Below are 105818 nucleotides of genomic sequence, written 5' to 3' on the forward strand. Positions count from 1 at the left end.
ACACATTTCCCAGAAGCCCTGCAAGTCAATGCAGTTTTTTTTGTTTTGTTTTTTTACAGAAAATATACAACATTTGTAACCTATACAACTCACAACAAATAAGAAAACTGTACCAGCAGCCATATCAACCTGTAGCCCAAGACTGGTTTCCCACTGAAGCTAAGCAGGGTTGAGCCTAGTCAGTACCTGGATGGGAGACCTCCTGGGAAAACTAGGTTGCTGCTAGAAGAGGTGTTTGCTCAAATGAGGCCAGCAGGGGGTGCTCATCCTGTGGTCTATGTGTATCATAACACCCCAGTATAGTGATGGGGACAAGCACAGTCCAAAACGAGGTCCTGATTCTGTGGTCATTAAAAATCCCAGGATGTCCTCCGTCAAAGAGTAGGGGTATAACCCCTATAACATCCTGGCCAAATTTGCCAATTGACCTCTGTCCATCATGGCCTTCTAATCATCTCCATATACTAATTGGCTTCATCACTCTTCATCATTCGTCTCCTCTCCAACAAGCAGCTGGTGTGTGATGGGCGTTCTGGCTCAATATGGCTGCCGTCACATCATCCAGGTGGATGCTGCTCATTGGTGGTGGTTGAGGAGATTCCCCCCTTCTATATGTAAAACGCTTTGAGTAGCCTACCTAGAAAAGCGCTATATAAATATAACAAATTATTATTATTGTAAAACAAATATATGAGGAGTGTATAAGGAAAAACAAGTTATGCCAAAGATAAACAATTTCAAGTTAAAGTGCATGACGAAATGTCTTTTTTTGTTTTTAATATATAAACTAGTGCCATATTGTTTAATTTCTTTTATAAAATGATCACAATTTGGCTTAGCTTTAGCCTATTTCTTGAATGTGATATTTTCCAAAAATGTCCTCCAAACATCCATCTGCCATTAGTCGAAAACCTAGGCAGCTGACTTTGTTGCCTCGCTGCCTTATCAGGCAATGAATTGTAAGGCAGCGCAAGTGCACAAAGGTACCTCACAAAACTGATTTCAGACAGACTTCTGAGGCAGCTTAACAGTTTAATGATCTACATAACCTGATAACAAAAAAATGATTTAATTACTACAGTAGTAATGTTTCCCTAGAAATGACATCAGAACATCAAAACATACATTTACACACAAACTGACCATCAAATGCAACTTTCAGATGCCATCTTTCTTTTTCTACCTCAAATGTCACTGAATGGAACGCACAGGATTGTGGGATATCAAAAGCAGTGAAGGATACATATATGCTGCCTTCAAAAATCAATTAGATGAAGGTATCTGGTATCTGAGTAATGGCTGCTGAAAAATCTGCTTAAAAAAATTCAGAATGATCCTTCAGAAATCATTCTAATATGCTGATTTGGTGCTCAAAACATTTCTTATCACTGTTGAAATATTGTGAAACTTTTTTTCTGGATTCTTGGATTTAAAAAGTTCAAAACAGGAACATCATTTTTTTTGTTGTCTTTTATTGTCTTTACCATCACTTAAAAAAAAAAAACATCCTTGCTGAATAATATAATTTTTAAAAATAAATATAATCTCAATGTCCCCAAACTTTGGAACGGTAGTGTAATGTTTGAATTAGAGCCCAATACAGAGCATCATTATTGTTTCTTTCACTGTTAAATCATCTGTGAGAGCTGATCAACTTCTAAAATGACACCGGTAGCTGCCTGTGGTTAAACCAGTTGCTGTGTGTGATTTAGATTCAAGGGTTACAAAAACGAGATCAACTGTTAAATGTCCTGCAGCGCCCTCTTCTGGGAGAGAGAAAACCATACAGGGTATAAGGCTAAGGTTATGCTCTACTGGCATAATATCCCTAATATCACTCACATAATGTTATATGTAAATATAATGTAATATAACTCACATATGGTTTGTTGAGGGGCACGTGGGCACTCACTTCTCTCTTGCACTCCTGTCTCAGCTCTTCCCAGAATTGTGACCAGTCAGGTGGATTTAAATCTTTCCATTTAAATCTAAGTAATTTCCTCTTTGTCTCCCAGATTTCCAGTCATGGAAATTCACTCAGAATGTTGATCAAATTAAATATTTTATATAGATGTACAACTAGTAGATCAATTCATTAAAAAATATCATGACAATTTTTATTAATAAAATCTTAAAGATTTATTAATTTTTATTTTTAAAGGCCTGGAAACCACCATTTTATGTTTTAGCATTATGTTTCTGCTTCGGACGCGAAGTGTTTATGTGGGGAAGACATTTCATTTAACCACGGATTCGTTTGTAAACAAGAGACTGGATTTGCAGACAGGATGAGATTACATGAATGAATGAAGTAACACTAATGTGAGTAAAAAGGGTTTTTTATATGTGATAGTATTGCATTGTTACAGATAGTATTGATATAACTATAGTATTGATAGTCTAACTGAACATACCTTAGCACGCTGTCAAAGGCTGATGAATCCTTTATTTGTGGTGTTCATAAATTCGGGATCAGACTCGGACATGTTTATGGGCCAATGCTCGCAATGTTCACTCTCTTGACTTGATATTTGAAGGGCTGTGCGGTTCACGGTTATATTCATCGATCAGAGGGGCCAAGTAACGTTAATAAAAAAATAACATTCCAATCAATTATACTAATTATCAATTTACTTCCAAGTCTTCAGTGCGGCATGCCCATAAAAACTGAGCATTTCTTGAGAGAGGCTCAAAACCAGGGCAGAAAATAGCCTATTACTTATTCATTATGATGTTTCTGAATGTAAAAACCACGCAAACGTCATAAGTTGACCTCAGACAACAGTATACATTTAAAAAAAAAAAGCCAGTTCATGACCCCTTTAAAGAAAGAACTGACTCCAGTGTGCGATGCTATGCCTCACTGCCCTTGTCCCCCTCTGTCGCCAGACCCCTGTCAGAGCAGGCTGCTGTGGAACGCTCGTCCTTTCCTGGCCTCCTCTTCACCCTTCACAGGCTTCCATTCAAGATGTTGACAGCCAAATGCATTTTTTAATGCGTTCGTCCGTCGGATTGGTTTGCAGCGATCGACCTGAAGGATGCGTACTTTCATGTCTCCATTCTACCTCGACACAGACCGTTTCTACAGTTTGCTTTTGAAGGGCAGGCATACCAGTACACGGTACTCCCAACAAACTCTCCCCCGTGCAGAGGATCTCTTTTCTCTGTATGGAAATCGACTGTCGCCATGTACGCGCAGCTTACGAGCAAGCGCGCACAGCACTGCTGAATTGTCCGAGTCAATTCAAGGGCAAGAATGCGGTTCCACTGAAACTGTTTCGGAGGCTCCTGGGGCATATGGCATCCACAGCAGCGGTCACGCCGCTCGGTTTGCTTCATATGAGACCGCTTCAGCACTGGCTTCACGATCCCAAGTCCCAAGATGGGCATGGCAACAGGGCACGCTCCGGGTGCCAGTCACACATTTTTGGTTGACGAAGCGTGCCTAGAATTCGGGCCGGCTAACTCTCACATGATCTTGAGACCCCAGCCTGGATATGTGCCCAAGGTTCCCACCACTCCTTACAGGGATTAGGTGATGAACCTGCAAGCACTGCCGTTGGAGGAGGCAGACCCAGCCTTGGCACTGCTCTGTCCAGCACGTGCGCACACATAGACAGAACATGGTGTTTCAGGACCTCAGACCAGCTCTTTGTCTATTACGGAGGGCAGCAGAAGGGAAAGGCTCTCTCCAAGCAGAAGTTGTCTCACTGATTAGTGGACGCTATTGTCTTAGCATACCAGGCGCAAGGCCTGCCATGCCCCCTGGGGGGAAGAAACACTACACTTAGAGTGTTGCTTCCTCCTGGGCGCTAGCGCATGGCAAATCAGATTCGCGAGATTCTACAATCTCCGTGTAGAGCCAGTGTCCTCTTATGTACTCTTCTGTACCATTCAGTCAGTCACTACGTGTTATGTCAGTGACTGGTTTGCAGGGGAACTTCTCAGTTACGTATGTAACCATCGTTCCCTGAAGGAGGGAACGGAGACGTTACGTCTGCATGCAACTACCACTGTAAAGCTGAAACGGCCGGGACGCACAGTCTTGGCTCCTCAGCAGGTAACATAATGTGAGATTGCACTCACAGCTCCTTTTATACCCACACGGTGGGGCGGAGTTCACGATGCAAATTCCGCAGACCCATGGTATTTCCCATACAGTTGGCTCGTTTTCTTATAATCAAAGGTGATAGGGCTCTCTGACGAAACCCCCCATTCCGTCAGTCACTGACGTAACGTCATGCGTAACAGAGACGTTTTCCATGACTGTGGGAACCACTACTCTATCACAACTTCTGAGAGTTGTCAGCATTGTAACTATATTTAATGCTTGTCCATAACCTTGTTGTGTTTCAGATGTCAGACAATGTGTTGCTGTTCATCCCAGAGCAGAAGGAGAGAGTGAGACACTCAGTGTGTGAACGTGACCTGATCACAACTCACAAATCCCACAAACAAATAAATGCACATCCACTCACTCTTTGAACGTGGATCGTTTTTTCGTATTTTATTGCCATTCACAACATTTTTAACGAGGCAAAAAAAGGAATAAAACTATGTACTTCCATTCTGTAAATTTACTTCTTATTCCAGCTGGTGACTGTTTTGAAATGACAGACATGGTAGAGTTCACAGGGGTCATGGGAGAAGGGGGCGAGCGATGTTTGGAACCTCTCTGTCTCCATCTTCGTCTCGTCCCTCCTCAGCCTCCAGCGGTTCTGTATGTCTGTAATTGTAAATTATAAAAAATATTGGCTCCAAAAAACATTTATTGGAATCTGGGGGATTTTTTTTAAATACCTTGCTTTGTCAGCATCAGCAAGAGCACTTGTGTTTTTTTCTGTCAGCCTGAGTCTCTCCTCCTCCAGCTTCACACTGTGCTCATATGCAGGGAAGAAGGTCTGAGTGAAGAACTGCTGTGTTTTCTGCATCCAGTCTTTCTCTGAGGATATGAAATTAGTCCACTATTAGGGATAAATCAGACTCAAATCAGATTGTATGGCATTTATGGTTTGTGGAAGACATACATTAAGTACTATCGCTGTAGTAATCTGAGACTAGCTAGAGCTGTAGTAATGTAGTTACCTTACACATGCTAGATGATTAATCGATATAGTGCAGTGGTTTCAATCTAAGGAGACCTAGGTTTTTTTTCCTTTTCAAAATGTGTTTTAATCTATGGACACTCCTACTTCCATTTCTGTAAAGGTTTTTTTTAATTATTTAATAAAAAAAAAATTGGATTCTAAACTCAATTTCTAATAAAATATCAGCGCTTTGCATAATAACTAAGAATGTATCAATTTACATGAATTGTCCAGGTGACACTTTTAAAATTAGGCTACCTCATTTGGTATTCATGTAGCATATGCTTTTATCCAAAATGACTTCCAAATGAGGAATACAACAAGCAAAGGTAATAATGTAAGTGCAAGCAATACAATGTTTCAAACATTGTCCAGAATAGTACAACCCTTGATGTTTATTTTGTCTTATTTTAAGTCACCTTGAGGCCCCTTTGGAAGTTTGCTGAGGAATTCCTAGTTGAGAACCACAGATATAGTAACAAGACTGACCATGAATTACATCTGTGAAGTCAAACCTTTGAAAGCAAGCACAGGACTTTGTCTTTGCTCCATCTCCTCAGATAGGGATGACTGAAACATTTCAAAAGACGAGAGCACCTTAATGGAGACAGCTTTCACCCCAGCTAATATAATAATCCACAGAAATGTGATACTGAGTGATATCTACAAATCTCAAATTGAAAAAACACCTCATTTAAATTATGTAACTATAAATCAGTGATCTGGGACAGAAGGAGAGGCAGCACAGACCTGAAGTGAACTCTGCGCTGTGTCGTCCCAATGACTTGCATCAGCCTGGCTCTGAACATCAGTTTGGATTCTCTGGCCTTTCACCTCAGCACAGCCCAACAATGCCTCAAAGAACTCCAGAAAGCTCATCTACAACCAAAATAATTTGCCATATCAATTTAAAATAATATCAACCAAAAAAATATTTCTTTCAAGAAAAGTCTGTTCACTCTGCGGCCATATTTGCAACACCTCCAGGCAGCTATTTCGGGCATCCAAGACCAAGTCCTATCTATTTGAATGGGTGAATCCTGAAATCTCAAAAGCTTGCTGAACTCACAATTAAATAACATATTTCAAAGCAGCAACAAAATCTTGACACCTACTGTAAATGTTGGGACATAATTGTTTCTAATGCTCAAATAGCATTAAAAAGCTTATTTTTCAGGCTAGGCCATCCAATGTGCAGTAACTAAGTACTAAGTACTAAGCATGAACTTCTAGCAACAGCTGCAGTGATGTAATGACTTGACTAATCAGCGATTGGCTCTTTTACTTAGAAGTCGGGATGAATTCCGCCCTATATTGCGCATTGCAGTTTCTCCCATTTATAAGTAAAAGGAGTGAACCGTCTTTCTATAGCTTGGTCTTTGATATGAGTTCAGCTACTGACCTCCAGGTCCAGGTTGCTGTAGATTCCATCATGAATTGCAGGACTGTCCACAGAGAGGATCTCTAACACGTTGGACACGGTTAGCTCACTGTCATATAGACAGAGGTCCTGTGAACACGACTATGCATAAGAATTATGTATGAATAATTCTTAGAAAGACGAGACTATAAAGTAAGAGGCCTGTTACCTTGAGCAACCAGACAAATTGCCTTGCAGTCAAGGTTTGGTCGGGCTGGATTGAATTTGCTTTACACAGGGCCTGGTAAATTTCCCAGCATCTGTCTGAGTAGTGACATGCAACCGAAGCATGAACAGGATGGCAGAACAGAGAGCCTAAAAAATAAGATAGATTTATAATTAATACAACCCCAAATCAGAAAAAGTTGGGACAGTATGGAAAACGCAAAAAAAAAAAAAAGTGATTTCTAAATTTACTTTGACTTGTATTTCATTGCAGACAATATGAACACAAAATATTTCATGTTTTGTCTGGTCAACTTCATGTAATTTGTAAATATGCATTCTTTCCTGTCATTCAGACCTGCGACACATTTAAAAAAAAGTTGGGACAGTAAAGCATTTACCACTTTGTAATGTTGCCATTCCTTTTCACAACACTTAAAAGACGTTTAGGGACTGAAGACACCAAGTGATGAAGTGTTTCAGGTGTAATTTTGTCCCATTCTTCCTGCAAACAAGTCTTAAGGTGGGCAACAGTACGGGGTCTTCGTTGTCGCATTTTGCGCTTCAAAATGCGCCACACATTCTCTTTTGGAGACAGGTCGGGACTGCAGGCAGGCCAGTCAAGTACCCGTACCCTCTTCCTCCGCAGCCAGGACTTTGTAATGTGTGCAGAATGTGGTTTTGCATTGTCTTGTTGAAATATGCATGGACGTCCCTGGAAAAGATGTCTTCTTGAAGGCAGCATATTATGCTCCAAAATCTCTATGTACTTTTCAGCATTAATGGTGCCTTCACAGAAGCGCAAGTTACCTTTGCCAAGGGCACTGACACAACCCCATACCATGACAGACCCTGGCTTTTGGACTTGTTGCTGGTAACAGTCTGGATGATCCTTTTCTTCTTTGATCCGGAGCACACAGCGTCCATTCCTCCCAAAAAATACCTGAAATACTGATTCATCTGACCACAGTACACGTTTCCACTGTGTGATGGTCCATCCCAGATGCCTCCGAGCCCAGAGAAGTCGACGGCACTTCTGGACACTTAACATAGGGCTTCCTTTTGGCACAGTACAGTTTTAACTGGCATTTGTGGATGTAACTACGTATTGTGGTACTTGACAAAGGTTTGCCAAAGTAGTCCTGAGCCCATGTGGTGATATCGCTTATAGATGAATGAAGATTCTTGATGCAGTGCCGCCTGAGGGATCGGAGATCACGGTTGTTCAGCTTAGGCTTGCGCCCTTGTCCTTTACGCACTGAAATTCCTCCAGATTCCTTGAATCTTTTAATTATGTTATGCACTGTTGAATGTGAAATATCCAAATCTCTTCCTATCTTTCTTTGAGGAACATTGTTTTTAAACATTTCAATAATTTTCTCACGTATTTGTTGGCAAACTGGCGATCCTCGGCCCATCTTTGCTCCTAAAGGATTAGACCTTTCTTGGATGCTGCTTTTGTACCAAATCATAATTACAATCACCTGTTGACATCACCTGTTCCAAATCACATCATTATTTAACCATTTTACCTCATTACAAGCCCTAAATTGCTCCTGTCCCAACTTTTTTTGAAATGTGTTGCAGGTCTGAATGACAGGAAAGGATGCATATTTACAAATGACATGAAGTTGACCAGACAAAACATGAAATATTTTGTGTTCATATTGTCTGCAATGAAATACAAGTCAAAGTAAATTTAGAAATCACTTTTTTTTTTTTTTTTTTTTTTTACGTTTTCCATACTGTCCCAATTTTTTCTGATTTGTGGTTGTAAATAACAATAGGTCTATATCTAACTGGGACCATTTTTTATAATACAATCTGTATCTCTCTACCTTTCACATTCTTTGCATTGGGAATGATGTTCTGCCTCATGAGCTTTGATAAACATGCAGTGAGTATGTTATTAGAGGACCTGAAACATGACAAGTGATCTGTGACTAGACAGAAACTTTCAAAAACATAAAAAACAACCCTATCATTGTAGGAAAATACTCACTCAATATCTTTGTGGCAAACATGATATGCTACAATGATAATATAGCTAATGCACTCTCGCGGTAGAATGGCAGTGAAAGGAGAATGAACCTGATCTGGATTCAGACAGTGACAACAAGCAAAATGTTGATTACAAATCACAAATAAAAAAAATATCATAAACCACTATGCTTAGAGACATTACCTGTGATAAGACGATCTATTTGCGCTTGCGTGACTCCGTGCTGGTGAACTTTACAGTCCATGAGAAATCGAGAGAACTGCAGGTGGGTCAGTGGGAATATTTTGTCTGGAGATTGCTCATGTCCAAGGCTGCTGTAGAAGCTATATATTTCCCTTAACAAACCAATGTGTCTCAGCACTGCAAATTCCACCTGCACAGATGTAAATAAAATAATAGTTACACACCAACACAGATTTGGCTCTGGATTTACCTTAAGATTCATCTCAAATAAGGCCAAAAACCTGTTGGAGTTCTTGATCTCTGTGGGCCTCAGGGACTTTATCTAACAGGGTCTGGATGTTCAAAACCATGTCAGATCCGAGCGGTGAGTTTGTGCTGGACTGGGAAGATGTCTTGGATGAATCATCTAATGAACAGAGATAGACACTTTTAGAAAGTAAAACAACAAAAACATCTGACATACTGTATGCAAGGGACATGAAATTAAATAAACAGTATTAGACAGTGTATATAGTACACTGTAACCCACTATTTTTTGCACTAAAATAAAACCTCTGATAAGTTAAACGAATCCGACACTTTTAACATTCAAAGGTTTTTTTTTTCTATGAATCAATGTTCGACGTTACATTGTCCTACTACTCACCACATAAATTAAGAAATGGACATTCATTGTTCATTTTTTATTCAGGGCTCAACAATGAGGATGTCCAATGTGAGCATGTTTCACGTCATTTGATGGAACTGTCAAATTAGATATTTATTAGACCAGCACTATAGCTTACATTGATTTTGCAGATGCACTTTTGTGCTTTGCTTGCTTAAGCATATGATTTTCTGTGACATACTGTTTTCTGTTTCATGCCTACTATTATGAGTAGGCAAAATTATAACTAGCTAATAGATGAGGTTTTATCTAAATTGATTGAATGACTTAGTAGTTTAAGAATTTAATGAAAATGATAGACTGATGAGTAATGTTTTGCCATGAATTTATTTATAATTTTTCTGTATTTATTTATTATAAATATTTTTTTAAATAAATGTAAAAAGTACTACATTTATATATACATATTAAATTATACATTTCAATTTAGCTATGTAGGAAATCATTTGCAAGGGACAATGGTCAGCTATATTGTTTAGTAGCTATTAATTGAGCAGAATCAATTATTTTGGAGAGCTAATAATATTTATTACTTCTGGTCATGAATATTACTTAATACTTTACTCTCGTCTGGAAAAGGAGTCGTAATCCCACTCAGGCCAGGAGTGAAGGCAGGAAATTCAGCCATGCAGTCCTTATTAAACTCCCCTTCATATACCCGTCCATTTTCAAAAGTGTACCTCCCCTGCAAAAGACCATCTGTAGTGTTGGAATCACACAACCATCTCACATCTTCATAGTTTGAAAGGCGGTTTACCTGTCCATGTTTTTTGTCATGTTTCCACTCTCCACTATACACAGCCCCACTGGCATATGAGAACTGTCCTCGACCATGACGCTTGCCCTGAACAAATTCTCCCGTGTACTCATTCATACGAGGGTATTGAGAGCATGGAACTCTTTTACAGAACCATGTGTGCGTTCCTTTTCCATCCTACATTAAATAAGAAACTTCTGCTAAAATTTTCAGTACAAAATGATTTTAAAAAATCTGACATAATATAGGGAATGACACTAAAAACAAAGGCAAAGTAAGTAAATGACAGACCTGGATGCCATCTACCCACTGTCCACTGTATTGTTGATCCAACTGAACCCATCTCATTGTTCCTTCTCCATGTCGAACATTGTTCCTCCATTGTCCTTCATACACATTGCCAGATGGGTAACTTAATGGGAAACAAATATATTTTCTTCAAATATACATTTATAAAGAAAAAAAATATTTATAAAGAAATTATTACAATCACATACCACCGCTTTCCCCAGCCCTCTCTGCGGTTGTTCATCCAGTCTCCTTTGTACCATGATGTGGACGCTGGGTTATAGTACATTACCCCCTGTCAGCATCACAGGACACCAGTCAAAATATTTGTTATTAAATGCATGTGAGGGAAGTTGAGACAATAGATGTGTGGTACGTACATACCTGCCCTTGTCTTTTGCCCAGATACCACTGACCTCTGTACAGAGTAGAGGTTTTGAAACATTTGTACATCCCAACACCATGACGGACACCTCGGTGTACCTCACCCTCATACGTGCTGCCATCTAGCCAGGTGTAAGTCCCTTGTCCCACGGGAACATTTAATTTAAAATCACCCTGCCGAATGCAACAGTTTATTTCCCATTGAATAATTAATGGCTCCAAAAAAACTTGTATATTATGCGACTTATCCAATCCAATCTAATGTAAATTTCCATGTACATTTTTAAACAACTGAATGACTTCCATGAACTCTTTGCATACCTGATACTTTAAACCGTCTGACCAGATATATTCACCAGAGCCATGCATTAACCCATGTGAAAAACTTCCCTAATGAATGCAAAATGATAGAAATCAGTTAATGAAATAATGTTCATGTTTAATTTAAGCAGAATCTGTGGTCTACTTAAAAGGTGAAATATATTATATAGACTCATTGCATGCAAAGTGAGATATTTCAAGCCTTTATTTGTTATAATGTTGATGATTATGGTTTGCAGCTTATGAAAACCCCAAATTCAAAATCTCAGAAAATTTGAATATTACATGAAATCAATAAAATAAAATAAAATAAAAGGATTAATACAGAAATGTCGGCCCTCTGAAAAGTATAATCATGCATATGTATTCAGTACTTGGTTTGGACCCCTTTTGCATGAATTACTGCCTCAATGCGGCGTGGTATGGATGCTAACAGCCTGTGGCACTGCTGAGGTGTTATGGAAGACCAGGATGATTCAATAGCCTTCAGCTCTTCTGCATTGTTCGGTCTCATGTCTCTCATCTTTCTCTTGGGAATGCCCCATAGATTCTCTATGGGGTTCAGGTCAGGCGAGTTTGCTGGCCAATCAAGCACAGTAATTCCATGGTCATTGAACCAAGTTTTGGTACTTTTGGCAGTGTGGGCAGGTGCCAAGTCCTGCTGGAAAATGAAGTCAGCATCTCCATAATGCTTGTCTGCTAAAGGAAGCATTAAGTGCTCTAAAATCCCTCTTTGCGGAGGGTGTCAATGATGGTTTTCTGCACAACTGTCAGGTCAGCAGTGAATTGTACTGAACCAGACTGAGAGACCATTTAAAGGCTCAGGAACCCTTTGCAGATGTCTTGGATTAATTTGCATATAGTGTGACACTTTGAGCCTACAATACTGAACCTTTTCATAATATTCTAGTTTTCTGAGATTTTGAATTTGGGGTTTTCATCTAAATTTTTTAGTTGGCCAAATTGAATTTCTTGAATTTTAATTGAATTAAATTGCATCAATTCACAGAAATTCAATTTGGCCAATTGAAAAATTTAGATCTGATCGGTCACTAGAAAATTTCCAATTGGAGACCTGATTTTTTTTTTTACAGTGTTAGAATGTCGTGGAAAAGTTCATTTATTTCAGTAATTCAACTTAAAAGGTGAAACTAATTTATTATAAAGACTCATTACATGCAAAGTGAGATATTTCAAGCCTTTATGCGTTATAATTTTGATTTTTTTGTATAATTGTATTTTAATTATAACAAAAGATCAATGTCAATGTTTTTAATAAAAGTTTAAAACATTGTAATTAGATTTACATTTTTATGGGTCTAAATTTTGGAAGCCCCTAAATTATCGTCCATCACTCACCTTGTAAATGTGTCCACCTTGAAAATAAGCGGCACCTTCTCCATGAAATATTTCTCCACACTTATCACCCTCATATCTGGGAGAGAGAAAAAACAAACACTACAAAACACTATTTGTCAATAAATCTGAGCGTTATCATTTCGCAATAATGTCTAACCTTTCCACGATTATATGGTGAAGAATGGGGACTTTACGGCACTGATCATGCTCATTGTTTGGTCGAGGGTCATTCGTGTGCGGAGACACAGCAGAGCTCGATGAGTCTTGTCCATCGTCAGGCTCTGTGACGGACTCCGACACTAAACTGGACGTTGAGGACTGTCCTAAAACTTTACTTAACGTTGGTTCTGGCGTAGATCTGTTAGAGCTTTTCATTCTGTGTCCTTTAGCCATCGCCCATTGAAAGTGTCAGAAGTAACTATTCGCTAGTTCACCAACTAGCAGGCATCCCAGTGGAGTGTACATAGTAACACGCTATCGGTTGCTAAGCAATGGTAGAGTATGGCAAGTTAGAAGGGACAAAAAAATTATAAAGGGGACCTGTCGGCTGTAAAACATTAAAATATTATGGGTGACCAGGGCTAATCGTCACATATTTTACTTCAATTAAAATTTCTCACAGTAGTTTAATTTCTGATAGTCAGCTTCTGTACAAGCACATAGATTCAAAGTACAGTTCACACAAAAAAATATGATTTACTTTATTCTCAGGGGGAGAAAAGCTGGTAACCAAATATTTTTGGTGACCCATGACTTCCACTGTATGGATAAACAAAACAATATATTTATCAAAATGCCTTATGTTCCACATAATAAAAAAAAGTCTTGCAGGTTTGGAACGACATAAGGGAGAGTAAACCATGACAATTTACATTTTTGTGTGAACTATCCCTTTAAATCAATTATTAATATTCTGTACAAGCACTAGGGGGTTATAGATTTGCACCTTTAAAAATGTTTACTCATTTTAAAGAAATAATGGTAACACTTCACAATAAGGTTGTATTAGTTAACATTAGTTAATGCATTGTTAACTCAAGTTAACAAGATGTTAATAATGCATTAGTAAATGTTAAAATTAACATTAACAAAGATAAATAAATGCTTTATAAGTGCAGTTCATTATTAGTTCATGTTAACTAACGTAGTTAACTAATGTTAACTAACGAACCTTATTGTAAAGTGTTACCGAAATAATAAATACAAAGCTTCCAAAAATAATTTGTCATTACAGATAATTAGATAAAGAATTACGACAATAAAGCTTCAAACGCATCATGAAAAACAACACGAGAAAGATACTTTATTATTCAAAACACAAATAATAAAATCCTTAATTAAAACAATAGTGTTTGACAGTCAATATAAAATTCACCACCAAACTTAGCAAAAATAAAGTGTTTCAGTCAGGAGAAACCATATCCAGATTAGCGAGGTGTCTCATGGTGGGTCTACCATGTGGACAATTCCAGGGCTGTTCAATTTCCCCCATGTGCAGTACAAGTTTCTTCATTTCACTGATGTTGAGGGCAGTGCCAACCATCACCTGTCCAAACAGAAAAACATTCACACACTGTTCATATAAAAACTTTTAAAAAAGAACACATATGCAACGGCTCAATCACAGGCTCTGATCTTCCTTTATAGGTTTTTATTTGGGTTCAGACAGGTGGGTTAGAACAGAGCCGCAAAATATTCCTGACGGGAAGGAAAACTAGCTGCACTCACCGATTTGCGACAAGCCCTGGATGCAAACATTTGTCTCACTCGAGAAGGTCGACACATGATTCCTGGACTGTCGCTAAGCATGAAGATTAGTTCTTCAATGTCATTTGGGCCAAAGGTCCAATTCTTGCTTGTCGGTAAAGACACCAGCTTCACCCTCTCCATAACCTGAGCTGATAAACACCACCATCCCACATCAATTTGAAGGAATATGTACCAGATACGATCATGAAAATCTACTACAGTAGATAACTCACCATCTTCATCAATGAGGAAGTCAAAACCATTCTTTCTGAAGATTTCAAGGTTTTCCATGAGGACTGTTTCACTGATAGCTGGGAGGTGGAGACTTTGTGGACTGCATATGAAGCAAGAAAATATAAGTTAAATTGAAAATAGATTCCAGCTCCCAGTTCCACTTGTCTGTGCAGATTGTGACTTACACTATGAGCCTCTGTCCCTTTAAGACTGTATTCTGTTGGAGCATCTCAAAATTGTACTTTTCGTCTGTGGCATGCTGGTCGATTATGAAAATGTCAGATTTCAGCTTGGTGATAATAAAACCCAGGTTGAACTGACCAATGATATCCATATGCTTGAACATATCTTTGCTGTAAAGAAAAGTTGAAACCTTGTTAATGGCATATAAACACATAAACATCATGATTCCGGTACTTCAAATGGATAGTCTACCCAAAAATGTACTCATCCTCAGGTTGTTCCAAACCTGTATGCATTTCTTTCTTCTGCAGAACATATTTTGAAGAATTATGGTAACCAATCAGTCTCGGTTCCCATTGTAGGGAAGAAAATACAGCGCAAGTCAATGGTAACTGAAAGGGTTTGGTTACTAACATTATTTTAAAAAAAATCTTTCATGTTCAACAGAAGAAAGTCATACCAGTTTGGAACAACATGAGGGAGAGAAAATGATGATAGAATTTTCATCTTTAAGTGGACTATCTCTTTAAAAGGTATAACTAAAGATCGTTCTAACCTTATTTCTTTCTTAAGCTCGTCCTCAGCACTATGATTTTCTCCAGGGTTAATCTTCGCCCTGAACCGTCTATATTTTGGCTCTCGGCCATTGTTCTCTGTCTTCTGAGCCTGTAGTCTCTGGATCCTTTTAGAAAGTTCCTGCAGAGAAAACTGCAAAAGCACGGTTTTCTTCTGTATGCTGACAGGTGAATCCAAATGCAGGGAAGCATTCTTGTTTTTGGAGTCCACCAGACAGCCCCATGCGGGAGGTTCATCTTCTTCACGTCTAGCTCTTTTAGTGTCAGGACTGAAGATTCTGTCCTGGTGTTGTTCTGACTTTGTCTCTGGCACCAAAGGTTCACGACTCCAGAACTTCTCAACTACAGGCTCGTCAATAGTCTCAGCTTTAACATCAGTTTCATATATAATAGGGTGTAAAACTGGCTTGTTTTCTGAATTGTTTTCATGTAGAATCTCTGGATCATCTTCAACAGAACTTTGGTTTGCAGCCCCAGAATCATCAGCATCACTATCAAAGGTGCTTTTATATTTAGCTAGACAAACAGTCGATTTAATGGAAGTAACAGCAGCAAAACTTGGAGAGGATTTTAAAGGCGGCTTCATAATGTCCGTCATTTTTTTAGAGCAGCTCACAAAGGAAAACATCTTCTTCTGAGAAGGACCAGCACAAGCATCTTTATGACTAGACTGCTTTGACCCACTTCCTGGGGCCTGATGGTTTGAAAATGCTTCTTTAAGTCCTGCTAGGTTGATGGAAGTCTTTGGGGGCCCATCATCTGGAAGAGCTTCAGAGACTGAACCTGTTCCACAATCTTCTGAACCAGTGCTTGTCTCGGTTGGTCTACACAGGCCTTCAAAAGCAACATCAACATATGTAAAGACACTTCAAGACAACACATGAGCTGTCTTAAAAGGTCTGAAGTACTTACTGGTAATGGCTGGAGAAATGTGATTGAGACTGATTTTATTGACACCAATCTCAAACATGGCAATGAGTGAGCTTTTCAAAATGGCCAGCAAGAGTTTTTCCTCTTGTAGAAAGATTTGACGTTTGTCTGGAGTGACATTCACGTCGACACAGTCTAAAGTGAAACAAAGAATCAAAATACAGGATTAAATTACAAGTTTAAAAAATATTGCATTTAGCATTTATAGTCTAAATACTTTGTATTATACTACCGTTTAAAAGTTTAGGGTCTGTATGACTATTTAAATGTTTTTAAAACTACAGAAATACAATAAATTGTTAAATATTATTATTAGAATTTAAAGTAACTTTTCTATTTTAATCTATTGTAAAATGAACAACGGGATCGCAATGATGAATTTTCGGCAGCCAATAGTCCAGTTTTCAGTGTCACATGATCCAGAAATCATTTTAATATGCTGATTTGGTGCTCAAGAAACATTTCTTATTAGTATTAATGGGTTTCTTATTAGTATTAATAAAAAACAGTTGTGCTGCTTAAACTGTGATCTATTTTTATTTTTTTTTCTTAATGAAGAGAAAGCTCAGAACATGTTTAATTGAAATATATATTTTTTTAAATAAAATTGTGTAGTAGACTAACGTTACCTTTTGAGTTCTCCGACCACGGAAAGCAAATTTTGTGTTTTTTTGTGCAAATTTTATACAAAAGAAAAAACAAAAGCATAAATGGTTCTTGAAAAATCTTACCAACAGTATGACACATTTATTTCAGGTGAGGTTCAAAGGTTTACATTTAAACCCCACAAAACTATATTTTAATAGTATGAACATGTTGTATATAATATATTAATAATGAAAATAATAATAATACAAAAAAAATCTATCATAAATTTACAAGAAAAAAATAAATCACATTCATCATGGAAAAAACGGGGCAAGGATTAGCCAGCCCAGGGTTAACTGTAGGCTATAAAAATGTAAATAAAATGCATTATAGCTCAACTTACTCACCAAAATAGGCTATGATTATTTGTACAAAAACATGCCAATGTGTGTAGCTGACCCGTCCTCTCAAATAAATCAAGGAGATCCGCGGGACTTCAAAATCCGTGATGGTATACATTACAGTCCGTTCGTTTTTAGCCGGGACAGATGGAATAGCGTTCTGTGACTGTGCGTTAAGCTGGAGAAGGCTGTATGCGGGAATTTTGAAAATGGCTAAGTAATTTTATTAATACATTAATTTCTTCTCCTCTGTCAGCCATTTGGGGTTTGAAAAAACGCTATTAAATCTACAGATTTATCTTGTGACGTTTGACTAGGCTTCTAGTTCGCTTTCTGACTTTCCAATCAAAGGACGTGAAAATGCAGACGTTATTGTACGCCAGCAAGATGGCCCCGCTGTCGCCAACTCAAAATCTGATTGGCTGATTAAATCGGAGTGGTTATCTGATTGGTTAAAGCGCTTCATTGGTTTCATTGTCATTCATTTTAAGCTAGCGGCGCCCGCAATATTGATTCTGAAGGTCTCAAGGCAGATTTCTTTGACCTGGCAACACATGATGGCTAAATATGATTGGATAAAAGCTCTAACATAAACAAACACAACTGGAAACAGCGCAACCAAGAGAAAAAGCTATGAAGTTAAGAAAATAGACTATTGGGAATAATTTAACACACATTAATGGAAAAAATATATTCAAATTTAAGTCCGTGATTCTGATAGTGATTAGGCCAGCAGAGAAGGCCTTGCTGGCCCTGACGGCCCACCACTGATATACAGTAAATACAATTTCATTTCTTTATTTTTTGTTGTCTTACCTGAAGCGACAGTGATGTTTAGAGCGACAAATGGGTATTGATGCCGATTGTACATGTGATAAACCTCATTCACAAGCTTGGAGACCTGCAAATATATCGATAAATATGAACACATCATACTTATTACATATTATAAACGCAATAATACTTATATAAAAAGACCACACCTTTACTGGATCACAGGGTCTTTTGTTGATAAAGAAGAACTGTCTGTCAGTAGCACTTCGACCAACACCATGATCCCCTTGTGACACAAACCCTTCGATGCTAGATTGAAATAATGCCAATAAACATCACTTTACACAGGAATATTCAAAGTATTCCAAGTTCATTACCTAATTTGCATAGAACTGGAAATAAGTCAATCTTAGATAGAAATTAGACCAAACAAATGTATGTTTACACTGAAAAACTCACATGAAAAGGTCTTTTGGAACATCTACCCCACCGAGACCATAGTCTTCCTTAATTGAGTCATTGGGAGATATTTGTTTGAAGGGAATCAAACTTTGTAGCTGAGGACAAATAAAAATATGACACACGTTACCCTCAAACAACAGGGACAAACAATAATGCAGGTACTTTGTGACAATAATATGACAGTGTGTTCTGTTGGTCAATTTTGGTTTAGGAATTATTCTACTTAAAATAGCTGCTACAGAAAATAGTTTCTTCTCACCTGTTTAGGTCCAAACACAGCTCCAATGTTGTCTCTCATGCTGTTACTGCCGCTGGTGCACAATACTGTGGTGCGCTTGCCTTGTCCCATCTGGTTGGTGCATGTAATGCGCACACCAGTGGAGATGATGCAGTAGGATTGCAAGACGAAAATCATCTTGGAATATTCCTGTGAAGAAACTAATTAATTCCTTCCTAAACATGGATACAAACCCATGTACCCATATACACAGTATCCCAGCAGACCTTTTTGATGTTGCGCTGGAACTCCTTGTGACGAACAGGTAATGTGGAGAAGAGCTTCTGAAGTGTGATGGTAGTGCCGTGCTGACGGGGATGCGGCACACGCTGAGTGAGATGACCATTGTGGTCATACACCAGCCGAGCTCCAATCTGAGCGCTTTCATGACAGGTCACGACACTAAGATCACTGCAAATATAGAACAGTGTATATTAAGGAAGCACTAGAAAGATTAATCAAAAATATCAATACATGTTCAATTGTGAGATCATCACTGATTATGTAATGCGCATACTAGGAATTAAGAAGACATATCCAAAATAAAGTGTTACCTAAGAGCACAAAGTGAGCTGAGAGCTTCACCACGGAACCCAAACGTCTCCACGTGTATCAGGTCGGAAAAGTCTCTTATTTTAGAAGTATGATGTTTTAAAGCTGCAGATGTGGAGAAGACAGATAGGTACACTACTCATCAAAAGTCTGGAATCATTCATATTTTATAAAGTTTTTAAAAGAAGTGAAATATTATTACTACTAGTATTTTTTATATTTTAATACTTTAAAAATGTAATTTATTCCTGTGATGGAAAACGTCACATGATCCTTCAGAAATCATTCTAATATGCTGATTTGATGCTCCAGAAATTTGTTTTATTATCAATGTTCAAAACCATTGTGCTGCTTAAAATTTTTAAGCTTAGCATTCTGTCACCTTTGATCAAGTTAATGTCTTATTGCCGAATAAAAGTTTCTTGAGCAAACAGCATATTAAATTATTTCAGAAGTATCATGTGACACTGAGGACTGGAGCAACGTCTGCGGAAAATGTAGCTTTGCCATCACACAATTAAATTACATTTTAAATGTATTCAAATAGGAAACAGTTATTTTAAATTTTAATATTACTGCAATGGCATGCCAGACTCTGTTATCTCCAGTGTTCAGAAAAAGGCAACTTACTTAGTCCCTCAAAGTTTTGCTCCTCAACACCTTTTCCGTTGTCGGACACTTCCACCAACTCTGTTCCACTATCTTTTAGCTTGACATCTGTATGAAAACAAAACAATTTACCAAATGTAGCATGATCTCAAGCACGTTTTCTCATGCTGTCATCCCTTGAGCTCACCAACATTAGTGGCACCAGCATCAATGCTGTTCTCCACCAGCTCTTTCACAGCTGTGGACAGACTCAGCACCACCTGTCCAGAGCAGATTTGATGCACAGACTGTTTGTCTATTGCCTTTATGGCTCCAGCAGGATCTGTGCTAGGAATTTAAAATACAGACAGCATTAATCCTTAGTAAGCAGTACTGTACTGAAGAGTAAACAGTGTTTCCAGTATAGCAGATAATGTATTTCTCGTTGTTATAATGTAGCAACCTATTGCTAAAAGAATATGCAAAGCTATAAAAACTTACCACGAATCTGACATCCTTTCTGTAACAATATATGGTATCAATCACAGAAGCTTAACTTGTAAGCTTTGCATTGTGGCTATTTTGATAGCTTTTGCACCTTGTGGTATTTAGAAGAAACAAGGAGCGCGAATTGAATGTGTTTTTCATTGCTCAGTGTGAAAAACCAATGCTTCGCCAAGAATAAAGTTCTGCTAAACTACAGCGGAACACACTCACACATTACCAATAAACGCACGCGCATAACTGCATGGCTCTATGCTCCTCTGAATACGTATGACGTTTCCCGCCCGCTTCGTGACGCAAAACGACAGGTTTTGCGTCCGTGACATGTGATCAACTGTTGCCTACTATGGGGCAGAATTTTAATTACAAAGGCTGAGGGTATCTCTAGACTAACTTATGCAGCAATGGCTTTACATCTTAATAAAAAAAATATGTAAAGAGATTGATAAAATACTGTTTGACTTTATATGGGAAAACAAAATACATTACATAAAAAAACTGTTATTATGAATTCAAATGAAAATGGCGGCCTATTGGATTTTGAAACGTTGAATAATACATTTAAAGTTAATTGGCTTAGTCAAATTGTTAGAAATCCTAATTCTATTTGGAATTTTATCCCCTCACATATTTTTTCATACTTTGGTAATATCGATTTTCTTCTTGGTTGTAATTATAGTATTGACAAAATACCTATGAAACTATCTGAATTTCATCGTCAGGCCTTTTTATCATGGTCCTTGATCTACAAACACAATTTTTTCACCACATAAGTATTATATGTGGAACAATAGGGATATATTAGGCAATAAACGCAAATCATTATTTTTGAAACATTGGTTTGATAATGGCATTATATTGGTGGATCAGTTATTTAATTAAAATGGCTTTCTTTTCACTTACAATGAGTTTTTGGCACATTATAAGATTCCTGTAACACCACTATGCAAAAGTTTTTGGTGCTATATCCCCTAAAATGTATGTTGTTTAGACATCAAGAAAGACTTAACATTCAACAATGGTCCCCACCTACTATAGTGAGTTCTTATGTAATATTTGTTTTTCATTTAACTCACAAAACAGATCCATAAGAGAGTTATTTCAAAGAAACATTGTGTCTTTGACTTATATTTACTCACATTGGAATCGCTTTTTAGACTCTACTGTATGGTCTGGCTTATACCTAATCAATATTTAATTACAAACAAAGTCAAAGAGGTATCATTTAAAATTATACATAGGATTTACCCAGTGAAACATTACTTTGTAAAATCTAAAGGTGATATTGATTTTAATTGCACTTTTTTTGTGACAGTAGCCCTGAAACTGTGGTTCATTTATTTTGGCACTGCCCATATGTAAGACAGTTTTGGCAAAATGTTTGTGATTTTATCACAAAGAACATTGATAACAAATTTGTGTTATTCTGGAGACATTTATTATTTGGGCTTTTGGAGAACTATAAAGACAAACGCACTCAGGTCTATATAATACATTTTATTCTTTTAATGGCAAAATTCCATGTTCACAAATGTAAATTTTCCTGTAAAAAAACCATTATAACATTCAAGAAAGAAATGGAGCATGTTTATGTTGTATTGTCTTTGTCATTTTTTTTGTAAAAATTGTCTTACAATAAAAAAAAATAAAAATAAATAATACAAAAAAAAAAAAAAAAAAACTGTTGCCTACTGTACTGTCGGCTTAACCAGACGGAGGTTTGACCACACAGGGTTAAATAAAACATTGTTTCTGTTAGGTAAAACTCAATCAAATGAATGTTTGGAATGTATTTTTTTAAATATATATATATATATATATATATATATATATATATATATATATATATATATATATATATATATATATATATATATATATATATATATATATATATATATATATATATATATATATATATATATATATATATATATATATATATATATGTGTGTGTGTGTGTGTGTGTGTGTGTGTGTGTAAAGTAGTTTCATTGAACCTTAAATCCATGCTTCATACTCTGGTACAGTAGGTGGCGGTATGCACCTGATAAGTTATGGTTGCAATCCGCCATAAAGCTAAATGAAGATGAAGGACAAGCACTGTCGGCTTTCATCCTTTTTTTAAATTACTTTATGCCACGTACATTTTTGTGTTTTAGATTTTTTTTAACGTTCATGTCCTATTCTAGGAAACGTGTATTTACGGCAGCATTAATGCGGTTTTTTCCCTGCGAAGTCTGTGTGGAACCAAATTTTCCCCAACAAATGTATATATTCTCCTAGTTTATTGATCAGTTAATGTTATTGATGTATCATATTGTGATGCTTTGTAACAAAACCAAATACCGATTTTAACGTTATATTTTGAAACATTACATCATCCTGCGCGTGATTGCCTGAGCAGGGACTGTGTGCAAAGTTCAAATCTGATAATAGCCGAAACTGACACTGACTCAACAACGTTGTTGATATTATTGTCTTCTTATGTGTATTTTTATATAGAGATACAAGTTTTTCGAACCCATAAACAAAACGTATATTCGATTAACGTTTTGATGCATTATTGTCTTGTTTTGTTCATCATATATGATACAAATTTTGAGATACTTCCTTACTCCTGTCCCTTGAAACATGGCAGGTTACTGTCAGTTTACGGTGATATTTTTAATCGGCCAGTTTTAAAACTTGTGAGTGGGGTTGTTTGCCCAATCAAAAGGGTTGGGTTTTTGAAAGTTTGCCCTTTCTGAATGGAGCTACTGAATGTAATGCACAGAAGTGTCTTTGAAAAACGTCATGTTTCACACAACAGAGACACTCATGGCAGCAGAAAGTTCGAGTAGCAGTGTAGTTTCCAATCTGAACAGCCGCAGTAGCCTTCATATCAGACGGGGCATTTTCACCCAAGACAGAGGACCTACAGGAGGAATGTTCAGCCTGACAGATACGGAGGATGACGTCCAATTTGACAGTGAGTCCACTCCAACAACAATATTAAGTACAGCCCCTTTTATTCCATGACATTGCACTGTTAACAGAGTAGTCATGGTTAGAGTCTGGGCTCTTAAAACAAAACAGGGGGTTGGCGTTAGTTTTATGATTATTTACTTTTTTTGGATGTTAGACACCAAATATCAGGTGCAAAAACTGTTAAAATAGTATGTCCAAATGACTAAAATGTAATAATGCAATTTTAAGATGCCCCCCCACACCCCCACTTGTTAGGGGTGTGGGGGGTAACTTGAAACTGTTTCAAGCTGATAAGTTACTAAGACCTTACCCACCCCTGATGTTCACACAAGATGCAGCATTGGTATATTTCTATTTGCTCAGCTGTTAAGAGTACAGTAAATATATGGTGTCTGAATGGATTCAGGGGAAATGGACATTATGGCTTTAATTGCCAAAGTTATTGCTGAAGGTAAGACATATCCAATCCAAGTCGTTTAAGACTCATTTTGGTCTTTTTTTTTCTCTTCATAATTTATATTCAAATATGGTCAAACGTATTAGGATTCATCCCCCTTTGTATTTTTCATATAAATGCAGCCTCAGACTCAGACAGTAACTGTGAGGTGTTGCTGGTGGGGAAACAGTATCCGTCGATCCAGGAATTTGCCTCTGCCATTCCCAACCAACTGCTGCTGGGATCTCTTCTGGAACACTTGTGCTTTGTTTACGAGAGTGATCCCACACGCTCACGCATGCTGTTTAAAGGTAAGCCATCACTGATATTGGCTTATAAAAGGCAAAACATTTTTATTTGCTATTTGTCTTAAAATGATGTTTCTCAAATGCCTCTGATGTTTCAGTGACGGGCCAGCATTTAGCAACCATGAACCTCCTCTCTCCACTGGCTATCAGTGATGAGTTCAGCACAGTCCGACTACAGCATAACCGGGCGTTCACAGAGCTCCTGCATGCGACCAGCTCATCACTTTTCCCCCAGGTAATCTAACTTAATTCGTCATCAATGTAATTTATTTGTTTTGCGATATCTGTCCAGCTGATGCTCTCTAAACAAAACCAAAAGAAAGTAAATTCTTATTTTGTCCTACCTGTTCATCTTTTGGATTTTGCAGGAACATAGATATTTGAGTACAGAAGACCAGAGTCTAAGGTGAAAACATTTACACTTGTAGCACCTCCACTTTATATTCAAACATATTAGGATTCATATAGCATTTTCAGATAGCATATTTGTATTTTTCATATAAATGCAGCCTCAGAAAATAACTGAGGTGTTTGCTGGTGTGGAAACAGTCATCTTTTGAATATTACAAAATTGCTTTGTAATACACTACCGTTCAAACGTTTGGGGTCTGTCAGTTTTTCTTATGCCCACCAAGGCTGCATTTATTTGGTCAAAAATACTGCAAAAACAGTAATATTATGAAATATTATTACAATTTAAAATAACTGTTTTCTATATTAATATATTTTAAAATCAAATTTATTCTTGTGATGGAAAAAACAGACTAAAAATGGTTTGAATAAGCTGATTTGGTGCTCAAAAAGCTTGTAATTATCATCAATGTTTGCTTAATATTTTGTGGAAATCATTTTTTTCAGGATTCTTTGATGAATAGAAAATTCAAAAGAACAGCATTTATTTGAAATAGAAATAATCATTTGTAACATTATAAATGCTTTTACTTCTACTTTTGGTCAATCTAATGCATCGTTGCTGAATAAAAGTATACATTTTTGCATTTTAAAAATTGTACTCACCCCAAACTTTTAAACGACAATGTACAGTATTATAACATTTCAAATAATTGAGATATGCTTTTCTATCCTAGACCCAAAGATGGTCTTTTCCAAGCACAGACATCCCGTTACCTTAGTGAATTTGAAGAAATCGCAACATTGGGTAAAGGATCCTATGGCAAAGTGTTTAAGGTAAGAAAAAGTTTTAATCATATTGTCCTCCAAAGATGGAAACCACATATTGTTGAAAGGTGCGCACTAAAAACAGTCTTTTTCTCTTTCACTCATACTGTTTTAGGTCACAAACAAGCTTGATGGTCAGGAATACGCTGTGAAAAAAATTCTAATCAAGAAAGTAACAAGAGACGACTGCATGAAGGTAAAGTATGTCACAGATTCAGTTATTATAGTTCTAATGTACCCCCATGATTTTTCTATTATGTCTTTTTTATCTCCTCGCAGGTTCTTAGAGAGGTTAAAGTTCTCTCCAGCCTTCAGCATTCCAATATCGTTGGCTATCACACTGCATGGATGGAGCACGTTCAGCCTGCTGTGAAAAGTACATTGTTCTGATGATGTGCTCTCAATAACATTGGTTACATTAGGTGATACACCTGGAATCGTGCAAAATTGTAAAATTTTCTGTTTATCTTACTAGATCCCAAATCCCTTGTTTCACAAACGTTTCCAGCATTAGAGAAACCATCACAGAAAGATGGGTAAGATGGTTTGACACATTTTTTTCCCAACACAAATAACTCATTGTAACGCATTTAAAATAGTATATTTGAAAATGCATCTTGCTTCAGGTGCGCACAGGAAAACACTAACAGCAGCAATGGATCGTCCATTGTTTTTGAACATTCTGAACAAGCAGAAGCCAAAGAAAATCAGGCTACAATAGAAAGCATGTCAGTGAAGCCCTCAACTTCAAAAGAAGAGATGGGACATGCTGTTTGCCCCAAAAATGTCCGCAACCCACAGAACTTTGTTCCATGTGTGTTTCTGGGAAAGCCTCGCTCTATGGTGAACAAATGCCCTGCAGCTAAATGGGACAGCTCAACACTCTCAGAGGACGACCTCAGTCAAAATAAACTGGAATTGAACAATAACAATAACTCTTACATTGATATGGACACTACTGAATGGTCTGAAAAGCAGGCGCAGGAGGTAAGCGGTCCACTAAATGTTAAAGGAAAACGCCACTTTTTTTGAAAATAGGCTCATTTTCCAACTCCCCTAGAGTTAAACAGTTGAGTTTTACCGTTTTCGAATCCATTCAGCCGATCTCCTGGTCTGGCGGTAGCACTTTTAGCATAGCTCAATTCTCAACTGTTTGTTGGAAAATTAGCCTATTTAATTTTTTTTTTTAAAAGTGGTATTATCATTTAACCATTAATTTAATTAAAATGTTGTAATATTTTATGTTAATATTATGTTTATGCTTGTTCCTGTCTATAGGTTCAGTTCCACTTAATGCTGTATATACAAATGCAGCTTTGTGAGCGATCTTTGAAAGACTGGATACAAGAAAGAAACTCAAGGACCACGGCGGGACTCTTGATGTCAATAGGTGAGATCACTTTATTCATATGAGTCACTATAATTTAGGGTATTTATACTTCCTTCTTTAGATGCCAATTAATAGGTAGTATGTCTCATATACTTATCTACACGCTTTTCCTGTTTTTGCATGGGCTGGAACATGCCTAAACATGAAAGACAAGAAAAGCTGATTTGCAGAGTTAGATGTTTTGAATACACAATCCCAGCATATAATTATATTGTTGAATTATTTTGAGCATTTTTAACCAATACATTCATCCACAGATCCTTGTGAGTCAATAGACTGTGAACGGGCATTGAAGATTTTAAAGAAAATACTTGAAGGAGTGGAGTACATTCATTCCCGTGGAATTATGCACAGAGACCTAAAGGTATGTGAATTTATTTTGTTGGTTTACATAACTTGGTATTGTGCACCCTACATATATCTAGTTCCTGTAAAGCTTGTTGGCATAAAAACTGGATCATTCGTCTACATGGTAGGAGGCCTAGAGTTTTAATGTTGGACAGGTGTGGCACAACAATGTGCAAAGCATACTTGTGCTTTTGAGGTTGGACTTAAAATAAATTGCTCTTAACAATTGCTTTACTCATTTTACTCATACATCCAGTGGCCTCATACCAGTTTACATTTACATTTATGCATTTGGCAGACGCTTTTATCCAAAGCGACTTACATTGCATTCAAGGTACACATTTTGTCAGTTCTTGCTTTCCCTGGGGATCGAGTCCATGACCTTGGCATTGCTAGCGCCATGCTCTACTGTTTGAGCTACAGGAAAAGCTACAGTTTATAGCCAGCATAACATTTAAAGGAGTAGTTCACTTTAAAATGATAATTACCCCATGATTAACTCACCCTTAAGCCATCCTGGGTGTATGACTTTCTTCTTTCTGATGAACACAATCGGAATTATATTAATAAATATCCTGATGCTTCCAAGCTTTATAATTGCAGTAGTCCATTAACTTTGAAAAAAGTGCATCCATTCATCATAAACGTACTTCACACGGCTCCGGGGGTTGTTAATAAAGGCCTTCTGAAGAGAATCGATGGGGTTTTGTAAGAAAAAATCCATATTTAAAACTTTATGAAGTATATTAACTAGCTTTCGTCAGACCGTCTCACAGTTAAAAACGCTTGCGTCCTACGACGGTTTCTCTCATACTAAGCCGTGACGTGAGTAACATATACAATTTATTTTATTTCTTATTTTTCCATTGACTTTTGCCAATTCTTTTCTTTGCCCCAAAATTTTTATTTTTATTTGCTCTTGTTTATGGGAAAATGGAACTCCTGAACCTGGGGATCTTGAAATGAAAATGAATGCAGCATTTACGGTACTTCAAAGATTTTTTCATTTAGTTTTAATTCTTTTGATTTGTTTATCACTTGAAAGTTTAGTGTGGTTGTTTAGTTGTTAATTTGCCATTTTTTTGTGAAATACAAAAACCCTTTCTAAACGGGATATGTCCTTTGTGATTTATATTGAGTTTATGTAATGAGTGGTATTTATGCTATCTGGGTTATTCTCTTAAAATATTGGCAGGATTGCCTGTCTGGCACCCAAATTAATTGACCTTACTCTAAGCTAAGCTAGATATTTTACTTTCTAAAGTTTTAAATATGGATTTTTTTCTTACAAAACCCCATCGATTCGCTTCAGAAGGCCTTTATTAACTCCCCAGAGCAATGTGGAGTATGTTTATGATGAATGGATGCACTTTTTAGAGATTCAAACTCAATGGGCCCCGTCACTGCCATTATACAGCTTGGAAGCGTTTTTATTAAAATAACTTTGATTGTGTTCATCAGAAGGAAGAAAGTCATATACACCTAGGATGGCTCGAGGGTGAGTAATGTCTTGCGGTCATTTTCTTTTTAAAGTTAACTACTTCTTTTACAGAATTAAAAAAAATTATAATAATTTGACAAGCACTTTTCTTATCCCTTACAAGCACACTCTTTATCTGTTTTTAACAGGAAGGTTTGATAGTTCTGGTAATACCCCCAAATCCCCTTTGGATCTTCACACACACATTTTAGTTAACAAAAGGCTAGAACACACAGTTACCTATGAAATTCTTCACACACAAATCTAATTTTCATCAGAGATGAATATCTTAAAACTGTTAATTTAGGATATTTATTACTGTGGATGTCCTATTTGTGTAACAATAAAAACCTGATATATATATTTTTTTAATTTATAATGCAAAATCCATACTTGAACTGCACATTATGGGTCCTCTCCATATTATTTATTTAGTTTAATTAAACAGTTAGTGCTAGTATCATCTCAGTTTAAACTACTCTATTTAAAGTTGCTCAAATTCACTGTGTTTTATAGTGTTTGTTGCAAATTAAAATGTATATGTATTTATTTACAGCCTAGAAACATTTTTTTACATGGACCTGAGTGCCATGTGAAGATTGGGGACTTTGGCTTGGCTTGCCAAAACATTATAATGGACGAGCATGAGCAGCTGCCCTCCAGCTCTCAAGCAGGTGTAAACACAGGTGACAGCACTATTCACTAGAGCAAATTTTATTTTAGTTATTGCAAATTCTGAAAATACTTTTAGAAATTGTAGTTTGAATATTCTTATTTTTCTGTTTGCTGGTTTAATAGCAGGTAACATTAGATGGCACATGGCAGCTGTGAATGAATGCAACCTTGGACTAAACAATTTCTGATCACACTTTTCAGACTCAGCTCACACTAGTGGAGTGGGAACTTTTGTTTACGCTGCCCCAGAACAACTTGAGGGTTCTCATTATGATTCAAAGGTAGGGTACTGTAAAGCTACAAAGTGTTATAATGAAATTTCTATCTAGTTATTTCTGTTGTTTTATGTGCTGTACTTCAATGTGTGATTGTTTCATCTTAGGCTCATACTAAAAATGTGGTAGTACTTGATGCTCAGTACTTGTTTTTATTTATACAGTCAGATATGTACAGTATAGGAGTGATTGCATTTGAGTTATTCCAGCCATTTGGGACTGAGATGGAGCGTGTGCACACACTTGGAGAACTACGACAGGGCAAGATCCCTAACACACTGTCCAACAACTGGCCACTTTTGGCCAAAAATATCAGTCTGCTGACCAGCTCTGATCCCTCAATGCGACCAAGTGCATCTCAGTTACTTCAGAGTGACATTTTCAGCTCCAGTGATATGGTATGCGTGGCTTTATATATTTTAATAGCGTTGTTAGTTCACCCAAAAATGAAAATTCTGTCTTTAATTACTTACTTATTGTCACTATATGATAATTGAAATGAGCTGGATGACATCACCGTTTTCTCCAGAGCGGTTATACAGCCGAATCAAATTCTGTTGCATTATTTTCCTGTTTAACACTGTGAAGCTGCTTTGAAACAATCGGCATTGTAAAAAGTGCTATATAAATAAAGGTGTTGTTGTAATTACTCACCCTCATGTTGTTCCAAACCTGAAATGTGTTCATCTTCGGAACGCAAATGAAGATGAAACTTTTGGAACATAATGGAACACAAACTTTTTGATGAAATCTGAGCGGTTTCTGTCCCTCCATATAAAGCTACGCAACTAAAACTTTGATGCTTCAAAAAGTTCATAAAGAAATCGTAAAACTAATCCATATGAATTTAGTGGTTTAGTCCACATTTTCTGAAGAGACTTGATCGCTTTATACGATGAACAGATTGAATTTAGTATTGTATTCACATATAAACATTGATCAGCAAACATAAACAGAAGCTCAACTGGACTTTCTTGATGCACGAGAACAAACCTCTTGACAATGAAACTCATTGGTTCTTGCACATCAAGCGAACATGCTTGAGCTTCCATTGGTTTACCACAACTGATGTGTGAGTTGATGAATTTTTATATGTGAATAACAGCCTAAATTCAATCTGTTCATCGTATAAAGTGATTTATATGGATTAGGTTTACGATCTCGTTATGACATTTTTGAAGCGTCAAAGTTTCAGGTGCGTAGCTGTCTATGGAGGGACAGAAAGCTCTCAGATATCATCAAAAGATATTCATTTGTCTTCCGAAGAATTTTCATTTTTGGGTCTCTAATGTTTTTACCCCCATAAATTGAACAAAACAAATGTTAGGCTACATATAACCTAATTTTAGTTATCCTCATATTTTGAAGAAACTTTGGAACTTGTAACTCTGTAAAAAATGTGCTTTCATTCTTTCTTGTAGGTTATCCACAGTTTAAAGCGCAAGATTGATGAACAAGAAGAAGAAATTGTTCAGCTCAGGAGGCAAATCAGTGAGCTACAGATCTCACAAAATGCAATAGACAGTCCAGAAAAGACATAATAACAGTAGCTCTTTTGTACTGATATAAGTGCTCTCAATACTTGTAAATCTTGTAAATTGTTGTTTGGAAATGGTTGTATGTGTGAGTGCAGCTATGTATGTATATGAATGAGTGCCATTTTTAACTTTACAAAAGATCTGTAAAGTAAAGTCCCATGCCAATGGTGTATTAGTCTCCATTTATCTGACTCTTGAAAGCTAAGTAAATAGTTCCTCAAAACAGCCTTACACTACAGTAATATTCATTACAATTATTGCATGTTTTAATAATTATTATGAATATTAATAATACTCAAAGCTACATTATACAATTTTTTTAATAATACATTATTAATGTGTTTAAAATGTAATGAGGTCATTATATATAAAACAAAAACATATATATACAAAACTTTAACTTAGAATTACATTCAATGAGGTAGTAATTCTATCATTGTCAAGGTGGATACTGAGATGCCATAGCCTACCTACCGTACGATCCACCAACACCCATTACCCACTATTAGATATTAAAATCTGCCTCTACAATTATATAAATATGTACGAAACACTAGTTGTCAGCTTTTATCCACGGAAACAGCTTGTTGTTATAAAAGTAGTATTGTTTCCGTATCGACGAGTTGACAGCAACAAAAAGATATTCAACTGCTTTGACGGCTCTTAAGTAAGGCCACATCCACACACCACTGGGTTGGCTGACATTACGAAAGTACCCGGATGGACCCGTGGGGAAACTACGTCATTGTTCACCGCCGGACGCTCTTTGGATTTTAGAATGGATGAACTCATTTAAATTAATCATAAATTTACAGGTACGTGCATTATTTGAATCGAATATGGTATATGAAAGCTGCATGTTAATTTTGGAGAGCGCACGTTGTGTGGTTGAGTTTATTGCGTGGCACGAAATTGAAAACACCGGGTTTCGCAATGAGTCTACGGCGGCGTTGCCTTCTCGGCCACGGCACCGGTGGATTTTAACCGTGCCCCTCCTTTCTACCTGGTTCCGATTAAAAGCATATTTTAGCTAATTAAAATGAGTGCGTTTGTAGTGATGCTGTTTGTGAAGGGACACGCCACATATATCAATATCATCTTTATGCACGGACAGGCTTCTGGAAGTGCGTGACCATGTTCATGTCGCGTTCCATCTGTATTGTTACGTTTAGCCGTTACCATGGCGTTTGTAGCTACAACACAGCGGTGTTTAAATCAGTCAGAACTTCTCGCGCCAACTAAAAGGGCGGCTAGCCAGTTAAATTTCACTCACGCATTTTTGCCTACATTAAATATCACGACAAATGCTTGTATTGTTTGTATTTCGTGTTTAAATAACGTGCGGCAGAGGCCTAACTCGCATTCGAAGCCTTTAGCCGAGCACGCTAGATAACAGTTGGTGGACGTGCGGAGAGAGTGTGTACTACAGGGTCATTTCCTCGTACAAAATTCACACACGGAACCGCCACTGTAGTTGTTAAACTGTGACGTTGTTTTGAGTGTCGTAGAGTCTGACGACCTATTTGAAGGTACACACATTTTACTGGGGTTTTATTCTGGTATGTGTTGATATGAGTTTACTGTAAACTGTAGCTATCATGAATTAGCCAAGGCCACGGGCCCATTCTGACGCTCAGCTCAATAGACCAGCACACACTGGCTATACACACACACAACACACATATTTATATATGTGTATATATATATTTAGCTTATTCGATCAATGCTTAATTGACTGTTCACAAGAAAATAAATATAGACACATGTTTTGCGTAATAAGGGCCGATTGATGTGTTTGAAGTTCAACGTTCACTTATGTTTGTGGTAACTTACTTTCACTTTGGCGCGATGTCTGACAGGCAACTGTTGTCTTTGACGCTTTAATGGTGACTTTTTTAGTCTTTTGCACTGTATTTACTTATTACGAGCTTATCTGTCCGAGACTGTTTTTATTTTGATATTGATTTAAATAATATGGACTTTAAAATGAAATGGCTGACAAAAAAAGCATGTAGTCACGAAAGGCAACATTTTATCAAAAAACATAAGCCAAAAGATTGCTGTAATGATATATTACATAGTAACACGCATTTACTGTGTACTGTAACTAACAACGATTCATGTATATTTGGTCAATTCATTATTTTCTTGTTCTAACCTGTTTAAAAAAAGTTACACGTTTGACTTTAGTTTCATGAATGAATATATCCGTGTTTAAAACTATATATTGTATTAGATAAAGGGAAAGTCAGAAGCAGCTTAGTCTATTGAGATCTTCACTTGTCAGGAGCAAAGCAACTTTTTGGTAGAGAGAGTTTTGCTTTCCTTTCAGTTACCTGTTGAATATGACACTAAAAGACTAGCTTTGTGTGAATCTGTGCCTTTCTGCCTTTAAAACCACTTCACATGCAAATGAAAAATCTGTCTTTCTGGTCAAAAAATGATTGAGTTGACACATCTATTTTTCCACAGAAAATGAATAATGACCATAGTTGACAAACCTCCAGAAAAGTCTGACCTGGAGTCAGTGCGGTGCAAGCACTCCAGCTCCCTAACACCTTTCTCCTCCAGAGACATGGAGAGCAGTAGTTCGAGCTGGAGTGTTGGCACTTCTGCCACTGAGCTTTCAAGGGCCAAGACTGCCTGTATGGCCCCGACCATTGGAGCGACTGTGAACGGTAGTAATAACACAGCACTCCAAGTCGAAAGGCCCCGAGAACAAGGCAAGTGCTTGTCTTTACAGTTGATGTTAAAAGGCTGCTGTAGCACCGTTTCTAAAATACAACAATGGGTTATGTTGTATTCTTGATGTGTAATGTTTTTTCTTGTTTTGTATCATACAGTGGTGATGAGCAGTGGGGATGGCATTGCTCTTCCTCAAAAGGTCCTGTTTTCTCCAGAGCGGCTCTGTTTGAAATGGAACCAGGGCCACCGGATTGGAGCAGGTCTCCATAACCTGGGCAACACATGTTTCCTGAACTCTACCCTGCAGTGTCTGACCTACACGGCTCCCCTTGCCAACTACATGCTGACCAGAGAGCATTCCAAAACATGTAAGTGTGCAAGATTTTGCAAGATTGCATGTAATACTTGCCATTAATTTGTTCTGAAATTTTACGTGCTTTCTCTTTCCATGCAGGTCATGAGCCTGGGTTTTGCATGATGTGTACCATGCAGAATCACATCATCCAAGTGTTCGCCAACTCTGGAAATGTCATTAAGCCAATTAGTGTGCTTAATGAATTGAAACGTACGTGCTACGATTAACATTTGTTTTGAAATCATCTGACAAAATTGCTATTTACCTGCTAAAACTACTTTTAAAGTTTCAAGTGCTACATAAAAAAAACAATTCCAAATAAGGTACTAGAACACTATCAATGCTAGATTAAAGAGTTGAGTGTTAATAAAAGATAATTATCAAGGTTAAACCATGACGTTCCTGTTTTTTGTTGGAGTTAAGTGTTAAGGAATGGTCTGGGATGACAGTTATTTATATCATTGTCCACTGACCTTTTGTTCTTGTCCTCAGGGATAGGAAAGCATTTCAGATTTGGAAGCCAAGAAGATGCCCATGAGTTCTTGAGGTACACAGTGGATGCTATGCAAAAGTCCTGCCTGCCTGGAAACAAGTGAGTTCACGCAATGCAATTTTATTTGCCAGTTTTTTAAGTCAAGTCGCCTTCATTTACAGGGAGTGCAGAATTATTAGGCACGTTGATTTAGTACCTCTAGTACCACTGTTTGAAGAATTCATCTTCCAGAATCTAGCAGTACGTTTTGGGAGTTCATTTTTAGTCCATCTCTGCAAAACGGACTTCAGGATGGACTAAAATGAACTCCCAAAACGTACTGCCAGATTCTTGAAGATGAATTCTTCAAACAGTGGTGCAAGAGGATGTGGTGCTGGTCCTTCAAGAGTCACTCTCAACCTATCTGTCCATAAAGCCTATAAAAAAACCTTCTTCATGTATTTTACAACACTTCAGCTTGTGATTCTTATCTAGTGGGGGTCATTTTTTAGGATTCTTTACCTAACTGAAGTCTCTGAGATCCTGACACCTTGCACTTCTGGAGACTCCAGGTAGGTTGCAGCTTTGGAAAATGGTGGCGCTGGAGACTAAAGGGTTCCTGATGGTTTCACCCTTAATTCTTCACCTTAATTCTTAATTCTTTTGCAGTTAACAGGTGTCTTTTCTTCACCACCTGTTTTTGTCTGACCCTGCTGACCCAACGAGCATTTCACTGTCCAATGGTCATGCCTTAACTGCAATGTCTAGTATTGCATTAGTATTGCATCCTTCTCATGGGCATTTAATACTTTTTGACTTTTCAGTCTGAGTTAAATCTCTTTTTTGGCTCAATTTATCTGTAAAAGAAAACATGCCTAATAATTCTGCACACCTGAATATAAGGTGATTTTCATTTCCAGCCTTCATGAACAATTATATATCACTTATACATTATTAAATACTAAATCAATAGTAGTTATTAGGATTACTGTGGTTTGGAATTGGTCAAATGTGCCTGGAAAAAAAATATGATCAGAAAATCAACGTGCCTAATAATTCTGCACTCCCTGTATATAGCGCTTTTTATACACAGATTGCTTAAAAGCAGCTTTACATTGATAATAGGAAATTAATAAGGCATGAAGCAAACATTTCTCATCCATCAATGCATTAACTGTAATGACTACATAACTTAATTCAGTTTAATACTGCATTATTTTTCTTTTGTCAGACTGGACAGGCAAACTCAGGCAACCACTTTTGTACATCAGATATTTGGGGGTTATCTTAGATCCAGAGGTAGGTCTTCAGATTCTCGTTTGTTGTGAGTTGGATTTGTAAGTTTAATTTTATCCTTTCTGAATTGCACATGCTATGACAATAGTCTACAAAAGGCACCTTTAAATTTAATGATGATGTAATGATGGTAATAATGATATTGAGTTTGTACTCCAGCTTTCTCCATCTTTTGCTACAGTTGTTAATGTGCACTTTTTTTTTTTTACAGTCAAATGTTTGAATTGCAAAGCAGTCTCTGATACTTTTGATCCTTATCTGGATATTTCACTGGAGATAAAGGTGACTGAAACTTCTCGTCATTAATTATCTTGCAGTTGAAGAAAGCAATTTTTAGAGTGTTGGCAAAATGTTTTGTATGTTTATTTTCAGACGGCTCAGACTCTCATTAAGGCGTTTGAGCAATTTGTTAAGCCTGAACAACTTGATGGGGACAATGCTTATAAATGCTCCAAGTAAGTTTTTTTGTGCATATTCATACCACATTATTGTATTGATCAAAAATGTAACCACAATTCAAGGGCCTTCTTTTGGTTTTAACCTGTTTTGACTAATTTTTGTTTTTCCTTAATGGAATTTGTTGGTGTGGAATAGTATTGTGTTTTTATTTTTACACTTTTTTCAGTAATCCTCTTTTGTCTTGGTAGATGTAAGAAAATGGTTACTGCATCAAAGAGATTCACCATACACCGCAGTTCTAATGTTCTCACAGTCTCACTGAAGCGGTTTACCAACTTCAATGGCGGAAAAATTACAAAGGTAAACTGCATAAAGGTCATAATTACAAGTGTTTAGTAGATAATTCTGAACTGCTTATTAAGATCCTGGACAAACTGGTATGCCTAGATCTAGGGCTGTCAATAACGATTATTTTGGTAATCGAGTAATCGGTCGATTAATCAAGTAATCTGGTCTATTTTTATTACCGCAAAAACTTAAGCCTTTAAAATGACTAAAATACATACATAATAACAATGAGGCAATAATATTTGGTTCAAATAAAGTATCAAAAGCTAGTAATTTTATGGTTTTATAGAACAACACGTTTAAAATGCATAATATACATAATATAAACAATCTTATCTACAATGTTTTATGGTGGTGTTACACTTTACAGTAGCTCAAAACCTTGTTTAATATTGGCTATTAACATTTAATTCAAATGTTCACTTAATCTTTAATATTTGTCCACTTCTTTACGATAGAAATGCTACAGCCACTGTAATTTTTTAGAACATGTGGACATCAAAACATACAAACTCAGAGCGAGGTTTTAAGCTTACAAATCTGATGAAATGGCGCGCATTGTGTTCCCAGATGAACGTTATAAGCAACCCAAACTCACAGCATATGCAGAGATGGAGTTTGAGATGCGCTCAATGGAATATGGAATGCGCCACTTCCAGAATTTTGCCGGTTACTCGACACTGGTAAATTGCAATCGAGTATTTTTTTAAAAATCAAGTACTCGAACTTAATCGAGGAATCGGGACAGCCCTATAAAACATCCATATTTTTGAGATGTCACCTTGATGCAGGATCTTTAATAGGACTAGGTCAATCTGTTTAAATGGATTAAAAAACATTAATAGCATTAAATTGTCATTAGTTAATGCATTAAGTTTGGCAGCCTTAATTAGGATAATTCTCATGCCTCCTTCACAGGATGTGAGATACACAGAGTATCTAGATTTGCGGTCATTCATGTCTCAGTCTCATGGGGAGCCACAAATCTATGCTCTATATGCTGTGCTGGTTCATTCTGGTTTTAGTTGCCACGCTGGACACTACTACTGCTACATTAAGGTAAGTCGTCATGTACAGACCTGCATCCTCTTTTATTATGTGCTTACAACATAACTTATGTTTGAAATAATATGATGCTCTGTTCTAGGCTAGCAATGGGCAGTGGTATCAGATGAACGACTCATCGGTATCTCTCAGCGATATAAGAACAGTGCTTAATCAGCAAGCATACTTACTGTTCTACATTAGGTAAAGGTTTAATTAACTTCTCTTGACTCAAAACTAAAGGGTGTTTCTGAGAAGTCTCTTCAGAGAAAATGCCTATTTTAATTCAGGTCACCTGATGTGAAAAATGGAAGTGACTTTAGCCAGATGAACCATACTCCAGGCCAGTCATCTCCACGACCATCCATTCCACTCAAGATGAATGGGCCTCAGTACACCTCCACATCCTTCATTGGTCCTCAGCTGCCACCTCATATGCTGAAGGTACTGCAAGACAATAACACATTCAGACAAACTACAATAGTTCAACAAATCAGCCCTGAACTGATCAGCTAGGTTTGTTTCTTCTTTTCACCCGGTCACTTTTTGTGTTCTTTGCAGAACTCGTCATACACAAATGGGAATGGTTCTTCAAAAGATTACCATGGTGGCTCCAAACCCAACAGAAGTTTCTGTGGTGTGACCAAAATAGGCTCTGGCCCATCTCATACATCCTCTTCTGCATCTGCCTCATCTTCTACTTCGCTTGTTCGGCCCATGGGCATTCCCGACTCATCCAAGAGGCCAAAGTTGACGTTTCTCATTGGTCAGGGCAAGCCTGTGAGACCTGCTCAGACTCAGTCAAGCCCTAATTGCTCTTTGTCTACAGCCTCTCATCCTCAGCCCACATCCTCTAGCACCTCAACGTCTACCTCAGGCTTCCCACAGGTCAAACAGGTCAATGGAACTCACTCTGGAGCTTCTTTCTTGGTTCCTTATGGGCAGGAATCATCTGAGGAATCCGACCAAGAGGCTGGAGCTTTGGAGAATGGATCAGCTAAGCCTCATCTTGCTCCCGAGATAAGCAATGGGAATGGGGTAAAGGATGATGCCCAATCCCACAATTCCAGTTCACTGCCTCAGCTTACCTCGAAGACAAACGGATCTAATGGCTTTCATGTGCGTGAAAGTGGATTAGAACCTGCTCACAAATCCCAGAATGGTCTTCCCAAAGCGAATGGTTTTAATCATACTGATAAGGTACAACATTTTTACTTATTTTGTGGCATGTATATATCTGGATATTCTTTATTAAAGTATTTCTATTTATTTATTTGTTTTCAGGTTATGGGCACATCACATTCTTCATCCCACATTTCTAATGTGTCTGATAGTTCAGAACTGCAATTCAGCGTAAAGTGTGGAAACAGTGAATCAAGGTGAGATGCACAACATAGTGTGACAGTTGACAGGGTTCTTTAGGTAATATTTGCTAGTATTTTACTATTAATAGATACTAATATCATATTGATATGGTAATTTTTTTATTTAAACTTATTTTAATATTTTAATTTTTCATTTAAATAGTTTGTTTTTTTATTAATTTTGTGCTTTTGTCAATTTTAGTTGTGTCCTTTTTTAAATATTTCTACTTGGCTTTAATTTTAGTCATTTTAGTACTTCAGCTTATTTTATTTCAGTTAATTGCCTTTGCGACTTTTCTAATTTCTGTTTGTTTTTCATCTAATATTTAATCTGCTTTTGTTCCATTAAAGAATATTGTTTTTTTACATTTTAGGCTGACAATAACACTGCCTGTAGCGTTTAATTTGATTTTAAATTTATTTAGACCAAATACTATGACATTTTATTACTGGACATTTATTAATTATTGGCCACAACATTAATGAACTATTTCAGCCATAATTTTAGTATTGGTAAATTGCTGTCATTGGTTTTTAATGTTATCGAGTTTCTGATGGAATAAACTTTTTGGGGTTTTTTTATTCATTGGCAGCTCTAAACCGCCAAGTACTGATGACCAACCATGCTCCTCACCGTCAAACAAAAGGATGAACCCTCCTTCGGATTCTTTATCTCAGTCTGGTGCACATGTAGAGTCTGCACCTTCATCTAACGCCTCATTGGTCTCAAAGACTGCAGGCACTAACCTTAATGGCCAGACAGCTTCAAAAGCTGAGCCGATTCAGAGCAATGCCACTCATACAGCGGCTGGCATGTCAGACCTTCAGGTCAACAACAGTCTCAGCCTCCATATCGGTGATGGTCACACAAGTCCATGCAGGTTAAAAGAGGTGCTCAGGTGCAGTGAAGGGGAAAGCAAAGAGTCAAAACCATCACACTTAGACAAGCTTGGCTCTGGAGATGGGCAGAGACCGGATGAGCACCGGAATAAAATTTTAGAACGGCCACACTTTTTTTCAACCCTGAAGGACAAGGACAGGGACAGGTACAGGCACCACAGGGAATACAGCGAAAGAAACCGGAGCCGTTATGGGTACAGCCAACGAGATAGCCGTCCCAATAGAGAGCGCTCTTCCAGTAGAGACCGGCATCACAGAGATCGTGAGGTAGAGAGACACTGGGACAGATTCTCACACCATCGTCGAGAGCACCCCCACTCCCAAAGAAGACCAAGAGAGGAACGCAACTGGAGTAGAGATAGGAGGTTTGTGTGTGAAACTTATCGTCCTTCTGGACACCATAACAGGGATGGATATTCCATTCACAGCCATCGTGGGGTGGAAGGTGCCCATGGAAGAGCGGCCCATACAGTGAACAGTTCAAAAGGCAGACCCTCATCTTCCCGCTCTCTCAGCCCACTGTCCAGACATTACAAGCGGAAACGGAGTCCGTCGGTTGATGCAAGAGAAAGCTCTGATGAATGCAGAGCGAAGAAATTTAAAAAGAAAAAGAGAAACAAAGACAAATACAGGTGAGTCATACTTTGCTACTCGTTTCCGATCTGTTGATTTATTCAACAATGTTTCGAAAAAGCACCTTTATTTATAGTTTTTGATATAATAATATTTATATTATTATTATTATTGTTATTATTATGAGGAAGCTATTATAGGGTTGGTTTCACAGACAGGGCTAGATTAAGCCAGGAGTAGGCCTTAGTTCAATTAGGGGCTTTAATAAATGTGCCTTAGAAAAAATCATTACTGGTTCATCTTGAGACAAAACAATGGCACTGACATATTTTAAGATATATCGTTAAAATATATCAGTTCAGTTAAATAAGCTCAAACATTTATTTTAGTCTGGGAATAGCTTGAGCCTCGTCTGTGAAACTGGGGGGGAAATACTTGAACAATTGCTTCGCTGCTTATTAATATTTGAAATACTTTTAAAGCTTGAATAAAACATTTATTTATTTGTCATTGACCATTTACATTTGTGAGAACTTAAAACTTTGAAAAAAATTATAAAAAGACTTTGATCATTGTGACTTACTGCTTATAGGCACTCAGAGAAGGATCCATCAGAGGGAAACGAGGACAGCAGCTCCAAGAGGCATAAGAAGAAGAAGAAAAAGAAAAAGAGGAGGAGGGAGGATGAGGAGAGGCCTCACACTGGGAGAGATGTCGCTCTGAGGCGGGAAGAGCATGATTCTAGAGCTAGGAATGGTTCAGAGAGAGGAAGTCAGCACCACAGCTCTGAGTCTCTTCACAACGTCCACCGAGACCAGCAACAGCTCAATGGACAAAAAGGTGCATCGTTGTTAATTTCTTAGGCATCTAGTTTTGACTTGATGTTTTTTTTTAATAGAACAGATTATAGCTTAGGCATAAATGTTTCAGTACAATTTACAGTATATTGATCATTGTAAGTGTACTTGTGAAGCTGATTAGCACTTTTTTTTACACGTTCAGGTCACATTTAATGCCTACATAAAAAGGGAACAAAGAAATGATTAAAGAATCATTACATTTGCTTTGGGCCTCATTCATTAAACTACCGTAAACATACGAGGAAATTCAGAATAATTTGCATGTAAAACGGACCTTCCCAAAACTCCTCGGATTCACAAATGCTTCATAAACAACCGATTTGATAGTAAAACGTGTGTATGTTAGCGAATTCCAATCATTCGTAATCATATGCCTAACAATAAATATTCAATTAACAAAATATTTTTAGCCAGCTTAAAAAATGCCATGTGCTCTTCTGAAAACAACCAGCTGGTGGCACTTGAGAGCGCCTTTGGAGGTGCAGCATTTGTCCAGCTAAGGCGCTTTGGTTGCTATGATGATACAGGAGATGCCAGGCAGTAATGTGCCATCTCATTTTGAAGAATAATACTGAATATAAAAATGCAGCAATATTAACTTCTCCATTGCTGTTCAGTCGTTGTACAAGTAGGATGTTTGGTTGGTGTAATATTTGTCCCACCCCTCCTCCACTGTGATTGGACGGCTGGGTAAAGAGTGACCGTGACAAGCGCTACGTTTTATCCAAAGTTGAACAGTTTTCAACTCTTAGCAAGATAACAAAATAAATAAATAAAAATAACAAACAAACTCATGAAATGGCCAAAATTCAGTGTTATCAGTTTGCCTAAAAGAACATGTTTTATGCACCCTTCACACATGGTAGGGAGCTGGTGTAAACTTCCTTCATACCAAGTAACATTTTGAAAATCCGAAAATTTACGTCAGAACGGCTTTACAAATGATTTACACAAATCCATTCTGCTCGTGTTTCATGAATGAGGCCCAATGTTTTTATGGCAACATTGCCATAATTATAAGGGTTTTGTGTAATTTCCATTTTCCCCAGTGGTGATTGTTGAAATGGCAAATGTGGCATCTCTATGCATGTCTTTCACGTGGGCAATGTTCACCTGGTGTCTGGTAAACTTCATTTGTGATTTAGATATTTTTGACTTCGACATTGCATGGGTCAAAACTTAGCAGTGTCTTACAGATAGCCGACTTGTGCTGACACGGAAATGTTCCAGTAGGCTGATGGTATCGCCTGATGCATTAAGCGTCTCTTTGGTTCAATTGGTTTGCTAGTGATTTACTACAATTTACAATCTGGATTTTTTTTGTTTCAATAACCCTCTCCAGGTTCACACTTTTGATCTTGGCATGACTTTACACATTCACATGTACTTACTTTGTACTAATGTTCTTTGTGTAAATGTTTATTGTTTCAGCTAATGGTCTGAGCAGTTACAGTGGAAGTGAACTTGATCTTTGTCATACTGGGATAGAAAAAGATGTGAAATACAAACATTTTGATCACACTACCACTGTTGACAGCACAAAGACACTCTCAAATGGAAATGGAGATGTGGACGGTGTCTATCACAGGACCCTTTCAGGTGTTGAAGTGAGTGGACTCTCTCTGAGAGGGCATTTTATGCTAACTCAACCACAAAAATACAGTATTGTAAGCAAATGTAGGCTTATTTCTCAGAAAACCATTAAAAAAATATACATAATAATTTAAGTCATTATAGTATTTGTAAAATGTATTTTATATAGTTGCACAAATCTGACTGATCTCCGGTTTTTACAGGAAGTCACACATCCTCATTAAAGGGAAACTGATTTCTTGATCACACTTAAGGTAAGAAATCTTGTCTGTTTTACTTGTTTAAAAGTTTGTACAAAATAAGCTCCGCTCTAATCGTCTCGTTCCCTTTCTGTTTTTTTTAAAGACTCTGAAAACCACCCATGCAAGCATGTGAAAGACAGGAAATCTACAGCTACAGTTCCTGACATGGTGCTTAACATTTAGAACATACTGTATTTTTACCACGAAATGAATTTTAAAGTTTCATTTTTTTGTTTTTATTTTTAAGGCTATGGATTTTTTAGTACACTGTACATAAACGAACTTTGATCATGAAAAAAATTATATATAAAGTTAATATATGCGTTTAAAACAAAAGCCTGGAGCTTAACATCAGAATTGCTGCTCAGACATACAGACTCAGGATTTTCTCACTTGTGAAGATGAGACAAGCGCTCCCTTTAAAGATACAAACCTGGGAACGACAAGAACATTTATATGCTGCATCGGCGGAGAAAGACTGCTTGTCTTTTGACTTCAAGTTATGATGTCACCATTTTCACATATCGGCTGAGAGAACTGTCTCAAAGGAGCAGCCTTTGCTATTGCTACATGTGCACTTACATCACAGTTAACCTGGACACACTTGAGGACATAAGATGTTTGCTTTGCTGTCTCTTGTACCTCTCCTTTTTTAGCATCTCACTGTATTACTCTCTTTCTGAAATTCCTCAATCACACCTATGTAGAATGCAAGTTCATTGCATCTTTTTAGTTTTTAATTCTCGCTGTTTCGTTTTCTTGAATCCACTTTAATTTTAGTCAAGATAATACTGTGAATTTAAGTTGAACTGTACTATCAGTTGTTTGTTTTTGGTCCTGTATCAGGAGTTCAATAGAGACACTTTCTGTAAAGCCACTCGTAATGTAGACCATGTTCTCTGAATGTTTGTCAAAGTGTTTTTTTTTTCCTTCAGCAAAATGAAAGACATGACAATGGTTATATTCAACTTCTTCATTTGACTGTAGCATGTCAAAGTAAATGTATACAGTGTACAATATGTTGAGTGAGAGGAAACAGCCTTAATGTCTGAAATTGTAATATTTTCTCTCACTACGTTTACAATATTTTGTTGGAGTGAATGAACATGTATGTGACGAAGAGAAGTGTTTGGTTTTGTAAAGGATGGGGTTTCCTTTTTACATATAAAGAATGACTTGTGGGATTTCTGTTTTGTGTGAAAAACATCTCGATTAATATTAAGGTGCATGGTTTTTTGTTTTAGCTACATGGTAAGAACACAGTCATAGCTTATCAAGACGTATACTTTCACATTTTATATACGTCTACCTTATACACCAGCAAACCAGGCTGTAATAATTTATTTACATCTCAAAACAGTTCTGCTTATGGACAAAAAACATACTGAAATCAGCTTACTATAAAACCACACAAATCATATAAATAGAATAGAGTGCACAGTCCTTGCAAAGCAATAACATGCAAAACAAAACAGTTCTTTTTTACAGTGCCCTCCACTAATATTGACATCCTTTATAAATATGAGCAAAACAGGCTGTTTATCCTCTTAGTGATACACTCTGTAATGGAGAAATGATCAGATCAAAGTATTAAATGAAGGCGTTGCCAATATTTGTGACGTATTTTAGAAAATAATGCTTTATAATTCACTTTCAATTATTTAACTTTTGATTTTGTAAATATTTTGAATAAAAAGGCTGAGGATAAGCAGTAAAGATTTTTTTCAATTTTTATTAACTGTACAAATATTAAAGGTGCACTATGTAACTTTTTTTGTTCAAAGTCAAGAGACAATGAATTCTTCACCCAAAACGTGTTTTTTATAAGTGTTTGTTTTTAGACCGAGCGGGGTGCTTTTCGCGCGGAAATTGCGCACTCATCTCGTCATATCCGTAAATAGAGAAAAGTTGCTCTGGCTACTTTGAGGGGTGGTCAGACTGCACTTTTCGTTCCATTGACTTCCATTCAAACGTAAGCGCATGCGAAAAGGTTTGCATTTTGCTGCATTCATTAGTGAACAGTAGAAGATCGATATGTGACTCTTGGCTGAATTAAAATAATATTTTTGCAGTAAAGTCGAGTAGATTGTATATTTTTTACATTTTCAGTGTATTGCTATTTGTTATATGTTGAATTCATGTTTATAAAAAACATAACATTTTAACATGTTTCAACCATAAGGCCTGTTTACACCAGGACGATTTTTGCGCGCGTTTATCGCTCGTGACTAAACAAAGAGCACCAATGTGAGTGTCTACACCGACGTTCAAAACGGCAGGCGTAAAAGCGTGATAAAAAACGCCTTGGGTTAGTTTTTTTGTTTTGACACGGCGCGTTAAAAACTGGCCGACCAATGAGATCGGCGCTTTTGTTCACGTGCCTGGAGCTGCTGAAGTTACAGTAAAACACGACTTGGTGGCAAAACTTGCCGAGTCTTGCCGAGCACACATTGATACGACAAAGAAGAAGTATGTACACAAAGAAGAAGATGAGCTGCTAATGCTGCTTGCCATAAAAGTGTGTGAAGCACGTAATACTGTCTCTCTTCTTCTGTGTGACAAGCGAGTGTCAGAAGCGTAAAGTGGCGCAGCACCACCTTGTGTACCACGAGCGCCATCTACTGAATTTGCACGTTCATTCTGCGCATCGCTTGGGTGTGAACGAAAAACGTCTCGAAAAACGCTGGCGATAAGCATGCACGATATTCGTCCCGGTGTGTACAGGCCTATAGACTGTAAAAAAATATGGGCGTAGTGTCCGTGACGTCACCTGTAGGTTTCTGAAGAGCAGTTTTGAAGCCTAAAGTCGGCTGTTGCCATCTTGGCAGCGTCACCGCTCGTCACTCCCGGAAAACTGAAAATGGGCAAAGAAGTGGTATGTGTGTCGATCTGAGGTGACTGGTTGTTGAAACCACGCCCACCTAGCTTGACCATAGTGGCAATCCACCTGTCACTCAAGTGGCCACGCCCTTAATTATTCAGAACGTTAAGGTTTAATATAATTTATACGGATGAGTTATAAAAAAATTCACCCCCCTCACAGTTCTCATAAAGGGCAAACTTATCTGTATAGACTAAAACCCCTTTTTGTACCAGGCTGTAAACATATTTTTTTTCTGCTGTAAAGTTGGCATTTTAACATGGGAGAGATACAGATTTCCTCTCTAGCGGACAGTCGATGAATTGCAGTTTAAGTCACTTCCGTGTTGGAACAGAGGAACTGCTCAGTAGTAAACGCGGGACCGGAGTCTGCGCAGTAGAAAGCAGGAAGTAGAACCGCGATATCAAAAGCACACTCTCGCAGTCGCAGATGCAGAACAATTCATTATGTCAGTGGGAAATAAACAGTTATGGAAATGTAGAAATTAAAGCTAAAGCTCCAATCTCCTCCCAAAAATCACGAAAAAAGTCTGTTGGTGCCTCAGTGACAACTTCACTCAGAGAAGCTGTCAATTTCATCTGTCAATCATGACATGACATGCCATGGGGGTTATGAGCTATATTGTGACCAACCACCTGGGGGCGATCGAGACGTTTTGGCTTCACTTTTCAGGACGTGTGAGTCATGCTTGGGAAGCGCTCATCATATATTACTCAGAAAAAAAATTGGATAACATAAAAAAAGATGGACGACACACCTTCACTCTCTTCCATTGACGTAAGTGAAGCCACCAGTGTCCACTGTCCAAATATGGCACTTCGCTCAGAGAAGCTGTCAATCTCAGCTGTCAATCATAATGCCACCCCCCTTTTTACAGCATCAAATAACTAACTAAAACCAAACTTATTTGAAGAATGAACACTTGAACTAACATCAGTGTGATAAAAACTAAAATGACAGAAACCATCTTTGGAAAAAAAGTATTTGAAGTGTAATTTGATTATATAGTTTGTCTATGTCCCATTACATGGAGAGGGCGGGGTTTATGACCTATACTGCATCCAGCCATCTGGGGGCGATTGAAACGATTTGTCTTAACTTTTCAGGACTTGTGTGGCACGCTTTGCAGAGGAGTGAACTCCAAGTGGGCAGAACCTCCAAAAGTTGGCGGGGTCTCCACGCTCGACCACGGGTCTCCACGCAAAGACTTTCGTCATTGGCTTCAGCCAATTGACTTACATTTCAAAATAAAATTTCATAAATTAAACATAATTTCTAGTTGATCTAAAATTAAAAGTTATAAAATATGCTGTATTTTATAACTATAACTAATATATATGAAAATTCCTATATAAATAAATATGCTCCATGAGAGAAGAGCCTGGAGCTTGTGGGCAGGGGCGTTCAGAGAGAGTTTGAACCTCTGCTCAATGATATAACAATATTTTATAACACTTCGCCCACAAGCCATCCCAGTGCAGCAGGTGGGAACGTTTTACTCTATCGCTGTGTTCTAAGCAACGGGGTTGTCCCAGGGCTCGGGATTGGCAGGGTAGGAGGGGTAGTGATGCTCTCTGCAACTATTGTCCGGCTAGGTCCGGTTGGGGAGTTACGGGGATCTCATGTTGCATAATCTTATTAAATGCATATCTCCTGAAATTACATTATTTTAGCACGCTATTCATCGTAAATCCTAGCCTAGAAATCTAGATGCACCCTAGCGGCAGCAAATCTAATTTGCAGCCAGGGTAGTCTAGCAACTCTTCGTTGGCTTGCGAGCTGGAGAAACCATACTCTGGTCAGGCCAATCACATCGTGTATAGAGTCGGTGGGCGGGCTTAACATAATGACGGCAGAGTTGCGGCGGTTCCGCTTGCTACTTGTAAACAAAGAAGCTGTTGAACAGTGGTCTTTCGAATCGGCTTTGGCCACGACTCTGGAAGACTTGGAGTTAAGCTTTTCTTTGAGAAAAGAACAAAGAACGCCACTGAAGTCATTCATAAGAAAGGAAGATGTGTTCAGAGTTTTGCCGACCGGATACAGCTTAAGTTTAATCTATCAACTAGCTCTGCTTCACCTTCTTCGTTGCTCTGGTTGGTTGTAGCGCTATCCTATTGCGTGCAGAGGGAATTTGAAAGACAACCGTTTTCCCCGCCCCTCGGATTGAGCCCTGCCAATGGTGAGTTCCCAGGCCCAACATCTTGATGTGTGATATATGCATGTCATGTGCCTGTCAGTCAATGGGAGGAAACCACAAATGTTTAATGAGCAGAAGGGTAGCCATATTCATCCACACAGTCACGTGAGCCAAAGTGCAACCAAAACAATGATCTTCTGCTAAATGCATGTAGTTTTGTTTTTTAACAGCTAGAGGGCCACGAGTTACATAGTGTACCTTTAATGGGGTACAGGCACACTATTGCATCAACGAAACAAAAAAACACACACACAAACCACATTTGTGTAATTGCAGTATCTGCCAGCAGGGATAGTAAACCAGCCAAACCTTGACCCCTTTCTGCCACAGCTGTTCCAGTGAGATGACCCTGAGCACTACCAGTTGAGATGCAGGAAAGCAGAATACAGGAAGTAGACACAGGACAAGCAGCACAATAATAAGAAATAGCTGCCACGTGTCCTTTCTTTTAATTAAATCCAACCTTTGTTTGAATCTCAACATAAAATGTTTATTGAGGTCATGAGTTGAGGTCCAATGGCTTGATTGACAGGACTGTCAAACCTGCATCCATATTCTATCTAAGAAATCTGAATTCTGATTTGCTGACACAGAGAGTTCTGAAATACAGTCTTAAGAGCATGCTGCAGAATTACCATACAAAATGTTAAGCAGATTATAAGTAAGGATATTTTACTTACTGTTACATTATAATAATAATACAAAATTACATAGGCCTATTACAAAAACTCAATTCTAAGCCTTAAATTTCAGACAGGTTTGGTTGCATATCATTATGGCTTATCACTAACATGTAAAATCAGAAAAGGAAGCTGCACGGTTTGTAGAATTTGTCATAAATCTCTATACTCCACTATGATTAGTATTGCAGCCCTAAATGGAACTGGATAGCGATGATAACAGGCAACAAGGGCTGTGTTCACTTTAAACTAGATGAAATTATAGAGAAAGAATGGTTGATTTCATTTGTATCATATGGATTCATGTTTTAACAGTGGACAAATGTCAGAGTCAGTGTGATGAGTATATCTACCAGTATTTCCTTTATGCTCTGCAATAAGCCATTGGAATTATGAGTTTCAGGGTTACAGCGTTATCAGTCTTCCCTTAAAAGCTCACAGCTGATTAGCTGTATTTAAAAATTGCATATACATGTACATCGGTTTTAGATCCTTACCACACATTACTCTGTGTGTGTGGTTCAGGTATTCCCTACATTGAGGGGACAAAATGTCACCACAAGGAAAACAGCTTATAAATTATACTAAGTGATTTTTTGCAAATGTAAAAATGCAGACATTTTTCTGTGAAGGTGTACAGTATAAAAAAACATTATGTCTATGGAAAGTCCCCATAAAACATGAAAACACAACATGCGTGTGTTATTTACAAATAGTAAAAAAAAAAACAGATTGACAATGTTACATAAATACCACAAAATATGTTAACTTGTATAAGCAACTATTTAAATCAAAAAGTGAATACAAACAGGTGTTTGTACTCTTTTTGAAAAGGCGTCAAATAATTAGTATAGTAATAAAACGTCAGAATTTTTTTTTTTACAGTTTTTTTTATATTAAGGACCTTAAACCATAATAAATATAATATGAAAAAGCTTTCTGATTATTTTCTCTTCCAATTCATGCAACCAGGCCTGCTGATTTTGATGACTATGACATGACACAATTGAACATAAAACCATTTCAAACTCCTGATACAATTAAGACAATGAATGATATATTATGCGACAGCACTAAAAATGATACTTGGCCTGATTCCCTGCCATAATGAATCTATTTACTATATTCATAGACTACCAAAAATGTGACTGGAATTGACATCATCAGCAGTAGTTTGGTATATTTTACATACATTTCTTGGCCATCTACTCACTGCCAGATCTAATTCAGACTTGATTTGAGAACATTACATAACGATACCTGGAAATTTGTGATAGTAGGTAGTTAAGTTCCTGATCACTCTATATTGGACCCTCACATGAAATATATATTGTGGCAAAGTCAGTTTCTTAAAGTTCTTTTTGACAAACACAAATTGCACCATTACCATCATACTCCCCATACAACTCATTTGGAGATAAATATTTAGTACATACCCTTTAGTTTAGCACAGGACCTACACAGACACCATCATTTTAAAAATCTTGTCCTTCTTTATCCTCAGAGAGCTGTTGCCTCTGTCTGTCACCTTCTGCAGGGTGCAGGATCCCATGTGAAGGTTTACATTTTAAGAGTGATCATTAAAACCCAAACTGTAGCTCTACGGCTCACTTTTTAGCAGCCACTCGCCGTTTCCTAGTAGCCAGCATGTCGTAGAAAGGATCCCTGCTAATGCTTGCCCTGTAGGATGACAACAATTAAATAGGAATTATTCAAGTGAATCATGTTATTAATAAAAGTACACATCCATATAAAACAATAACAGGCCCAGAGTTCCCGGCAGTCCCACAGAACATGCTGAGGCAGCTTTTACTGTAAAACGCCAGGCTAAACTGACCACAGAACAGTTCCACAATCGCAGTTGAGTCAGAGGACATGTGTTAACTAGACGCCTACATAGACGCCTGGGTAGTTGACAAAGAAGCAGTAAAAAAAGGTTTTTTTTGTAAAACACCACTTCTGAAGACAACCTACATATTTTTATGTAGTGTGAAGTGTGATGTTTGAGAAAATATAAGGCGTCACTAACTTTGTCAATTCTTTCACTGTTTTTTCAACATTTTACTGATATGTGCCCTATAAAAATATAGGGGTGTCGCACCAAAGGACAACAGAAATTAACACTTTTATAGTGGTTCAAAAAGGGTTAAATATTATGAACAATCTGAGACAAAATCTTACCATGTGTACGTGTCATGGGCTTCACAGTAACATGACCTTGAATGGGGTCCTTCAACTAATTAAACTCGTCAGTGGAAATACCCGATTTAAATCAGGATATGGCGTCACACCGGAGGACATGGTTTTTAGTGACAAATGTTCTTACGCTTTTAAAAATATATGGATGAAAAAAATGATTTACAAAAACAGACACTTAAAGAGGTGTTTATTAACATTTGTATGCTTTTATTTTTAATTTATAAAAGTTGTAATTTATTGAAATGATAAGATGTTTTTTAAGATATTAAAAAATCTAAAGACAAAGCTGTTTTTATATGAATAGGTCTATGTAAAACAAAGAAATGTTTAACCATTTACTACATTTTAAATGATGACAATACTAATTATATTCATTTTTATCTTGTGTGACAGTGAAAATGCCATGTCACGTCAACAACCCGCCTACAGTGCCACAGATCTTCAACAATAGTACACAAATGGCCTTAAGAGATTTTCGTGTTACTATACACTACATAAGACCTGAACATACATATGTAATTTCATTTAAAACAAGTCTGTTTTTGACCAAGCAGGAAAACAAAACCAGAGCCATGGCCAACAGCAAGAGACTAAGGGGTCTTTGGCTTCCCTTTCTCCAGTGATGAATGCTGATCTATCCTCAGGAAAGACCATTTGACCTTGAGAGGACGTGGGTCATTATAGTCTTGTCAGCCCTTTAGTGTGAGGTCTGTATACCCTCCACACTGCGGAAAATAATGTATTTTGTTGTGTTTTCCAGTAAAAACATCCAATAGCAAGATACATTTAATTAATCCAATTCGTGAATCCAAATTAAGACTTTTCAGAGAATTCATTTAATTAATTAATTAATCTATCCACTACTTTAATCAATCTTATAATAAGTACGGACTTCACTTAGTTGTGTTAGATTTGTGCTTAAATCAAGAAATACATTCAAATATATTCAAATATTGATCTTATTTTAAGCATTTCTACTGGAAAACAAGACAAAAATATTACTGCAGTGCACAGCCAAGGTCTAAAACACTGAAAACACTCGCTTCACCTTATCAGCATGATGGCGGTGTTCTTTGATAAGAGAAGTCGATGCCCCTTTCTGAGCATCTGTGGGTGTGCGTATATGACCTACAGCCGACACACATCGGTTATCTGAGAAGAGAATAATGAGGGCTGACATGGTGAAGCCTTACTTGATGGATTTGATCCACTCTTCCTTCTCCTCCGGCGTGGGTGCGGATATTCTGTACACGACGTGATTCCCCTCCACCACCTTTCCGTCAGCTTCCGTCTTGCATGCCTTAATTACTTGCCCCTTATGACTTGAGTTGTAAAGCTCAAAGCAATTCTGAAAGGTCAAAGCATTAAACGGTCACTTTTACTTCTTTATTTCTTATTGACTAACTTAAAGACTACCTATGGTTCAACCAAGAGCTTGAAGAGGAACATACTGGTTTTCTTGGTTCCTCCACCTCTCTTATACTAAGATTCTCCAGTGGAATGATCCCCCGAGGCTCTTTGTCCTGGGAACACATGAGTTAAAGACCTTAAATCCACTGTTTATTTGTTATTAAAGCAATTACTTCTAGGACTTAATGTACAATGTTTCTCTAAATGAGATTTACGGAAAAGGCATGATTAAAAAAGTGAAGGAACTATGTGCACATTAAGCAACCACTGTCTGTCTCTTGGTCTAAATCTGGCACACAACAAGGGGAAAAAATGCATTGTTTCCTTCCACTTTGCTGATGAGATGACACAGCGGGAGGTTGTTGCTTTGAGTGTTTTTGGAGTTTTAGTCCATGCGTGTTAACTTTGAGGTCATGTTTATGCTAGTGTACTCACAAACACAGACAACATTGCATGTGTACAACATGTATTTACTGATGACTCATCCTGCACTACACAGATTTTTCCCCAATCAAATTGTCAAGTTATTTTATTGGATCTTGCTTTAAACTAGCCAGTTTGTTCAGTTCAAATCCCTGACGTTGTGCTTTTTTTTGGTCTTTTTTGGTGAGGATGCAAATCACTTCTTTCCTGTTCACTTGCTCTTTTTCTCTCTGACTTCCTTGTCTATCTGACCTTCCTCCTTTTCATCCATATCGTGCACTCTGATATCTATTTTATTGATAAATCTTAAATCAATTAATTTCTCAAACAGGAAATATCATGGAGCTCTACTTACTGTTGTATATTCAAAATAATATAGACAGTTATCTGTCAAAATGAACCACCTCCTCTTCCAAGTCTTCACTCTTCCCCCTGCAAGTTCAAATATACATAATAATAAAAAATAACATACAGGAAAAGTGCTTAAATAGTGGCAGATCTTTATACTGTAAATAAATCATTGCATGACATGGAATTAGTATAGTCCCTGTTTCATACCAACTAACATTTGCCAAAAGATTTGATGATATTAAAGGAAATAAGTGCCATAAAAGCTATAAAGGTCTGCCAATAACAGCATTATTTATACATTCAATCAAAAAAACAAATCAAAAATCAAGGGAAACTCACAATTTTGATAGATGGAATTATAGACAGAACTGACATACAGATAGATATACAGACAAACAAATAGATACACTGATAGGGCATAACATTATGACCACCTTCCTAACATTGTGTTGGTCCCCCTTTTGCTGCCAAAACAGCCCTGACCTGTCGAGGCTTGGACTCCGCCAGACCCCTGAAGGTGTGCTGTGATATCTGGCACCAAGATGTTAGCAACGGATCCTTTAAGTCCTGTAAGTTAATAGGTGGGGCCTCCATGGATCAGAATTGTTTGTTCAGCACATCCCACAGATGCTCGATTGGATTGAGATCTGGATAATTTGGAGGCCAAGTTAACACCTCAAACTCGTGCTCCTCAAACCATTCCTGAACCATTTTTGCTTTGTGGCAGGGCGCGTTATCCTGCTGAAAGAGGCCACAGCCACCAGGGAATACCGTTTCCATGAAAGGGTGTACATGGTCTGCAACAATGCTTAGGTAGGTGGTACGTGTCAAAATAACATCCACATGGATGGCAGGACCCAAGGTTTCTCAGCAGAACATTGCCCAAAGCATCACACTGCATGACACCTTTTTATCAGAACCAGCATTAACTTTTTGAGCCATTTGAGCTACAGTAGCTTGTCTGTTTGATCGGACCACACGGGCCAGTCTACACTCCAGTCACACGTGCATCAATGAGCCTTGGCCACCCATGACCCAGTTGCCTTTTTGATAGATACTGACCACTACAGACCGGGAACACCCCACAAGAGCTGCAGTTTAGGAGATGTTCTGACCCAATCGTCTAGCCATCACAATTTGGCCCTTGTCAAACTCGCTCAAATCCTTACGCTTGACCATTTTTCCTGCTTCTACACATCAATTTTGAGGACAAATGTTCACTTACTGTCTAATATACCCACACACCCTAACAGGTGCCGTGATGAAGTAATAATCACTGTTAATCACTTCACCTGTGTAACTGGTCATAATGTTATGCCTGATCGCTGTATATAAACCAAGGTTTAGCAGACAGACAGATATACAAACCTAGTTTTAGCAACCATCCCTCTCTGTCTGGATTAAAGAATGTATGAGTTAGATCATTCCCATCATCTTCAGGAATTTTGAAAGGCTCATTCTTAATGCTTTCATATAAATTCTGTGGGGGAAAACAATATGTAAATGCATATTCTATCAGTACATAACTTGCAACTCTCTCCATCACAGTATGACGCAGAGACTCACTCTGAGCAGCTCCTCAGGCAGATCTCCTCCCTCATTGATGCCCCGATTCATGGAGATGAACCTTTCCACTGTGGGCTTGTCTCTGACATTAGGGTTGTGCAGGCTGGTGTTGAGCATGATGACGGAGAACGAGAGAACATAGCATGTGTCTGTGGAGAGAAGAAACTCTATAGGTTGGCAAATTAAATGGAGCATGCATATTATCATATGAAGAGCACGCAACCCTCTTTTTTTTCTTGTTTTAATTTTTTATTAGTTGACTACTAAATGAAAGCAGATTGTTTAATGCAACATACAGGCCATTTTCTTTATGTTTCTGCATCTTTATGCATGACTCTATGCTGAAAGAAAGATATTAATGCTTTGGACATTCACAGACTCTGTTTATGAATAAATAATCATTTTGTGCTTTGTTTTAGCACAGTGCCTTCAGCCCATTTCTAGGGTGTTGCATTTTATAGAGTCTCTAACAGTGTGTTTCAACATTGCCCATATTTATCCCAGCAGTCATAAAGCACTGCCTTCATTGGACCAGATTTTGTACAGAGTGAGCTATAATTCAAGAGATTGGGCCTAGCATGCAAACTATACAGTTTTAATATTATATATGAAATATTTTGTTAATTAAACTATAAACATATTGATAAAAAATATATTTTGGGAATGAGGCTTTTATAAGGCTGAGCTTATAGCTTTAGGCCAAAAATGAGGGGTTCAGGTAGAAGTCAAGTTTACTACATAAAAGTCATACCTGTGGACTGAAAGACACCAGGGTTACACTGGCAATATCGAGCAGCAAAGGCCTCCATCATTCGATCTATCTTCTGAGCTTCACCAGGAAGTCTGAAACTCCACAAAAACTGCCTGCCAGGGAGAGATGGGAATGACACTTCGTATTATAATGGTTATCTGATGGTCCTTTGTCTCAGGGAATTCATAAAAGAATGTATGATTTTATTTGCATCTAGTAATGCAAAGACAATGAATTGCTCTAATCACATTATGCCCTAATCATGGAATATTTTTTCTCTTTTGATTTTGATTTTTTCGGATGCAATACATCACATTTGAACATTCATTCAAAGTTATCTGGTCTTTAATAATGGTTTACCAATTATGACATTTGCAAAATGATACAACTTTTGAACATTAAGAAATCTAATTTTCATAAATTAGGGGCCTAAGAAGACTTTTTATGTTGTTCATTTGCACGACAACAGCATTTTGGTGGCCTGAAAACTCAAACTTTTGAAAACAGGTGTGAAAACAACACCCTTATCATCTCCGCGTAAACTACAAAAACGCAAATCTGTGAAAACAGTGATCCCATGCGCATGTGTATTACGTGTTTAGTCTATAGGCTTTTTTTTCTTTGAATGAAAGGATACCGATATTAACAGTAAGAAATAAGGGGGGGGGGGGGGCATACAGACATCACAAGTGGTTATAAGAATTACACAAATCAACATAATAAACATATACTACTGAATGTTCAGTTAGCATTTTCTATAATGTTTAGATAACCAAGGATAAAAACATTTAAAAACTATTTAAAAACTGGATGTTTTGAACATTCAGAAATAACATTTTCATAACTTAGGGGCCCTTTACACGACACTGTTTTCAACTAAAAACGGAAGACTTTGTATGCATTATGGCTGTTTATTTGCACAACAACAGTGTTTTGGTGGCCTGAAAATTCTAACTTTTGAAAACGTACTTCAAAGTGCAAGTTTTTGAAAGCGACACCCTTATCATCTCCACGTAAACTACAAAAACGTGAAAACGGTGATGCCATGCGCATGTGCATTACATGTTTAGTCTATATGCTTTTTTTTTGCAAATGAAAGGATAAAGATATTAACAGTAAGAAAAAGGGGGGGGTCAACACACAAATCAACATAATATAAAATTTTGACATCATGAGAAATGAATGGTTACTTTTTGTTTTCGAAGCTTTTGTGTTCAAAGGTTTTGACATTTTCTTAAAGGAAGTAAAAAGGGACTTTATATATAATAATATAAAAATTGGGATTACAGTGAATGTTTCTGGCTTTGTGAAGATGAAATTTACCCAGATGACAAAGTAATAATACATTATTATCAAGAATAACATTCTTAAATGAAAATCGTACAAAAAAACAGAGATTATGTAATTTGTGTCTATAGGCATGTGTGTTTGGTTCGAGTGCACTGTAGGAAAAGAATGTGTATGTGCGCAGGCGTGTACTCTTTCTTTACAAAGTGACATCGCCAACTACTTGTCTGGCATGCATAATACAGCGTTATTAGACGTTTTTCCGTGTGAATGGGGATCGTTTTCATAATGTAGTCATCTGTACAAAGAAAAAACTTTTCCGTTTTAAGCACAATGTTGTCATGTAAAAGTATACTTTAATGGAAATGTTAGCAAAACGTATTTGGGGCCGTACACACAGAACATGTTTTTTTTTTCCATTCCATTGTGCTTTTTCCATTGTTTGTCTATGTTTTGCTTGACCATTCGGTTTCGCATCTTTGGCAAAATCTCATGCACGACACGCCATTCTAAAAACATAACACTCAAGTTAAATGAAGTTCAACTTTTAAAAAGGCATCTCTAGACCTTTTTTCTGTTCTACTGACCTGCGTTTTTAACCACAAAAACTCGCTGTGTCATTGGACCCTTTAAAAATGTATTAATGTTAACTGGGCAAAAATGATATAGGGTTTAGCTCTGTATATTTAAAAAAGATTCAGATCTTACAGGATGATGGATGCTCACATGGATGGACAAAACGGCGGTCTCACCTCAACGCTTGCACCAGATTGAGGTCAGCAAACTCATGAAGCTCCACAAATGCCTGCAAAACCTTAATGTTGAAGTCATCTCTAAAAAAAAATGTGAAAAAATGTTTAATCATCTGTAGTTATTTCCTCATTTGCTCTGAGCTCCATCTCCAGAGATATACACACACACGCTTATTTTTATCTGAGGTCAATCAAAAGAGAGTGTAGACTCTTTAGTAGTCAGTCGTGACATCTGCTCCGTTTTTTTACAACAGGTTTCACACCAAATACAAAATGTGGACAAGAACAATCATGTAAGACCATGTTTGGATATTAAAAAATTATCATTTGAAAACATGTAAGGGTCTTAAAAAAGCAGTGATAGGAATATTAAAGGTGCAGTGTGTGAATTTTAGCGGCATTTAGTGGTGAGGTTGTGAATTGTAATCACCCACCACTCACTTTTCCCGCTGTCTTCCCGTTTTAGTATTTTCCCGTAAAATATCCCGTATTTTTACGCTCTGATTGTGTTAACTCAGAACACGCAACTATCTGTGTCTGTGAAGTGGCTTGCACTTGGGTCGCTATACCTCCAGTCAAGCAGGTGGCAGTACACAGACAGTAGCTTAGGCCAGTGTTTCCCAACCGGGGTGCAGCGAGAGCAGGGGTGCCGTGTAAAAGTCCTTCAAATAAATTTTTTTGTTCAAATTTTTCAAATAATTCTCTCTTTGTAAACTTCAAAAATGCACTGTTCAATGCATGCGAGTGCTGCCGTATGTTCGAATATGACCAGTCATTTTCGTCGTCATCACCCGGGTGTAGTGCCAGAAGACGCGAATGAGAAGTCATTTTTTGACAGCGCTGTGAGAAAATGTGTCTCTGTGCACTCATCCGAAAGCGCGCACACGTCTCACAGCGCGCAAATATTGAGTTCTCTTTCAAGTCTTGCTCTTGAACGGACAAACTCACTCAAAAAGTATGTCAACATGTCCATCTTGATGAGTATTCTAGCAGACATAGTCTGTATCCTGCTCTTGGAGGGCCACTCTCCTGCAGAGTTTAGCTCCAACCCCAATTAAACACACCTGTACCAGCTAATCAAGGTCTTATTAGGGCATACTAGAACCTTCCAGACAGGTGTGTTGAGGCAAGTTGGAGCTAAACTCTGCAGGACAGTGCCCTCCAGGACCGACTTTAGACACCCCTGGTTTAGGGCTACTGTAGAAACAAGACGGTGCAAAATGCCGATTTCACTGTAAGGGGACCCACGATGTATGTAGATAGAAATGGCTCATTCTAAGGTAATAAAAACATAACGGTACATTAAATAAGGTCTTTATACACCACTGAAAACATAGTTATGTATATTATATTGCATTTCTGTCAATAGAGCCTCATAAATACTACACACTGAACCTTTAAATGTAATGAAATGATGTACCACAGCATACGTCTGATTACACAAGCTAAGATAGAACCACGTCTCCAAACTCCTCTAATCAGAAACACAATAATTACAGATTCCAGCTCTTACTCGTAAATACAATTAACAGTAATTGTATAGGCATGTTTTGTGACCATACTTTAGAGCAGCAAATGAAATGGATGACTGTACAACTGAGCTTCAGGCTAGAGCATAGCCAAGACAACGGTTATCAACTTGGACAGGATGCCTATGTAGACAAGGCTATTTTTATATCTAGCAACTATTGCACTGTAGTTCAAGCTTACTCTCTCTTTTTGTCCACTTATTCAGTAAACCTGCCTCAGGGGGCGACGTTGAGCATCTTTATGACTACAATTACACTTTCATTTGACTTGATATTGACAGAATGTAGCACTCTGTCGCAGTTTTGAGACAATAATAATGTTTTATATCTAGTCATGTGTTGAGTGATGCTGGTAAGGGTGAGATAAGGCGCCTTTCATGCTGTCTGGGTGATGTGCTAAATATTGTTTTGGATGTGGTCATTCTCAGCTGTTTCAAATAGGGGAAGTCATTTCCTGACACTGAGAGCAGGATCTTTTATGTAAAACGCCTTATCTAACATCACACATATATTTTACACAAAGACTGGTCTTGCCATGTGAGCAAGAGCGATGTGACTTACCGTTCCCCTAAATAATCTCCTATGACAGTTTTGTTTAAGCCTTCGCCTTTATAGAGGAACTGAGCGATGTCCCCAGGTGTGTGCTGCAGAAGATCATTCTCCAAAAGAAATTGGATTCCCTGCAAGGATGTTTGAGATGTTAACCACTTCATGATGTTTGCTTAAGCTCTAAATAATACATGACCCTAGACATCATCCTGCGAGGACTCCAGATGACACAAACTCTGAATCAACATGCACCAATGCAAAATGCTCTATATATCCTAATCATTTGTTAACAACATGCTTGAATGATCTAAACGTTTCCGCCTTGAATTAATACATTGTTAGCTAACTCTGTGATTTGTATAATACATAACTTGGACACAGTCACCTCTGATAACAGATCACTCAAAATTGTAATGTAGACACATGCACTTTCTGTAAAGGAAATGTAATGTAATGTGAAAAGCGCTATACAAATAAATGAGAATTGAATCATTTTATATGGTAAGGTAAATAAAGAAAAACAAACCATAATACCTTTTTAGGATCCATATTGAATTTCTTTCTTCCAACAGCAATCTGCTTGTTCCTCTGAGTGCTTTTGCTGTAATGTGATGTAAAATGACATATATGAACTAATATTATCTTAGTCTCTATACTAAACAACTCAAACAAGAAGAAACTTACGTCTCTCTGACGCATGTTAAATGCTCAATCTCTGTCATGACTTCTGAGATCTCAAACTTTAACCTCTGAAAGAATAATAGAGAAAGTGGAAACGTATGTTATAGCACTGGTTCTAAAGTTTATCTAAAATCCAATGTAAAATAAAACAGCCCCCATTAGAGGGGACTTAGGTGAGGTGAGGGTGACATGATACATGTCAATCGCTGAGATATCTTAATGATAGCGACTACATTAAAGGTGATACCTCAATGTCATCTAGCAGCTCCTTTTTCCTTCGTCTAATGTTGGACAGTTCATCTCTCTCTTCAAGTGAAAGATCTTCAGGCACTGTTGGGAGACAAATGTGACATTAAAATGGTTCATCTTATAACCAAAAAAAATACAAGACATTGAAAGAATCCAAAGAAGCTGTATAGCCATATTCCTGCCCTCTACTCAAATCCCAAAGTGCTGTGTAAAATATAAAAATCTAGAGCACATTTATCCTCATAAATAATGTTAATTAAACTAGCCTTGCAACCCAAAACCTAGTAGCGACTCAAGAAGGAAGCTTTTCTTTTGGGCTGAAAAAATGTATATTTTACATAAGTACTACACTCCTGACCTTCCATGATGGAAGTGATTCTGCATCTAAATAAGAGACTATAAGCCAGTCCAACGATACAACATTAAAGTGCCCACTGAAACACAGAAAGTTTGAGTAAAGAAAACATGTACTGAGCATCATATACTCCTCTGTGGGTGTTACATAACTCATTTGTGGAGGTTTCAGATACTTAAGTCACAACAGACCATTAACTCCTGAACTGACTATATATATATTTTTAAACTTTCACAAGTAGGAGAGTGTTTTGGATCTCAGCTGCTTGTGGCTCAGTACTTGTAAACGTGGACACTATGAGTGCATTATGTAATTGCACATCAGGCGCAGCAGGATTAGACAAGAGACGGGCTAATAAGGGGGCAGGGGGGAATTTCCTGCGGTTGTCTGGTTCTGCCTCATGACAATGGAGGGGAAGTTGAGAGTGAGTGCATGAATCAAGGTTCAACCTTAACAATAACATTATAGGGTGATTCATTGCAGTCATTCTGCGCTTTTATATTGAGTGCAATGGTCTTTTTTCATTCTTTTATTATGTAAAAGCCATACTAAATCTTAATGAGGAGCCATTTGTTTATTACGCAACAGGCTCTGGATATGGTCAAATGTAACTAGTATGGAAGAAATGGGGTAAAAATAGAATATTCCTTCCAGATATGAGCATTCTGTGCCTATAACTTGCCTGTGGAGTTGGCAAAAATCATTAGAACAGAAGTAAATTCCCTTCTCGTGAAATTAAGCCACATTGCCCTGCGGCTCATGGTGAAAATTAGTTTGTCTTCATTAAGGCGTTGAATTCAATGATAGGCATTATTTAAATATTATCAAGCTGCTTTCTATATTATTCATATAAACTGTATGTTGAATTTAAAAGAAAAGAAAAAAAAGTAATGCTATAACATCCGTCACTAGTGCTGACATCACCACCCTTGCACCTTGTCTTGTGGGAAAAACAGGAATGTCGACTGCATGCAAAACCATTCAAAAGCTTCATTCCATCAGCATGATGAAACTTTGCTTGGAAACTATTACAGCTGTTGGTGAAAAAGACTGCAGTGTATTGAATTCAGCATAGCCTAAATTAGACAAAAGTTTTATGAGCCATTTGTACTTTTGACCGCTGTAACGCCCCCATGAGGCCGATTGGGGCGAGCCTTGGTGACATTGTAGGTGGTGTGAGTACTACCAGCTCTCAAGGTTTCAAGTCTCTATGACTTATGGTTTGGTGTAATTTGTAATTTGCAGCCAGGTTCGTCTAGCAACTCTCCGTTGGCTTGCGAGCTGAAAAAAAACATATACTCTGGTCAGGCCAATCACATCGTGTATAGAGTCGGTGGGCGAGCTTAACATAATGACGGCAGAGTTGCGGCGGTTCCGCTTGCTACTTGTAAACAAAGAAGCTGGTGAACAGTGGTCTTTCGAATCAGTTTTGGCCGCGACTCTGGAAGATTTGGAGTTTAGCTTTTCTTTGAGAAAAGAACAAAGAACTGAAGTCATTCTTAAGAAAGGAAGATGTGTTCGGAGTTTTGCCGACCGGATACGTTTTGCAAAAGTTTAATCTATCAACTAGGTCCGCTTCACCTTCTTCGCTGCTCTGGTTGGTTGTAGCGCTATCCTATTGCATGCAGAGGGAATTTGAAAGACAACCATTTATCCCACTCCTCAGACTGAGCCCTGTCTATGGTGTGTTCCCAGACCCAACATCTTGATGTGGGTCTGGCTTGTCAGGCTACTTTTTATCATTAACAAGGCTGCTTTTATTTGATCAAAAATACAGTAAAAACAGTCATTGTAATAATGAGATCTGTTCGTGTGTTTGTTTTGGGTGGGTTTTCACATGTTTTAGTTGTTTCCTGTGTTTGAGTTTGTTTCTATAGTAAGTGTTAGGACCGGTGTGGTTGAAAAGGAGTGAGGACTCAAGTGCAATAAAAATGGAGTTTTATTAAATACAAAATAGAATAAACACAAACAAAATACCCACGAGGGGGAAATCAAACATAACGTAATACATACTAGTGACCAGGAGAAAACAAACGTGATGCAGGGAGCAACCAAACAGGAACAGATGACATACCAACGATAACGAACCAGCACAGGCCCAAAGACAAAAATAGGGGACAAACAAGAGGGGTGGGGTCAAGACAATAGACAGGAAAGCACATGACACAAGGAACAAGTGACGAGCCATGTGCTTACACCAAACATGACAAAACACAAGCACATATAAATATAATAACATAAAATAACAAAAACACAACATGTGCTAAACAAGACAGACATGTGACAGTAAGGGGTTCAAGCATGTAACGCTATTGCGTTAATAGCTAAGTGTAATTAGCATTCTCTCCTAAAAGTGATCTGGCAGACCAAACCATAAGTCATAGAGACTTGAAACCTTGAGAGCTGGTAGTACTCACACCACCTACAATGTCACCAAGGCTCGCCTCAATCGGCCTCATGGGGGCGTTACAGCGGTCAAAAGTACAAAATGGCTCATAAACCGTTAGGTGTAGGCTAAATATTATATCTTTGAAATCCTTGGCTCAAGACGGACAAATGCATGCCTCCGATTTGCTCGTGGTTCTGGAGAAATTTTTCCGGAACCAAACCAGTGCATCAAGATTCTCTGGAGTCTGATTGTCAATAGTTATCAACAGAAAGTTGAAATTTCTGTTCACGCTCCCTAAGGGCCGCCAAAATGTTTGTATGCAGGGCTTTTACTAAAATGGCTATAATTCGTGACCGGAACAAGATTACCAAATTTAGGACATATGTGTTTGAGCTCAATCTGAGGTCATGTGAAAAAAAAATTGACAATTGGTCACTTGGTGGAGCTATAACAGGGGGAAAAAAATGAAAATGGCTATAACCACCCAACCGCTATAGTCCGATTGACTTTTGAAAATTGGCATGCACTGTCTTTGTCCAAGGTGCCATGATAGTCTATGAGGACATTGTCGTGTCTTAAAAAACATGGCCGCCATCGGCAAATGAGGTTTGAGCACCTATTAGACAAGGTTACCGGAGGCCAATTGGAACGAAACTTGGTGAGCATGGTCGACTCATGGCTGTCTCTATATGGTCTCTATATTGTTAGTTTGTTCTGTTCCAGTGTATGGCATTGTATATTCCTAGCATATTTTGTTTATTTTAAGTTTGGTTATAATCAATTTACTGCTGCGACTACATCCAGCTCTTTATGGCATCCCTGCTGCCTGCAACCTACGCTGACAAAAATTCTATGAAATAATATTACAATTTAAAATGATATTCTATTTTAATATATTTTAGTGCTGACAAAGCTGAATTTTCAGCATCATTACTCCAGTCTTTAGAGTAACATGATCCTTCAGACATCATTCTAATATACTGATTGGAGCTCAAGAAACATTTCTTCATATTATCAATGTTTAAGCTGAGCTGCTTAACATTTGTATGGAAACTGATGAATTTTTTGATTAATAAAATCTTTTAAAGAGTATTTATTTTGCATAGAAATATTATAAACTCTTTTATCAATGTATTTACTGTCACATTTGATCAGTACAGCCTTGCTGAATAAAAGTAATCATTTTTTAAAAAGAAAAAAAAGTTTGACCTCAAACTTTTGAATGGTAGTGTAAGATTGTGGGAAAAGATGAATTGGACTCATGTTGACGTTCTGTGTGTAAATATGGATATTAAGTGTTTGCAGAAAGCTTTGCATCCTTTAACACCCCTTTAATAAACACACTGGCCTCAATCCCTCTAACTATATCTTATCCTTATTCTCAATAGCCGCACAGACCGCCAGCTGCTCTAAATCCACAAGCTTACCCATTGATATTATCCACACACTCAGACCAGGACCCACAGGACAGGAAGTGTGCTGCACACATAGATGTGTCCCAGCCACTAGCCTATCTAAACATGATAAAAGCGCACAAAGTGCCCGTGAAGGCTTATTTGGGCTATATGTTCATTGCTGAGTTAATGCATCTGTCAATGATAATGAAAATATTACAATAATATAGCTGATAATAAGATATTTAGTACCAAGATTCAGCGATGATATGAGCTTATGCAATTTTAGTAATTGTACACTTAATACCCTGTTTTTCAGAATAAGGAAGGATACTTGCATTACTGTTAACCAGTGAGACAGATGGACTGGGCAGAGAGCTTATCTCTTTTCAAAAGAGAAAAAAGTTGCTTTCTAAACAGTGTGTGCTTCCCTTTATCCTCTTAGAGTCCCCTGAATGCGTATTTATCAAATAACAGTATTAGCAAAGAAACATTTGGGATACACCCACAAGTTAACATCTGCTTCTATATTCACAGTTTTGGGGTGAAGGCAAAAGTCCACTTATGTAAAACCAACAATCCACGACCTTTATTTTATGGGTTATTCGAATAGAAAATGTAGCACCTCTTCATAAAATACTTTTGAAATACTGTCCAAAAGTTTAGAGTGAGTGAGATTTTCTTTTTTCAAAGGAATTAATACTTTGAAAAGAAAAAAATGATCAAAAGTGACAGTGAAGACTTTTACATTGTGCAAAAAAATGTTTGTCTCAAATAAATGCTGTTCTTTTGAACTTGCTAGTCAAAGAATCCAGAAAAGAATCACAGTTTCCACAAATATATTTGATAATAAAATGAAAAGGGCAGCAAGTCCACATATTTGGAAAGAATATTTTAAACAGGCATAAATTACATTTTTAAAGAAAAAAACATTATTTTAAATTCAAGTAATATTTCACAATATTATTGTTTTTACTGTATTTTTTGACAAAATAGTAGTACATATTGAAAATGTTTTTTTTTATATATATATATATATATATAAAATATTATACAATAGACAAAATCTATCTCTAATACCAACATCCCTTTTAATGTCTCTTTCTGCATTAACAAAACCTGCAAATGATAAAGCAGTAATGCCCAAGAATGCACGGCTGCTGAATCCAACATTCCTGACATGAAAGAGATGGGGCTCTGGGACGGTCCTGACTCAGTGGGTGGAAAACTGGACAAGGTGTCTTTTGTACTACTGACAGTTTGTTTTAAAATCTCCTGCTGGGACAAAAGGTTTTGACAACCCCATCAAATAGCTATTTAGGTTTTTAACTTTCCCCTTTCACATTTTTGATTAAAATAAAAATATTTGCGTGCATTAACAGTAATTCACAATCCACTCATTTCACCACCGTTCAACTGGTGCTATATCTCACAAAACGTCTTGGAAGGCCCTCAGTCTTTCTTCAAATCAATGCCATATGTGGCACTTAAAACAACACAAACAATGAACGCTGAAAGCTCTCTTTCATTCTCCATCCAATGACAATAATAAGGATGCGTCTACATTCTAAATATTTAACATCATCTTAAAGTTTGTGATTAAATCTCATTTCAAAATCTCAATCGGCAGCAAATATAAACATCAAATCTTGTGGAGCATGACGTCTCAGATCTATCAGTAATCAGAATGGATTTTACACAGCAGTGAAACGAAAACACTACAATGTTTCTGATAATAATAACATGGCTGACATTGTCTTGACCTTAAGCAGATTTGCCAGGCACGGTGTCCTTCAGATCTCTGCTGGTGCAGTCACACCATTGATGAGGTTTTGACCACTGCCTGTGTCATGCCTGGTGCCAGACGGCTCCTCAGGAGAGCCTGGACCAGACACCGGTGCCATCAGACACACACAATGTTAATGAGTGCCAGGCCACACTGCCTCTCCTTTAATCAGTCTGAGAAAGTCTGCCTTTTTGTTGGTCCTTAGCTCAGGACAGAGCAATGCATTTTTTTTAAAAAGGACATAAATTTGTGGTTCTGATAATAGGGCTGTCCTTGACGTCCTAGCGGTCTTTCTTTGCAGTCAACCATCTGTCACAGAAATTGATGGAAAATGGTTTTCCATTTGGTTTTTCCCACGGTAAGATAAGACAAACTAGCCATCGAGTCCAAGGCTTTGAAGTTTTCAGGATCATGATACAAGAGGAACTGGAAAGACCTACTGAGCTAATGGTACCTCTATCTCCTTGCTTTCTTGTTCCTGTAGACATTTACAATAGGTCTTGATCAGATAGAGTGATTATGGCTGTAAATCAATGAAACTGGCTGCATGCTCAAGGGTGCTTGTCTGGCTTTTAGGTCTTGTTTCTGGTTCTGTTTTTCAGGGGGTTTTTTTTGACACAGATATACCAAAACAACTCTCACAGAGTAACAGCCTCACACTAAATCACTACCATTATCTCCACAGTCTATTTAGATGATCCCATATATAGTAACTGAAAGCAGAATCATTGCAGAAATATCTGAAAGGTGCTGGTGCTTTGTTCAAATTGACAAAATGTGTCTTTCCAGAACGGTTATCACAAAAACCCATGGACCAGATGTCTACAATCAGTGTAGTAAAGTTACATTTAAATTCAAAATAAACAATTATCTAAAGAAAGAACAATATAACCCAAAGAAATAAACAATATCGTCCAGTCCCTTACAATATGACCAATGAAACCATATCCTATCCACCAAAATACCATAGTTGCTATAGTTATTTGTAACTATTCTAGATATCAAAATACATGACTATCTCAAATGGTGGAAGCTTTCAGAATATCTGTCATTTTTAAATATTAAATAAAAATGTAAATATTTAATTAATTCATTACATTATTACCGTATTAACAATAACGGTAGTATATGGAATTACTCTATACTAGGCAGAACTGTGTCTAAAATCGTTTATAAACTCATATAGTTCACTGTAGTGGGGGGTTGGGGTTGGTGCTGGTTGGGGGTCCCCCTCTCATTCCAGGGGTGGCGGTGGGGGATGTCCATGGCTGTAGCCTACCTCTAGTGCATAACCAATGTACACGTAACGACTAGCCACTAGAGAATAACACTGTAAGTGTTGCAACAAATTAATTCTTGTGTGTCACCAGAAGATTTGCCAACTCTTTTATATTCACTCATTCCAAAAGCTTAGGTAGGCATGCTCCCTCATCAGCCAATGCTTCTCTGGTGGCATTTGTGCACAAGAAAATGATTTTGGACAGGCTTCTGAGGCAGCGTAATGATCTACAACAAAATAGAGCAAGCTTTGGTAATAACAAAGTGAATATTTAATTGCGAAATAACATCAAAAGTGGAAAAAGTTGGACAAAAACGTACAAAAGTACACACAAATGGACCAACAACCGCAACTTTCAGACGGCATATTAATTTTTTTAAGATCATCTGATAAGGAATGGAACGCACAGGATAGTGGGATATCAACGCAGGCAAAAATCGATCAGATGCAGATTATTTTCAGCTTTCTGTGTCTATGTCTATGCTAAAGCCACAATATGTAATTGTTCGCAGCTAGAGGTCACCTATTCAAAACAAAGGCGTAGCTTGATGACGCCTTGAATTCTTGGAGCTTTTATTATGCCGCTGGCGGCCGTTTTCGCCTTTTCCAGTCATGTGTGTGCAGCGCTGTTTTATCATATTAGATACATTATTTGAGTGTGTTGAAAGTTGTTATAATGCTTCTCTGTGCGTTTGCTTGGTGGCTACTATGAGAGACTTGTTGCATACTGCATTAAAGCTACACTGTGTGATATTTTTCCCCATCAAGTGGTGAAAAGGTATATGACCATCCAGAGAATTTTTGTTTCGGTTCCTCTCAATTCCGATTTTGTTTTAACTCCTACGGTGGCCTTTTTAGTCCAAGATTAACATGGCTTCCAGTTCGACCTCGTCCACATTCGACACGGTGCCATCGAGTGTTAAAATGCGAAAAGCGAAGCTTGAATTTACGAGTATGTCCCTCTTTGCCTAATGTACTTTCAAGATGGAGGGGCAACATGGCGACCCGAATTATTTAAAAACCCCTTACCCGTATGTATTTTCAATGGCATATTATAAACTTACGAGAATACTTTATTACTTGAAAGAAGTAAATATACATTAAAGGTCCCGTTCTTCGTGTTTTTTTGAAGCTTTGATTGTGTTTACAGTGTGCAATATAACATGTGTTCATGTTTCGCGTGTAAAAAAACACAGTATTTTTCACACTATTTACTTATCTGTATACCGCTGTTTCCACTGTCCTAAAAACGGCTGGTGATTTCCTTGTTCTATAAAGTCCCTCCTTCAGAAACACGTAACGAGTTCTGATTGTGCAAGCGGTTCCTGTGCTGTGATTCGACCACAGCTTAGCGCACGTGAAAGTGGTTCCTGTGTTGTAATTTGACAGCAGCTTAGCGCACGTTGGAAAGGTCACGCCTCTTAACGGAGAGATGTATGCGTTCAATAATCTCTACAGCGTCCCTGGGAAAGCCAAACAAAGGTGATTTGACTCCTGGATGAAAATAACAGCGTCTCGATGACATGGCGATAAACACACTCAACGCAACAGTTCCTTTTCTCCACGCGACCGTCCGCTTCTCCACGTGGGACAGCAACAAGACCGCGCCCCCTTTTTCACGTTTCTTTGTGGGCGGAGGTTAGTCTGTTCTACTGCTCTACTGACGTAATTAAAGAAGGAAGTACCAGGATGTAGTCCAAGCCAGCCGTTCGCTGTAGGCTTTGAAAGGGAACTTCTGTTAAATAAAATATCTCGCTTGGCATTGAACTTTGAGCTTTATAATTTTACAGGTATTATTTATGCTCTAACAGCAACATTACACACTAACTAAAGTTTGAACAATGGAATCGCGAAGAAGGGGACCTTTAATGAACACATATATTTTTGAAAGAACTAAGTGTTTTTAGCAAAGAATAAACTAAAAAAGTTACACAGTGTAGCTTTAAGCTAGATCAATATTAGGCATTTTAAAACATTGTAGCTACTTGCTGTAAATCAAGAAAACAAGATTTAAACAATAAGACTATATAACAATGATTAGTTTTCTGTCGACGAATGTATCCAAACAGTTGCTCATCTGTCAAATAAAACACATACTATATTAATGCGTATTTGGTGTTTCCATGGTTTCTACAAAATAAAATCAAGGGTAGCTAATGCGGACATGATGTAATTGAAATATTTGGGATAGTGTAAGGAAACAAGTAAACAAAATCTATAACTGTTCTTTTGGTTTCTGGATATTTTAATACAAAAATCTTACATATTGTACCTTTAAATGTTTATAAATGCCTATGGGGGGGGGGCATTTTCTTTGGTGGAGAGGATAACTAACTGGCATTTTATCTTAACCCTCTACTGCATAGCGTTGCTCTCAGGCAACGGAAAGTGTTTTTAAGTTTAATTTCCAGTACATGTTTCTTTAAATAATTGCAACCAATCAAAATGGTCAAATGATTGCTATAGAATGGTCCAATAAGGTGTGGGAGTCACTATCAAGCATCATTTGAAGGCGGGGCTTCCTTTTCTGACATGTGGTCACATGAGCACATGGTGTGAGAAGAAGGTAAGATTATTTGCTTCAGTAATCTTATTTACAATGACATGAACTGTAAATAAAAAATATATGTATGTGCATGAAGGTGTAGAGAAGTTGTTTGTCAAGTTTTATTAACTTTTTTTTAATTTAGCATGTTTAGAAATTCAGTTTTTCTTCTTGTTGCCTCAGGGCAACGTTATGCGATAAGGGGTACTTTTTATGGAGGTCTTTGCTGACAATGTGTTTGGATGTTATCACACATCATTACATGTTATTTGTGCACAATATGGTAAAATTATAATAATAACTTCATAGCCACGCCCTAGCAACCAGTTACAGCACCCTAGCAACCATATATCAACATTAACGAGCCATATCTCAGTACCAGAGCATTGTAGAAATACAGAGTTGGGCTCTTTTGACTCAGACTGGCCAATAGTCTTTCAATATCACCCCATTAACTGTATAGCCACAACCTAGCAACCATTTAGAGCACCCTAGCAACCGTATTGCAACATAAATAAGCCATATCTCAGCCCCAGAACATTGTACAGTCATGAGGGTGGGCTCTTTTGACTCAGACTGGCCAATAGTCTTTAAATATCACCCCAAGAACTGTATAGACACATCGTAGCAACCATGTACAGTACCCTAGCAACAGTACAAACACATTAATAAGCCATATCTCAGCCCCAGAACATCCTACAGACATGTTGCTTGGCTTTTTTGCATCCCAGTAGCATCCGAGAGGATTTTTTTTGCCACGGCAAGCACCACTCACATTTTCTTCAGGAAATGTACATTCTAGAGTGAGAAAGTGAACTGTTCAAACAGGTTCTACAGTGTTTGAAAAAAGAAAACTACCTCTGTTTGATGGATTGACAAATAAGTTTTAGTCAGATTAAATACTTTTTACTTGCTAAGACATATTTGAAGTGTTTTTAAAAGGAAAATTACCACTGTTTGATGTGTGTAAATGGACCAAATGCTACAATTAAATATTTGAAACCCATTATTAATTGAAAAGAGTGCCAGTTCCCTCTTGATTTTCCTAATAAACATTGAGACAATATTACATTTTTCTCTGTGATGTACTACCTATACTGCATAGCGTTGCCCTGAGGCAACAAAATAAAATCTGCTAAGGGGGTGGGTTTTTAAAAAAAAAATTTTTTGTTTGTTAATCTGTTATCTTAAATCTTCAAGAAAATAAGATAAAAAAAAATGTTTTATGCAAAAACATAATTCATGCATTAGAGGGTTAAATGTACGTTACTTAGTTATTGTTTGTTCAACTGCTGTATAAAGCAACATCATTCTCCAAGTTGTGCTGTTGTTTTGAATGAGAACGCCGCTGGTTACAGAGTGTTGCATGGCACTCATGTGATACTGCTCAATTCTAAAAGAAGTATTTTCTAATTAATAAACTGGTAATTTATGCAGTGCTCTATAAAAACACAAGCACTTGACTAATTAAATGCCTCATAATCCCTATTGGCACTACAGCTGTACTCATAAACATCTCGCGAGCTACTTCAAAGGACATCCACATCAAACAAACTGACGACCTACATATGAACAGCCATATGAACAGCCTTATGAACAGCTCCGGTGTGACTGATGCGACGTTCAAAATTCTTCTTAAACACAGTGACAACAGCGTCAACAAGAACACTAGCAATTTCACGTAAAAATGAAACACCTTTCATAAAAAGCAGAAACTGTTAAAGTGTAAATAAAGTATCATTACTGATCCAGTAGATGATAATAGGCTAGCCTATTAAAAGTAAGAATAGTAGGAAATATATTTACGTTTACTTTTTTTCTTTCTTTCTCCAACACACCTCGTTTAGTGCTGATGATTGATGGATATCCTTCATCCGAGTGAGTCTAGTGTTTTGGGCAATCAACTGCACGCGCCTGTTACGCTCAAAATGCTGTCTAGATAGGCAGCTCATTCGGTTTTGAGACAAACCAGAGACTGACAGCTGCTTATGCTTGCAAATAAAACAGAAACCTTACCTCGGTTATCTTCATCCATGTTCATGCTGCGAAGAGACTTGATGTAAATAACGTCCTACAGTAACAGATTAATACCCTAATAATATAACACTGGTCTGTGAAACACAAAATTAAATTACATTAGGATACATATTGAGCTCATCGTAACCCAGTTCAGGGGCAGCTCTAAATATAATTCGCATAATCCATAAATTGCTGCATAGATGGACGTAAATCCTGGTGAAACAAATGAATATGTAGCCCGCTCTACACCAGCTTCCATTCGCCTTCATCCATAGAGAGACTGTGAGAGAAACCGCTTCATTTAGCCAACGAATAGAGGCTCCGCCCATCACCATAATCTATGAATATAATATACTATGATTCTGAGTGATTGCATCCTGGTCTTTTTACATAGACTAAATAAGCCATATCATGAAAACGTCTGAAGTGAATAAAATATAAAAATAAAACATAAAACATTCTATATTCCTAATGTGTTGGTGTTGAAAGAGAGAGGCATGCATGATATGTATTTTATATGAATTATATAATTAGTTTATGATTAATATTATATAATTTAATTAATGTAATACAATTCATTAATGAAAAGTATTTTTTTTATGAATAGTTATATCTTTACCACATGGTCTTACTAAACACTATTTGATGTAAATATGTCTTATAGGAAAAAAAGACCTAATGAGGTAATATGCAATCATATCCTGAGCTTCATATGCAAGAGTGATGTCAGCAAGAGGTGGAGAATCCCAGGCCCCATAATGACTGAGAGTACAGGAACGTTTTCCGGACACCACTTGTAAGCCAGCTATATTAGTCACACAGTTTGGTAAGCTGAGGTCATCATCTCTCAGTTCATGTGTCTTGAATTCCATTTCTTACCTTTTGTTTGATAAATTCTGTCTTAAGTTCAAAGAGTTTTGTGGCTTTGGAAAAATCTTTTAACATTCAAATAGCTCAAAAAGGTGATTTTAATCTAAAACAACCTGTGATATTTAATTTCTTTTGCAAATTTTCATATTTGTATTTTGCTGTTGGCATAATTCAGTCAAAGGAGCTGTTGTAAACCTTCAGTTCAAAAGTTTTGTCCCTGTCTCCTAAACTGACTTTTAATTGTTTAAATGATCTCATCCGAAGGTGTTATATAAGATATAACTGGATATGAGGACCAAAAGAGCAGAATGTAATGTTCTGTGACTGCAGCACACAGCCAGGCCCCGTGCATGAGGGAACAACTATGAAGTAGGTGTAGGGAAAACAGGGGCTTCAGGGTGGGAATGACATCCTGTGTGGGAAACAGATATCCGCTGAAGCTCAGGAAGAGAATGTTGTTCGCATTTTCTTCCTTTTTTCCAGGGAAAAAAAAACTCTCCCATGAACTTCACTTGTAACACCAGTTCACTAGACTAGACCAAACAAAGATGCACATTTATTTGGTTTAATAATGGAGCTCTGGTGCTGAATACACTATTAATGTCAATCTCTTAAAACAGCTGACAAGAGGTTGTTTGTAGAAAACCTGTTTAGCCTGTCTACAATAGCATGACCTGGATCTGTTGATTGACATTAAGTCTGAAAGTTTACTTATCAATACATTATGTGAATTCAAGGACAGTGGGTTGTACAAATTGCACATTTTCAATTAGCACCACTAGAATATAAATATTTAAATACTGGCAACCAGTGTTAGGGAAAGTTACTTTTAAAAGTAATTATATTGTGTTATTCCCCTTAAAAGTAACGAATTGTGTTACTTTGGCATTACTTTTTCTCAGCTTGTTTGTTTTTAATAACAAAAAAGGGTAACACTTTACATTAAGGTTCCCGTTGTAAATGGTTTATAGGTGTTTGTTAATGACTAATAACTAATTTACAAATGCATTATAAATCGTTGATAAGCAGTTTAATCTGAATGAATAAAAAGAGTGAATTTTAATACCTGCCAAATAGTGAGTCATTTGAACTTTTTGTAGCCATTCTATGATTTTCTCATTAAGATCTCATGACTACAATTGTCTTACTATGTTGCTTAGCAGAAGTTCCCATTAAGTCAGTCACGTTCGACTTTACTCTGATACAGACGTAATGGGGTCTCAACGTAATGGCAATCACCTCCAAGTAACTAAATGAGCCAATGGACAATTATGGTTTGTAAATATCACCAGCATTACTCTTCTACCTGGACCAGCCCCCACGGACCTCCCACTCCTCTAGCGTGCCATGTGCCGTCGAGTTGGCGTAGGTCCCTCTCATGGGTCCCACTCTTGTGTCTCATTCAGTGGTCCGGATGAGGATCAGATGTTGATCGCTGCATTGGAGAGAGGACTTTTGTCCTATGGAGAGGATGATGAGGCTGAGCAGGGGTAGTCTCTCACGCTGAATCGGATTCAGAGCTGATGGCCATGCTTACCAGGGCCGCCGCGGGCATTGGGCTCGAGTGGTATCCTCCACCGTGCCCCGAGTGCTCATGGTTGGATGATTGGTTCCTGGGTGCAGCGCATGAATCACAGCTGCATTCCGCATCCCCATGCCTTTCTTCCCAGAGGTGCATAAGGAGGTTCAGAAGTTGTGGAAGGCACCTTGTACTGCCCAAATTTGCTCTGTCACTCTCACTACCCTCGATGGCATGGCTGCCAAGGGTTTCGTGGACATTCCACAGGTGGAGCGTGCAGTTGTGGTGCATTTATGCATTTATATTTATTGGAACCAAGTCAGGTGGGGGGTTATGGCCAATTCTGGATCTACGTGTCTTGAATTGGGCCCTGCACAAGCTCCCGTTCAAGATGCTCACACAGAAACGTTCGCCCCATGATTGGTTTGCAAAGATTGACCTGAAGGACGTGTACATTAATGTCTTGATTTTACTTCTACACAGACCGTTCCTACATTTTGCATTTGAGGGTCGAGCACATCAGTACAAGGTCCTTCCCTTTGGGCTGTCCCTGTCTCCCTGCATCTTTACCAAAGTCGCGGAGGCTGCCCTTAGGTGGGCATTCGCATCTTAAACTAACTCTACAACTGCCTCATTTTAGCTCACTTTCGGGATCAGTTATTCATACACAGAGCATCTATTTTCTCGGTGTGAAGTTAGACTCGGTCAGTATGACAGCATGTCTCACAGTGCTGAACTGCCTGAATACATTCAGGCGGAAGACAGTGGTTCCACTGAAACAATTTCAGAGGCTCCTGGGGCATATGGCATCCGCAACTGCGGTAACACCTCTCGGATTGATTCATATGAGACCGCTGTAGCACTGGCTACAAAGTAGGGCTGCTCGATTATGGAAAAAATCATAATCACGATTATTTTGGTCAATATTGAAATCACGATTATGTAACACGATTATTTCACATAACTTTGGGAATGTGTTGTATTTATTAAAAATACACCTTTCAACAATTCAATTGAAATTGTAACATTTGTTGTACTTTTTGAACTATTAAAATAAATAATATAACATATATTCAAATCAAAGTATAAAAGTATTCACGTAAAAATGATAACCATAAATAAATAAGATCAACAATATGGTTCGGCTAGATATGCTTTTTAGGTATGTCTAACATTAGTTTTCAGGTACAGAAATGTATCAAATGCAAAATAACATTGCATATTTGAGTGCATAAATTAAAGATTAATCCTATTAAACTTACAAAAGCTATTCAATCAAGAGCGGTGAGTGATGTCCTTGTCTTTTGTTGTTTGACATTAAACAGACAGCAGGCTACTGCCCCTTTAAGACCTAATGATCGGATATGCGTCGTCTTTATCGACTGTATAAAGTTCACTTAAGGCATATACAGACTATGTCTGCTAGGATACTCATCAAGATGGACATGTTGACATACGTTTTGTGTGAGTTTGTCCGTTCAAGAGCAAGACTTGAAAGAGAACTCAATATTTGCACTCTCGGATGAGTGCACAGAGACACATTTTCTCACAGCGCGCGCGGCTTCTCATTCGCGTCTTCTGGCACTAAACCCGGGTGATGACGGTGAAAACGACTGGTCATATTCGAAAATATGGCAGCACTCGCATGCATTGAACAAAGTTTACAAAGAGAGAATTATTTGAAAAATATGAGGGGAAAAAAGGACGTTTACACGGCACCCCTGCTCTCGTCAGTTTTTGTTTCTTTATTAGATTGTCATAGGTCACTCTGTTTAATTTTCAAGTGGTTAAACAAATTCATGGTGTTCCCTTGCGTTGCAGCACTACCATGCAGCAAATCTTGCTCGTAGCATGTTTCTGCTCGTCGTCTGATTCCTCGAAGCCAAACTGTTCCCAGACAACGGAGTTGGTTTTGCCTTTTTTGCTCACCAAACGCTGCTGTAACTGCCCTCCTTCTGCCATCTTTACTCGCGCCGAGTTTTTAAATTCCAGCGGATGATATGCACACGAGTCACGAGACTCACGAGTCACGACCTGAGAGAGATTTGTGGCTTCGGGAGGGGCGGATGTGCGTGTGCGCGTTTCATTCAGAACGCAAGACAAAATGAGAGTGTTCTTGCAAAACTGAACATGGCAAAATAATCGTTTTTTCTCGATTGTACTATTTTGGTGATCGCTGGGAGGCAAAATTGAAATCGAAATCGAAATTCGATTAATTGCACAGCCCTACTACAAAGCTGAGTCCCGAGATAGACATGGCATCGTGGCACACTCCGTGTGGTCATCACACTGAGCTGTTGCCAAACATTCAGTCCTTGGTCAGACCTTGCCTTTCTACGGGACGGAGTGTCCTTAGAACAAGTGTCTAGGCATGTTGTTGATACAACTGATGCCTCCAGAATGGGTTGGGGCACTGTGTGCAACGGGTGTGCATCAACCACCAAGGCGGAGTATGCTCATGTCGCATGTCACAACTCGCCCGCCATCTCTTCCTCTGAAGTGATGTTTTTCCTGGCAGGAAAACCCCTCGAAATGCCAGATCAGCTCTGTGCTTTCCTTTCTGCAAGAAAGGTTGGAGCGGAGGCTGTCCCCCTGCACCTTGAAAGTCTATGTTGCCGCCATCGCAGCACATCCATGTTGATGGCAGGTCATTTGGGAAGCACGACCTAGTCATCAAGTTACTGAGAGGCGCTAGGAGGTTAAATCCTCCCAGACCACAACTCATCCCCTCCTGGGACCTCTCTGTGGTCCTTTCTGGTCTACAGAGAGCCACCTTCGAGCCGCTTGAGTCAGTCAAGCTTAAGATCCTGTCTCTAAAGACAGTGCTACTGACTGTGATTTCTTCCTTCAAGGGGATGGGGGACCTGTAGGCATTTTCGGTCAGCGAATTGTGCCTTGAGTTAAAAGTGCTCAAATGATCAAGTTATTTGTGCCCGGATAAGTGCCCAAAATTCCCACCATTCCATTCCTTTCAGGGACCAGGTGGTGAACTTGCCAGTGCTGCCCCCAGAGGAGGAACACCTAGCCCTTGCATTGTTGTGTCTCTCATTCGCGCATTGCGTTTTTACGCTTCAGAAGCTCTGAGTAGCTCTTTGTCTGCTTTGGAGGTCAGCAGAGGGTAAAGGCTGTCTCCAAACAGAGGTTCGCCCACTGGATAGTGGATGCCATCGCCTTGGCGTACCAGTCCCAAGGTGAGCTGTGCCCCCTTGGGGTGAGAGCTCGCTCTACTCGGGGTGTTGCTTCCTCCTTGGCTTTGGCGTGCGGCACCTCTCTGGCAGACATTATTTCTGGTCTGCCAGAGAGGTACCATGACACCTAACACATTCACGAGATTCTACAATCTCTGAGAGGAGCCGGTTTCTTCCCGTGTGTTGGGTAATGTGCGGGAAGGCTGGCTCGGTGTCTTGCTTGCAGCGCCATTCCCCTCTATCGGGGGGATACAAGCACCTACTTGCTCTTCAGGAGTTCCCCACTTGGTGAACCCTCGAATTCCTCCAGCATCCTTCGGCCTAGTACTTGTGTGCATGCCCGGCTGGTCAGCCCTTGTACTAGGCTAGATGCCCATATGCTGTGATTCCCCCTTGGTAATACCATATATGTACTTTCACAATATGGTTTCCCTGTCTGTAAACACATGTCTTTCCCATGGCAGTTTCCCTGGTCTGCCCCATCTCTGCATCGGTAATAGCTCCTCCCTGGTTAGTTAGGACCTACTTCAGAGATCTTTAATTTGTAGTACTGTCCCTCTGGTCAGTCCATATGTGTATCCACCACACGTTACCTCCCCTTCGGCAGGGTGTGACCTCCGTAGCATCCCTCTCCTTTGGACTAGTCACACTTCCCCTGTGTTTACTCACTGGTTATGGCTGAAAAGCAATGGGAAGTGAGATCCAAAGCACTCTTCCCAGTGAAATGTCACGATAGAGGAACAGCAGCTACGACTGTCCCCAGGGTAAGCCCTGTCCCTTCCATCCCCCCGGTATGGAGGACTACTCTCCTTGGGCTTACATGGGGTGCTGGGTAGGTTACGACTGTGTGAGAGCAGTTGCCAAAAGGGCATGCTACCGCTTGCCAGCATCTGCGTCTCCGACACTCGTAACAGTGGCGCTGTGGCACAGAACAGGCCATGGCGCATTCCATAGGAACCCCATTACGTCAGTATATAATTCCAATATTAAGCCCCGTTTCCACCGAAATTACCCGGAACAATTTGTACCAGGAACATTTTTTACAGGAACTTTTTTCCCCCTAGACCTGCTACTTTCTGTGTTTCCACTGCGGTCTAAAGTACCGTGAAGATTAGGCAAATTAGTCCGGTGATGTAGGACTGCGCGCGACTGCTCCTCCCAGTCAGCGACAGACAGTAGCCAAATCTTTTTTGCGCGACACTGTCTGCAACAATAACAAGTATGGAGGAGATTCAAGCTGTGCTGCTTTTGCTGGTTATCGGTATGTATTGTTTACTAAAGTGGTAATTAACAAAACGGCGGAAAAGACACAAGCACTGATACTAAAGCGTATTCTGCTTATAAAGCTTGTAAAGATAGATTTAAAATAAGAGAATGTATGTTATTACGGACAGTGACTGTGAGATGGCTGAGACGAACGAGCACCATCGGACAGAAAGAGCAAGACTATTTACTGAACACAGAACGAACCTCGCAAAAGACTTTTAAAAATGCTGGTTGAAATAAAATGCTGCGTGAACTCCGACAATCAGCATGTTCAGCGCCCAAGTCCCACCCCCGAAAGTTCCTGATTTTTTAAAAAGTAATACCTCGTGAGCAGGTACTTTCGGAGGGTGAAATATTTACCCGGAACTTCATTTAGACCCTGGTTCCTGTGGTCGAAACACACTGAGTACCACCCCAAAGTTCCTAGTTCCTGGGGAAAGTTCCTGTGGTGGAAACGCTGCTTTAGTTACCTGTGAACCTTGATGTAGTGGATACCTGTGAGCAGCAGTTAGCAAGTGTGTGTAATACCAACAATTCCCATCCATGTACACCACTACAATCCACCGTCAACACGGCAAATCCTCATCAGCTTGATGGGAGGCGTGCTGTATTGGTGATGAGAGAGGTGGAGGAGAGGTGAGAGAGGAGAAGAGAGTGAAAAAGAAAAGGATGTTTTGGAGGTCTGCTTCAATTTCTCTTGCCCAATAGAGTTGGTAAGGTTGAGAAAGCTCAGGGTGAGATAGTGGAGCAGAGTGATAATCTTCATGATGTAGCCTTTTGACAGCTTCAGCGGAAGTTGTCCTTGTGTTAATGGTCATGGTTAACATAAACACAGTCGGTTATGTCTAAAGTGAAAGTAAAATCGGCGTGTGTCTGTAATATTAGATGCGTGCAGGTCTTAAATTGACAGCAGCACAGACTAGTGAAAATGCTGCCGCTTGTCCTCAAAGTGACAGTTCACCTCTAAAATTATGTCATTGTTAACTCACTCTAATGTTGTTCCAAACCTGTATTTATTTATCCTGTTGAACACAGACAGTTGAATACCAGACAGCTGATGGTAGCCATTGACATAAATAGTTTTATTTCCTACAATGGGGACCAGCAATGTTTGGTTTCCAACATTGTTCAAAATATATTTTATGTCCAACAGAAGAAAGAACTTTATTCAGATGTAAAACAATTTGAGTGTGAGTAATCGATGACAGAATTCTCATTTTTGAGTGAACTGTTCCTTTAATGTTAATAAAACAACAAAAGACAAAGAGAAAAATCACTCACTGCTCTTGACTGAAAAACTTTAATAAGAATCAATGTATATATATATATATATATATATATATATATATATATATATATATATATATATATATATATATATATATATATATATATATATATATATATATATATATATATATATATATAGTGAAGTCTATGTAGTGTTTTATTTTTACATTTATTCATTCAATTTCATACTTAAATGCTGCTGTACAGCTCTGAGCTGCCAGTGTAAATCTTTATATATATTTATTTTATATTATAGCAACTATAGGCCTACAGTAGGTAGGAATGTGTACAAGGGTTTTTTTTTTAAGTAAAGTACTTTAAGTAAAATTAAGAAAGAGTATTGCAATAAAAATAGTATTTTTCTCCTTAACCTCTTGCTGTTCCTGTCGCCTAAGAATAAAATAGAAAAAAACTGATGTGACAAGCCATCAGAACCAATCTGTGAGAGAATTTCCTAAGAATTTACAGCCATACACTGTAAATATGACATTTGATTTTTTTTTACTTTGGAGTATATTTTCAGTAAAAATATATTTGTGGTTGCATCAGAGGGTTAAGTCACAAGTGATGCACAACACCGCCATCTGGTGTAGCACAATACACTTTTTAATGAAATCTTTTAAAGCATATAGTTCTTAAATTTTGTGTTGTACTGCTTTTGATTATTCACGATTATTACATGCTTTCCTCATATTATCCGTGGTTTATTCTTTACCTGAATCTGTTGTGTTTTGACCCGGAAGGTTTTGTGTCTCGTTTTTGAGGCTGGCTTCACAGATAAGTGTGTGCGTCATAGGCGGCACGGCAGGGGGGGCATGAGGATTTTGGCATTGAATGAATGTACAGGTGAGCAAGTTACGGGTATTGTCGGTGGAACAGGTATTGCACAATCGAAATGAAAATAACTTATTTCCTCATGAACTTTCTCATCACTTCTTTGAGCGTTATGGTTGGTTTGTCATTTTCTAAACTCGCCAGGCCAACGATACCGTCGCTAGCGCATTACTTTGGGACAAAAGGCAGATACGAGGAAGTGAACCCACATCTATTAGATGACATTTTGTTTGTAAACAGATCGCTGCTGGCTCCCCCCTCTCCAGATTGCCGTGCCATTCACATGGTGTCTGTAATTCGCCACGGGACGCGCTATCCAACCACCAAAAATGTGAAAAAGATCGCGCGATTGTTTGATCTGGTCGTGTCTGACGCGTCGGGTTCAGGTTCAGCCTCGTGGCTCAATGACATCAAAACATGGAATATGTGGTACACTGAAGACATGGACGGCAGACTAGTGGAGAAAGGGCGAGATGACCACAGGCATTTGGCGATGAGACTGGCACAGTCATTCCCCACCTTGATTTCTGAGGATCACCTCCGTGCCAACCGCATCGAGTTCATCACCAGCTCCAAGCACCGCTGTGTTGATAGTGTTAAAGCTTTCCAAGAGGGTCTTCACAGACTCTGGGATGTTCAGGGTAGGCTCAGTATCACTTATTTTCTAATTTTAGCTTCATAAACATTTTACATGAATAGTTCATCCAGTAATTAAAAATCTCTTATCATTTACCCACCCTCATATCGTATGCCATTCCTTCCTTTTAAAGCGTTAGAAACTTATCCATTTTGGTGACCATTGACTTTAATTGTATGAACAGAAAACTGAGACATTTTTCGAAATATCTTCTTTTAGCCTGTGTTCCACAGAAGAAAGAAATTCATACAGGTTTGGAATGACATGAGGGTGAGTAAATGATGACATTCTCTTACATACATAGACTGTCAGTACTTTAAATAACATAAAATTATAATAATTCAACATGTAAACCTTTTTAAGTCGACATGTTAACTTTGACAAGCCTAAAAATACATTTAGTAAAGTAAAACACCCTCAAGTGTTTCACAAACCCCCAGCATCCCAGATGTGCCAGGATCCATGATTTATCACACATGGGATAAAGTTCGGATTATAACAAATATTTGCAGTGGGGACATTTAAAATTTACATGGAATTTAAATGTTTTAATTGTTTAAAACCCTACAACCTTCAGGTTCCAGATTTAAATAAGATTTTTAGAATTTTTTTTTTCTTCAAGTAGCTGAATTCTCATTTAACTACAGCATTTTAGGCCAAACAGCTGGCATTTAAATACACTGAAACCCAATGAAGGATTTCTTTCCTCAGCACATCTGCCATAAGGTGTCTGTTGTTATCTGTGCATAGCCTACTATGTAAACAACTGCACCAGGTGTGGTTGATCTATGATCCAGCTAGCTTTATAATTGAAGTAATGGCCCTTGGTTATTCAACTGTTTTTGAACTAACCACACTTCTTGTTTTATAGATATGGATTACAAACACTATGTGGATGATTCACTCATGAGATTCTTTGATCATTGTGAGAGATTTGTTGAAAGTGTTGAGAACAATAAAACAGCTTTGAAGGAGGTAGAACGCTTTAAATCTTCGGCAGAAATGGATGCAGTACGGAAGAAAATATCCAATCGCCTTCAGATTCCGTACAATCAAATCACCCCAGGTAATTTTGCACTGAAGTGCTAAATGTTCATCTATCGAGTAAAATAGTCAATAACAAAGATGCTTCCTGATCTTGATTTAAATTTTGTTCCAAGATATGGCAGAGGCAGCTTTCTTTTTGTGCTCCTATGAGTTTGCCATCAAGTCTGAGAACTCTCCATGGTGTGATCTGCTGGATGAGTCTGATGCTCAAGTACGTATGTTCGTTGGAAATTGAAAACTTCCATTAATGACTGTTATTAAAGTCCCCCCGTAGTCAATAATTTTATCCCTTAAAACCCATCTTCGATCACCAAAATGTGAATTTGTCAACCTGTGAATTTTTTTGATTCATTCTTTAAAATAGCTTGAATTTAACTCTACACCCTTGCTTCATTTATTATATGCAGACTCACGATATGCAAATTATCCCTGCCTCCACTCAATCACACAAGCTCAGAGATCCACTTGCTTAACTTTACTGTAGTAAACGCTGCACAATGGCAAGTAGAAATAATGGTTTATATATAGGTCATATATGTTTGAACCAGAAACTGATTCAGAAGGAGAAGTGGGAGAGTGAATTATAAAGGCTTGTATACAAGTCAATGTATCAGAATGGTAATCCATTTTATGTATCACTCTCTACAAAGACTGATACATAACGGTAAGTGATATGATTAGCCTTTACTTTGACTATGTTATCAAACAGCTAATAATGACAGCTGCCTTCTGAAAACCAGTATCCTTAGAAACACTTTAAACTACTTTGAACGTCAGTTGAGAAAGGCATATAGTTCATCTTAATATACATCATAATCATAATTCACTATCATAATTCATTGCTAATTGTACCCGATTTTTCATATCAACTGAAAAATATACCGGTATAATAACCTCTTGAGACTCCACTGCTTCAGAGTGGTTATAGTTAATGATATGCTAAAGCCCTTCCACACGTTGACGTGATTGGTTACAAGGTCGTTTCTGAAGTAACACTCGAAAAAATGCTGGGTTTAAAATAACCCAAGTTGGGTTGAAAATGGACTAACCCAGGATTTGGGTTGTTTTAACTCAGCAATTGGGTTGTTTTAAGCAAACATTTAACCCAACCGCTGGGTTAAAACAATCCAATTGTTGGGTTAGTCCATTTTCAACCCAACTTGGGTTATTTTTAACCCAGCATTTTTTAGAGTGAAGAAACGCCAGCGATTTCAAGCCGCGTCTTTTCACTGCAGTTTTAAGGAGAAAATACCCAGAAATGGTGTTGACTTATGAATTTGTACATGGTCCTAAAGCATATTAAAAACACCACATAGACATATAAACAACATTAAAAACTGGATTTTTACACTTTAAGATTCAAAGTGTAATTCCATGTCAGCTCTATTGCATATAATTGTTTTAACGCAGCATTTGTTACATATTATTGCAGTGATGACACAACTATATCTTTACAGTTTAGGGAATACACTGAATTTAAGATTAATTGAAATTTTAGAACAATCGGTCATAAGACCAATTCACACTGCATCGACAGATGCAGACCAACAGGTTTTGGTGGAATAGTCTGTCGTCGTATCTGTTGGCGTTGGGTGGTGCATGTTTTCACTGACTGAACATGTTTCTCCTGTGTTTCATAGCCAGATTTACCTTGGCAACCAAATGCATGTTCTCTAACATGTTTTTGGCCTCTTATTAGGTCCTGGAGTATAAAAATGAGCTGAAACAGTACTGGAAGAGAGGATACGGACATGACATCAACCGTAAATCCAGCTGCCCTCTCTTTCATGATATTTTCAAGCGTCTTGATAAGGCTGCTAATGACTACAGGTAAGGAAATTAAGATGTGGACCAGTTTTCAGTCAGTTATGGTGTATTTGTCCACTTACAATACTCCATAGAACGTGCTATAGATGTTTGTGTTTTAAAATGTCTCCTGTAATCGGACAGATTTGGAGAGGTCAAAAAGACTGCCACCATCCAGGTTGGTCATGGTGAGACCTTGCTGCCTCTGCTCTCTCTGTTGGCCTTTTTCAAGGATGAAAAACCTCTAACTGCAGAGAATTTTTCATCACAGCACAACCGCTCATTCCGCACCAGTCAGATTATACCTTATGCTGCAAACTTAGTCTTTGTCCTGTATGAATGTAGTGATGGAGTTAGAGTACAGTTGTTTCTCAATGAGAAGCCCATGACTTTTCCCAGCATCGATCATTCGGCTCCACTGTATGAAACAGTCAGAAAGCATTACTCAAAGCTCCTTCATGGCTGTGATTTTAACAAAGAATGTGATGTGCCTCAATCAAACCTCAGGAACACTGAGCTGTGAGTTAGGTTATTAAATAGTGGATTACAGGGATCAATTACTGTACACTTGCAATGACTGTATCTTCACTTTTGATTATATTGTTATTTTCATACTGTGGCTGAAAGTCTAGTATACAGTTTTATTTATTTTACAGGCTACCAAATTACCAAGGGGTGTACATTTATGCTTTAAAAATGATCTAAGTGTTCTTTCTTGTTTGATTTGCCAAAGTACTAAAGAAATGTGGTTATAAAAATGCCAAATAATTTGTAATTTTGTATCTTGTTATTTTAATTAAACTGCATTGTACAATATATAACCTTTTAAACAACCAAAAGGTAGGTTTTTATAGCTAAAAGTCATTTCGGCTATCAGGTTATGAAATCTCGGTTTTGATCTGGATCAAACCTTTAGTATGTGTGTTTACAACCTTTTAGTAAGATCAGGATTATCCTGATTCCAGGGTCCAGTTGCTCAAAAAGTTTAATCTGGATCAGAATTATTTATATTTAGATATCCAGGATCAGGTAATCACATTTTACTTTTGTCCCAGTGCAATGAACTCAAAGGTTTTTGAGAGTGAACGCAAAATTTCTCTGGGGAGTGCAAAACATTTGCAAGAGAACGCAGAAGTATTAAAATAATTTTCTGCAGCTCATATATTATGTGATCTCTGATCCGATAGACATAATCTAGAATGGTGGATCTCAAATAAAACTTTTTATTGAAACATTTATGTTTTGCACATGATTTGTTTAACCATTACAAAAGCGTTGCCTGACCAGCAAAAATACAATTCCCGGTTTCACAGACAAGGCTTAAAGGGATAGTTCACCCAAAAATTATCCCATAATTTACTCACCCTCAAGCCATCCTAGGTGTATATGATGTTCTTCTTTCAGACGAATACAATCGGAGTTATATTAAAATAAATGTCCTGGCTAATCCAGTGACAGTGAATGCCAGCCCAAAATTTGAAGCCCAAAAAAGTGTATCCATCCATTATAAAAGTGCTCCACACGGCTCCGGGGGGTTAATAAAGGCCTTCTGAAGCGAATCGATGGGTTTGTATAAGAATAATATCCATATTTAAAACTTTATAAAGTAAAATATCTAGCTTCCGGCAGACTGCCTTCCGTATTCAACTTGCGCAGAAAGTGGACGGAGATGCTTGTATTATTTTATTGTGCTGTGTTCTGTCTCTTTGAAGCAAAAAACAGTGACCCAAGCACTGGCTTTTCTACTGGTAGTTCTTCATAGCCAACTACGTAGTCCCATTAGGAGCACCGGTAATTTGGATTTCGTGATCTGGAATGGTTTATATCTGAGTCAGAGTGATCCAATTCAATCTTGTATTCAAAAAACGTGAATACACTATGGTGCTGGTTCTTCAAGAGTCACTCTCAATCTGTATGTCTATAAAGCCTATAAAAACCAGCCTTCATGTATTTTACAACACTTCAGCTTGTGATTCTTATTAAGTAGGGGACATTTTTTAGGATTCTTTAAGTCTCTGAGATCCTGACACCTTGTACTGGAGACTCCAGGTAGGTTGCAGCTCTGGAAAATGGTGGCGCTGGAGACTAAAGGGTTCCTGATGGTTTCACACTTAATTCTACAATTTAATTCTTAATTCTTTTGCAGTTAACAGGTGTCTTTTCTTCGCCACCTGTTTTTGTCTGACCCTGCGGACCCAATGAGCATTTCACTGTCCAATGGTCATGTCTTAACTGCTTAAAATCCTTCTCATGGGCATTTCATAATTTCTTCAGTCTGAGTTAAATCTCTTTTTTTTGGCTCATTTTATCTGTAAAAGAAAACATGCCTAATAATTCTGCACACCTGAATATAAAGCGTTTTTCATTTCCAGCTTTCATGAACAATTATAGATCTTAAATACAAAATGAATTGTAGTTATTGAGATTAATGTGGTTTGGAATTGATCAAATGTGCCTGGAAAAAAAAACATCCCTAATAATTCTGCACACACTGTATGTTGATATTTCAACTTTTCACTCAAATTGTTATGCTGATAATATAATTTGACTACTTCAACAAGCAAAACATGAAAGAGTGGTTTCTGACCTGAAAATGTACATTTATGTATATACAATTTTGTCATCAAAATAAAAGGATTAAGTATATTGTGTTTTTGTGTAAATGCTAATTTTTAACAATTCCAAACAAAACGTTTTCCCAAAGTAAAGAAAAATCTTTGTCAATGTTCTCAATAACAAATAGAGATAAGTCTTTCCACAGTAATTTATGCACCAAAAGTCTCTGGGTGCTGTTTACAAAAAGAACAGTTTATATCAATATGTTTTGTGAATTTCTTTAAAAAGGTGGACAATTCGAAAGGAAACTTCTCTCATCTTATTAGGAAATATTAGGAATCAGCCAAATGTTCCTCCAAGGAATATCAGGGACAAAAGCATTCCAATAAACTGTGACATTTGGAATTGCACACTTTCATTAAGAAATAGTAAACGTATTAGTCTATTAGAAGAAGTGGATGCAAAGCAATATTTCCCCACCGCTGAATGAGATTGAGTAGAGTCGTGATGGTGACGTGAGCAGCGCACGCTGATCTGAGGGTGGGAGGATTTCAGGAAGAGCGCTGAGTGCTACGTGTCCAGTTTATCCTGCTTTCCACTAACTTCTCTTTCTTCTACTCACTGTTAGTCTCTGAAGGGTCACATCTTTAGAAAGCTCCGGCCTGCGTGTTCGCGTTGTGGCATCATGTCTGGTTTGAAAAAACAGAGAACGGTACGTTTGCCCTTTTCCTTCTTTTGTTTCTCTCGCTACACTTTTAAAAGTTGTATCGATACGAACTACGACATTTCAACAGACTTTAAAACATCAGAAGTCTTTTGTATTACTAGCCTAGTGGTGTTAAAGAAACAGTTTATTTTGAAAGGCTTCACACAAAGTAAGAGTTGCTCGAGTATAGTTAACTGATCCGTGTAACTTAAGGAAATAGCTACTGGATAAATATGGAGTGATGACAGCCACTTAAAATAACACGAATGTTTCCTTTTGGCAGAACGGATATTGAAAATTTAATTCTGTGGTGATTTGGCAGGATGTGGTTAGGATCTAGTTTTATCCTTTTCATCAACTTATCTTTTGGCATAGGACTTAAATGCATTTGTATGGCTGATGTTGTGCTTTGGGGTTTGTTAGGGGTCACGTCTTTTACACTACAATATCTGTCTCTGTTTTACATGCCAGGACTATAATATGCATGCCAAGTGTTTTCTGGTTATCTATCCACACAAATCCCATGTAAGATTAATGTTATTTGTAACTATATGAAGCCACATTTTTCACATCCTCAGTCAAAGGGACACTGTGTACCAATGGGAATGAGTTACTTGCATCAAGCTGGGATTTCCTGTGTATACAAGGGGCCTGGGGGGGGGGGGGGGGGGGGGGGAGAGAGAGAGAGAGAGAGAGAGAGAGAGAGAGAGAGAGAGAGAGAGAGAGAGAGAGAGAGAGAGAGAGAGAGAGAGAGAGAGAGAGAGAGAGAGAGAGAGAGAGATGGCTCTGATCCATCTGGCCACCTCTTCATTGGCCTGCATGAATGGTCTTTTTTGTTTCTTCATTTCTCTTTCCAAAGCCCCTCCCTTCTCAAGCCTTCCAAAGAAAATTATATTTGTGTTCTTTCATGACATTGCTGTACCAGTCAAATGGCTCTGAGAAGCTATATTATTTTTTCATGAAGTTATAATTAAAGGTTCAAAAACATTTCATCAGAAGATTTTGGTGACCATTGACTTCCATAGTATGGACAAAAAACATTGATACAATTCTCAAAATATCTTCTTGTAGGTTTGCAATGGCATGAAGGTGAGTAAATGATGAGAGAATTTGCGTTTTGGGTGTACTATCCCTACTAACACCTTTGTGAATCTGAGGATGGAAAGATGGAAATGATGCTTTAGGCTCAGATTTGAAAATTGTTCTCAAGCTTACTCTTCACATAATCTATATTGTGTATATCCACTTTAGGACATGCAGAGAGCAACCAATGTTGTTTATCAAGCTCACCATGTGAGTAGAAGCAAGCGTGGCCAAGTGGTTGGGACAAGAGGTGGATTTCGTGGATGTACTGTTTGGCTGACAGGTGGGAATTTTTGTCCTGTGAGAAAATTAGATGGATCAAGATTCAAATTAAAAGGATAGTTCACTCAAAAATGAAAATCACTTACTCACCCCCATGTTCAGACCTGTATGACTTCCTTTCTTCTGTGGAACAGAGATGATAGTAACTATTCACATAAATATTGCATCTTTTTTTCCATACAATAAAACTGTATGTATGTGAATTTAGGGTAGCTTAGTTCTATATTTTCTCTACAGGGCTGTCTGGTGCTGGAAAGACTACAATTGGATTTGCTTTGGAGGAATATCTAGTTTCCCATGCCATTCCTTGCTACTCGCTCGACGGTGACAATATTCGACATGGCTTAAATAAGAACTTGGGCTTCACAGCCACAGACAGAGAAGAGAACATTCGACGTATTGCTGAGGTGGCCAAGTTGTTTGCGGATGCCGGACTAGTTTGCATCACTAGTTTCATTTCTCCGTTCACAAAGGTTTGGTGATATTTAGTGACATCACTGGTTCCCAAATTATATGAAATTTAAGAATTTCTGAAACAGGATGAATTGAGAGGATGATTTTGCGTGTGCTCACAACAGGATCGAAACGATGCCAGGAAGATTCATGAGAAGGCAGGTCTGCCATTCTTTGAGGTGTTTGTAAATGCCCCACTTGAGCTGTGTGAGAGCAGAGATGTCAAAGGACTTTATAAAAAGGCCCGTGCTGGAGAGATTAAAGGTATTTTAAAGATTTTTCGGGAAAATAAATATATAAATGCATGGCTTGTCGCTATCCTCCTAATCATATTTAAATGGAGTTTACACAAAAAAGAAAAGTCATCATTTACTCACCCTCAAGTTGTTTCAAACCTGAATGAATTTCTTTCTCTGCTGAACACAAAAGAAGAATGTCAGTAAACAAACAGTTGATGGGCACCATTGACTTCCATAGAATTTCCATACTATGGAACTCAATGGGGCCCATTCAAATGTTTAGTTATCCATATTCTTCAAAAACATCTTTTTTGTTCAGCAGCAGAAAGAAAATCATACAGGTTTGGAACTACTTGAGGGTGAGTAAATGATGACAGAATTTTCTTTTTTGGGTGAACTATATATTAATTTGGAGCAATCATTTGCCAATAATGTGATTAACATGAGAGTATGTAGAAAATGTTTCAACCACATTTTTCCTTTGTGTAGGTTTTACGGGAATAGACTCTGACTATGAGAAACCTGAAGCCCCTGAGCTCGTGTTGAAGACTGGAGAGCTCACTGTCAATGACTGCATTCACCAGCTTGTGGATCTCTTGAAGGAACAGGTGGGCCAGTCTTTCATTTTTGTGTTTTGTCAGTTGGCCCTTTCTTCGCGCCTGCTGACAGACTGTCAGTATTCCGTTGAGAGAAAACGCCACTGACCAGATGATTGGTTCTCACAGGATATTGTGCCCACTGGTGTGACTGAGGAAGTGAATGAGCTCTTTGTTCCTGAAAACAAGCTGGATCTGGTGCTGAGTGATGCCAATATACTCCCCACTGTAACCATCACGGAGGTAAGGCAACCCTTCATGAACACACACATGCCCAACTGCTGTGGAAATCAACCGCCCTGCTTGTTACACCACAGGCATTTCCTCACAGTTCAGTTAACGGAGTGCTTTTCACTGTAAGCTGGTGTTTGGAAACTGAAATCTACTGCATAATTTACATTCTGCAACAGCAACTGAAAGACCTACTGTAGAAAAAGTGAACTGTCGTAAGTCATAGTTGTTATTTTTGTGGCAAACTGTCGTTCTTGTCATGAAATGAAAGTGCTATTTGTGTGTTTCCCTTTGGTCTTGTAGCTGGATTTGCAGTGGGTGCAGGTTCTGGCTGAGGGGTGGGCGACTCCCCTAAGGGGATTCATGAGGGAGAGAGAATTTCTGCAAGTCTTGCACTTTGGAACTTTGCTTGATGGTAAAGACATTTTCAAAAATATTAAAAATATAAAATGTATATAATACACACACTGTGTGTGTGTGGATATATGTAAATGCAAATATTTCTATTTCAAATAAATGCTTTATGTTCATCAAAGAATCATGATAAAAATGGCTTGCAGTTGTCATAAAAATGTTAAGCAGCACAACTTTTCAACATTGATCATTATAAGAAATGTTTCACCAAATCAGCATGAAGGATTATGTTACACTGAAAATTTGAGTAATGACTGCTGAAATTTCAGCTTTACATTTTAAAATATATTAAAATAAAAACGGTTATTTTAAATTGTAATAATATTTCACAATATTACTCTATTTATGTTAAAATAAATGCAGCCTCTGTGACCATGAGACTTCGTTCAAAAACAAAAAAATATTTCCGATCCCGAAGTTTTGAACAGTAAAGTATTAAATATTTAATATTAATTTAATAATAACATACTTATAAATATTTAATAATTTACCTACTTATTCAGTTAGCAGATTTAGGTAATGTAATAATATCCAACATTCCAACATATATTATTTTTGTTAATAATAAATATTAATATTAATAATTTTTTATGTTTAGGTGGGATCATCAACATGTCTGTTCCCATTGTGCTGCCCGTATCCAAGGATGACAAGGAGAGGCTGGACGGTTGTACTGCATTTGCCCTGGAGTTCAAAGGTCAAAAAGTGGCAATCATGCGCAACCCTGAGTTTTATGAGCATCGTAAGGAAGAGAGATGTGCAAGGCAGTGGGGGACAACATGCCCGCAGCATCCGTACATTAAGGTGAGAAGGCACATCTCGATGACATTGCTTTTATAACAGTTGTATGTTTTACGTCCTAATATGCCAATGAAATGACACCTTTTATGCTTTGTGCAGATGGTAATGGAGAGTGGTGATTGGCTGGCCGGTGGAGACCTGGAGGTGTTTGAAAGACTTAGGTGGAATGATGGTCTTGACCAGTACCGTCTCACTCCACGTGAACTAAGACAGAAATGTAAAGAAATGAGAGCAGGTAAAAATAGTTTTACATCGAGAAAAAAAAATAATACTACAAAATGTCACAATCCCTGTTCTGGGTCTTTTTTTGTATGGACTTTTATGTTGAAGTGCTTTCTGCCATGTTCTCTTCCTGTTTGGTTTCTGTCTCTCCACGTTGTCTTATCAGTTGTTATGGTTACCTTCATTGTACACATCTGCAGTCTATTATCTACTCATTGTTCTGTGTATTTAAGGTCTTGGTTTTTCACGTATGGTTTGCTAGTCGTTCTGTAATGGATCACTGAGAGAAGAAGCTGAGAGAGAATCCATTTACACGCACACATTTAATTCCAAGACTCCTCAGAAAAGTACAGGGACATCAGAACCAGAACACAAACACGATCCATACCAGAGAACAGTAAATGGTAAATGGACTGCATTTATATAGCGCTTTCAACAGACCCATGGCCATCCAAAGCGCTTTACATATTGCCTCACATTCACCCATTCACACACCGACGGCGGTGTCAGCCATGCAAGGCGCCATCCAGCTCGTCGGGAGCAACTGGGGTTAAGTGTCTTGCTCATGGACACCTCGACACTTGGTCGGGTGGAACCAACCTTCCGGTTTGTAGACAACCTACATGAACCACTGAGCCACTGCCGCCCGTAAAAGCAGATCAGAACATCCAGACTTTCAATTAATGACTAGCAAACCATACATGAAAACCAAGACCTTAAATACACAGAACAATGAGTAGATAATAGACTGCAGGTGTGTACAATGAAGGTAATTCATTGTACACACCTAATTCGGCTGAATCCGAAATTGCCCCCTAAACCCTCATTCACTATTTCCTACATTATGAAAACGAGGGAGTGACGTCGGACAGCCATTGTTTGTACATCGGCTGTACACTTGTTATTGCGGTGCATTGTGGGAATAAATGAGTGTACCAATAACATCAACTATGATTTCGGACACCCCTACAAATGGCTGTCCCCTCAAATAATGCCCTATTTAAGGGTATAGGGGGCGATTTCGGATTCAGCCACAGAAACCAAACAGGAAGAGAACATGGAAACAATGAAAACAGAAAGCACTTCAACATAAAAGTCCATACAAAACAAAAGACCCAGAACTGGGATTGTGACTTAAAATAACAAAAACATGCTCTTATTACAATGAAGCACACTATAATGAAGCTGTAATACATTTTAACACTATTTTTATTTCAAGGCCATGTTGTTGGCCTTCCCATATGTATTTGCTAGTGCGACAAAACCCTCTGCAATTGTGTCTTTTCCACGCAGATGCCATTTTTGCATTCCAGCTGCGTAATCCTGTGCACAACGGCCATGCGCTCCTGATGCAGGACACTAAGCGTCGTCTGCTAGAGCGAGGCTACAAGAAGCCTGTGCTGCTTCTGCACCCTCTGGGTGGCTGGACAAAAGAGGATGACGTACCGCTGGACTGGCGCATGAGACAGCATGCTGCTGTGCTAGAGGAAGGAGTGCTGGATCCAGAAAACACCATTGTGGCCATTTTCCCCTCACCCATGATGTATGCTGGGCCTACAGAGGTCAGATGTTACTCTGAAACAAATAAGAGGCAGTTTAATAAGACCTTTTTAATACAAATATTTTGTGAGTCAAATCAATTCTGAACAGGGCAAACATTCTGAATGTCCTTATAGGTACAGTGGCATTGTCGGGCCAGGATGATCGCGGGGGCCAACTTTTATATTGTAGGACGAGATCCAGCAGGTATGCCCCACCCGGAGACAAAGAAGGACCTGTATGAGCCCACACATGGTGGGAAAGTGCTGACCATGGCACCAGGCCTCACCTCTCTAGAGATTATTCCCTTCAGAGTTGCTGCATACAACAGAATTAAGAAAGCCATGGACTTTTATGACAAGGAAAGGTGAGTAGATATTTCATTTCAGCCCTAAAAACTGCACTGAAACGAGGGTTTCCGTAGGTCTTAAAAAGTCTTAATTTTACCTTCTACCTTTGAAAGTCTTAAATGTAATATCATGGCATTAAATTAGGGCCCTATGATTTCCACGATGCAGAAAACAGGAACGGAATCGCAGAATCCTTTCACAGGGTTCATACAGTCAGGAAAAACCTGGAAAAGTCATTGAATTTGAAAGTAGCAATTTCCAGGCCTGGAAAAGTTTTGGAAAAATAAATAAACCAGAAAGTTTTGGAAAAGTCGTGGAAATTTGTTTAAAAAACGTATGTTATAGAATATATGTTTAAGTGATATTATTGGTTAAACAAACTTTGAAACTTATAATTGAGCATTATAACCAATCACACGCGTTTCTGTCGAGCGTGATGGCCAATTAGAGGCGTTCAGATTAGTCATCGCTGAAACAAAAAGTTTTGTTCAGTGCGCGCACTCTCTGACTGAATTCTTACTGAAACTCGTGAATTCTCCTGTCATCATAAACAACAAAGTGCAGATGTAAGAGATTTATTTTGCAGTGTCGTCAGCTTCCATGATTTTAACGGGAGTGTTTGTGAGAGCGCTTAAACTCGCGCTAGACCCAAGTTATGGACAGATCTGTATAGTTTATTCCGGTTAATATAATTTATTCATCATGCTGGTAAGATCACACAAAGTCTTCATTTTCTAATGCATAAAAAGCATTAAAATAATTTGTAAATGTTTGTAGTTTTATCTGTGTTTTATCAGAAGATGACGTGCAGTTTCCCCAAACACAAAAACATTTAATGTATCTATTAATCGACGAATCATTATTAGCATACAATATCAAGAGCATATCAATAACTGACAATGACTCTGTAAAGAGTTCCTGTTCATTTTTATAATTTGAGTAACATTGAACAGTCTGTGTAAAAAAACATTTAAGCTATTTCAGATGCAGCTTCTTTTCCACCTTTGCAGTGTTGAGATGACTTTTGTTAATGATATAATTTTATTGGTAACAGTCTAGTATTCTGATTGATTTAAGTAATTGGTTAAATTTAAGTATTTGACAAACGACAACAAATGTAATCATTTAAAAATTGCACTTATAAATAAATAAAATGCCCTTGGAAATCAATTGCAAGGAGCCACTTAATGGAAAAGTTAATTTCTGACCCTGGCACGGGGCATTTGCAGTTTGTATAGGTGTAAATTGCAGGAATAAAAAAATTAAAATTCAAACAGGGACGTTATCTTGTTAGTGATTGATGGTTTTCCAATGAGATGAATGGTAAATACTACGAGGCAAAGCTGTTTTAAAATCTTCTTAGTTACCCAATTTTGTATTCTAAAAGTTTGTGTCTGGCACTGCCACCTTGTAAAGTTACTGTCAAGTGTCACTGGACACTTTTATTTACTTATTTATCATTGTTGCCATTAGGGCTGTGATATATTGAAGAAAAATGCGATATGCGATATCCTTGTTAAATAATGCGATACAATATTGCTTTAAGTGTGTAAAATCTATTTCTTTCCCCAACTGATATCTTTCACTTAAAGCATAGCCGACTGTGTTTACATGAATACTCATCAAGACATTTTGACATAACTGTGTGTGTATTTGACAGTTAAGAGTGTGTAACAAGACACGAAAAAATGAACGGCTTGTGCGCACGTTTTGGTGTGTGTCAGACAGCAGACAGCGCAAAACAGCAAGTTGTTTTTCGCAAGTTATTGCATTTAATAACTCTTTTTAATGTCAAGCAAGTCACGTAAGTAACAGTCATGTGCGCAGCAGTCTATTCTCTGCTATATGCGTCGACCTAAAACTTACACTTTTCACAATGTTGAAGTAGCCTATTAAAATCATTCAGATATTGCATGCCCCTGCGATATGTACATTTGCGATATTTCGATATATTGCGCAGCCCTAGTTGCCATTGTGTGTTAATCCATTGCTAGGGTCAGACAGTATTTTATGTAACCCTTTTACTGGTGTGTCAGCGTTTATTTTGTATTAAACCATAGTTTTACATTAATTAGTTAAGATTGGCTGTGATTTGACATTTGAACATGGACTTTTCTTATTTTACATGTATACATGGACTTTCATGGAAGGTTAGGTTCTGAATATTTTCTTAAAAGTCATGGAAATGTATTGGTAGAAATGTGTACGAACCCTGTTTAATAAAAATGGAATTTACTGTATCTTGCAGAATGGCACGGAATTGTCAACTTTTGGATGAATAAATCAAAAGTAGGATGGGTCTATACACTTAAAGGGAGAGTTCACCCAAAAATGAAAATCATGGAATTTGAGAAAAAATAAAACGTATTTCATAGGGCCCTAAAATAAATTTTTTGTTATACTTTTAATAAATTGCTGATAAATTGTATACGTTTCATGATTTCAATTCATTATATGTGCTTTTTGAATAATAACATGTAATGTAACCATTAAAACGAAGAAAAAAAAAAAAGAAAAAAAAGGATTTCATAGAATTACATTTCTAAATTAAATTCCAAAATTAAATTGCATGCACTGCAAAATTTTTTTTATTAAAATAACTATCTTCCTCAGGATTTTTGTTTTCCAGTACAAATATCTAAACATCTTTAAATCAAGATAGATTTACTTGAGATGCAAAATGAAGAAATTAAGTATTTTCTGAGAAATTGAACAAAATTAAATGAGTTAATGCTTAAAACAAGAATCTGTATTAAAATTACTTATTAATGTTTTTATTATTATTAAGTTTTCTGAACCCATTGGCAGATATTTGTTCTTGTTTTTATCATATCACATAATCACTTTCACAAGATCACACATTTTTTTTATCTTATGTCATTTTGCTTTTCAAGTAAATGTTTCTTGACTTAAGAATCTTTTACACATTTGCGCTGGAAAATAACCACTTTTTTTGCGGTGTGATCAGAAGGTACACTGGTACAGTAAAAGTTGTTTCCATATTCTAGTGTTTGGGAGCAGAGCTATAATATATTATAATATTATATTTATAGTATATTATAATTTCAAACTTTGAAGGGTTGCTAATACAACTCATTATGTGATTCCCAGACATTTACAATTTCCCTTCAATTTATTCCTTAAATTGTCTTTAATTGGCCTTAAAAAGTTCTTAAATTTACCTTCATAAAACCTGTAGAAACCCTGTGAAATGTTTATATTATTATCAGGGTTTGACATTAACACCTGCCAACCCGCCAAATGCAGGTGGATTTCAGCAGTGGCGTGTAATGCAGTCACTCCTACTAACCACTTTGGTGGGTTGAATCTTATAAATTTTTCAGTTGTATAGCTTTTAAAAAAGCATTTGTAATAATAAACTAAGTGCAATGTAGTGTTGTCAAAAAGAGCGATTTTACGTATACATATTGATACTGAAATATCTGAAACACTTCCAATACTACTTTTCCGCAGAATATATACACAATACCTGCTAAACTTTCTCGCTCTCTCATGATTTCTCCGACAGCGAGTTGACACACACACACACACACACACACGCCTCCCCTCACTCATTTTATTTTCTCCGTATGAAATTCGAATCTAAGAATTTTGGCATGTTATTGCACATATACTGTGCATAATTTTACTCCGTCCTGCAGATTTTGTGCTCTCACCCAAAGTGTGATTACAAAACCTGATTAATCTTTTAATAACTTTAATTTAAACCTAGAACAATCGTTAGTTATACTTTATTTCAAAGTGTCCTTGTGCAATTATTACTGAGTAATAATAATTAACAACATAAACTTACTATAGGGTAAAGATTAGGTTTTGGTTTAAAGTTGTTGCATTGTAATTAGGCATAATATACTAGTATTACTATGGCAAGTAAAGACACTGAAAACAAAATGTTAGCCAATCATAACAGAAACCCATTATAATGACTGTCACATTTAGCTTTGTGTTCATTTAAAGTGAAATAACATCTAATAATATACCTCTGTCATGTCTCTGACTGCTCTCCGTTTCATTAATTTTGAACTTTGTGCAATATTGTTTATCAGAATAAGTATTAAAATCACTACTGATATTTATAGACATTTGTGTATACAGCTGCAGCTCAAGTCAACTGCATTTCTGTTTTTCAGACATGGTGAATTTGAGTTCATCTCAGGAACCAAAATGAGGAGCCTTGCCCGCAGCGGGGAGAACCCCCCTGATGGTTTCATGGCCCCCAAAGCGTGGAAAGTCCTAGCTGAATACTACAGTTCTCTGCAGAAGGACCAGTGAACACGAGACACTGGACTGTATGCAGACATAACGTTTATAGAAAGATGCATTATATACTACAATCCTACATTGTAGTATGTTTTTTAAAATAAGAAAATCTTTATTAGACTCACATGCACCACATTTTTAGATAAATGCTATCTATTTTTATCCCCTGCAAATTACGTTAAATACAGTATATTTTGTTCACGGGATCACGCAGTATAAAAGCATAGATGGATCAAATGCACAGCTACTGCTGTTTCAGATGTGTTATATACTTTTAGTCTGATCAAAGTATGCCTGACAGTAATAGAACCACATTTTTTGCCTACCTCAACTGGAGTTTTATTCGGATAAGTGCTTGTCTTGGCAGTATTTCCACCAATGGAGAATGTCTTGTTCTCATTTTAAACACAGATAATTCTTTAACATTCTTTATAAGAATGTAAAAACATTCAGTACTGGCAGCAGAGTGTAACCTCAGTATTGTCTTGCACTTCCATCTCATTGTACTTCCATGTGCCTTATGTAAATGTGGCATTACTGTTACATTCCCTTATGGATGAGTTACTGTAAAGAGTGTTGTATGAATGTGAAAGATTGTGTTGAATGCATAAACATGAAACTCTTGAGCAAACCAATGTGAAGGAACAAGAGCATATTTATTGTCTTGCCATTGTCCTATTGGACCAACCTAAACATATTTATTGTATTACAGGAAATGTATGTACTTCATTCTACTTTTTGTGCAAACTTGAGATTTACACTTTATTTCTTACAATATTTGATATAATGTGCATCGGGCAGTAATTTTAATAAACTAAGATAATATGATGGTCATCCAATTCTTGTACATTATAAACACTTTAAAACCAAAGAGAGCAATAGACTATTTTGGATTAGGAAACCTTATAACTGAAGAATTCTTGTATACAATTGTTTATCGTATTGCCAGCATTCTAAAATGGTCCATCAATCCACAAAAGTTTCTCAAAAAGAATACTCTTTCTTTCCACTTATTAAATTCTCCTTCACCCATTCAAACCCCAGAAATAACACCTGACTGATGAATATATGCGTAACAGCAGCGGCTTGGCACCGGCCCCAAATATTGTGTGCAGGTATATTTAATGTTCACAAATAAATATGTATACAACAGTCTCACTCTCTCTCTAATCTTGGCTAAATTGAACACTTATTCAATGTTAAGGGCCAACAAGTCTGTAAACACAATTCAAATCATTCACTCACTGGGGCAAAACAAACAGTTGAAAAGATTTTACTGAAGACACTTTGTTCTTGCAGATCAGCTGAATTGTTACGTACTGTTGCTGTAAAAATAATTCTTGCAGGGGAAATTAGGTGCCTTATGAATAACTGGAAATAGTAACTACACTGTTGCCCATCTTCATAAACATCTCACAGGGTTTTATAGAACAAACAACCCAAAGCTATAAATACAAACAAAATGGACCTCATTCTTGGAACACAAGCAGAATGAGTTTTATGTAAATCTTTCATTCTTTCATAAACTGTCCCATTGACTCAAATGTGACGATTTACTTAAGAACGGTTTACTTTTTTTTTTTTGAATAAGGCTTATTGATTGAATGGCAAAAACAAAGTATTGAAATGACAGTGCAACCCTCCATTCCACCATTTATAGATCCTGAGTTCCCCATTTTACAAAACATGACATGCCAACAAAAAAAGAAGAAAAACAGACCAAATTTAGTTTCTTGTTCTTTTAAAACAGCAGCATCACATTCAGTCAAGTGGTACGTGCATAAACGCCTCTTGCACTCCTGCAGATTTGGACTTCTTCATCTTCTCGATGGCCCTCTGCAGGTCCTCCTGCCTGATGGGACGGATGAAGTCTTCCACTGGACTGTCATGGGATGGAGGAGATTAATAAGGGAGCAGCGCAAACTGATTCAAATTTAAACTATTTGAACATTCTAACTCTGAACTCTAACTCTGAACATTATGTAAAGATGAAAAGCCCCAAACTTCAGATAAATATGAAAAAAGAGCCTGTTGTGTTCTGTGCTATTTTGGAGTCCAAGGTACATTGTACATGTAGCATCTACATTAATCCATATACGTTTGAAAATGGAGTTTTCATTTCAAAACACTCTCTCCGTCCACACTAGCGTTTTCCAAAAGTTGCTCACCCGCACTGACATGTCTGAAAACACTTAAATCACCTTACTGCACATGTGTAAAACGTAATAAAAGCTTATACAAAGGAACATTTATCTTCTTTAGCAACACTATGAAAGCGAATAGCAGGCACAGCCATAGATATCTATGAGTACAATATGCGTCACATGACTCAACATGCGTCATCGTTTTCAAATACCTCCGTTTTCATAGTCCACACTACAACATGAAAACAGCATTAGAGGAAAAAAACCCCGTTTTCAAACGAAAACGTATTAGTAACGTATTTAGGCCTGAAGTTCTTTGTTAAGGGTTTACCTTTCTTGGTGCACAAAGTCACGCACACAAAGCAGGGCAGCATCTCGGCACATCTCTCTGAGGTCACTTCCTGAGAAGCCGTCAGTCTGTTTTGCAATTTCACCTAAGTCCACAGCAGACTCAACCTTCAGAAAAAAAAAAAAATAATGCTTTTTCAGCATTTGCAACTTTCAATAGCAACAACAGTCCAATTAATTAAATACTTACGTTTTCATTCTCCAGGATCAGTTTCAATATGTCTTTCCTCTGCTTGCCATTCTAAATACACATGACAAATGATCATTTAAGCACTACACAGTTTAATGATTCAACAGTAAAAGTAAACATTTCATTTAAACCATCAAACATATACTATATTGCCAAAAGATTTGGGACGCCTGCCTTTACAAGCACATGAACTTTAATGATATCCCATTCTTAATCAGTAGGGTTTAATATGGAGTTGGTCCACCCTTTGCAGCTATAACAGCTTCAACTTTTCTACTTTCCACAAGGTTTAGGTGTCTTTTGACCATTCTTCTAGAAGCACATTTGTGAGGTCAGGCACTGATGTTGGGCGAGAAGGCCTGGCTCACAGTCTCTGTTCTAATTCATCCCAAAGGTGTTCTATCGGGTTGAGGTCAGGACTCTGTCCAGGCCAGTCAAGTTCCTCCACACCAAACTCACTAATCCATGTCTTTATGGACCTTGCATTGTGCACTGGTGAGCAGTCATGTTGAAACAGAAAGGGGCCATACCCAAATTGTTCCCACAAATTTGGGTGCATAAAATGGTCCAAAATGTCTTAAGACATAATCCCCCCTCCAACAAACTTTACACTTGGCACAATGTAGTCAGGCAAGTACCGTTCTCCTGGCAACCGCCAAACCCAGACTCGTCCATCAGATTACTAGACAGAGAAGCGTGATTGGTCACTCCAGAGAACACGTCTCCACTGCTCTGGAGTCCAGTGGCGGTGTGCTTTACACCACTGCATTCGACGCTTTGCATTGCACTTGGTGATGTAAGGCTTGTATGCAGCTGCTCGGCCATGGAAACCCATTCTATGAAGCTCTCGACGCACTGTTCTTGAGCTAATCTGAAGGCCACACTAAGTTTGGAGGTCTGTAGCTATTGACTCTGTGATTTAATGTGGCTGAGTTGCTGTTGTTCCCAATTACTTCCACTTTGTTATAATACCACAACAGTTGACCGTGGAATATTTAGTAGTGAGGACATTTTACGAATGGACTTATTGCACAAGTTGCAACCTATCACCATACCACGCTTAAATTCATGGAGCGCTTAACAAATGTTTGTAGAAGCAGTTTGCATGCCTAGGTGCTTGATTTTATACACATGTGGCCAAGGAAGTGATTGGAACACTGAATTCAATGATTTGGAGGGGTGTATTTATAGTAATATAGTGTATTTAGAGCTAAAGTCAGTGAACTTACCGGCTGATTGATGTGAAATCTTGTAGGCATCCTTCGGAGTATAGCAGTATCAAGATCTTGTGGCCGATTGGTTGCTCCCATTATTATGACCTTTGAGAACACAATCACAACACATTCAGTTAGAAAAGGAAATTGACTTGAATCTTGAGTCACTGATCAAATTAGTAAAGCTCACAAAAATTGTACAAAGATGCGGAATCGTACTTGGCAGTTGAAGTCAGTCTCCAGCCCGTCCCATAAGCTCATGAACTGAGCCTTCATCATGGCAGTGGCCTCATGATCTGAACTCGAGCGATTCCTCAAAAAGGAATCTAAGACATGAAAAGGAATAGAAGTTAAAAAATGACAAATATACATAATCATCCTACTGGCATGTCAATATTAGGGGTGGATGAAGGAAATGCAAAGCATAAAAATCGATATAAGCATTTACCAATCTCATCAATGAAGATAACAGAGGGCTGTAGTTTGATGGCCAGAGAAAACACGGCTGCAGCTAGTTTCTGGGACTCTCCATACCATTTGTCTGTGAGAGTGGATGGCTGCAGGTTGATGAAGCGGAATCCAGCCTCTTTGGCGGTAGCTTTGGCTATAAGAGTTTTCCCACAGCCTGGAGGCCCATACAGCAACACACCTGAGAAGATGACAGGCAAACCACCTCAGAATAAAGTGTGGCATTGAGCATTGAGGTGAGTGAAATATTTCCATCCTAGTGCCTACCTTTGGGAGGTTGAAGAAGTCTGGATCCTTCAAACAGATGTCTCTTTTGGATCGGAAGTATAACAGTGTCTTTCAGTTCAGTTATGACTTCATCCAGACCTGCAATGTCATGCCATGTAATCTGTGAACACACATAAATGATTTGTGTAACTTGCATTCTCTTAACAAAACAAAACTAGACTGTGATAGAAACAATTAATGCTGGTAAATAAAGTCAGATTGTGACATCATTCCTCACCTGCATAGTTAACGGATCCACAAGATGAGCTGCAATACTCATCTCATATTCAGAAAGCTTCACATTCTGCACTCCAATCTGCCGCATGAGTTTCTCTGCCTGTCAGGGGGAAACAAAACTTCACGTTAAAAATATTATTAAAACATTGGTGATGCTAAGGTTTGTCAAAAGTTACATAGATAAAACTTACAACATTGCAACTTTTCAAACTTGTATTATATTAAATAAACCTATGGCAAATAATGGAATGAAATACAATATTATGACTTTAGGAGATATGACTCTATATGACAAGAAAAAGATTCAAATATTTTATAGATTGTACTCATAAACCACAATTTATACATAATGGAATATTTAAGAGCTGAGCAGGACAACATTGTATTTAACACGAAGCAATTTTGTACTGACAAAAACCCTCTACCCAAACCCTCCAAGAAACTAAGCATAATTTTGGAGTCTTGGACCCTCGCCTAAACAGTAATATTACATTGCTTTTCCAAGCTTGGAAATCACAAAAAACTCCCTGGTGATTCCATAAAAATTATATTTCCCTGAAATTAAACTGCATACCTGTTTTTGTGCCTCAACTTTCTGTTTTCTTGTTGGATCAATAGCATCAACCATCCATTTAATTGTAAAATAAGTGACAGCACCAAATATTGTGAGGCGGAAGAGTAAACCTATGACCTCATTCCGGCCCAAAGGACGAGTGATATTGTCTGTTGGAATCTCTTTCAATACCATCTTCTCACATTTACCTGCAAAAGAAACACAATATAAAGAGTATTACTAAAATACTTCTTCTATTTTATTTCTAGGAAATTATTTATTTTACTTTTTACTTACGAACTTTCATCTACAAAAATATCATCTACAATAAATGAAGCTGTTCAGATGAGAGTATGGGCCCGTCACAATCCTCATAATTGCAGTCTTGGCTACTTGAGAGTGTGTACTCAACAGGAAGTAACTGTCCCAGGTCTGAAAACTGCCAAAGCTCAGATCTTTACTGCATCAGACCAGTATTTTTCTGAACTGTACCACAATGTCTTATATTTGTACTTGACTTGTTGTCCCATCGGGTAATCAAAAAGGTTCTTCACCCACATTCGAACATTTCAGCCAAATACAGGAAATACATCAATAAGTAGACAAGTGGCCAAGTGCAAAGACAGCAAGTGTGGGTTTTAGGACAGGCCCTATGTGATGGCAGAGTCAACAATTTAATCTTCGAGGTCAAGGAAATCAAGTGTTTACACCAACTGTACAATTAATCTACAATTACCGCTCCACTGTTAAAAAAAGAGCATGTTTGAAATGGCACGAATATCTGTCCAGAGTAACGTTATGTATTAAAGGAAAATAGATACACAGTAACGTACGGACGCTCCATATACGCGAAGTAGGCACATTTCAGTCAAATCTCATTTGTTCTAATAATCAAATGATGTGTCAGCGCAGTTTGCTTTCATTTTCACTGAAGAGCTGATGTTACTGAACTGAGGCTCTTGTGACCTTCCTGTATATCAAACAGATCACTTACCAGAAGCGTCTTTAATATTGGGTCTTGGAAATATTGTTTAAGAATGCAGCTTCCTATTAATCAAATGATTCATTTACTTCCAGAAATCAGACGTTTTCCTTTTCTTTTTATCATATAATAGGCTTCAACCTTCTTCTTCTTCGACGTCTTCTTCCTCTTCTTCTTCTAAGTTTTAATAGCGGTTCGCAAAGCAGTTTAGGTGCATCACCGCCACCAACTGGATAGGAGTCTGGAGCGCCGTTATAGCCTACTTGCCTGTTAAAGCCACCATGATATCAAAATGGACAATTTCGGGGTTTTTTTGTATATGCCGTTTGTTGTCCATGTCTTGTTTTCTTAAGAATTGTGTGTTTTCAGATGCTAGCCTCTATCAGGGACTGTTTTGTGACTGTAAAATGGGAGGAGGATAAAGATGCTGCAACACTGAAAGGGATAGTTCTCCCAAAAATGAAAATTATCCCATAATTTACTCACCCTCAAGCCATCCTAGGCGTAGGGGTGAGCGGGGCACAACCTAACGCGGGGTTAGTTGTAACACACATGGTTTAAAACGTTCTGTTTTAACTAAGTGAATTTATTCGTTGCCATATCAACGATGACATATCATCAGAAAAAATTGCGCCAAAATTTAAAAAACTTTGGAAGATATCACTGAACATTTATTTAACCATAGCAATAGTAAATTTCCTACTTAAGTTAATTTTTCATCTCTTTTTTGGTGTTAATTTAAAATGAGAAATCT

At 37.8% G+C, this 105818-nt stretch overlaps 8 protein-coding genes across 17 annotated transcripts; 4 read left to right on the forward strand and 4 right to left on the reverse strand.

Annotated features, from left to right (window-relative positions):
* Positions 1-4638: 4638 nt before the first annotated feature.
* Positions 4639-13026, reverse strand: rsph10b (radial spoke head 10 homolog B; the record flags this gene model as incomplete). Its single annotated transcript, XM_079846307.1, has 16 exons — positions 4639-4726; positions 4801-4942; positions 5603-5657; positions 5856-5966; positions 6490-6597; positions 6677-6822; positions 8858-9047; positions 9139-9263; positions 10089-10209; positions 10282-10458; positions 10573-10693; positions 10779-10864; positions 10954-11127; positions 11275-11343; positions 12634-12709; positions 12791-13026. 16 exons carry the CDS (start codon positions 13024-13026, stop codon positions 4639-4641), a joined length of 2025 nt encoding a protein of 674 aa, XP_079702433.1.
* An 885-nt stretch (positions 13027-13911) lies between these two features.
* Positions 13912-20718, reverse strand: pms2 (PMS1 homolog 2, mismatch repair system component). 2 transcript variants are annotated; one of them, XM_079801083.1, is made up of 15 exons: positions 20448-20718; positions 20155-20294; positions 19989-20075; positions 19361-19463; positions 19034-19217; positions 18789-18956; positions 18527-18624; positions 18277-18376; positions 18110-18194; positions 16287-16439; positions 15356-16208; positions 14802-14969; positions 14616-14716; positions 14362-14531; positions 13912-14179 (listed from the first exon to the last, which is right to left on the reverse strand). In XM_079801083.1, the coding sequence occupies exons 1-15, from the start codon at positions 20459-20461 to the stop codon at positions 14036-14038; spliced, it is 2568 nt and encodes an 855-aa protein (XP_079657209.1). In that variant the 5' UTR covers positions 20462-20718; the 3' UTR covers positions 13912-14035. The 2 variants fall into 2 exon arrangements, with proteins under 2 accessions (XP_079657209.1, XP_079657208.1); XM_079801082.1 differs by having other exon boundaries at positions 14362-14716; positions 20448-20712.
* A 1790-nt stretch (positions 20719-22508) lies between these two features.
* On the forward strand, positions 22509-31283 carry eif2ak1 (eukaryotic translation initiation factor 2-alpha kinase 1). Of its 3 annotated transcripts, XM_079801085.1 has the most exons (16): positions 22509-22719; positions 23262-23420; positions 23999-24166; positions 24262-24398; positions 24532-24569; positions 25252-25351; positions 25458-25538; positions 25622-25718; positions 25818-25878; positions 25969-26329; positions 26621-26732; positions 26990-27096; positions 29117-29246; positions 29437-29516; positions 29675-29908; positions 30932-31283. In XM_079801085.1, the coding sequence occupies exons 2-16, from the start codon at positions 23270-23272 to the stop codon at positions 31049-31051; spliced, it is 1977 nt and encodes a 658-aa protein (XP_079657211.1). In that variant the 5' UTR covers positions 22509-22719; positions 23262-23269; the 3' UTR covers positions 31052-31283. The 3 variants fall into 3 exon arrangements, with proteins under 3 accessions (XP_079657211.1, XP_079657210.1, XP_079657212.1); XM_079801084.1 differs by lacking the exon at positions 22509-22719 and having other exon boundaries at positions 23063-23420; XM_079801086.1 differs by lacking the exons at positions 22509-22719; positions 23262-23420 and adding an exon at positions 23472-23870 and having other exon boundaries at positions 30932-31267.
* A 483-nt stretch (positions 31284-31766) lies between these two features.
* Positions 31767-44368, forward strand: usp42 (ubiquitin specific peptidase 42). Of its 2 annotated transcripts, none has more exons than XM_079801080.1 (19): positions 31767-31863; positions 33521-33771; positions 33892-34101; positions 34188-34298; positions 34581-34680; positions 35792-35859; positions 36068-36138; positions 36229-36311; positions 36504-36615; positions 37522-37662; positions 37751-37851; positions 37938-38091; positions 38209-38847; positions 38932-39026; positions 39605-40543; positions 41077-41324; positions 42776-42951; positions 43141-43191; positions 43283-44368. In XM_079801080.1, exons 2-18 carry the CDS (start codon positions 33531-33533, stop codon positions 43159-43161), a joined length of 3510 nt encoding a protein of 1169 aa, XP_079657206.1. In that variant the 5' UTR covers positions 31767-31863; positions 33521-33530; the 3' UTR covers positions 43162-43191; positions 43283-44368. The 2 variants fall into 2 exon arrangements, with proteins under 2 accessions (XP_079657206.1, XP_079657207.1); XM_079801081.1 differs by lacking the exon at positions 31767-31863 and adding an exon at positions 31992-32577.
* Positions 44369-48302: 3934 nt separating this feature from the next.
* cyth3a (cytohesin 3a) lies at positions 48303-72740 on the reverse strand. Of its 2 annotated transcripts, none has more exons than XM_079801096.1 (13): positions 72449-72740; positions 60683-60765; positions 60439-60503; positions 60289-60355; positions 59767-59885; positions 57677-57757; positions 55638-55750; positions 54887-55035; positions 54689-54800; positions 53325-53401; positions 52588-52659; positions 52330-52484; positions 48303-50617 (listed from the first exon to the last, which is right to left on the reverse strand). In XM_079801096.1, exons 1-13 carry the CDS (start codon positions 72471-72473, stop codon positions 50545-50547), a joined length of 1191 nt encoding a protein of 396 aa, XP_079657222.1. In that variant the 5' UTR covers positions 72474-72740; the 3' UTR covers positions 48303-50544. The 2 variants fall into 2 exon arrangements, with proteins under 2 accessions (XP_079657222.1, XP_079657223.1); XM_079801097.1 differs by lacking the exon at positions 72449-72740 and adding an exon at positions 72239-72312 and having other exon boundaries at positions 48304-50617.
* Positions 72741-81351: 8611 nt separating this feature from the next.
* On the forward strand, positions 81352-86144 carry minpp1b (multiple inositol-polyphosphate phosphatase 1b). 2 transcript variants are annotated; one of them, XM_079801091.1, is made up of 6 exons: positions 81352-81430; positions 81659-82059; positions 82927-83121; positions 83216-83313; positions 84802-84932; positions 85053-86144. In XM_079801091.1, the coding sequence occupies exons 1-6, from the start codon at positions 81423-81425 to the stop codon at positions 85429-85431; spliced, it is 1212 nt and encodes a 403-aa protein (XP_079657217.1). In that variant the 5' UTR covers positions 81352-81422; the 3' UTR covers positions 85432-86144. The 2 variants fall into 2 exon arrangements, with proteins under 2 accessions (XP_079657217.1, XP_079657216.1); XM_079801090.1 differs by lacking the exon at positions 81352-81430 and having other exon boundaries at positions 81459-82059.
* A 1842-nt stretch (positions 86145-87986) lies between these two features.
* papss2b (3'-phosphoadenosine 5'-phosphosulfate synthase 2b) lies at positions 87987-99494 on the forward strand. 2 transcript variants are annotated; one of them, XM_079801087.1, is made up of 13 exons: positions 87987-88176; positions 89242-89259; positions 89422-89536; positions 89773-90008; positions 90114-90252; positions 90717-90835; positions 90953-91066; positions 91358-91469; positions 92067-92272; positions 92369-92504; positions 93785-94053; positions 94168-94397; positions 98532-99494. In XM_079801087.1, the coding sequence occupies exons 1-13, from the start codon at positions 88150-88152 to the stop codon at positions 98671-98673; spliced, it is 1863 nt and encodes a 620-aa protein (XP_079657213.1). In that variant the 5' UTR covers positions 87987-88149; the 3' UTR covers positions 98674-99494. The 2 variants fall into 2 exon arrangements, with proteins under 2 accessions (XP_079657213.1, XP_079657214.1); XM_079801088.1 differs by lacking the exon at positions 89242-89259 and having other exon boundaries at positions 87993-88176.
* atad1b (ATPase family AAA domain containing 1b) lies at positions 98691-105268 on the reverse strand. 3 transcript variants are annotated; one of them, XM_079801100.1, is made up of 10 exons: positions 105077-105268; positions 104104-104291; positions 103531-103629; positions 103293-103413; positions 103006-103206; positions 102777-102883; positions 102573-102662; positions 101344-101394; positions 101137-101261; positions 98691-100543 (listed from the first exon to the last, which is right to left on the reverse strand). In XM_079801100.1, exons 2-10 carry the CDS (start codon positions 104275-104277, stop codon positions 100423-100425), a joined length of 1089 nt encoding a protein of 362 aa, XP_079657226.1. In that variant the 5' UTR covers positions 104278-104291; positions 105077-105268; the 3' UTR covers positions 98691-100422. The 3 variants fall into 3 exon arrangements, with proteins under 3 accessions (XP_079657226.1, XP_079657224.1, XP_079657225.1); XM_079801098.1 differs by having other exon boundaries at positions 98697-100543; positions 105154-105261; XM_079801099.1 differs by having other exon boundaries at positions 98697-100543; positions 104380-105247.
* Between the last annotated feature and the right edge of the window lie 550 nt (positions 105269-105818).

This window comes from Gobio gobio (assembly GCF_949357685.1).
Source record: "Gobio gobio genome assembly, chromosome: 20".
Lineage (NCBI taxonomy): Eukaryota > Metazoa > Chordata > Actinopteri > Cypriniformes > Gobionidae > Gobio > Gobio gobio.

What these genes read in the sequence shown, in the direction of transcription:
- pms2 (XM_079801082.1), bottom strand. An exon ending in GACCCTGTGATCCAGTAAAG is followed by an intron (nt 18,195 to 18,276) that starts GTGTGGTCTTTT and finishes ATATATTTGCAG; the next exon opens with GTCTCCAAGCTTGTGAATGA. An exon ending in AAGGGACAGAGGCTCATAGT is followed by an intron (nt 14,717 to 14,801) that starts GTAAGTCACAAT and finishes CTTCATATGCAG; the next exon opens with TCCACAAAGTCTCCACCTCC.
- eif2ak1 (XM_079801084.1), top strand. Translation starts at nt 23,246, where the DNA reads ATGTTTCACACAACAGAGACACTCATGGCAGCAGAAAGTTCGAGTAGC. An exon ending in CTCACGCATGCTGTTTAAAG is followed by an intron (nt 24,167 to 24,261) that starts GTAAGCCATCAC and finishes CTGATGTTTCAG; the next exon opens with TGACGGGCCAGCATTTAGCA. An exon ending in GCTCATCACTTTTCCCCCAG is followed by an intron (nt 24,399 to 24,531) that starts GTAATCTAACTT and finishes TGGATTTTGCAG; the next exon opens with GAACATAGATATTTGAGTAC.
- usp42 (XM_079801080.1), top strand. Translation starts at nt 33,531, where the DNA reads ATGACCATAGTTGACAAACCTCCAGAAAAGTCTGACCTGGAGTCAGTG. An exon ending in CAGAGAGCATTCCAAAACAT is followed by an intron (nt 34,102 to 34,187) that starts GTAAGTGTGCAA and finishes CTTTCCATGCAG; the next exon opens with GTCATGAGCCTGGGTTTTGC. An exon ending in TCCTGCCTGCCTGGAAACAA is followed by an intron (nt 34,681 to 35,791) that starts GTGAGTTCACGC and finishes TTCTTTTGTCAG; the next exon opens with ACTGGACAGGCAAACTCAGG.
- cyth3a (XM_079801096.1), bottom strand. Translation starts at nt 72,473, where the DNA reads ATGAACATGGATGAAGATAACCGAG. An exon ending in GGAGATTATTTAGGGGAACG is followed by an intron (nt 57,758 to 59,766) that starts GTAAGTCACATC and finishes ATTTTTTTTTAG; the next exon opens with AGATGACTTCAACATTAAGG. An exon ending in AATCTGGTGCAAGCGTTGAG is followed by an intron (nt 55,751 to 57,676) that starts GTGAGACCGCCG and finishes TCTCCCTGGCAG; the next exon opens with GCAGTTTTTGTGGAGTTTCA.
- minpp1b (XM_079801090.1), top strand. Translation starts at nt 81,480, where the DNA reads ATGAAAATAACTTATTTCCTCATGAACTTTCTCATCACTTCTTTGAGC. An exon ending in CAGACTCTGGGATGTTCAGG is followed by an intron (nt 82,060 to 82,926) that starts GTAGGCTCAGTA and finishes CTTGTTTTATAG; the next exon opens with ATATGGATTACAAACACTAT. An exon ending in GTACAATCAAATCACCCCAG is followed by an intron (nt 83,122 to 83,215) that starts GTAATTTTGCAC and finishes TTTTGTTCCAAG; the next exon opens with ATATGGCAGAGGCAGCTTTC.
- papss2b (XM_079801087.1), top strand. Translation starts at nt 88,150, where the DNA reads ATGTCTGGTTTGAAAAAACAGAGAACG. An exon ending in TCATTTCTCCGTTCACAAAG is followed by an intron (nt 90,009 to 90,113) that starts GTTTGGTGATAT and finishes TGCTCACAACAG; the next exon opens with GATCGAAACGATGCCAGGAA. An exon ending in CGCAGCATCCGTACATTAAG is followed by an intron (nt 92,273 to 92,368) that starts GTGAGAAGGCAC and finishes TGCTTTGTGCAG; the next exon opens with ATGGTAATGGAGAGTGGTGA.
- atad1b (XM_079801098.1), bottom strand. Translation starts at nt 105,190, where the DNA reads ATGATAAAAAGAAAAGGAAAACGTCTGATTTCTGGAA. An exon ending in ACTTCTTCAACCTCCCAAAG is followed by an intron (nt 103,207 to 103,292) that starts GTAGGCACTAGG and finishes TCATCTTCTCAG; the next exon opens with GTGTGTTGCTGTATGGGCCT. An exon ending in GATTTCACATCAATCAGCCG is followed by an intron (nt 101,395 to 102,572) that starts GTAAGTTCACTG and finishes ATGTGTATTTAG; the next exon opens with AATGGCAAGCAGAGGAAAGA.